Raw genomic sequence first — 113,240 nt, forward strand, 5'->3', positions numbered from 1 at the left:
AGCCTCGCCCGGGCCCGGCCGGCCCGGATCGCCGGGACCCGGGAGCCGGCGTGGAGAGCGAGGCTCGGGGCGACTCGGACCCGGAGACCCAGAGACAAGGGGTGGGGTCGCCCGCCAAGTTCCCGGGCCGTGGCCGGGACGAAGGCCGGAGCCGACGCCTGGCGCCCGGGGTGAGAGCACCCCCGCCGGACCGGGGGTCCCGGCCTCCGTCCCCGGGCACCGAGGCCCCGCCCGCGGCCTCGGGCCGGGGCCGGGCACAGCGCCCTGGGGGCCGGCCGCGGACCCGGGCGGCCGCGTGGCCGTGGGCGGAACTCGCCGACCCCAGGACCCTGGCGGCCGCCTTTGGCGCGCCCAGCCGCAGGGCCTGGTTCTCCAAGGCGCCCTCCGCGCGGGGAAGTCGCCGCCGAGCTTGGGTCGGCCCCGTGCGGCCGAGGCGCCAGGGGTCTCGAGTCCCTAAGAGAGGCCTGCGCGGGGCGGGAGCGCGGGGCCGGGGCGCGGGGCGGGAGCGCGGGGCCGGGGCGCGGGGTGGGAGCGCGGGGCCGGGGCGCGGGGCCGGGGCGCGGGGCCGGGGTGCGGGGCCGGGGTGCGGGGTGGGAGCGCGGGGCCGGGGCTACAGACGTGCGGACCAGGCGTTGGGCCTCGGGGCTCCTCGGGGAGGCGGAGGAGCTGGCGCTGTCCGCGCAGCGGGTGCTGAAGCGCGAGGCCCGGCTCGGGGCGCGGTTTCCCCTGGTGCTGCGGCGCCGGGTGGGAGCTGAGCCCGGGCAGCCGCCGTGTCAGGCCTGGAGCCCGCGGCGAGGGGTTTTGAGCAGAAAGACCCGAAAGACCCCGTTCTTGTGTTGTGAGCCCAGCGGGCACGTGAGCGCCCTCGGGCAGGTGCTGACCGAGCAGCCCCTGAGCGAGCGACCTTCCCACGGGATCGGTGGCCCTGGGAGCCCCCGGCCACTCCTGGGCGCAGCCTTCCCCTTCCCAGGCCGTGTGGGCCGCGCTCCCTGGTGGTTCACCTTTGCTCGTGGAGTCGTCCGGGTGGCCGGCCTGCCCCAGCGCCGACCTGGCCGGCCACTGGCCGGCACCGCTGTCCTTTCCCACGGCCGCAGGGGATGGGGCCGGGGCTGCACTTGAGGAGAGCCCCCCCCCCCCGCCCCACTCCCGCACTCACAGCGCAAGGAGGCCCCACGACCTTTCCGGTGTGGAAAGAGGCACTGCGATCAGAGAACAAGTACAGAAATGGCCACGATGCCTCGCACATTCAAGGTTTAGTGAATAACACACATGGCACGGTGGCCTTTGGTCTTCTAAGATTTAAAACAATTTTTATTAAAACTGTACAACAATTTACAAAGGACTAAAAATTCTCTGGAATATATCATAAGAACCACAGTACAAAAATATGTGTAAAACTTTATAGTGAGGCAACATACAAACCCAGTTCAGGCCTAGGAATACCGTTCGGCATGGAACAGAGCGTCACACAGTCAGGACGTGGCTATTAAGGAATCGCTCGGGAAACAGAAACACTGCCTGGCGCATTGCCACGACACAACCAGTTCTGTTCTTTTTTGCATAAATTTACAATAAAGCTTTTTAAAAAGATACAGTAAACAGATAGATGTTTTGATACATATATTCACAATGTGATTTTCCTGAGCCTAAACTTAACCCCACCACTGTGCAGTTTCAAAGAGCGATGCTAAGGGCTGAGTAACCATCTGCGCCTCCAAGCCCCTCTGGCTGCCCCCTCCTGGCTCCTGGTTGGTGTCACAAGCTACTAAGGCACTCGGGTTTCCTGAAAGCTACAGGCTCGATGAGAGACTGAAGTCAGAGCCGCAGGCCTCCAGCAGCGGGAACGCTGGACCACGGGGATCCACACAGCACTCGGCGGCTGGCACGGGTGTCCAGTGTGGGCAAACGAAGAGCGCCCAGGTCGCCGGCGTGGTGCGCGAGGACCGGCCACGCTGTGCGCGACGCTGGGGCGGCTCCGCTCGCCGCCGGCAGCACTGCAGCTGGGTCCTCCCCCTGCCTCGCCGGCCGGGCCTTCGCACCCAGACTTCCCCAGTGCTGGAAGAAACCCAGTCTAGCACTGCTTGGGATGAGACGCACCGCGGGACCTGGGAAGACAGGCCTTGCCTTTCCGAGGCCGGCCTCTCCGGATGCCCCCACCCGCAAGAACCCGTGGGAGAGGCTCGGGCCGCCTGGTTTGTCTTTTTGGCAAAAATCCCAGTTCTGACTTTCTGAGTGGATGAAAAGGTGTCTGTGACACATGAACGGAACTAAACATGTGCTTTCAAGAGCGAGGCAGGTGTGCAAACTCCGTGGGTTCGTAAGTCGTTGAAACATTCACTAAGCCATTCTCCCTCCTGGGTACACACTTTTTACATATAAACAATAGTGACTTCACAAGCATTGGTACATATTTACACACGCCCCTTTCCTGTACATTTTACATTGTAGCCCCCTCCCCCCTAAAAAAAAAAAACACTCCCCACAGAACTGTGAGTTCACGTCTGGGACGGCGGGGAGGATGGATGAAGAACTTTAGACACACACGCAACATGCAACGTTCTCGCGACCCGGCTGAGCTAGAGGAAGGGGGATCTGGGGGTTCCCCAAGGCGGCCTTTGGGTCCCGATCGACTTCCGTCCTCTGGTCGGGGCACAGGGAGCGGGGCCGGCCAGGCAGGCGGGGAGCTGTGTGGACCGGGGCGTGTTTGGGGATGCGGTGCCGAGTCCGTCTGGTTTGGGCGCAGCGGTTGATCCCTGTGCACTGCGGTGTTCCGGCCGCACAGTGCTGAGTGCGCGGAGCGCGTCAAGAGGACGCGGTCATCGGAACGAGACGAAACTATGCGTGGAGGACTGAGTGAGATTTCAGACGAGACAAAGCCTGCTGTTGGGCTCCATCAGGGAGGCACCGACTGGGCCCAGGACTGAGTGGCAGCAGGAAGGGCAGAGCCTCCCCTCCCCCCCCCCCCCCCCCCGCCACCGGGACGAGGACAGCTACCGGTGCATTTCCCTGCAGAAAGTCTGCTCCCGGTGAGGAAACCGCGTCTATCTAATCCTATAAGCATCCCCTGGAACACGATGCTTGGTCCACGTCCACCACCACCACCACCACCACCACCGCGTGTCATCTGCACTAGGGGAGTATTCGTGCTGACACAAAAGTTAACCCAATACTTCTGGACTTGGTTTTTAAGGACTGCCCCGCTGCGGGTTAACCCGGTCTGTGTGCCTCTCTAACCAGAGCATCAGCCTCCAGACGCCGCGAGGGCTCAAATCCACGTGATGGCCCCGGCTGTGCGAGCACACGCACGGCCACATGTGCACACTCACTCACATGCGTGTCCAGACTCCAGCACTGGGGGGCAACCCCAGCCCCCAGGATGCGGTGATGAGAGGAGAACCGAGGAGCCTGGCTCGGCCGGTGTGGGGGGGCGGCGTGGACTGGCCGCCTCGCAGGACCGGAGGCCGCGCACGGCTTCCGTCGGTGCATTGTTTTCTCTGCGGAAGAGGAGAACGAGAACCTCAGTGCGCCAGGCACACAGGGGCAGGCACACACTAGAGCACTGAGGCACGCACGAGGCACGCACGAGGCACGCGCAGAAATGCACACCCACAGGGACCGGGGCACACGTGGGCAGGCACACACCACAGGAAAATGTTCCAGGGCCCAAGGACGTGCCAGGGCCAGAGCCCTGTGGGGGCCCTGTGGGTGCAGGGGGGCCCTGTGGGTGCTCTGTGGGTGCGTAGGGGCCCTGTGGGCACGGGGGGGGGCCCTGTGGGTGCTCTGTGGGGGCCCTGTGGGTGCTCTGTGGGGTCCCTGTGTGTGCGGGGGGGGCCCTGTGGGGGCCCTGTGGGGTCCCTGTGTGTGCGGGGGGGGGCCCTGTGGGGGCCCTGTGGGCGCTCTGTGGGGTCCCTGTGTGCGCGGGGGGGCCCTGTGGGGGCCCTGCGGGCGCGCGGTGGTGCGCCCGTCACCGCGCCCGTCACCGTGCCGCTGGCTGTGGGGGCTCAGCGCCGCCGCGTCTGGCGTCTCCAGCCCCCCACATGCAGCAGGCCCTCCCAGCACACGACGCGCTCCTGAGGCCTGGCCCCGCGCCGCGTGAAGCCGTGAGCAGCAGCGGCCTCGGCTCCTCCCCACGGCCCAGGGCCGCCGTCCGCACTCCTCACTCCTCACCTAGGAAGGGGCTCTGCCAGCTTCACTTTACCTCTGGCCCCGTTACACCTCGTCACGTTGCTCCACACGCTACGAAGGCCCTTCTGAGCTCCCTTCCAACGGGGAGGGCGGCCTTGGATCAGCCCGACAGGGCGGCTGACCTGAGAGGCGGGACGCCGGCGGAGCGGCCCCAGGGCCGTGGACTACCGCGGAAGCAGGAGGCGAGCCCGCCGCGCCACGCCCGCTCACGCCCGCAGTCGAGCCCGCCACGCCACGCCCGCTCACGCCCGCAGTCGAGCCCGCCGCGCCACGCCCGCTCACGCCCGCAGTCGAGCCCGCCGCGCCACGCCCGCTCACGCCCGCTCACGCCCGCAGCTGAGCCCGCCGTGCCACGCCCGCTCACGCCCGCAGTCGAGCCGCCGCGACACGCCCGCTCACGCCCGCAGTCGAGCCCGCCGCGCCACGCCCGCTCACGCCCGCAGTCGAGCCCGCCACGCCACGCCCACTCACGCCACGCCACGCGCCTGCTCACGCCCGCAGTCGAGCCCGCCGCGCCACGCCCGCTCAGCCCGCAGTCGAGCCCGCCACGCCACGCCCGCTCACGCCCGCAGTCGAGCCCGCCGCGCCACGCCCGCTCACGCCCGCAGTCGAGCCCGCCACGCCACGCCCGCTCACGCCCGCAGTCGAGCCCGCCGCGCCACGCCCGCTCACGCCCGCAGTCGAGCCCGCCGTGCCACGCCCGCTCACGCCCGCAGTCGAGCCCGCCGCGCCACGCCCGCTCACGCCCGCTCACGCCCGCAGCTGAGCCCACGTGCCACGCCCGCTCACGCCCGCAGTCGAGCCCGCCGCGACACGCCCGCTCACGCCCGCAGTCGAGCCCGCCGCGCCACGCCCGCTCACGCCCGCAGTCGAGCCCGCCACGCCACGCCCACTCACGCCACGCCACGCCTGCTCACGCCCGCAGTCGAGCCCGCCGCGCCACGCCCGCTCACGCCCGCAGTCGAGCCCGCCGCGCCACGCCCGCTCACGCCCGCAGTCGAGCCCGCCACGCCACGCCCGCTCACGCACGCCACGCCTGCTCACGCCCGCAGTCGAGCCCGCCACGCCACGCCCGCTCACGCCACGCACGCCCCCGCGACACGCCACGCCACGCCCGCAGTCGAGCCCGCCGCGACACGCCCGCTCACGCCCGCACCGCTACAGCGGGAACTGCGGCTGCATGACAACGGCACCTGGCTCGACGCCTCTGATCGGTCCCCCTCCTAAAAATGTGGGCATCTATTTCTAGAACGTTTAAAAAATGGGGACATGCCAGTCATGACGGTATATGCCTATAATTACAGGATGTGGGAGAATCAGGATAAGCAGTAAGAGGAGAGGGAGGGAGGGAGGGAGGGAGGGAGAGGGAGGGAGGGAGGGAGGGAGGGAGGGAGGGAGGGAGAGGGAGGGAGGGAGGGAGATACACTGAGACAGAGAAGGAAGAGGACGCGGGGGATAAAGGAGGAGGGGGAAGGGGAAGAAAGAGAAGGGAATGGAAAGGAAGAAGGGAAGGTAGAAGGAAAGGGACATCTCAAGCTGGCCAGAGCCCGGGGTCAGGAGCCCCTGACTGAATTACGTGGTCAGCTGTCTGTCCAGGATGTGAGGAACACAGGCAGACATGGAACGGAAAATCGCGCTCAGAATCCGGCCGTGCGGCCCGCTGCGGTGGAGGCGCCCGGTGCGGGGCCGCCTGGGCTGCGGCGAGGCGCCCGGTGCGGGGCCGCCTGGGCTGCGGTGGAGGCGCCCGGTGCGGGGCCGCCTGGGCCGCGGCGGAGGCGCCTGGTGCGGGGCCAGCGAGCTCACCCGTGACCACCGCTTCTAGATCACGTGCCTTTCCGCTCTCATCCGTGACCTCACACCACCCGGGTGTACACGCATGCACACCCACACGCATGCACACGCAGAGACTTGGTTCTGCTTCCAGCCTTGCGGTCCTCCCAAACCTCTTCTGCCTAACCGCTCCCGGGAGTGGGTCCCCGCCCCTCCACGGGGGCCCGGGGGCCGGTCCAGCTTCCTGGCTGTCAGCCCAAGGGCTCATCCAGTTTGAAGTCATGGGGGCCCAGGGTAAGCAGGAATGAGACTGCCCAGGGGTCCCCGGGCTCCCCAGCCCCCCGCAGGCCCCACCCCTCCCAGGGCTCCCCAGCCCCCCGCGCAGGCCCCCCCTCCCGGGGCTCCCCCGCGCCCGCCGCAGGCCCCGCCCCTCCCGGGGCTCCCCCGCGCCCCCCGCAGGCCCCGCCCCTCCCGGGGCGCCCCCCGCAGGCCCCGCCCCTCCCGGGGCTCCCCCGCCCCCCCGCAGGCCCCGCCCCTCCCGGGGCTCCCCCGCAGGCCCCGCCCCTCCCGGCTCCCCCGCGCCCCCCGCAGGCCCCGCCCCTCCCGGGGCTCCCCCGCAGGCCCCGCCCCTCCCGGGGCTCCCCCGCCCCCCCGCAGGCCCCGCCCCTCCCGGGGCTCCCCCGCAGGCCCCGCCCCTCCCGGGGCTCCCCCGCGCCCCCCGCAGGCCCCGCCCGCGCTGGTTCAGCCCCCAGCTCCTCATTCCCGAGCCGCCCGTGTACAGGACGCCCGCAGCTGCTCTCTACGGAAGGGCCTCCCAGCCCGGGGCCGGCATGGCCTCGGGGCACCCCGCTTCCGAACATCGCCCTAACGTAAGGCCGGGCCTGCCGGACATCGTGACCTGTCACTGGCTAGCTCCGTCTCTTGGACACCTGGCACCTCCTCAAGGAGGGGGGTGCTCAGCTGACACCCTGAATTCCCGAGCCACAAGCACCCCGTGCACATGGCCACGTGTCACCGTGAGAACAGGAGAACCTGGACGGCGACCCTCCGCCCCGCGCGCCGCAGTGACGAAGGCCGGCCGCACCGAGACTGCACGCACCTCGCGTGTTCAGTGCCCCCCACACCCCAGCCAGGTGCGTGGTCCTGGGGACCGTGAAACACGGTGCTTCCTCTGTGGCCGGGAAATGTAGGCGCCCTCCACGAGCTTCGTCTGCTGATCTGCGAGGTGTTTATCTGAGCGACGGAGGGGGGCACCCAGGATTCCACAGGGAGGTGCCCTGTGGCACCCCAGTTCTGTGCACGCGCGGCTCTGCACGAGGAGCGGAGATGGCCCGATCTAGAGGAAGAGCGAGCTGCAGGCGGCAGAGCGCTCGTGGGAGCCCACCGTCAGCTCACAGCCCCTCGTCGCACAGGCCAGGGGCCAGGGCTGGGGAGCTGGGCCGCCCTGCGGTGACACGTGACACAGGGCTGCGCCCCCAGCTTCCTGGGGGAGGGAATGCTACTACGGGGCTACAGGGGCCTGCGGAGCATGGAGGCAAGCTGATCACCCAAGCCACGCATCCAGCTGAGTTCATGGTGCCACGCAAGCGATGTGGGCATGGGAGGAGGAGACGGCTGGGGTGTGGATTGTGGGGAGGGCAGAGTGGACGGCTGGGCTGTGGATTGTGGGCAGAGTGGAGGCTGGGGTGTGGGTTGTGGGGAGGGCAGAGTGGACGGCTGGGCTGTGGGTTGTGGGGAGGGCAGAGTGGACGGCTGGGGTGTGGATTGTGGGGAGGGCAGAGTGGACAGCTGGGGTGTGGATTGTGGGGAGGGCAGAGTGGATGGCTGGGCTGTGGATTGTGGGGAGGGCAGAGTGGACGGCTGGGGTGTGGATTGTGTGGATAGGAGTGTGGCAGAGTGGACGGCTGGGGTGTGGATTGTGTGGATAGGAGTGTGGCAGAGTGGACGGCTGGGGTGTGGATTGTGGGGAGGGCAGAGTGGACGGCTGGGCTGTGGATTGTGGGGTGGGCAGAGTGGACGGCTGGGGTGTGGGTTGTGGGGAGGGCAGAGTGGACGGCTGGGCTGTGGGTTGTGGGGAGGGCAGAGTGGACGGCTGGGGTGTGGATTGTGGGGAGGGCAGAGTGGACGGCTGGGGTGTGGATTGTGGGGAGGGCAGAGTGGACGGCTGGGCTGTGGGTGGTGGGGAGGGCAGAGTGGACGGCTGGGGTGTGGGTTGTGGGAGGGCAGAGTGGACGGCTGGGGTGTGGATTGTGAGGAGGGCAGAGTGGACGGCTGGGGTGTGGATTGTGGGGAGGGCAGAGTGGACGGCTGGGCTGTGGGTTGTGGGGAGGGCAGAGTGGACGGCTGGGGTGTGGGTTGTGGGGAGGGCAGAGTGGACGGCTGGGGTGTGGGTTGTGGGGAGGGCAGAGTGGACGGCTGGGCTGTGGGGAGGGCAGAGTGGACGGCTGGGGTGTGGGTTGTGGGGAGGGCAGAGTGGACGGCTGGGGTGTGGGTTGTGGGGAGGGCAGAGTGGACGGCTGGGCTGTGGGTTGTGGGGAGGGCAATGTGGACGGCTGGGGTGTGGATTGTGGGGAGGGCAGAGTGGACGGCTGGGCTGTGGGTTGTGGGGAGGGCAGAGTGGACGGCTGGGCTGTGGGTTGTGGGGAGGGCAGAGTGGACGGCTGGGGTGTGGGTTGTGGGGTGGGCAGAGTGGACGGCTGGGCTGTGGGTTGTGGGGAGGGCAGAGTGGACGGCTGGGGTGTGGATTGTGTGGATAGGAGTGTGGCAGAGTGGACGGCTGGGGTGTGGATTGTGTGGATAGGAGTGTGGCAGAGTGGACGGCTGGGGTGTGGATTGTGGGGAGGGCAGAGTGGACGGCTGGGGTGTGGATTGTGAGGAGGGCAGAGTGGACGGCTGGGGTGTGGACTGTGAGGAGGGCAGAGTGGACGGCTGGGGTGTGGGTTGTGGGGATGGGAGTGTGGCAGAGTGGACGGCTGGGGTGTGCGTTGTGGGGAGGGCAGAGTGGACGGCTGGGGTGTGCGTTGTGGGGATGGGAGTGTGGCAGAGTGGACGGCTGGGCTGTGGGTTGTGGGGATGGGAGTGTGGCAGAGTGGACGGCTGGGCTGTGGTTGTGGGGAGGGCAGAGTGGACGGCTGGGGTGTGCGTTGTGGGGATGGGAGTGTGGCAGAGTGGACGGCTGGGTGTGGGTTGTGAGGATGGGAGTGTGGCAGAGTGGACGGCTGGGGTATGGGTTGTGAGGACAGGAGGAGGGTGGAGTGGACGGCTGGGGTGTGGGTTGTGGGGATGGGAGTGTGGCAGAGTGGACGGCTGGGGTGTGGGTTGTGAGGACAGGAGGAGGACAGAGTGGACGGCTGGGGTATGGGTTGTGAGGACAGGAGGAGGGCGGAGTGGACGGCTGGGGTGTGGATCGTGAGGACAGGAGGAGGGCGGAGTGGACGGCTGGGGTGTGGATCGTGAGGACAGGAGGAGGGCGGAGTGGACGGCTGGGGTGTGGATCGTGAGGACAGGAGGAGGGTGGAGTGGACGGCTGGGGTGTGGGTTGTGAGGATGGGAGTGTGGCAGAGTGGACGGCTGGGGTATGGGTTGTGAGGACAGGAGGAGGGCGGAGTGGACGGCTGGGGTGTGGGTTGTGAGGATGGGAGTGTGGCAGAGTGGACGGCTGGGGTATGGGTTGTGAGGACAGGAGGAGGGCGGAGTGGACGGCTGGGGTGTGGATTGTGGGGATGGGAGTGTGGCAGAGTGGACGGCTGGGCTGTGGGTTGTGGGGATGGGAGTGTGGCAGAGTGGACGGCTGGGCTGTGGGGATGGGAGTGTGGCAGAGTGGACGGCTGGGCTGTGGGTTGTGGGGATGGGAGTGTGGCAGAGTGGACGGCTGGGGTGTGGGTTGTGAGGACAGGAGGAGGACAGAGTGGACGGCTGGGGTGTGGGTTGTGAGGATGGGAGTGTGGCAGAGTGGACGGCTGGGGTATGGGTTGTGAGGACAGGAGGAGGGTGGAGTGGACGGCTGGGGTGTGGGTTGTGGGGAGGGCAGAGTGGACGGCTGGGCTGTGGGTTGTGGGGATGGGAGTGTGGCAGAGTGGACGGCTGGGCCGTGGACCTGCATGCAGGAGACAAGAGCCCCACTGACAGACCTGCAGGCACCAGAGGCCCTGGAGGCTGCAAAAGCAGCGCCCCTCGATAGCACACGAGACAGCCCTGTGCATATGGAGTAGGAAGCAGCGTTACGACTTACGTCAAAACAGAGCGCAAGGCGCCGGCCCTGCTGTCTGTGTTTGTGTTGGGAATTTTCATAGGATCTCAGCTGTTGGAAACTGCAAGCTGCCAGCAGAAGGAACAGGCGCCTTCCTGGGACCCCAAGAATCAACTACAGATGGTGCCACCAGCAAGGCTTGGGACCCACTGCCTCTCCCCGGGGCCAGACGCGTGCAGAGCAGCAGAGCCTGGGCTCCCGTGCAGGTACCGGCGGCTGGCCGGCTGGGAGGGTTGGGCCTGGAGGCTGGGCACGAGGAGGGGCCGTCCCCATGGCCTCTGTCCGGGAACTTCACCCAAACAGGTCCCCACCACACAAAGATGGCCGCAAAGCCTGTTTAGAGTCAAGATGTCCTTTTCACAATCTGGGGGTGGACGGCCATGCGCACGTTCTGTGATAGTGGCTGTGCCTCCCATCTGTTCCAGGTTTGGGGAGGATCCTGACTAAGCCAGAGGCCACTGGCTTGGCCGAGCTAGAACATTCCTGCTTCCCCCTTGGCCAGGCAAGCCTGGAAGCTCCAGGAAGCCTTTTTCTTCTTCTTCCTCTTTTCCACTTCCCTCTCTACCTCCTCCTCCCTCCTTTCAAGGCCTTTTGATCACATTTACAGGCAGATGCCAGCATTGCCACTAACGCCTGCCTTCCAGAGCTGGCTTGTGCATCCTTTCTCCAGAGTTCATGGAAGTGGTCCCCGTGCAGCCAATCTGGAGGCCAACAGCCCCTTCAACGTGGCCGGCACGGAGGCCAGCAGCCCCTCTGTCCATCCAAGGCGGTCCACAGCCCTGCCACGCTCTGTCCTGGGCCTGCCCTGCCCTCAGTCTCCTCCTCCTAGTGTTACCTGTATGGCTGGCTAAGAAGTCATAATAAGGGTGGCACCCATGCTGAAGAATAAGTGACAGCTGAGGACACAGACCCATGGCTCTAAAATGTTGAAATGGTTAATTTGGGATATCAACTTGACCACGGGGTGCTCAGGATTGGGTCTCCAAGGGAATTCTTGGTGAGACCAACACTTGAACCCATTTGAACTGTGGCTGAGTCCAGCTTCCCCCTGCCGCCATGGAAGTCCCCTCTCCAGTTCACCGAGGGCCTGCCGAGAACACAAAGGCCGAGAAAGGGAGGGTTCCTCCCACCTGCTTTGAGCCAAGACATTGTCCCACAATTCAGACGGAGACGGAAACATCCATAATCCTGGTTCCGCCTTCCAGCCATAGCTCCCAGGCCTTCCGAGACTCCATAGTTGCCTGAACTAGTCCTGATTACCATTCTTTCTCTCTCTCCACCTCACCCTACCTTCTCTCATAAAACACACACATTCCACTGGTGCTGCGTCTCTGGAGAGCCCAAGTAGCACGAATACACATCACGAGAGGCAGGTGGGCACGCGTGATACACATCACGAGAGGCGGGTGGGCACGTGTGATACACATCACGAGAGGCGGGTGGGCACACGTGGCTGTGACTGTGGCTGAGAGAAGCGGACGGGTCCCAGACCGGCCGTCCGACCCACGGAACACGCCTCCAGGACCAGCCGTCCCATCGCAGAACACGCCTCCAGCGAGGGAACGGGCTATCAGCTAAGACTTCAAGACCTTGACATGAGAAGGGCAAGGGTCTAGCACCCCTCCCCACATCTAGACCTGAACGAGGGCCCCCGGTAAGGACATAGGGACAGGTGACACGGGGTAGAGGAGGGGGTGGGTAGGAAGATGAAGACAGACATGTCCCTTGGTTGTCTGGATAAGCATGCTGGACCTGGCCTGGGCTCCTGCAGTCAAGGAGAAAGGCAAGAAGAGGGGCAGCCTGTCCTCCTGGGGGCCTGGAGAGGGGGGGCCTGGAGAGGAGGGGAAGCCCATCCCCCTGGGGGGCCTGGAGAGGAGGGGAGGCCTGTCCCCCTGGGGGCCTGGAGAGGAGGGGAGGCCTGACCCCTGGGGGGCCTGGAGAGGAGGGGAGGCCTGTTCCCGTGGGGGGCCTGGAAAGGAGGGGAGGCCTGTCCCCCTGGGGGGCCTGGAGAGGAGGGGAGGCCTGTCCTCCTGGGGGCCTGGAGAGGAGGGGAGGCCTGACCCCTGGGGGGCCTGGAGAGGAGGGGAGGCCTGTTCCCGTGGGGGCCTGGAGAGGAAGGGAGGCCTGACCCCTGGGGGGCCTGGAGAGGAGGGGAGGCCTGACCCCTGGGGGGCCTGGAGAGGAGGGGAGGCCTGTTCCCGTGGGGGGGCCTGGAGAGGAGGGGAGGCCTGTCCTCCTGGGGGCCTGGAGAGGAGGGGAGGCCTGTTCCCGTGGGGGGCCTGGAAAGGAGGGGAGGCCTGTCCTCCTGGGGGGCCTGGAGAGGAGGGGAGGTCTGTCCTCCTGGGGGCCTGGAGAGGAGGGGAGGCCTGTCCCCCTGGGGGGCCTGGAGAGGAGGGGAGGCCTGACCCCTGGGGGGCCTGGAGAGGAGGGGAGGCCTGTCCTCCTGGGGGCCTGGAGAGGAGGGGAGGCCTGACCCCTGGGGGGCCTGGAGAGGAGGGGAGGCCTGACCCCTGGGGGGCCTGGAGAGGAGGGGAGGCCTGTTCCCGTGGGGGGCCTGGAAAGGAGGGGAGGCCTGTCCCCCTGTGGGGCCTGGAGGGGAGGCCTGTCCTCCTGGGGGCCTGGAGAGGAGGCCTGACCCCTGGGGGGCCTGGAGAGGAGGGGAGGCCTGACCCCTGGGGGGCCTGGAAAGGAGGGGAGGCCTGTTCCCGTGGGGTGCCTGGAAAGGAGGGGAGGCCTGTCCTCCTGGGGGGCCTGGAGAGGAGGGGTGGCCTGTTCCCGTGGGGGGCCTGGAAAGGAGGGGAGGCCTGTCCTCCTGGGGGGCCTGGAGAGGAGGGGTGGCCTGTCCTCCTGGGGGCCTGGAGAGGAGGGGAGGCCTGTCCCCCTGGGGGGCCTGGAGAGGAGGGGAGGCCTGTCCTCCTGGGGGGCCTGGAGAGGAGGGGAGGCCTGTCCTCCTGGGGGGCCTGGAGAGGAGGGGCGGCCTGTGTCCCTGCCCCCCCCTCAGTTCCAGCAGCTCTTCTGGCACAAGCCCCACCCAGGCCTTCCCTGCTCCACAGGAGCTTGCTAATGCTCCTGCCTGCGTCCCTGCGGAGCTTGCTGAGAGGCCTAGCCACTGAGAACGAGGTTCAAGGCCTGGCAGGCCTTCCTTTGGCATGGAATCCTGGGGGACGGGGCCTGACTTTGATGCCTGCTGCCACCGCCCCTGGCAGACACCGTGGCCAGGTCCCTTTGCCCTGCCTGCCCTTCCTGCCCTCTCCATTCTCTCATTTTCTACGTCTATCCAGTTCTGAGCTGGCTCGTTCTCTCTGAAAAACTCCTTCCTTTGAACTGCCTGCCACAGGGCCCCACCGGCCCCAGAAGGCGCCTGGGCCGCCGCCAGCCCCTCCCTGGGCCTCCAGCTCTCTGGCAAACTTGTTTCTCTCTGGTGCTCACATGCTGCTGTGTGCAATGCACTTGTGCCAAGGCTCAGGTCTCATGGACAGGGTACACCCGGACCTCTGGACTCCTGTGTATACACACACACACACACACACACACCTGTGCTCACAGAAAAAGGCATGCACGTGGTCTCTGTGACTACTGGGCGGGGTCTGACCTCACTGGAGCAGCTGCTGCCATTGTGGCTTCTTCTTTCTCAGATGGCTCCTGACCCTGCCTCAAAGAAGGCAGCACAAGACGCCCCGGCCTCTGGGCTCAGCCCTGCAGTGCGAGGGACTGACTGTGCCGCATCACGACAGCGAGGATGGCACCGAGCCACTGGAGCCGCGGTCTGGCTCTGGAGGGGGCGGGGAGGTGACAGCCACCGGCACTCAGTCCCCTCTGCCACCCGACGGCTGCTCAGTGGGGCAGGTGGGGCCCGTGCACAGAGGACACCAGACGCCCGTTGCGCAGACACATCTGGGGAGAAGGGGACCGTGTCAGGGGCGGGGGAAGGGCGGAAGCTTCCGGGACATCGTTCCCTTCACAGGGAAGGGCCGGTGGGTGCCACTCACGGCTGTCACCCCACTCCTGCGCAGGATCCGGCCCAGTGCACGGCAGCCCAGAGCTGTGCCCTCCTGATAACGAGTGGAGGGCTTGAAACTTGCGCAGCCCGGCCTGCCGAGAGACGGGGCGGCAGCGTTGTTGGGGAACGGTGGTTCCCACGTGCTGGTGAGGAAGCCTCGCGTGGAAGAGTCCACTCCGCAGTCTCCCAGATCTCTGCCTAGCCACAGGCTACCAACTCCGTGCACAGATGTGCATCAGCACAATGAAATGCACAGCTCTATGTGCAGAGACAACTAGTTAGTGCACAGGTGTGCACACATACATAACACACACTCCCCTGTCAGCACACACGTGCATGTGACCAAACGCACAGGTGCAGGTCACACGTGTGCACACTTCCCGCCTCCCCTCCTGGGGCTCTTGGTTTCGTTGGCTCTCTGGGTTGCAGGCAGCTGCTCCGGGCCGCAGGAGGAGGGACGCCAGCTGTCTTTCTAACAGTGACGCTCCAGCAATGACATGGCTTATTAATGGCTCGGCCCGTTAATGTTGTGTCCCGGATGGTGACATTATAAATGGGCAGACAGCTGTCCTGCAGGCTACGGGCTCCTGCCCAGAAACAATGAATCAGACGATAAAGAATCGAGGGGGCTGCTCTGGGTTTCCAGCCAGTTTCTCAATTGAAATTTTGTGCAATCACCCAGTAACATCCTAGAAACATCTCTGCTGTGAGGCAAACCAGAAGGACTCTAAATGAAGAGCAGACATGAGTCCTGAGGCTGGGCGGGCTGGGGAGGGCCGTGGTATCTGTGCAGCCCTTGCATTTCCACTTTCAGCGTGCCTGAGAGAGAAATGCTTGCCTGCACGTACACATCGGGAGACACAACATCCAGAGAGAGCCCTCACAGAGGCGCACAGAGCCCAGCTGCGCCGGGGCCGGGAGCAAACGCCCTACACCAAGGGACACACCTGGCGGCATCTGCAGATGGACCTCAACACAGTGACACCAAGTGTCAAAACACAGCCCCAAGGGGCCTTCTCCGTGACGGTTTAAGAGCCAGTCAGTACTGTGTCTGCCACAAAGCTCCAATGGGGAGGCCCGGGCCAGGCCGCAGTGGAGGGAGGAGTTGAGCCCACTGGAGTCATAGTCACGAGGGCACACAGCAGCAGTGGGCCACCACACACAGGAAGAAGATCCCCATGGTGAGATGGAGGGGAGGCTGGACCCAGACGGGGCCCCCATGGCTGCCTGTGGGGGCACTGCCCTGTCCTGTCACCCGGCTCGCCCCCCTCTCCCCACGTCTGGGGGAGCCCAGGTTGTCCAGGTGAGCGAATTCAGGTGCTGTGGCAGCACTTGGCAAAGCCATTTCTAAAGAGCTCACCTTGGTTCCCTGAAGAAAACTCGAGTATACACACACTTACCAGGATGCGTTATGGAGAGCACTGTAGGTATTGTTTAAAGGAGGGCTGTGTACTACTTGTACACAGCGCTTGGTAACCGTGATGTATTTTGAGAGAGCGAGCAGCTGGTCTCTAGAGTCCCCAGTCACCCGTCCCTGCCGGCCAGCTGGGCCCCAGCACGGTGACGGCCTATGGCTGAGCTCAGGAGGAGCCATAAATCGGAGTCTGCTGACATTTAATCTAACACTGCCAGCTTCCAGACCCTGAGCTAGAACGGGAACAGTCCCTGGAGGGCCAGCCCCGCCCAGGATCAAATGGGGGCCAGCCTGGCTCCGGGCGGGGCAGAGGGGGCGTGGGGGGCGGGGCTCTCCAGCCAGGACGTGAGTGCAGAGCTGAGGCTCAGCCCAGGTGGACTTGGAGGAATTTCTTTACAATGGGGCAGGAGACGAGGAGTGAACTTCAACCCACCCTGCACTCAGACAAGGCTAGCTCAAAATGAACCATGGCAATTCCAAATCTAAGAGCTCAAGTCATAACATTCTGGAAAGAAACATAGGATAGAAATGTGTGATTTAGGGCTGGGAATATGGCCTAGTGGCAAGAGTGCTTGCCTCCTACACATGAAGCTCTCGGTTCAATTCCCCAGCACCACATATATGGAAAACGGCCAGAAGTGGCGCTGTGGCTCAGGTGGCAGAGTGCTGGCCTTGAGCGGGAAGAAGCCAGAGACAGTGCTCAGGCCCTGAGTCCAAGCCCCAGGACCAGCCAAAAAAAAGAAAAAAAGAAATGTGTGATTTAGGGTAAAGCAGAGTTTTCTATTCCAATACCCCAAAGCACAATTTTATAAAGTTGATAAACGAGCCTGTGCTGTTGGTTCACACCTGCAGTCCTAGCTACTCAGGAGCTGAGATCTGAGGATCACTGTGTGAAGCCAGCCCAAGGAGGAAAGGCTGTGAGACTCTTTTTTTTTTTGGCCAGTCCTAGGCCTTGGACTCAGGGCCTGAGCACTGTCCCTGGCTTCTTTTTGCTCAAGGCTAGCACTCTGCCACTTGAGCCACAGCGCCACTTCTGGCCATTTTCTGTATGTGTGGTGCTGGGGAATCGAACCCAGGGTCTCATGTATACGAGGCAAGCACTCTTGCCACTAGGCCATATTCCCAGCCCTGTGAGACTCTTATCTCCAATTAACCTCCTAAAAACTGGAAGTGGAGCTGTGGCTCAAAGTGGTAGAGCGCTAGCCTTGAGCAAAAATTGTCCACAGGCAGCTCCCAGGATCTGAGGTCAAACCCCATGACCAACAACAGCAACAATAAAAAATGTGATAAATGAGACTTCATCAAAATTAAGAGCTTTATCAGATACTTTTTTTTTTTGCCAGTCCTGGTGCTTGGACTCAGGGCCTGAGCACTGTCCCTGGCTTCTTTTCACTCAAGGCTAGCACTCTACCACTTGAGCCACAGCGCCACTTCCAGCTTTTTCTATTTATGTGAAACTGAGAAATTGAACCCAGGGCTTCATGCATGCTAGGCAAGTACTCTACCACTAAGCCACAATCCCAGCCCTACCAGATACTTTTAAGAGAATAAAAAGACAAAAGAAGGGCTGAAATATAGAGGTGATAAATAAAAGAACAACCTGGATTATAAAAAGAAGACTCAAAACTCTATAACAAGAAAACAAAGAACCCAATCAAAAAAGGGGAAGAGTTGGAAGCCAGGTGTGGTGGCTCAAGCCTGTAATCCTAGCTACCTGGGAGTCATAGATAAGGGGACCGAGACTGAAAGCCAGTCACAACAGAAGGAATTCTACAGAGTCCAGCTCAACCAATGGCTGGGTGTAGGGCCACACACCCACCATCCCCAGAGACCTGGGAAAGCACCGGGGAAAGGGACCCTGTAAGACACAGGACAATCAAGACCATGCCTGAGAGCCAGTGGCTCAGGCCTATAACCCCAGCTGCTCAGGAGGCTGAGATCTGAGGACCTCAGTTCAAAGCCAGCCATGGCAGGAATGTCCATGAGACTCTTATTTCCAATGAACCACCAGAAAACCAGCAGTGGCGCTGTGGCTCAAGTGGTAGAGCACCAGCCTTGAGCTGAAGAGCTCAGGGACAGCGCCCAGGCCCAGAGGTCAAGCCTCACAACTGACTCCCCCCAAAATGAAAATAGTGCTCTAATTAGCCATCTGTATCCTACAGGACACAGCCAGGCAATTTTGAAATGACCCTGTTTCTATCTAGGGCTGAGCAAATAAGCAAATGCAGTGATAGCCCCTGTCCCACCACCACCCAGAGAGATGTGGAGAGTAAGGGCAGGGAGCCGGCACAAGCCACGCATTGCAGGCTAGAACTGGAGGCATCATTAGGAGCTCACGAGAGTGGTGGACTGATCGAGGATGGATAAGATAGATAAGGAGGGACAGATGATAGATGGAAGGTAGATATATAGACAAATGACGGAGAGGTAGGTAAACAGATGTGTGCCTAGGTTAGTGCACATACACGCATTTCTACATCCAAGAGAATAAAATCACCCCCCAAAAAAGTCATACATGGTCTAGAGAACATGGTCGTCTCCCCCCTTAGGAGTACCCAGGTTTAGAGCTAAGGTTAGGGGTTAGGATTAGGCCATGGGGATGTTCTGTAGCCAGCCAGCCCCAAAGCCAAGACATAGCCTCCCACCTGCCCCTGCTGTACCTGTGACCCCCCCAGCTGCCCCCTCCCCTCCCCCCTGACCACTCCAGCATCCTGGGAGAGGGACATGGTTTGGGGTCACCTCTGGGTCCCAGACTTACAAATCAGCTCGGATCAGCGAGTCTGTCCACCATGGTCCAGGCCCTAGAGGTCAACAAACGGGCACCTGTAAAGGGGCCCAGACCCGCCCATCTCCCAGCCTTCCTCACTAGACTCTCCTCCATCTGCAACCTGCTCAGGCTTAAGACACTGAGTGCTCTGCAAGTCCACACACTGAGTTAGACGCCAGCGCTGCAGCCTGGCCCACGGGGAGGGAGGAGTGGTGGTGCAGATGGGCCCCGCCAGCTGTGTCTACACGGGCAAGGAGCCTGCTGCTACGTAGAGCTCACCACCATCACAGCTGGGTGACCTTCAGGCTGAGATCCCGACGGCCCCGGCCCAGAAAGCGGCTGCGCGGTGACCGGCTCAGTGCAGAAGGCGGTCGGGAAGGCAGCTGAGGGACTGGCCGGCCGTTCCGCTCAGTCCTGCAGAGCCTGTGGGGTTGGAGTGCCCCCGTGTGGCTCTCGGTGGTCTCTCTGAGGGACTGGGCCTGCAGCCTTCTAGAACAGGCCTCTGAGCAAGCTCGCTGGCTGTGCCTCTGCCCGCGGAGGAGTACAGGGTCTACATGCTACCTTGTACCTGGGACACCCGCCTCCCTGACAACCACATCATCATGCAAGACATGCCCCTGGGGACAGGGGCCCCTCCCCCCTTAGCGTCCTGCTCTAGTCACAGGCCATTCCAGAAAGCCCGGCACTGCCCACCTAAAGGAGCACCCTGTGGCCTCTCGCTCTCTCTCTTGCACTCGGGGCCTCACACTTTCTAGGCAGGTGCTCTACTTGAACCACACCTCTGGCGGGCCCTTCTTGCTTTAGGTACTTTCCAAGTAGGGTCTTGTGTGTGCCCTGGCTAGGCTGAGCCAGGAGCGAGCTGGTTTCTAGCACGCTGGCACATACCAGCGGCCTGCAGCGTCCGTGTCCACACCCTCCTGGCTCCCGCCACGCTCCCCGGGGCTCTCCTAGCCCTGCTCTGTCCTGAGTGGGGCGGCTGCCACTCGTGGGCTATGGGAAGTTGACGCTGAGCAGGCCACGAGGGCAGAAGCCTATGTCCAGACCCTGCAGCCTGGTCAGAGGACCCGGAGTCTCTGCACCCCTTCCGGGGGGCTGACAGCTGACAGGCAGAGAGACAAGCACCCTCCAGGAAAGCATCTGCCTCGTGCAGGCAGAGCCCAGGAGTGAACGCCCAAGTCCCATTGCCTCGCTGTCGTCTCCCCATGGGGCCAGGAGGAGGCCAGGCATGGCTGAGTTACCCCACTACTCCTCAGGGCCCCAGGAGTGGCTCATCCTGAGAAGCTGTGCTCAGAGTGAGCGTCATCCACCCAGTGGGAGGGAAACGGTTCCGCCCGTGCCTGCGGAGTGGGGACGGGATGGGTGGCACCCCTCACGCCTTGGGCCAGGGCTTCCTGTCTGTGGCAAGGCCTGGGAAGAGGGAGTCAGCATTGTTCCTCGCTGTTCCAGGGTCCCGGGCACAGGGCGTCCCGGGAGGCTTCCCGTAAGGGCTACCCGTTTCAGAGGCTCGTCTGCAGCAAGGGGGCATCGCAGACAGCTGGCAGAAACGGCCAGTCCTGGCCTGAAGAGGGGCCTCGCCTGGCAGCTCGGGCAGGCTCGACAGAGGCCCTCAAAGGTGCCTGGGTACCTAGGTCAGCAGGAGGAGGGAGGGTGGGACTGCCCGTATGCAGGCCGGGTCCAGCGCGGAGCGGACGCAAACCCAGCATCTTCCCATGCAGTGGCCCAGGTGCCCTGGAAGGGGAAGCGCCACACCTCAAGGCTCATTCACCCCGGGTGCGGCCACCACAGCGTGGAAGTGACATGGCTCCCGCGGAGAGGACACGTACCTGCAGGCCACCGGACTCGAGCCCTTGCTTATCCGCAGACTACATGCTCTGCTCTTCTCACCTGGGCCCTGCTCCTTGTGTACAAAGGCCCTAGACAGGGCCACTCTGGCCAGCGTGGCTGTCTGCAGCTCTCAGCCAACCTGCCGCGAAGCCTCCAGTCTGGGAGTGCCGTGGTGTCCGGGTCCTTGCTGCTTCTGCCTTCTCTAGGGTCTAGCTCGTCTCCCGAGGCTCCCATGATCACTTCACATCCCTTACCATGCTCCCGGTCCCCCTTTCGGCCATCCCGCTCCTGGTCCATCTTCTGGCCATCCTGCTGTGCTCTTGGCCAGCAGCTTGCCCGTGGGACTTGGGCCTTCGTGGGCTGGGGTGAGGTAGTGAGGCCAGCGGGGGCCGTGACTCTCGTCTGTCCTCATGGAGACGACACAGCACAGGACGTGCTGGCCGCGGGGTTGTTCAGGGGCCACTGCTCAGGACTGAGTGCGTCTCGGCATCAGGCATGGGCCTGCGTTGCCACGGGGGCCGTCCCTGACGAAGGTCGCAAGGTCACAGCCTTCATCTTGGCACCAGCGTTAAGGGCGTACTGTTTCCAAGACATTCCGCGCGTACTGACGGTTACGGAGGAACAAGAAAGAGTGGTCCCGGGCTCCACACGGGAGCAGCTCTTGCCCCTGCACGGCAGGGAATGGCTCACACGCTCCAGGACTGGGGTGGAGGCCGGCGTCTGTGAGGACAGACTCCACGGTCCAGCCGCCGAGGCCACGCCTCTCCCAGGGAAGCGCTAGGTGGCGGTACCAGCTGCGGTGCTGGCTCGCATCACTTGACGGTGGGCCTCATTTGGAAGCCCACGCCCTCGTCCTCCACAGGGCAGGCGCACGGAGCCGGGGCCCTCCTGGGTCATCAGGATGAGGTGCAACGTCCCATGCTGCCCCTGGCACCCGCCACTCTCTGGTGCCCCTAGAGGACAGAGGTCCAACTCTGTGGGGGCTGGAAGAAAAGGCAGAGAGCCCAGCAATCAGAGGGCTGCCCGGGCGACTGCCGCTCCCTAGGAAACGGGACACACGCCTCTCTGGCATGGCAGGAGGCAGTGACCAAGCCTGGCCTGTGGCCTGTGGGCAGGCCCACCAGAAGGCCTGGATAGGCCAGTACATTCCACGCATGTGGCTAAGCCCCAGTGGGTCTGGAGACCCACGTCCTAGAGAACAAAGGCAAATCACAAAACGATCTTCATAGACAGGCAGTGGTGGCTCACACCTGTAGTCCTAGCTCCTAAGGAGGCTGAAATCTGTGGATTGCAGTTCAAAGCCAGGCTGGGCAGGCAAGTCCATGAGACTTATCTCCAATTAACCAGCAAAAATCCAGAAGAGAACTGTGGCTCTAGTAGTAGAGTGCCAGCTGAGAGCAAGGAAAGCTAAAGGGCAGCTGAAGCCCTGAGGTCAAGCCATAATAAACAAACCAATAAGAATCTATCTGCATGCTCTGCTCCAGGGTCAGGGCTCACTCCTGCACTGGTGCACCTCTATTCTTTTCTGGGTCCACCACTGCAGGAAGAACGTGGGTCGCTGGAGAGCACTGTGATCTTTCTCAAGCTTTCTGGAAGCCTACGGGGCAGCCCCTGCATCTCCAATTATGGGAAATAGGTCTCCCCAGAAGAGGAGGGGGGCCCTCATGGGAAACCCAGGCAGGGATGTACTCACCAGGTCAGAGAGCCAAGACCAGCTATGACCAGAGAATGAACGCTAGGGAGAAAAACAAGAACAAAAATAAAAACTGAAAAGCAAAGGGGAGGATGGAGAGACAGAAAAGAAGAGAAAGAAAAAGAGTTGTAGTGTTTCCAGCAAGAATTGACATACGATTACAGACAGAGTGGCCAGCAGGGCAGAAGCAGGCACAGTCAGGACACATGCCAGGGACGCTGTGACCACGCTGGGCCCGCCGGGGTGAAAGCATCCTGGATGACAGAGCTAGGGACACTCTGAGCTCACTGTCTGGGGTGACAGAGCTAGGGATGCTCTGAGCACGCTGTGTATGGGGTAACAGAGCTAGGGACACTCTGAGCACGCTGTGTCTGGGGTGACAGAGCTAGGGACACTCTGAGCACGCTGTGTCTGGGGTGACAGAGCTAGGGATGCTCTGAGCATGCTGTGTCTGGGGTGACAGAGCTAGGGACGCTCTGAGCATCCTGGGGTGACAGAGCTAGGGACGCTCTGAGCACGCTGTGTCTGGGGTGACAGAGCTAGGGACACTCTGAGCACGCTGTGTCTGGGGTGACAGAGCTAGGGATGCTCTGAGCAGGCTGTGTCTGGGGTAACAGAGCTAGGGACGCTCTGAGCACACTGTGTCTGGGGTGACAGAGCTAGGGACACTCTGAGCATCCTGGGGTGACAGAGCTAGGGACACTCTGAGCACGCTGTGTCTAGGGTGACAGAGCTAGGGACACTCTGAGCACGCTGTGTCAGGGGTGACAGAGCTAGGGACACTCTGAGCATCCTGGGGTGACAGAGCTAGGGACACTCTGAGCACACTGTGTCTGGGGTGACAGAGCTAGGGACACTCTGAGCAGGCTGTGTCTGGGGTGACAGAGCTAGGGATGCTCTGAGCATCCTGGGTGACAGAGCTAGGGACACTCTGAGCATCCTGGGGTGACAGAGCTAGGGACGCTCTGAGCACACTGTCTGGGGTGACAGAGCTAGGGACACTCTGAGCATCCTGGGGTGACAGAGCTAGGGACACTCTGAGCACGTTGTGTCTGGGGTGACAGAGCTAGGGACACTCTGAGCAGGCTGTGTCTGGGGTGACAGAGCTAGGGATGCTCTGAGCATCCTGGGTGACAGAGCTAGGGACACTCTGAGCATCCTGGGGTGACAGAGCTAGGGACACTCTGAGCACACTGCCTGGGGTGACAGAGCTAGGGACACTCTGAGCAGGCTGTGTCTGGGGTGACAGAGCTAGGGACGCTCTGAGCATCCTGGGGTGACAGAGCTAGGGACACTCTGAGCACGCTGTGTCTAGGGTGACAGAGCTAGGGACACTCTGAGCACGCTGTGTCAGGGGTGACAGAGCTAGGGACACTCTGAGCATCCTGGGGTGACAGAGCTAGGGACACTCTGAGCACACTGTGTCTGGGGTGACAGAGCTAGGGACACTCTGAGCACGCTGTCTGGGGTGACAGAGCTAGGGACGCTCTGAGCACGCTGTGTCAGGGGTGACAGAGCTAGGGATGCTCTGAGCAGGCTGTGTCTGGGGTAACAGAGCTAGGGACACTCTGAGCATCCTGGGGTGACAGAGCTAGGGACGCTCTGAGCACACTGTCTGGGGTGACAGAGCTAGGGACACTCTGAGCACGCTGTGTCTGGGGTGACAGAGCTAGGGACACTCTGAGCAGGCTGTGTCTGGGGTGACAGAGCTAGGGACGCTCTGAGCATCCTGGGGTGACAGAGCTAGGGACGCTCTGAGCATGCTGTGTCTGGGGTGACAGAGCTAGGGACACTCTGAGCACGCTGTGTCTGGGGTGACAGAGCTAGGGATGCTCTGAGCAGGCTGTGTCTGGGGTAACAGAGCTAGGGACGCTCTGAGCACGCTGTGTCTGGGGTGACAGAGCTAGAGACACTCTGAGCATCCTGGGGTGACAGAGCTAGGGACACTCTGAGCACGCTGTGTCTAGGGTGACAGAGCTAGGGACACTCTGAGCACGCTGTGTCAGGGGTGACAGAGCTAGGGACACTCTGAGCATCCTGGGGTGACAGAGCTAGGGACACTCTGAGCACACTGTGTCTGGGGTGACAGAGCTAGGGACACTCTGAGCACGCTGTCTGGGGTGACAGAGCTAGGGACGCTCTGAGCACGCTGTGTCAGGGGTGACAGAGCTAGGGACACTCTGAGCATCCTGGGGTGACAGAGCTAGGGACACTCTGAGCACGTTGTGTCTGGGGTGACAGAGCTAGGGACACTCTGAGCAGGCTGTGTCTGGGGTGACAGAGCTAGGGATGCTCTGAGCATCCTGGGTGACAGAGCTAGGGACACTCTGAGCATCCTGGGGTGACAGAGCTAGGGACGCTCTGAGCACACTGTCTGGGGTGACAGAGCTAGGGACACTCTGAGCAGGCTGTGTCTGGGGTGACAGAGCTAGGGACACTCTGAGCAGGCTGTGTCTGGGGTGACAGAGCTAGGGACACTCTGAGCATCCTGGGGTGACAGAGCTAGGGACACTCTGAGCACGCTGTGTCAGGGGTGACAGAGCTAGGGACACTCTGAGCACGCTGTGTCAGGGGTGACAGAGCTAGGGACACTCTGAGCATCCTGGGGTGACAGAGCTAGGGACACTCTGAGCATGCTGTGTCTGGGGTGACAGAGCTAGGGACACTCTGAGCACGCTGTGTCAGGGGTGACAGAGCTAGGGACACTCTGAGCATCCTGGGGTGACAGAGCTAGGGACACTCTGAGCACACTGTGTCTGGGGTGACAGAGCTAGGGACACTCTGAGCACGCTGTCTGGGGTGACAGAGCTAGGGACGCTCTGAGCACGCTGTGTCAGGGGTCACAGAGCTAGGGACACTCTGAGCATCCTGGGGTGACAGAGCTAGGGACACTCTGAGCACGTTGTGTCTGGGGTGACAGAGCTAGGGACACTCTGAGCAGGCTGTGTCTGGGGTGACAGAGCTAGGGATGCTCTGAGCATCCTGGGTGACAGAGCTAGGGACACTCTGAGCATCCTGGGGTGACAGAGCTAGGGACGCTCTGAGCACACTGTCTGGGGTGACAGAGCTAGGGACACTCTGAGCATCCTGGGGTGACAGAGCTAGGGACACTCTGAGCACGTTGTGTCTGGGGTGACAGAGCTAGGGACACTCTGAGCAGGCTGTGTCTGGGGTGACAGAGCTAGGGATGCTCTGAGCATCCTGGGTGACAGAGCTAGGGACACTCTGAGCATCCTGGGGTGACAGAGCTAGGGACGCTCTGAGCACACTGTCTGGGGTGACAGAGCTAGGGACACTCTGAGCAGGCTGTGTCTGGGGTGACAGAGCTAGGGACACTCTGAGCATCCTGGGGTGACAGAGCTAGGGACACTCTGAGCACGCTGTGTCTAGGGTGACAGAGCTAGGGACACTCTGAGCACGCTGTGTCAGGGGTGACAGAGCTAGGGACACTCTGAGCATCCTGGGGTGACAGAGCTAGGGACACTCTGAGCACGTTGTGTCTGGGGTGACAGAGCTAGGGAAACTCTGAGCACGCTGTCTGGGGTGACAGAGCTAGGGACGCTCTGAGCACGCTGTGTCAGGGGTCACAGAGCTAGGGACACTCTGAGCATCCTGGGGTGACAGAGCTAGGGACACTCTGAGCACGTTGTGTCTGGGGTGACAGAGCTAGGGACACTCTGAGCAGGCTGTGTCTGGGGTGACAGAGCTAGGGATGCTCTGAGCATCCTGGGTGACAGAGCTAGGGACACTCTGAGCATCCTGGGGTGACAGAGCTAGGGACGCTCTGAGCACACTGTCTGGGGTGACAGAGCTAGGGACACTCTGAGCAGGCTGTGTCTGGGGTGAAAGAGCTAGGGACACTCTGAGCAGGCTGTGTCTGGGGTGACAGAGCTAGGGACGCTCTGAGCATCCTGGGGTGACAGAGCTAGGGACGCTCTGAGCACGCTGTGTCTGGGGTGACAGAGCTAGGGACACTCTGAGCACGCTGTGTCTGGGGTGACAGAGCTAGGGATGCTCTGAGCAGGCTGTGTCTGGGGTAACAGAGCTAGGGACGCTCTGAGCACGCTGTGTCTGGGGTGACAGAGCTAGAGACACTCTGAGCATCCTGGGGTGACAGAGCTAGGGACACTCTGAGCACGCTGTGTCTAGGGTGACAGAGCTAGGGACACTCTGAGCACGCTGTGTCAGGGGTGACAGAGCTAGGGACACTCTGAGCATCCTGGGGTGACAGAGCTAGGGATACTCTGAGCACACTGTGTCTGGGGTGACAGAGCTAGGGACACTCTGAGCACGCTGTCTAGGGTGACAGAGCTAGGGACGCTCTGAGCACGCTGTGTCAGGGGTGACAGAGCTAGGGACACTCTGAGCATCCTGGGGTGACAGAGCTAGGGACACTCTGAGCACGTTGTGTCTGGGGTGACAGAGCTAGGGACACTCTGAGCAGGCTGTGTCTGGGGTGACAGAGCTAGGGATGCTCTGAGCATCCTGGGTGACAGAGCTAGGGACACTCTGAGCATCCTGGGGTGACAGAGCTAGGGACGCTCTGAGCACACTGTCTGGGGTGACAGAGCTAGGGACACTCTGAGCAGGCTGTGTCTGGGGTGACAGAGCTAGGGACACTCTGAGCAGGCTGTGTCTGGGGTGACAGAGCTAGGGACACTCTGAGCATCCTGGGGTGACAGAGCTAGGGACACTCTGAGCACGCTGTGTCAGGGGTGACAGAGCTAGGGACACTCTGAGCACGCTGTGTCAGGGGTGACAGAGCTAGGGACACTCTGAGCATCCTGGGGTGACAGAGCTAGGGACACTCTGAGCATGCTGTGTCTGGGGTGACAGAGCTAGGACACTCTGAGCACGCTGTGTCAGGGGTGACAGAGCTAGGGACACTCTGAGCACACTGTCTGGGGTGACAGAGCTAGGGACACTCTGAGCATGCTGTGTCTGGGGTGACAGAGCTAGGGACACTCTGAGCAGGCTGTGTCTGGGGTGACAGAGCTAGGGACACTCTGAGCATCCTGGGGTGACAGAGCTAGGGACACTCTGAGCACGCTGTGTCAGGGGTGACAGAGCTAGGGACGCTCTGAGCACGCTGTGTCAGGGGTGACAGAGCTAGGGACGCTCTGAGCATCCTGGGGTGACAGAGCTAGGGACACTCTGAGCATCCTGGGGTGACAGAGCTAGGGACACTCTGAGCACGCTGTGTCTGGGGTGATAGAGCTAGGGACACTCTGAGCACGCTGTGTCAGGGGTGACAGAGCTAGGGACACTCTGAGCACGCTGTGTCTGGGGTGACAGAGCTAGGGACACTCTGAGCAGGCTGTGTCTGGGGTGACAGAGCTAGGGATGCTCTGAGTATCCTGGGTGACAGAGCTAGGGACACTCTGAGCATCCTGGGGTGACAGAGCTAGGGACACTCTGAGCACGCTGTGTCAGGGGTGACAGAGCTAGGGACACTCTGAGCAGGCTCTGTCTGGGGTGACAGAGCTAGGGACACTCTGAGCAGGCTGTGTCTGGGGTAACAGAGCTAGGGACACTCTGAGCACGCTGTGTCTGGGGTGACAGAGCTAGGGACACTCTGAGCAGGCTGTGTCTGGGGTGACAGATCTAGGGACACTCTGAGCAGGCTGTGTCTGGGGTGACAGAGCTAGGGACACTCTGAGCAGGCTGTGTCTGGGGTGACAGAGCTAGGGACGCTCTGAGCACGTTGTGTCTGGGGTGACAGAGCTAGGGACACTCTGAGCACGCTGTGTCTGGGGTGACAGAGCTAGGGACACTCTGAGCAGGCTGTGTCTGGGGTGACAGAGCTAGGGACGCTCTGAGCATCCTGGGGTGACAGAGCTAGGGACGCTCTGAGCACGCTGTGTCTGGGGTGACAGAGCTAGGGACACTCTGAGCACGCTGTGTCTGGGGTGACAGAGCTAGGGATGCTCTGAGCAGGCTGTGTCTGGGGTAACAGAGCTAGGGACGCTCTGAGCACGCTGTGTCTGGGGTGACAGAGCTAGAGACACTCTGAGCATCCTGGGGTGACAGAGCTAGGGACACTCTGAGCACGCTGTGTCTAGGGTGACAGAGCTAGGGACACTCTGAGCACGCTGTGTCAGGGGTGACAGAGCTAGGGACACTCTGAGCATCCTGGGGTGACAGAGCTAGGGATACTCTGAGCACACTGTGTCTGGGGTGACAGAGCTAGGGACACTCTGAGCACGCTGTCTGGGGTGACAGAGCTAGGGACGCTCTGAGCACGCTGTGTCAGGGGTGACAGAGCTAGGGACACTCTGAGCATCCTGGGGTGACAGAGCTAGGGACACTCTGAGCACGTTGTGTCTGGGGTGACAGAGCTAGGGACACTCTGAGCAGGCTGTGTCTGGGGTGACAGAGCTAGGGATGCTCTGAGCATCCTGGGTGACAGAGCTAGGGACACTCTGAGCATCCTGGGGTGACAGAGCTAGGGACGCTCTGAGCACACTGTCTGGGGTGACAGAGCTAGGGACACTCTGAGCAGGCTGTGTCTGGGGTGACAGAGCTAGGGACACTCTGAGCAGGCTGTGTCTGGGGTGACAGAGCTAGGGACACTCTGAGCATCCTGGGGTGACAGAGCTAGGGACACTCTGAGCACGCTGTGTCAGGGGTGACAGAGCTAGGGACACTCTGAGCACGCTGTGTCAGGGGTGACAGAGCTAGGGACACTCTGAGCATCCTGGGGTGACAGAGCTAGGGACACTCTGAGTATGCTGTGTCTGGGGTGACAGAGCTAGGACACTCTGAGCACGCTGTGTCAGGGGTGACAGAGCTAGGGACACTCTGAGCACACTGTCTGGGGTGACAGAGCTAGGGACACTCTGAGCATGCTGTGTCTGGGGTGACAGAGCTAGGGACACTCTGAGCAGGCTGTGTCTGGGGTGACAGAGCTAGGGACACTCTGAGCATCCTGGGGTGACAGAGCTAGGGACACTCTGAGCACGCTGTGTCAGGGGTGACAGAGCTAGGGACGCTCTGAGCACGCTGTGTCAGGGGTGACAGAGCTAGGGACGCTCTGAGCATCCTGGGGTGACAGAGCTAGGGACACTCTGAGCATCCTGGGGTGACAGAGCTAGGGACACTCTGAGCACGCTGTGTCTGGGGTGATAGAGCTAGGGACACTCTGAGCACGCTGTGTCAGGGGTGACAGAGCTAGGGACACTCTGAGCACGCTGTGTCTGGGGTGACAGAGCTAGGGACACTCTGAGCAGGCTGTGTCTGGGGTGACAGAGCTAGGGATGCTCTGAGTATCCTGGGTGACAGAGCTAGGGACACTCTGAGCATCCGGGGGTGACAGAGCTAGGGACACTCTGAGCACGCTGTGTCAGGGGTGACAGAGCTAGGGACACTCTGAGCAGGCTCTGTCTGGGGTGACAGAGCTAGGGACACTCTGAGCAGGCTGTGTCTGGGGTAACAGAGCTAGGGACACTCTGAGCACGCTGTGTCTGGGGTGACAGAGCTAGGGACACTCTGAGCAGGCTGTGTCTGGGGTGACAGATCTAGGGACACTCTGAGCAGGCTGTGTCTGGGGTGACAGAGCTAGGGACACTCTGAGCAGGCTGTGTCTGGGGTGACAGAGCTAGGGACGCTCTGAGCACGTTGTGTCTGGGGTGACAGAGCTAGGGACACTCTGAGCACGCTGTGTCTGGGGTGACAGAGCTAGGGACACTCTGAGCAGGCTGTGTCTGGGGTGACAGAGCTAGGGATGCTCTGAGCATCCTGGGTGACAGAGCTAGGGACACTCTGAGCACGCTGTGTCTGGGGTGACAGAGCTAGGGACACTCTGAGCAGGCTGTGTCTGGGGTGACCGAGCTAGGGATGCTCTGAGCATCCTGGGTGACAGAGCTAGGGACACTCTGAGCACGCTGTGTCAGGGGTGACAGAGCTAGGGATGCTCTGAGCATCCTGGGTGACAGAGCTAGGGACACTCTGAGCATCCTGGTGTGACAGAGCTAGGGACACTCTGAGCACGCTGTGTCAGGGGTGACAGAGCTAGGGACACTCTGAGCACGCTGTGTCGGGGTGACAGAGCTAGGGACACTCTGAGCACGCTGTGTCAGGGGTGACAGAGCTAGGGACACTCTGAGCACGCTGTGTCAGGGGTGACAGAGCTAGGGACACTCTAAGCACGCTGTGTCAGGGGTGACAGAGCTAGGGACACTCTGAGCATGCTGTGTCTGGGGTGACAGAGCGAGGGACACTCTGAGCACATGTCTGGGGTAACAGAGCTAGAGACACTCTGAGCAGGCTGTGTCTGGGGTGACAGAGCTAGGGACGCTCTGAGCAGGCTGTGTCTGGGGTGACAGAGCGAGGGACATTCTGAGCATGCTGTGTCTGGGGTGACAGAGCTAGGGACACTCTAAGCACGCTGTGTCAGGGGTGACAGAGCTAGGGACACTCTGAGCATGCTGTGTCTGGGGTGACAGAGCGAGGGACACTCTGAGCACATGTCTGGGGTAACAGAGCTAGAGACACTCTGAGCAGGCTGTGTCTGGGGTGACAGAGCTAGGGACGCTCTGAGCAGGCTGTGTCTGGGGTGACAGAGCGAGGGACACTCTGAGCATGCTGTGTCTGGGGTAACAGAGCTAGGGACACTCTGAGCACACTGTCTGGGGTGACAGAGCTAGGGACACTCTGAGCAGGCTGTGTCTGGGGTAACAGAGCTAGGGACACTCTGAGCACGTGTCTGGGGTGACAGAGCTAGGGACGCTCTGAGCACACTGTCTGGGGTGACAGAGCTAGGGACACTCTGAGCAGGCTGTGTCTGGGGTGACAGAGCTAGGGACACTCTGAGCACGCTGTGTCTAGGGTGACAGAGCTAGGGATGCTCTGAGCATGCTGTGTCTGGGGTGACAGAGCTAGGGACACTCTGAGCATCCTGGGGTGACAGAGCTAGGGACGCTCTGAGCACGTTGTGTCTGGGGTGACAGAGCTAGGGACACTCTGAGCAGGCTGTGTCTAGGGTGACAGAGCTAGGGATGCTCTGAGCATGCTGTGTCTGGGGTGACAGAGCTAGGGACACTCTGAGCATCCTGGGGTGACAGAGCTAGGGACACTCTGAGCACGCTGTGTCTGGGGTGACAGAGCTAGGGACGCTCTGAGCACATTGTGTCTGGGGTAACAGAGCTAGGGACACTCTGAGCACGCTGTGTCTGGGGTGACAGCAGATGGGCGGTGGGTCAGTGATGACTTGCAGGGCTAGGATGGGCAACAGGAAGGCCCGCCCCAGCTCTAAGGAAGTGGGCATCCAGAAGCTGGCTCTTCCTAGGGCAGGCAGATGGACTGACCAGAGGGTGTCCTACCCCAGTGCTACCTGCTGTGGTCTCTAGAGGACAAGGAGGCAGGAGAGCCCAGCAGCCGCCATACGCAGCTGGTCATGTGGTGAGACTGGTCCTCACAGGAAGGACTGGTCACAAGAGCCGAGAAAACACACGACTCGACATCTCTGAATGAACCCTGGTCTTAGAGGGCAAGAGCTGCCCAGAAAGCCGGCTGGCGTCACGGCAGTCAGGGTTTCCTGGCTACGAGTCCCTCACCTGGGCCTGAGATGTGCTGGTTCTGTCAACACACATGAACAGACCCCAGCCTCACAGAACTGGAGATTCGGAGAAGACCCCTGAGTATGTGACCCAACCCCGGTTCAGGGTAGCACCCGGAGTTCCTGGACCTGGGGCACGGGAAGCCCAGGGAAGCCTTCGCTGCCCTGTGGAGGTTCCAGGGGGCCCACACCCATCTGTCAAGGCTGCTCTTCTGACCACAGTCTGGTAAACTTGGAGGCCTACATGCTTCTGCGCCCAGAGGATCGACATGGAAAGGGGCACCAGTGACCTGGTGTCCACCTACAGATGGGGAACCTGAGGCAACGTGAAGCCACGGGGCTGGGCCACAGCAGGGCTTCTGGTTTGGGCTCAGAGCCCTCAGGTTTAACCCCAACACCTCTTTCTGCTCAGCCCACCCTGCTTCGGGCGGGCAGCCTCATGGAGAGCTATCCCAGGCCACCGTGGCTCCGTGCCCAGTGCCGGTGCGGCGCGGTGCGTGCAGCAGGGGGCTCCACCAGGGGGCTCCACCGGCAAGACGAGCCCGGAAGATGCATCACAGTACCTTTTCCTCCAGCTCCTTTATTTGCCTCTTCTGAGTTTCTATTCGTTCCTCTAACTCTTTAATTCTCTGCAACATTAAAAGGAGGAGAGTCTTCAATAATCAAAATATTCAGGAAGTCAAACAACAACAACAAAATGTCTTTCAAGTGTCCCTTGCTTATTTGGCAGACAAGTAGCAGGAGTGCTGGTCAGGTGGTGGCCAGTTCTCGTGCCGGTGGCTGTCACCTGTTACCACTTCTCTCAAAGACAACAGACCACCTTCCCGGGGCCACACCTCCTGACTCCTCAGGCCGGAAATATAACGCCAGGGGGCAGGCAGCAAAGAATTCGTTCAAGTCCCTCCCAGGGTCATTACCTAAGATTAAAGGGTAGTCAGAGGTCACAACTGCCAACCACAGGACAACAGTCCTGAGGGTGAGGCCTGGGGCCTGGAGGCTCATGTGACCAAGCAAGAGGTCTGCAGCCGAGTGTCCTCACCCCCATCTCCCTGGACACCAAGGGGGCCACGGGAGGAGGGTGCTAACAAGCGGGGGCGGGGGGAGGCAGCAGTGCATGTCCCAGTAGCTAACAGGCCTGCTGTCAGAAGCCAGCCAGCTGTCACAGTAAACTAGTGCACTCGTGTGGGCATTAATCTGAATCCACACTGTTTCTGCTTTTGGGGTGTTCAGAACATGGAACTCATACTTAGAAGCCACTTCCAGACCAATCTGATATACAGAGGAGTGTCAGAAACACCAGGGGACCTAGCCTGCCTCCTATGAGAACCAAGCTGGGCCTGTTAGCCCCTGCCCCCAGACAACACCCTTACCATGAAAAGAACCTGCCAGGGAGGAGACCTGCATAGAGGATCAGGGTCTACACAGGGACACTGCCACCCAGGGTCCTCAGCAATACCACCTGGAAGCTAAGAGGCTAGTCTGGGGGGATAGGCAGTCTACCAGGTGGGCTAGGACTCAGACTGACAATGTGAGGCATGGCCATTGGAGGTGTGGTCATCAAAGGTGTGGCCATCAGGGGTATGGCTATTAAGAGGCCTGGTCACCCGAGGTACAGCCATTGGAAACATGGATAGGGGAGAGGTGTGGTCCTTGGAGGTGCGGCCATTCAAGGTGTGGCTATTGGAAGCTTGGACAGGGGAGGTGTGGCCATTGGAGGTGTGGTCACTGGAAGCATGGATAGGGGAGATAGGCCAATGGAGGCAGGGCCATTAGAAGCATGGGCAGGGGAGGCGTGGCCATTGGAAGCATGGATGGTGACGTGCAGTCATTGGAGGCAGGGATAGGGGAGATTGGCCAATGGAGGCATGGTCATTGAAAGCATGGACAGGGGAGATGTGGCCACTGGAAGCATGGACGGGGAGGCGTGGCCATTGGAGGTGTGGCCATTGGAAGTATGGACAGGGAGGTGTGGCCACTGGAAGCATGGGCAGGGGAGGTGTGGCCATTGGAGGCGTGGCCACTGGAAGCATGGACAGGGAGGCATGGCCATTGGAAGCATGGGCAGGGGAGGTGTGGCCATTGGAGGTGTGGCCACTGGAAGCACGGGCAGGGGAGGCGTGGCCATTGGAAGCATGGGCAAGGGAGGCGTGGCCATTGGAAGCATGGGCAGGGGAGGTGTGGCCACTGGAAGCACGGGCAGGGGAGGCGTGGCCATTGGAAGCATGGGCAGGGGAGGCGTGGCCACTGGAAGCACAGGCAGGGGAGGCGTGGCCATTGGAAGCATGGGCAGGAGAGGCGTGGCCACTGGAAGCATGGGCAGGGGAGGTGTGACCATTGGAGGTGTGACCATTGGAAGCATGGACGGTGAGGCGTGGCCATTGGAAGCATGGACAGGGAGGCATGGCCATTGGAAGCATGGGCAGGGGAGGTGTGGCCATTGGAGGTGTGACCATTGGAAGCATGGACGGTGAGGCGTGGCCATTGGAAGCATGGGCAAGGGAGGCGTGGCCATTGGAAGCATGGGCAGGGGAGGCGTGGCCACTGGAAGCACGGGCAGGGGAGGCGTGGCCACTGGAAGCATGGGCAGGGGAAGTGTGGCCATTGGAAGTGTGGCCATTGGAAGCATGGACAGGGAGGTGTGGCCACTGGAAGCACGGGCAGGGAGGCGTGGCCACTGGAAGCATGGACGGGGAGGCGTGGCCACTGGAGGTGTGGGCATCAGGTTCAAAGGCTGGGCTTTGGGAAGCTGGCCTCACCCTCCTCCCACATGGTGCCCCTTGCTCCACCACAGCGCTCCTTGCCCTTCTTCCACCCGCCCAGCACCTGCTGTGCCAGCTGCAGCAGCTCCATGCGCTCCCGCAGGATCTGTGCGTCGCGCTCCCGCAGCTCACTCATGACCTGGCGCTTCCACTGCTCCACGGCCACCTTGAGCTTCTCCTGCTCCTCCTCGGACAGCAGCTCCACCACTTTGGCCCCAGCCTCCTGCTGCAGGGCGTCATACAGCATGGCTTCCAGCTCCAAGATGCGCTGGGGGGTGGGGGTTGGGAGGGGAGGGTGTGAATCCTCCCCTCCTCCCAGAGTATGCCACCCTGCCCCAGCTGGACTTCAAGAAGGGCAGCCTGGAGGCCAGGTCACCCTCCCCTGAGGGAGGGGGTGCACAGGACTTGGGGACCACACTGCAGACCACCCCTCCCTATCCAGCAAAACATCCTAGAAGGAGAGAGGCCAACCAGGCCCAGGCCCCGCCAGTGCTTGGAAGACCCAGGTCGGGCAGTGCCCTGGTGCAGAAAGTGGGGAGGGAGGCCCCTGAAGGACCAGGCTCTGAGCCACGGGCCCCACTGGAGTCCTGGCAGGTGGGCGGGGCACAGGCAGCACTGCCTACGGGGGTGGGGGGCGGCAGAGCTCACAGCAGACAGGGGAGGCCCCTGAAGGACCAGGCTCTGAGCCACAGGCCCCACTGGAGTCCCGGCAGGTGGGCGGGCGGAGCACAGGCAGCACAGCCCATGGTGGGGGGGGGGGGGCAGAGCTCACAGCAGACAGGGGAGGGCTTCGCCAAAACCAGTTGAGGGCTGCAGCCTCTGCCTGCGGGGAAGGCGGGGCCTGGGCACACTCAGCGAGGGCACAGCCTGGTGTAACTCCTCAGGCGCATCCCGGGTTGCTTGAATAGCAGGGACTATAAACATCACACCTGGCAGAGTCATTTCAAACTTTCTCTTCAGGAAAAATTTTGACATAACATTGTCAAAACCAAATTCTCATCCAAACTTTCATTTCGGGGTCCCTTTCTTCCCATTTAAGTGATAATATATTCAGAAATGGAGGTTCTGCTTTCTTTAGGTAAAATAATTATGAAATGTCCTTTGATTTGGTAAAAATTTTGGAAATGAAACAGGCCATATTTTGACTTTGTGCTGCACTGCAGTTCCAGATTGCCACACGAGGAGCTGTCCCAATGTCACACGCACTCACACTCACGCAGCCACTGCTGCTTCTCAAAGACAAATGGCACAGTGTGCTCCTGACACCAGCATGCTGTTATTTACGTATTTACTTACCAGTACTGGGACTGACCTCAGGGCCCGGGTGCTGTCCCTGAGCTTTTTTTGCTCAAGATTAGAGCCCTCCCACTTGAGTCACACTCTGCTTTCAGATTTTTGTTTGTTTGTTTGTTCTGGCAGTTAATTGGACATAAGTCTCACCGACTATTCTACCCAGGCTGGCTTTGAACCTCAGTCCTCAAAGCTCAGCCTCCTGAGTAGCTAGATTACATGTGTAAGCCGCTGGGTCCCCAATCACAGTGAGTTTTAAAAACTAGGATTGTACCACAGCCATCATCACTATCATTACCATCACTATCATCATTATCACCATCATTATTACAACATCATCACTATCTATCATCACCATCACCATGTTCACAGTCCTTATCATCACCACCTTCATCAACACCATCGTCACCATGTCCACGGTCCTTATCATCACCATCGTTGACCTCACCATCATTGCCAGCATTACATTTCTTTTTTTTATTTTTATTTTTGGCAGCCCTGGGCATTGACCTCAGGGCCTGAGCACTGTCCCTGGCTCCTTTTTGCTCAAGGCTAGCACTCTGCCACCTGAGCCACAGCGCCCCTTCTGGCCGTTTTCTATATATGTGGTGCTGGGGAATCGAACCCAGGGCTTCATGTATAGAGGTAAACACTCTTGCCACTAGGCCACATCCCCAGCCCTAGCATTACAATTTCTACCTCCAGCCTCATTACCGTCCTCATCATCCTGAGGGCTCACAGCTTGAACAGGGCTCCCCAAAGGAGCATTTTCAGGCATCCCCACAGATATGATGGTTGGGACCCTGCCTGATGGGCTGGGTGCTTGGGTGAATGTCTTGGTGACACTTGCTGCTATCAGATCAGGACCTGCACACCCTCTGGCAGCGCCCTCCCTCTTGTGGTAGGGAGCCCGGTGGGGAGACAACTACATGTGCAACCACCAGGTGAAATGAGACCCTTCGTGGGGCTCATCAGGGAGTCGGGAAGTTCCTCACCTGGACCCACACCATCCTAAGCCTTCTTTTCCTGCTAGAAAGGCCCAAAGCCCAGCCCAACCATAGGAGACAGCAAAGCAGGACCACCCTCTGCTGGTGGACAGGCAGCAGCAGGAGACCCCTGCAGAGCGGCTGCCCGCTCCCCCAGCTTCTCGGGAGGGAACAGAAGCAGGCGGCAGCTCACACAGATGCCCAGCAGCACACGGAGTCACGTGCAGTGAGGGAAGGCTGACCCAGCGTGACAGTGCTGCGGTGATAGAAGCTTTCAAGGGTCGACCCAGTGGGAGGCCATGAGGCCACTGGGTGGTGCGTGTGGAAGGGATTAATGACGTGCCCACAGGCTCCCTGTGATCATGTGATCTGTCCCTTGTACCCACTGTGATGCCGAGCTGGGTTGTTCCAGAGCCCAGCAGATGGTGCTGCCCCATCTTGGACACTGAGTCTCCAGCACTGCCTCCAACAGCAGCAGAACACAGAGGCATTTCTGCTTCTCAGTGTGCAGCTGAGAGCAAGAGAAATGGCCTCCCGCAGGGCAGCCAGATGCACTGCGAGGGCCAGACCTGCATCTCTCCAAGTGTTAGAGGACTGAAAGCAGGGCTTCCTGCAGAACTGACAAATATGCTGCTGTGTCCGGCAGTGGACTAGTCTGAAAGTGTGTGCTATTTTTCAGTGAAATTTTTACTAATGTGTCTCATGTTTCCATATGAGTTTCCAAATTTGCTGGCAGGACAATAAAGTGTCTTCAGAGCTGACATTGAGGGATCTCAGAGAGAAAAAGGCAGAGAGCCGCTGAGCCCTGGCTTTCTCCACAGGGCTCCAGGGCCTGGTCCATACCGGCCTCTGGCACACCAAGGAGCAAGGAACCAAATCTCTAGCCTCATTTCTCGTACCTTGTGGGCTTGGTCCAAGGCCTGCTTCCTATAGTCCAGCTCCTCATCCAGATAGCCCTTCTGTTTACTGAACAGCTCCTGAAACACAAGAGGACTGGCCTCAGCCATGGGCATCAGACCTGCCAATGCCAGCCACAGGGCACAGGACATGCCACCCACCTTCTCGCTTTCCAAGTCTACCATCTTCCGCTGGAGTGCTGACTCCGTCTCTTCAATCCGCTGCAGCCACTGGACACAGAAAGCAATCAGGTGACAGTGAGGCCTAGGGCCACCCACACAGGCATGGATGTCGTCCCTTTCTTCATAGAGATGGCCTGGGAGGGAGGCTGGGCTGGCACTGTGGGCCCCATTCACCAGCTGGATGGGGGCCACCCACCCTACCTGGTGTCCAGGATGTCTGCCTACAACACTGTCCCTGGAGAGACAGATGCCGGATTGGGTGCGGGAGCTCTATCAGGAGAGGTGGGTAGCCTGTTTTCCTAAGCCTCCATTTGCTGGGGCAACCTTGCCCTGCTGATGGAGGTCTCAGTGAGGGCAGGTGGGGCTGGGCCAGGACCAGGACCAGGTTGGGTGGCCCCCAGCCAGCGGAATAGGAAATGTCATGGTTTTGTTGATTCCATACGGTTGTAAGTCTCTGGGTGGAGAATGAGCCAGAGTAGGCGCCGGGGTAAAGTCTGGTGAACCCTGACCCCTGCAGAGGCCCAGGGGAGTGCCCATCTACCCCTGGCAGACAGGACTTGGTGGATCCCCCATATGCCATTGCCCCTGCTCCAGGAATGGGTGTCTTTCCTGGTCTGGACTAAGCCCCCACCCCCACCCCCATCACACATACCCACACACCTGCACAGCTCCATTACCTTTTCCGCCAACGTGAGGACTGTCCTGGCTTGAATGACAACTACTTGCTCCTCGTTGGTTAGGTTCTGCACCCAAAAGCAGAACACAGGCACAGTCACAGTCACGGGCAGCACCTTCAGGGTGTGGGGTTGGATGATGGATGGACATGGGAGGGCAGGGCTACTTCTACCAGAATGCCCTACCTGGACTTCTGATGCCCTCCCTCTGGCGTTGACCTTGTCTACTTGGGGCACTGTTTCTCTTTGCCCTGGAACTTCCAAAGTCTAAGTAGGCCAGCTGGGTGGCTGGGCCAGTGCTTCCCTGGACCGCCAGTGCTGTTCTTATCCGGTCCCTGTCTCTGTTTAAACCCAGGATGCTGTACAGGCAGCCTCACACGTTGGTCTGGCTTTGGAGCCAAATGAGCCCTCTAAAGATGTGGACCCCTCGCAGGCTCAGACCCCAAATCCCACTGTGTCAAAATCTGGCTGCTTGGCCTTAGTGTGCAAGGTGGCAGAGGGGCCAGGGCTCACTCCAGCCCCGGGACTTCCCCTTTAGGATCAGGTGGCTTAGGAAACCCTGTCCCCGCCACCCTCTCCCTGGACAGTGAGCTTCCTAAGGGCAGGTGAGGTCTAAAGTCAGGACAGCACTTCCCATAGCAGCAGGCACCGTGGCCTCAGGCAGGCCAGGCCTCAGTGGCTGCTCTCCCAGGTGGGTGTGGCAGGAGCCCCCACTTGCAGGGGTAGGCCCAGTGCTCCTCAGCTCTTGTGCTGCAAACCGAGTTATGGTTCCTCCTAGCTCCCTCCTCCCAGGAAGGTGATGGACAGCCTGGGCTCCACTTATGGGTAGGATGTTAAGTAGGGAAGGGAGGCTGAGCAACTGGCTTTGGGACAACTGAAGGAGTCCACCTGAACACCAAACCAGCTAAAAACTCACACATGGTCAGAGCTGCTGAAGGGCCCTTTCTGTCCTCTTGTGCTCACTGCCTGGTCCCTGGCCCTGACCCACAAGTGGCTGCAACCGATGCTTCAGCCTCAGTAGGGAGTCCTCTGCTCTGTCCCTCTGCCTCTCCTTCCCTAGGTACCCACCACAGCCCTGATGAAGAGAGAATGGGCCTCCATTCTGTGGGTCTCTCCACAATCCCGAGGAAACCGAGGCAGGTGAAGATGCCCTGGAGCTGAGGCACCCAGTGATGGCAGCCATGGCACGGGCACGCCCTGTCTGTGACAGTCATTGCCCTCGCTCGGCTGGGCCCCTGGGCTCTAGGAGGGACCCATGGGCTTAGGCTCCATGTGGTGTCATAGCAACTGCGGTCAAGCCCGAAGGAACTGCCTTCTAAGTGTAGAAGCCAGGTAAGTGCAATTTTCTCTAGTCCTGGGCTCTGTGCTGGTGACCTCAGGGGCCACGTGGTGGCTCCAGGCACTCATACTCAGCAGTGCTCTGGGTGGGCAGCTCTGGATCTAGGAGCCTGAAACAGGCCTGGAGAGGGTGGTCACACTAAGTTCCACTACAGAAGCCCTGGGCAGGTGCCTCTGAGTTTCTTCAGCTCTGAGTCAGAGCGTGCCCAGAGCGAATCCCAGGAGCCTGCAGTACCTAGGGCAGGAGCCCAGAGCACACAGAATCCCCAGGCTTTCCTGCTGTGGGTGGGAGGAAGTTCCCCACAGGGCACAACTCCCCACTCTGCTCCCCATTGTTCCTCAAGCGATGGACAAGGGAGGAGAGAAGGGCCCTTCTTAGAAGGGTAAAGAGCTCAATGAGCATGAGATAAGGCACAGAGTATGGAGGACGAATGGACAATGGATGGATGGATGGATGATGAGTGAAGGGATTAATGATGATGGAAACTGGAGGACTGGTGGATGGATGAGTGAATAATGGAGGATGGATGGATGAATGCATGCATGGAGGACTGGTGGGGAGTTAATGATACAGGACAGAGAATGGAAGATAGATGGATATATAATGGAAGATGAATGGAAGTTGGAGGAGGATGGATTAAGAAACGGATGGAGGTGAAGGGTAGATAGAGGAGTGAATATGGAAGAAGTAGGACAGGATAGATGGGTAGATAATGAAGGAGGGGTGAATGAACAGACAGATGAATAGATGGATAATGGAGGATGAAGGGTAGGTGGAAGGGTGAATGACAGAGGAAGTTGGACAAAGGATAGATGGACAGGTAATAAGGGGTGGCTGGGATTGCAGAGTTGGGATGAAAGGGTGTATTTATTTGCCAACATGGTAATTCGTATTCTTTTGTCATGACATTTGAACCCTGCTCAAATGAGATTTGGTGATTATGGACTCTGCTTCTTCTCTCAAACCCAGGAAATGGAACCACATGGTCTTGGCATATTCTAAGAACAGTATTTCCTGTTTCACTGGGGGACTGGAAGAGGTAAAAGGCTAAGAGTGATTCCAGAAACTGAGACCTCATGACTGAAAGAATATTAGCTGGAGATTGGGGGGGGTTGCCATACGCATCGCAGTCAGTGCGGAGCAAATTTCTCCCAAGGGCAGGGGTCAGGGGGTCATCTCCAGCAGGCTCTGGCCTTGGAGGAGGTCTTTGGACAGGCCGGGCCATGGCATGATTTCAGTGGGGTTCACAGGGTCCTGGGCTGGGGAGGGCTGGGCCAGGGAAGGCTGGCATGGAGAGGCATGCACAAATCAGGAGAGCAACATACACTTACGGCGTTATCCCCCAGGATGTCCAGCTTCTTCATCAGCTCTGTGACCAGGATATCCTAGGAGGCAAGGAGACAGACAAGAAGGTGTGTGAGCAGCCACCGGGCAGCCAGGGTGGGGAGGGGCAGGGGCCGGGGCAGGGGAGGACTTTACCGTCACGCCTTCCGCCTCGCAGTACACCTGGAGAGGGCTCTTTCCATCCACAAAAGGAGTGTGGTGGAAGTTGATGGCGGGCGACTTCCTCTCCCTCTCCTGAGAGAGAACAGAGGGCTGGGTGTGGGTGTGGTGGGCCTCTCTCCCCATCTCCTTCCTCCCCTGGGGGCTGTGGTAGGCTTGGGTTAACCCTGGCCAGGACCATGCGGCAAGGAGTCAGTACAGCATGCCCGAGGCAGCCCCAGTGAGAGACAGCTCGTATGTTAGCGGAGCCCGGGCGGGCAGGCCTCATCGAGCTCTGGCCCAGTGATGCTCATCCCAGACCCTACTTGCACCTATGCCGGTGAGGCCTGGGACTACCAGAAGGCTCAGGGAAGAGACGTAGGTGGGGAGACAGCCACGGGGCTGACAACAGCTGTGGTGCTCATGGCCCGCCCAGGCAGGGCCATGTGCAGGGGCCCCGGATGCAGAGGGGTCATCCCCACGGAGCATGCCAGAGCCCTGCAGCAGGTAAGTGGGAGCACTCTGAGAACTCTGCTGCTGGGCTGAGATGGAAGGCTGCGATCGAGTGCGGGGCTTCTTCCTCGTTCAGCTGGGCCACGCTGCCCAGGCAAGGCAAACACTGTCCCACTTCCAGTCTGACTTCCCCCAAGGAGCCTGGCTCCTCCTCCCCTCCTCTCTAGGTCACAGTAGAGGACATGGGCCAGGGATGCAGGACACGGATGACGAGCTTCTGGTCACTAAGTGGCACCTCTGCCCCAGCCTTGGCATCACTGTGGTCCAGCCCTACCTCCAGCTCTAGGATCCGGAACTCCAGCAGCTCGTTCTGGTCCTTTGCATCCTGGACCTCATGCTTCAGCCGGGCTTCTTCTGTCTCCATCTGTCTTATCTGAAAAGCAGAAGGTGGATAAGGCGAGAAGAGATCCAGCTCTCACTCACTAGAGCCACGTGACAGCCACGCCAGCTGGGGACAGCTGACCTCCCCAGTGCACATGTGGCCCTGAGCACTCAGTGTCCTTGTGAACCTGGCTGCATCTCTACCCCTTGGCTAAGCACAGCAGGGAGAAGCTGGGGCCTCGGTGCTGTGAACAGGGGACTCCCGAGCAGAGATGTGGTGACTGCCAAGGCCAAGCTGTCCCATTGGCTCCTGGAGCTCAGGGTCTGACGATGGCCATGTTGCTGTGTGCACTCCAGACCTGATGGCTGATGGTGGGACTTTCACAGAGGAAGCCACTGGGGGTAATGAGTGAACTTGATGTGGGGCAACCAGTGGCCCCCTGGTGCAGAGACTCAGCAGCCTCATGAGGACAGCTTGACCACTGTGGGCAAGCAGTGCATACACACACACACTCACTCACGTGCATGCATGCTGGTGCACACACACACTCCCAGCTCTGGACCTGGGGGCCCAGGACTCCTGTGAGGGAGCCTGTCCAATCAGCACCGTGCCCTTCCCAGGGCCAGCGCCTGCACTTCCCCGCTGGTTTCGGTGGAGTACGCACAGGGCCAGGACCGGTGTGCACTCTGTACCTAAGTATATGTCGTTGTACGAGTGTACACGAGAAGTTCACATACAAGCATTTGTGTGCATACAGTATGTAAGTGCGTGTCTCTGTGAGTGTACATGGGTATAAGCTCACATATGAGCATTTGTGTGCATACAGTACTTAACTGTGCATTTGTGTAAATGTACATAGGTTTAAGTTCACACATGAGTGCACATACATGCCAGCACTTGAGTGTATATAAGATAAAGTGTGTTTCTATTTAAGTATACATGACTAGGTGTAATAGAGACGAAGGGACCTCCTAAACCAGCTCTAAGGCCCCTACCAACTTTCCTACCTCTGGATTTGTAGTCTCCCACCTCTTGCCTCATTCCATGTCACCTGCCCCAACAGTTCTGGGGTCCCCACACACCCTTGGGATGGTCTCCAACTGCCCAGCTATAATCTAACAAATCACCCATATGCTAAGGCTCCCGGTACTGCCGAGCCCCTCAAACCCAGGCCAGTGGGTGGGCTGAATTAAAGGGAAGGGGTCAGAGAGGAAGCAGACACCCTAGAACACAATGCAACCCTAGACTCTAAGTCTGTGCACTCTTTCTGACTCATTTCAATCAGAAAAGCATTTCCAACCCAAAAGCTCAGAGCTGGAGAGGGGATGACAGCATTCTTGGAGCCTCTCGTCACCCGGGGGCCCAGAGAGCCTGGGTCTCGGGCTGCCGCCCTGGTCATGTCAGGACTACAATGTCTTAGAGAGGAGAAGCAGGTTTATGGTGGACCCCCATGGTGCTTCCCCGGGGATACCCAGCCTCCACGAGGGGCCCTGTGGTGAGGAGTTTTCTGACCCTGAGGGCTCCGTGATGGCTGAAGGGCAGCGCTTTCAAGCTGTCCCCCATGGAGCTGGGCAGCATGGCCCAGCATGCCCAGACGCAGGCCCTGCTGGACGGTGGGGGAGGAGGGGAGCAAGTAGGCCAGGGCTCCCATGGACCTCTCGGGATGAGCCAGGGATAGGCGGGCCCCGTGCCCAGCCCCACCTGTGTCAGCTTCCCCTCCCCTGACCACTGCACACTCATGCCCTGGGCCGACACTCACCTTGTCTACAAGCTCTTGATTTCTTCTATAAAGAGCTTGCTTCTCTTCAATCCACTTCATATCCTTGAAAAGAGAAGTGAAATGAGCACAGAACTCTCCCGCAGGAGGGCCACGGCCCAGCCTCTGGGCAGCACAGAATCACCCACCCTTCCAAAATGGCTACCTAATGGCAGCATGCAGGTAATGGAAACCTGTGCCTTCTCGGAGCAGCCCAACCTCGCCTCAGGGTGGCGTGAGGTACCACACGAGTGGCCCTCAGGCCAGGTGCCCGGAAGTACAAGGTACAGCATGGATGGTCAGCTATGGCTCAGGTTAGGTGGAAGAGCTGGGGTCTCAGAGAAATGGGGGTGGATGGGACACTCAGGGGTTCTGTCTACTTCACACTCAGGACACACGGACAGAGGGCACTTTGTGTTCTGTCATAGGGCACATATGTGTGGTTGTCTTCTGCTCCTGTCTCAAAGTCTGATCCAAAAGAGCGCAGGGTCCTCAGCCCACCCTCCTCTTCCTAGACGTCCTTGAGTTCACCCCTCCAGCAGTGGCATTTTTAAGCTAGGAGCATGTCAAGAGGAGGCTTGGCTGCCCCCGGCGTTGAGCTCCGAGGAAGATGCCTGTGTGGTGTAGTTAGTGTGGGTTTCTCGGATGAAGGACAAGCCTTCTGCACTCCTCCTAGCCCCCAACTCCCCTGCCATGTTTCTTCTTCCAACTGGAGGTGCTGACAGGAGGATGGCAGCCCCCCCCAGTGTCTAGAGATGCTCACCTGGCCCTGCTCCGCCAGCGCCTTCTCCAGGTCCTCCACCCGCGTCTGTGCTCTCTGTACTTCTGCTTGCAGCTGCTCACGGGTCTGTAGGATGGGAGGAAGGATACTTCAAATTTTCTCTAACAGCCAGGGCAGGCAGACATGCCCACGGGGATGAGCTGCGGGGACTCTGCGGTGGAGGGCTCTACCTGAGGTCCAGCTAAGAAGGTGCAAAGCAGCCCATCAGGCACAATGTCTGTGATGAATCCTGAGGGCTTCTAGGTAAAATCCTTGCTTACATGTGTAAGGGCTAGGAGGATGGCTTTGCCCTGCATGTGCTCAACCCTGCTGGTGCCAGCTAGCTGGGCTTGACCCAAAGGGGCTGTCTGAGCAGATCTGTGGATGCCAGCAAGCCTGCTGCCCCTGGCTTAGGACCCTGGGACTGCTGCCTTTCTGCATGGTGGGTTCTATGGATCTAATATTCTGCAAAGCCTGTCTCTTGTTTGGACAATGAGCTCCTTGGATTTACGAGCGAGTCCCACTTGTGAAGTTGTTTCTGGGCTCCCGGTGGGGCTGAAGCTGCTCCCTTGACCTAACATGAGGTCACCAGGGCCACACCAGGCCATGGGCATTTGCCAGGCTGCACCAAGCAGGGGGCACTTGCCAGGCTATACCACACCACGGACGCCTGCCCAGGCCTCACCATGCCATGGGCACTCGCCCCGCATGGCTGCACCTGCTCTGTCCAGTTTCCTGGGTATAGGATGTGCGAGTCACAGAGAGGGCCAGGTACAAGTCCAAGAGCTGTATCTTGAGAGATCAGGGTGGACGCACAGACTGTGATCTAGGCCCTGATCCCAGCCTTGGGACAACTTCTCCTGTGAGAAACTTTCCTTTCTCTGAGGATTATGCAAAACTTAGGTAAAAGAAATTCCAAAGAGGGAGCCCCCTTAAAGTTCTTTTTAATGCAGATACACAGCCTTCCTGTTCTCACCTATGCTTTCGAAGCGGGAAGGGAGCTGCCTCTGTGGACAGCTGAGTCTGGTCCCCCTCCTACCTCCTGCCAGGCCTTTCCTTGGAACTGCTACAATAGAGATCACCACAAGACTCCCAGGAAACAGGAGTGGACCGTCTGGGTCAGCAGGGGTGAGGTGGTTCCTGGAGTACACGGCTGAGGTGCTGAGCTAAGTTCCCTCCTTCTGAGGTCTATCCTCCACATAGCCTACAGCCCACATTGTAGAGACCCCGCAGGTAGGTGGGTAGTGTGGATACAACCTGTACTCAAGGCCCCACAACCCTGAAGAGCCTTTTGCCTCCCCAGAAAGTGGTCTGCTTTTTACATAGGCTCTTGCCACCGCTCTAGCTGCAGCTGCCCCTGGGGAGCACAAGTGCTGACTGGTAGCTAAAGGCCCCTTCCCCGACTCCTCCCCCTGCGGCCATGAGCCAGCGCAGCCTCCAATGGTTAACAGCGGGTTCCCGCCACTCCCACCTGCCAGCCTGGCCCAGATGCCGCCTACTGCCCAGGGTGTTGCTGCCGAGCCAGCCCACAGCGGGTGTGTCCCGGGAAGCTGGCAGGAGGGACAGTGCCACTCTGTAGAGCCTGACAGCAAGGCTCAGGATAAAGGCTCAGACCTCAAAAGAATAATCTTGGCAAATCCAAAGAGAGGAGTTTCAGTGTCATCTCTGTGTCAGTCAGAGTTGCCCATGGAGCAGTAGCAGCTTCATGCTAGGGGCTTCAGCACGGTCAGTGTGACTCCTCACAGACCCTCACTCACAGCAGTATGGCACCCCAGGCCAGCCCTCCCCCAGCCAGACTGCCAAACGAGCTGTTCAGTCTCAGCGAGCACCATCAAGGAGCTCAGCAGCAAGGCTGCAGCTAGCAGTGTCCCTGCACCCCAGGGAGAAGCAGAAGGAACCTAGCAGAGCTGGAACGGCGTGGAGTAGAAGTCATCTAGACCTTAACTTCTCGCTCTGCGTCCAGCGTCCCTCCGACCTGCTCCTGCAGCAAGGCGTAGGCTCTCTGCAGCGCCTGGTACTCCATGGTCAGCTGCCGGAACCTCAGCTCTGTCTCCTCCTTGGCCATGCCCTGGAAGGAGGGGGCAGCATCAGCAGAGACCCACAGCTCAGCAGCACCAAGCACAGCAGAGGCTGTTGCCCTTCTGGGTACGGTCAGTGGAGGGGCTTCCGGGTGGACAAGGGAGGAGTAGCCACGTGGCTGGACTGGTCACAGCAGTCTGTCCCAACAATGCAAACTCTGGCTTCTAGTCCTGCTGTTGGACTTGAGGGTGGCCATCCTCTGCCAGGAGGGGCTGGTAGGGGGTACAGCTGGCATTTTTATTAATAAGAAAGCTCCACCCGGTCAGGTGCCAGTGGCTCATGCCTATAACCCTAGCTACCCAGGAGGCTGAGATCTGAGGATCATGGTTTGAAGACAGCCTGGGCAGAAAAGTCCATGATACTCCAATTAAGTACCAAAAAAGCTAAAAGGAGGGCTGTGACTCAGGTAGTAGAGCACTAGACTTGAGCAAAAAGCTCAGGGACAGTGCCCAGGCCTTCAGTTCAAGCCTCGGAACTGGCACCAAAGAAAGAAAGAAAGATAGAAAGGCGGGGAGATAAAAAGTAAAGAAAGGGAGGAAGGGAGGGAGGGAGAGAGAGGGGAGGAGAGACAGGGAGAGAGAAGGAGGGAGGGAGGGAAGGAGGGAGGGAGGGAAGGAGGGAGGGAGGGAAGGAGGGAGGGAAGGGGAGAGGAAAGAAGGAAGGAAGGAAGGAAGGAAGGAAGGAAGGAAGGAAGGAAGGAAGAAGGAAGGAAGGAAGCTAGCTCGCTCCTCGTGGGTATGGCTCCACCTTCTGTGGGTGATTCAGACCTTTCTGGGCATGCTGTCGAAAGGGTGGGAGCCCTCGGTACCCCCATGCAGGAGGCTCAAGCTCCATGATGGAAGGAAGGAGAGAGCCTCTGCAGGCACACAGCCAAGTCTGGCAGAGGGCTCCTCACTGTGCAGACGTGAGTCCTACCACAGTGTCTGGGGAGGCCCACGAGGGAACAGGGTTCACATGGTGAGCAGCGTTCACAATCCTGCCAGCCTCGTGCCTCACACGGTCCGCCAAGTCCTGGAACTTACCTCCTCTAGGTCATCGTCAGGGGTGCACGGGGTCTGGTCAGTCCTGTCGGTTTGGTAAGAGATGGAAGAGCCATCGGATTCCAGGGAAGCTTCTTCATCATACCCAAAGAAGGTTTCCACGACAACTGGCTTCTGACCAAAACGCCACACATTAGTGCAAACCCAGACCAGGTTTGGCCTGCACCCCTAGGCGTCCTCCTGCCGCCCCGTCCTGCTGCCCAAGTGTGGGGCCAAGGCTAAGACACTGTCCCCATGGAATGGCTCCCCTCACAATGCCATCACTGTCTGGAACAGCCCTGGGGTGCTGCCTGCTGGCCCATATGAACCAGCTGGAATTGGAAACAAGGGAGAAATGGGAAGTGGAGAGAGGTGGAAAGGGAATGAAGGACTGGGAAGTAGAGGCAGAACAGGAGGTATGTAGGAGGAAAGTGGGAGGGTAGTGAGAAAAGGAACCCGAGATGGGGGAGGAATGGCAGGAAAGTGGCCGATAGTCCTATGTATGAAGAGGTCCCAGAACAGAAATGGAGGGACAAAGGGGAACAAATGCAGCAGTGGTTCTTACTGAACACTATGTTGAAAATGAACTATACAACTTGTGGGTGGGTGTGGGAAACAAAGAACAAGGGAAGAATGACATTGTTACCTGACTTATATAACTGTACCATCACCATATACTAACAATAAAAAAAATAAAAAGGGGGCTGGGGATATGGCCTAGTGGCAAGAGTGCTTGCCTCGTATACATGAAGCCCTGAGTTCGATTCCCCAGCACCACATATATAGAAAACGGCCAGAAGTGGCGCTGTGGCTCAAGTGGCAGAGTGCTAGCCTTGAGCAAAAAGAAGCCAGGGACAGTGCTCAGGCCCTGAGTTCAATGCCTAGGACTGGCAAAAACAACAACAACAACAAATAAAAACAAAAATAAAAAGGTCCGAGACTTGACCATCATGCACACTGAGCAAACACAGGGTGGACAGTGAGCCCCACCTTTCTGTGTGCTCACGTTGCAGTCACACATATTTCTGTTGTGTTTTTATAACAAAACAGATTGGATTACACAAAATGGCTCCTCCATCAGCTAGCTTGAAAGGGCTTACTTTCATGGGCCTCCAGACTCCCTACACTGCTTGCCTTCAAAATTGTTAGGTTCCTTCATGTTAAATGGGTGTGATGGCTCTTGTCTGTCATCCTAGGTACTCAGGGTGCTCAGATCAGGAAGCTCAAAGTTTCCAGCCAATCCAGGCAAAACAAGTCGTCAAGACTGCATCTCAACAGAAAACCTGGACATGGTAGCGCACACCTGACATTCTAACTACTCAAGAACTGTAAATAGGAGGATCGTGGTTCAGGCCAACACACGGGCACCCATATCCTCCAGCCCCTTTCTCACAACTCTGCCTAAACCCTAAATTCCTAACAGCAAGGTAACTAACTCTCCCTCCCAGTTACGCTATGAACACAACCACCACCAGGTAAGTTGTAAAACTGAAGAGCCCATTTTAAGGTTGCTTGGATTTGTTCTGTAATTGTAGCTCTAATAATAAACCTCAAATAAACATAACTCTTAGCTCTCTGCTAGGTTGATATGCGCTCAGTTAACAAAACTTGAAATTACAAACAGACCATGTGACTCTGATTTTGGTTATTTTGGAGTAACCATTTTGAAAAGTTCTAAAATTGTTTTCCTTTTCTCTGCAAATATATTCTTCTCTGTTAAACAGCTTTTAGAAACTGGGTTTGCTATTGTTATTGACTATGGGGCTTGAACTAAGGGTCTGGGTGCTGTCCCTGACCTATTTTGCTCAAGGCTAGCACTCTATCACTTGAGCCACAGCTTCTGGTTTTCTGGTGGTTAATTGGAGTTTTAGAGACTTTCCAGCCAGGCTGGCTTTCAACCACAATCTTCAGATCTCAGCCTCACAAGTAATTAGGATTGTAGGTGTGAGCCACCAGTGCCTGACTTACAAATTCATTTTATGGGTATATGAGCCACGGCTTCCTACTTTACCTTGGGGAGTTTCGCCATTTTCTTCCTTTGTTTCCGATATCTTAACAGCTTATCACGCTCCTGCAAATACCAGTTAAAGAAGTTCCGTAAGTAGCTAACCAGCTCATCTGTGAGACACAGGGACAGGGTTTCTGCCTCCTCATCTGGCTGACACAGGTGGCTCAAGTGGGCAGATTATTGCTGTGACCAAAGAAGTATACAAAGAAGGGTGGCTTAGCTCTTCTCCACCACCGGAGGGAGGCAGGTGAGTCATGCTAGGTGGGTTCTGAGCTTGTGTGCAATCATCTACTTTCAGTGTGTATGGAGAGAGGGGTGAGGGAAATGGGACAACTGGGCACTGGAGGAAGTGGCCCAAGCCCCTTCCACTGGGGAAGCAGCATTGCATGGAAACCAAGTTCATGAGTCTGTGGGCAGATTAGTTCACTGCAGGGACATGTACTGCCTCGCCTTTTCCAGTTAGGCAAAGACCACCCATCCCTGATGCCTAGGAGAATCCACAGGGGAATGAGCAGCCAGAGGGGGTGGCCACCTGACTCTAGCCTTCACCAGAGTGCCCATCTCATCTGGGCAGCACTCCTTTCTGGCTGGACCACAGCAAAGCCTTGGTCAAAGAGCACTGTGAACACACATAACACACACACACACACACACACACACACACACACACACACACACGGAAGGGTGCCCAAGGCAGCCCCTGGACTGAGAGGAAGCACCAATCCAGAATGGGGCTACAGACACACACAGGGCAAGGTCAGTGTCCAGAAAGGACAGATGCTGGTCAGTACTTACTAACACACTCTTCACATAGCCAGCAGTCTCCAGGGTCTAGAAAAGAAAACAGCATGTCATGGCCTTTACTAGGCAGACCTGCATCTGAGGGGATGGCAGAGTCCTAGAGTAGCCCCTAACTCTGTTCCCTAGTCACAGAATCAAGTTACTTAGAGTCCTCATGGCCATGCACCCACTGCCCAAGAGGGTGATTCTGCCCTCAACAGCCCTTCCTTCTTTCTTAGGCCCATTTGAAGCGGGCCACTTGTGCACCTTTTGGGCACTAGGAACCTATATAGGAAGGGTGGGCCTTCCTTCACTCAGAGCAGGAGAAAAAGACCTTTAGGAAACTAAAATAATGTGTATGTGTGATCCACTAAGACTACACCCTTTTTCTAGTTCCTTCAAGTACCACTGCTGAGGTTAATGGCGGCTATGTAACCGAGAAAGGAAGGAGCTCAGATCCAGGCAGGGCCAGGCAAGGCTGCCCCAGTGAGACCCACAGCTGTGGGGTCCTGGTTAGTCATTGCCAGGGCTGGGGCGAGGGGGGGCGCTGTCCCCTAAAGGACACAGAATAGCCAAAGACAGCTCGTTATAAGTGACCTCAGCATGGACTCAATCAGAATCCCACAAGGGGAAGAAGGTGACCCCAGTGGGTGACTGGAGAGTTTCATGAAGTGCAAACCTGAGCTGCGGTTCAAGGGCGACAAGGATATGGCATTGGAATGAGCTGCACATGACCTCACCCCAGAAATGTACCGACTGCCTAGAACCTGTGACTGGGACCTGATCTGGAAGAAGGGTCTTTGCAGGTACCACTAAGTAAGGGATGTGGAGATGAGATCATTCTGGATTAGGGTGGGCTCTAAGCCCAAGCCTAATGAGACAGCAGAGGAGGAAGTCACAGAAGACAGAGATAGGGATTGGAGTGCCAGAAGATGCTGCTTCTTTCTGTGGCTGCCCAAGGGAGAGAAGAGACCCTCCTCCAGAGCTTCTGGAGGGCACATGGACCCCACACCTTGGCTTTGCACTTGTAGCTCTAGAACCATGAGAGAAGAGGAGGCATGGTCCTAGGCTGCCTGGGTTATGATGACCTGTTACTGACAGAGGCAGTGCTGCTGGACTGGGAGCTCCTTGGGTGTCAGGAGAGCGTCACAGGGGCAGAGACCTCAGGGGGCTGGGGAAGCCAGCCTGAGATGCCCCCTACCACCTTCCCTTCCCACCCTTGTCTGCCTTGAAGCCCAGGGGAGAGAGGGTGCAAAACCAGCATCACCTTGGAAAGCTCGTCGATGAGGTTCTGCTGCTCCAGGATCTGGAGCTTCAGGAAATCAATCTCTCTCTCATCTTGACTTTGGTCAAGGTCATTTAAGGAGCTGGGCCTTCGGATGATCCCAGCTCTCTGCCTCTGAAACACCAACAGTGATGGGGCTGAAATGGATAGAGTGATGGGAAGGGCCTTGCCCCACCAGCCACACCAGCCTCCAGCCTCAGCAGCCAGCTGGAGAGGCTGGGGAAAACTCAGGCATGGATCCTGGCCAATCCCATGGCGAGGGGCAGGTTATGTAGCCAGGATACCACACATGGATACCGATGGCCTCCCAGAAAGCCTGGCCACGCAGGGGTATGGCTATGCCTGGAACATGAGCCATCTGTGCTCACTTGGTTTCATATCCATGGTTATTCCAGTCTCACTGCTACTTCGGCTCAGATTTGAAGAGGTGAGCTCAGCAGGGTGGAGAGCAGGGGACTGAGGGCACCCAGCACCTGCTGGGCAGCGGGGAGGCTGTGTGACCAGCGTAGGGGCCTCCCAGCCTTCAGGCACCCAGTGAAGACACTAGGCTCTATCTCCTTGTGGTTGTCCTCACCTGAGGCCTCGCTCCTAGAGCTGGCTGGCCTTGCTTCCTTGCTGACAAACACACGAGACCAGACCTTGTGCTTAAGGCCCAGATGCCTGAACCCACATGGCAGCTTGTTAAATCATGCAGTCACCTACAGAAGTGGATGGTGTTGCTGTTCTTAAGTCACAGAGGGACCTAAAGGGCCCTGCTGACCAGGAGGCCCAGGCCGCTGCTCCCACTGACCGCCCTGACACTTACCATTTCTATGTTCTCCTGAGTGACAAACTTCAACTTGCTTTCTATACGTCGCAAAGTGTGAGACAAGTCTTCGTTTTTCCGAGTGAGGCGTTTGTTTTTTTCTAGCAACGGCTTATACTGACTTTCAGCTTCTCTTAAACGTTTCAACTGAAAGAAACGTTAGTTGTATAATGTGAGTTTATTTACATATGGAGAATGGATAGCGCTTCCATACAGAGCCAGCAAACTGAGCAGACCGAAGGCCTGTGCCCACAGGGATGCGGTGCGGGACACACCTGAGCTCTGCACGCCCGCTGCTCAAGTCCCCTCTGTAAAGTGGAGTGGACTTTGTATCGAACCTGCACACTTCCTCCTGAGTGCCTGGGGTCATCTGACTGCACAGTACCTAGTACAAAGTGTCGTGGAAACAGTTAATGTGTGACACTGTTTAGGGAATGATGGAAAAAAATAAAAAAAGAAGCCTGTGGAGCTGGGAATGTGGCTTAGTGGTAGAGCGCTTGCGTAGCACGTGTGAAGCCCTGGGTTCAATTCCTCAGCACCACATACACAGAAAAAGCTGAGAGTGGCGCTGTGGCTCAAGTGGTAGAGTGCTAGCCATGAGCAAAAGAAGCACAGGGACAGTGCCCAGGCTCCAAGTTCAAGCCCCAGGACTGGCAAACAAAAAAACTCTGTGTATGCTCAGTACAGATGTAATATTTAATTTTTTTTCAGCCAAGTGTGGTGGCTCATGCTTGTGGTTGTTCACCCAGTATTCAAGAGATAGAGGCAGGAGGATTTTGAGTTTGAGGGCTGCCAGGGCCACATAGGGAGGTCCAGAAAACTCTGGACTATCATATTCATCTCAGAACATACACACACAACTGGCTGAACCCATGGGCTAACTATCTACAGAGTAAAGCTTGGCAGGGCTGCAGGGAGAGGTCCCCGGCTGCTCCTTCCACCTGCCCAGTGTCCAAGAGAATTAGAAGCATTTGGGAGCCTGAGCCATAGTCTGTCCTTAGTCAGGGATAAAGGCTAGTGTGTTACCATAGAAGCTGTTGTAAAATAAAATGAACCTCTTGGCTTCTCTGAACTGGCCACTCGATCTGGAAGTTCAGGTCACTGGAAAGTCTCAGTGACTCAAAGACTGATGGCAAGGGCTCCAAGGAAACCAGTGTTTTCCTACATCAAGGTCATGTGAAGAATTCAGGCTACTTTTGCCCCAGTGGCACAGTGCAAGGATCAGCATGGGGCGGGACGGGGTGGCAGGGATCTGGCTCCCCACTGCTCCTGATAGGAAGGCTTCATTGGAACATGGCCCATGAGATCCCAGCATCCCCACCCGCCACTCACCAGCTCATTCCTCTCTTCTGACAGCAAGGCATTGCGGTCCTCCAGTTTACGAATGATGGCACTTAGCTCTGCGATTTTAAGTTGGAAGCGCCGGGCATCCTTTTCATCCAACTGCTGTTCCTAAAACAAAAATCAACTGCAAATAACTGTTCTTGGGCACAGGAACAGAAACCTGTGCAAAACCCAACTACAAAAACCAAGACACTTGTACGTGGTGACTCCCAAGTGGCTGCTGGGGCGTGGCCCCTCCTGGCAGAGGCCCCTTGCCTGGAGCCCCACGCACAGTGACTGCATGACGGGGACAGAACCGAAGCAGGAATGTCAAAGGATGCGAAGGTGGATGGCAGGAGTGTGGCTGTGCGAGCACGGGTGAGGACTAGTGGCATGCTTTCCTGGCAGCTGCCCCTGCCGCACGGGCTGAACACAGGAAAAGCTGCTCGTTGCTGACTTTCTCAAGCTGCTTTCCAAGAAGCTGCTCCCTGAAGCTGAGTTTCTCAAAGGTCACTCTGGAACCCTGGGGGCGGCATGTGACGTTGAGGAGAGCTCTCGAACCCCGGTCTGGCCCCTCTCCATTCAGTGCAGCATCTCACGCTGCATCAGATCAGAAGGGCTGGCTCTGACTCAGCTACACTGTTTGCACTCTGATCACAAACGCTGTGGTCTGTTCTGTCCTTGCTCTGTCACTGGCCCGGGGCTGGCTCAGCTCAACAATCTCTCTTTAAATCAAACAAAAGGACATCCAGGAAGAGTTCCTCATTCAATGGGTGCAGGAGAGGCTAGGGACTCAAGGCCCAGAGGGATGGCACTGAGAGTCCCCAGGACACAGTAGACCACCACGGAGGAGTCTGAATGAGGCGCGGCATGAGATGGATGGACTTACAGCCACGAGGTCGCCAGCTGCCGAGCAAACCAGCATCATTGGCAGCCCGGGGAGCAGATGGCATGGAGTGGCATAGTCACATGGAAAGCAAGGAAGGTGACAGAGACAACCACATGAGGGGCCAAGCCAGACACGTGGGCCAGTGGGGAGCCAGCACCCGTGCACATGGGGACAGAAGCAGCACACGCTTGGAGCTCATCCTTCTCCCGCAGCCACAGGCAGGAGCCATGGCCAGCAAGTGCCAAGACCCTCAGCAATCTGGGACCATGGGGAGGGGGGCGGGTGGTGTGACAAGGCAGGGCTTGCGGTGAGAAAGGGGAAACAGCCTGTCAGCCCTCTGGACCTGAGCCAGATCATCCAAGCTATCAGAGGGCATTGGGAGTCGAAGCTCCCAGGAAGCTGCCATGCAGGGCTTGCAGCCACAGGGTGCTAGGTGCCCATGGCTCGGGCTGACCAGTTGAGGCCTGGGGGTGCTTACAGGGCTTCCCGAGTGGTCTGAGGCGTCTCCTGCACCGCTTGCATAAGGAAGTTCTCGTCTGGGGCTGCCCGGGTGCCTCTCAGCCTCTTTGGCCTGGGAAAGCTGCTCATCTAGAGCCTCTTTCTGGAGCTGCAGTCTCTGGGCATGCCCGGCTTGTACCCCTAACTCTCTCTCCAGCACGAAGACTGCTCTGTCTTTAAATTTTATCTCCTCCATCTACAAGGAGAACAGAACACAATCACACGTGCAAGCAGGGTACAGATCTGCGGTTACCATAGAAACAGGCAGAGTGGCAACAGGAGGGGTGTCCCTGGCCGCAGCCCTGCCAGTATCTCAGGCTCTGGGACCAGAAGCAGAAGCAGACATCTCAGACGAGAGCCAGGCACCCACACTACAGGTTGTGCTAAATGCCTAGTCATGAAGCACCCAGCTCAGCCAGCATCCCTGGGCAGGAACCAGCTAGGAACCCCTCCCCCCCCCAGGTCTCGGGCTGTGTGTACCCCTGTATGCCAGCCTGTGTCACCCAACATGGTGTCCCCATCCACACTGCATCGTGTGTTCACGGGGACACGGGCATGAGCTGCTTGCCTCGTACTGTGCACTAAGCAGAGCAGCGGGAGCCCTGTCTTGCCCACACCTGACCGTAGAAGGCCATGATGGGTAAGACTCTTCTCTAGGACAGGAGGAGGTGGCTATGGTGTGGTCACAAAAACGAATGCTGCACAGTGAGTTCAGGCAAAGCTGCCTTTCCTAAGACCCTTGCTGCCAGCCACGGCTGTCGGCGTGGTGTACCTGCACAGTCAGATGCCACCTAGCATGTCTGTCCTGCCACAGCCTGCACAGACTGACTGGGCCGGTGACGGGGAAGTGTTGGGGGGGACTCCTCAGCTTCCCCTCCCTTCCTAAAGGGCAGTGTGCCTTGTGCCCGACCTACCAGTGGCAGAAGGCTCTTCCTGAGCCTCCCCCCTGGGCCTCCCCAGGCTAGTGCTTGCCCCCCAGGTGGGCCCAGGGAAGGCAGAGTGAGGATGCCCTAGGAGCCTTTAAAACAGGGATACCTCTATAAGAAGGCCATGTGTTTGGGGATGAACAGCTCAGCTCCAAACATAGTCCCACATAAATGTAAACATATAAGGGTCACATGCAGATATACACAAAATATTAACTAAAGTAGGGAATATTCAGGAAGGACTCCAATGGTGTAACTCCTTTGAAAAACTAGCTTACAGTTTAATAAAACAAATACCAGGATGCTGGAAGATGTGTTTTCTGGAGGTTGGGCACATGGATGGAGAGAAGGATGAACAAATGTAGTCCTAATTCAATGTACATCTGTGAAAATGGAGCCAGGTAACTTGAAGGGATGGGTGGGTTGGGAGAGATGGAGGATAAAAGGGCTAACAATGACCAAGATGCATTGTACTCACAAACTAACATGCTTCACTCAAACCCCTTTGTACAACTGCTTAAAGACAATCACATACATAAATTAAATTAGTTAAAAATAACACTGAAGCCCCCCTCAAGGAACAGCATCAAAATTCATGGCTTAAGTGTTCCTCCTAATAGCTTATGTCGATATAATAAATGAGCTCTACAATGTTAAGGAAACATGTTCAGGTCACAAGGTAGTGCGGCCCCTTGTTGCTTTGCTTGCTGTGTAAGGTGCGATGAGTGATCGCGCCAGCCTTCTGCTGAAGTTGGCTTAGAATGGAGAGTTGCAATGTCCACTTAGCCCTGATTACAAAATCTGGGCAAGCTGTGAGTGGAATGGGATAAAGAGAACCCTGTAATTGCTGATTTCCATGTACAGAGCAGGGATTGCTGCCCAAGGGCTGCACTGTCAACCAGTGAGACAAAGCAGCAGTGAGAACAAAGCCCTATTGACCATCAGCCCTGCTGCCCAGCCCTCCATGCAGACACTGGGAAACAAGAAGGCCAGAGCGGCACAGGGATGGCAGGAGAGCTGGCCTCAGCAAGGGACAGTGGCCTGCAAGGCCGTCAGGCAGCAAGTAGACGGCCCACCCACAGGAAATGCGGGCGCAGTGCTGGCACACGGGTAAGGGTGCCCCCGACAGGCCTCCCAAGCCCAGGGGAACTCTCTGATCATGACTGCTCAGCTCAGTTGTGCTGCAGGGGTCCAAGGCCTCCTGAGGGAGGAGGGTATCTGTCTTCAGGAGACAGGTCTCTGCCCAGATCTGAGTGCTCTCCCTCACAGAGGGCAGCTTCCAGCTCAGTGTACATATTCAAACACCAGTAATGAACCAGGGAGGGGCATGTTCCCTTGCACCATCACAGGCTAGAGGCCTGGATGTACTGGCCCTGATAGTTCCTGGACAAGTGCCCCTTCTATCCCCAGGGGCTGGGCAGGGCTCCTGTCTCATGCCCCCACACCTAGACTGACAGCCAGTGGTTGCCCTCCCCATGAGCCAGCACTGAGAGGTTTACAGGACGGAACTTCAAAGGCTGGAATGTGAGTCCTGGTAGAACGGGGACAGTGTATCATCCAAACACCACTGTCTCTCCGGTTTGGCTATAGGGGATTCAAACACTGCCCATGTCCCCTTCTCACCATCCCCTCCATCCCCCCACGACCCTGAGTCTGCCATTCCCAAAAGAAATCAGACTTTATCAGTCTGTGGCTGCAATTCTCCAGGAACGAGAGTCAGATCTTACTATAGCACAAACTCCTCAGCCACCACCATCCTGCTGCCCTTCCCCACTCCCAGTTACAGGGAAGGGCTGGAAACCGGAGGAAGTAGCCAGGGCATTGATACATAAGAACAGTGGCTCCCAAGCCAGGCCTTGCACTAGTACCACTGAGGGCCTTTTAGAGTAAATACCAATGCCCAGAAACTTTCTCTTCCACTAGATGAGTGGTGAGTATTAGACTTACCCTTGTTCAATAATAAGCAACTCTGAGATCTCAAATATAACTGGACAGGATAAACCTATATAGGACTCTAGGCATCACACACACACACACACACACACTCAGACTAAAGGAGGATAATCTTAGGGGATGAACCCAAAGGCATAGCTCCTCTGAACATTTACAAGGTTATTTAATGAAACAAATTCCAGGAAATAGAACCATGTTTTATTGGTGGTGGTGGTGGTAGTGGTGGTGTTGCTTTTGGGGTTTTTTTCTTGGGGGGGGGGCAAAGCAAGGGGTGCAGAAAGAAAGAAGGGCAAACAAATGCAATCATGGTACTCAGTAGACATTGTAGAAAATAACTATATAACTGTGAAGAGGGACTGGGGAGAAACTTGGGGAAAGCAAAGCAAAGGGTAACATTGTCCAAAAAAGAAATGCACGCATTACCTGAATGGTGAAAACAGTAACTTCTCCATGCAACACCTTAATAACGATAAGATTTTACTTTAAGAGTAATAAGCAAGCCAGGCACTGGTGGCTCACGACTGCAATCCTAGTTACTCAGGAGGGTAAGATAGGAGGATCACAGTTTGAAAGCCAGCCCAAGCAGGAAAGTCCATGAGACTCTTATCTTCACTTAACTACCAGAAAACCTGAAGTGGTGTTGTAGCTCAAGTGGTAGAGTGCTAGCCTTGAGTAAAAGAGCTCAGAGAGCACCCAGGCGCTGGGTTCATGACTGAAAAAAAAAACGAAAAAATAATAAATAAATAAATAAATAAGGAAGGAGGAGGAGGAGCAGCAGCAGCAGCAGCAACAACAGTAACAACTTTGGAAGCCTAACACACAGCGTAGGTGTGAGGTCCTGGTGACAAGGAAAGTACAGAAGGAATGCATCCCCTTTCTCACCTGGTCCCCCTTTCCCCTAAGAGTTTGCCCTCGTTCTCCTGGGAAACAGCTAAGAAGAAAGCAGAGTCTCTTAGGGAAGAAAACTAAACTCAGAATTGGAGGCTGTCTGCTAAGACAGCTGAGTGGGGAGCAGGTCTGGGGACCAGGGAGGTGGGAAGAAGCACTGGTGTCAGTGTGGGAGCCCCTCGGGGGCGTGGTCAGTTCCTAAGCTGTGACTGCACAGGTGAGGCACCAGGTGTAGGTCCTGAGAGCAGCCCTGTGCATCTGCAGTAGGAGCAGAAAGGCAGTTTCAGGCCTTGGTGTGTGCCCAAGTACTGCGCAGAGCCCAAAAGCACCACTGTGGATGGGACCATGCCCTCTGCCCAGGGGGTTCCCACGAGGACCAGGGGGCATTGGGGACATTTCAAAGGAGACCAGGGAGAATGCAGACCTACCCAGAAGAGCTAAGACAGCACCCAGACCCTGAGTTCAAGCCCCAAGCCTCAGGGGGCTCCAGGTGGGCTGCTGCTCGTCTAACTGCCTGCCAGAGGAAAGCACAGCTTCCTTTGGGCAACAATAGAATGGAGAGCTTCTGTGACACATGGGGCACCATGTCAAGAACATACCAAAAACACAAGACGTAATGAGCATGGAAAAGCAGTCAACACAGAGATAGCATAGTTGCTAGAAAAAGACCCAGAGCTGACTGGAATACTGAACTTAAAAGAGAACTTTAAAAATATTTGAGGGCTGGGGATATGGCCTAGTGGCAAGAGTGCTTGCCTCCTACACATGAAGCGCTGGGTTCGATTCCCCAGCACCACATATATGGAAAACGGCCAGAAGGGGCGCTGTGGCTCAGGTGGCAGAGTGCTAGCCTTGAGCGGGAAGAAGCCAGGGATGGTGCTCAGGCCCTGAGCCCAAGGCCCAGGACTGGCCAAAAAAAAAATATTTGTGACCTTTTTTAGATAGTCAAGTATAGTCTCCAGAGAAATAAGAGACAATGTTTTACCAACGAGTGAGAGAATTTCATTTCTTTTTCTTCCAGAGAACAAACATTTTTGACAGATAGGATGGCTGAAATTTTAAAAAACACACAGAAATATTACAAGAGAAAGTTGAGGGTACTTCCTAGAAAGTATAAGACAAAAATCCAAGGCTGGAGAGAAGGAAAATGAGAATTGACCACAGAAGTCCAACAATGCACAGAGCTCCAGAAGACTGAGGGGAGGAGTGAGCCAGACCCAAAGAAACAAGGACTCTGTGGTCTCCCTCCTAGGGAATAATTAGCACAGGTTTAGGCTGTCACAGCAGAGCATCACAAGGCCCAATAGCTATGCCCCTATGAACGCATAAGATGATGCTAAGTGAAATGAACTCCATGTTATGGAAACGATTGTTATATCACTGCTGTAACTACTTTCAACGTCCCATGTGTATCTGTAGCTTCCACTATTGATGATGTTCTTGTATCACCTTCCTGTGGTTGTATCTACACTATCTCTGTAATCTTATCTGAGTATATTGGAAACCGTGTATACTGGTATTAGAAGTAGGAAATTGAAAGGGAATACCAAAATTGAGAGACACAGGGTAAAAAAAAGACAAACAACTACAAAAGCAATATTTGCAAAACTGTTTAGTGTAAGTGAACTGAACACCTCGGCAGGGGGGAAGGGAAAGGGGGAGGAGGGAGGGAGGTATGAGGGACGAGGTAACAAACAGTACAAGAAATGTATCCAATGCCTAACGTATGAAACTGTAACCTCTCTGTACATCAGTTTGATAATAAAAATTTGAAAAAAAAAAAAAAGACTGAGGGAAGGAAACATTGAGAAAACGAGCTAGGCTTTCGGCAGCTGAAGGAGGAGTGTTCCAGCGGCAGAGGGCCCCACCTGGGGAGGGGCTCACGCCATCCACCTGAACCGCAGCACCGTGGTGTTTATATCAGGTGCTTCTGAGCGCTAGCTCCAGTAACTTATGGGGCTGGGTGGGGACAGCATGGGAAAGGGCTCTCGAAGTTAGAGACAAGTTCCCAGTGGGAAACATTCCCAACCTATACTGCATACCCCATGAAAATATCGCGTATGAGGTTGAGTGAGGGCAGTTCACACGCAGGCTTCATGAACTGACCTCATGTCCACTCTGCTTCCTGGTTAGATGCTACTGAATGTCCCCTAAAAGAACACTACAAGGCAACCACAGCACTGGCATGGGAGGGGTCCTCAATGACAATGGAAGGGGTCAAGCTAGCAGCTGAGGGGCAGCTTGGGTGGGGACAGGAAGAGATGATGCCCCCAAAGGTTAACAGACATTGTTGAGCAGAGGTTTGCTCTTCCATTGGAAATTCTGGGGTGAGTTAGTAACATAGTGAAGTGCCAGACTTTGAAGTCAGACCCCATTTTACCACGTGAACCCATTTTACCACGCAAACCCCATTTAACCACGCGAACCCCACTTTACCATGCGAACCTGAGATAAGCATGCCCTGTGAGCAAACCCAGGACAAGCCCATTAGGACCCAGTCGGTCTAGAACTCTGACCACCCCTAGAATCGAACCCTGAGCCAATCAGATTTGTACCTGTATCCTAATCTTGCTTGCTTGAACACCTGATTGTTGTAACTTTGTTCTTTGCCTTTATAAGCCCTGTGTAATCATAGCTCGGGGCTCCTCCTAACCTCTGCTGTGTCGGTGGGTAGGACGAGGCCGGAGTTGCAGCTCGCTTAAATAAAGCCTTGCCTTGCTTTTGCATTTCGGAATGTCTGAGTCTTGGTGGTCTTCTTGGTGGTGGTTTCGCGACTTGGCACAACAATAGCACTCAGAAAACTAAGGAAATTTAAAAAATAGTAACTCCAGCTAAAACAAGCCAGAAAGCACTGACATAGCAAGAGCGATGTTCATGCCTACTTAGTGCATGATGGAGTGGAGCCTGAGCACTGCCTGAGATGTTCTATTTTTGCCCCTGGATCCTCCCTTTACCTCCCTGCCAGGCTCCGTATGCTGAAAGCTGGCCGGCGCCCACACCACAGCCCCCCTTTCTCCAGTGCTGTCCTCTGGATGGGGTTGGACAACGGGAGCAAACAGTCTGGCCATTCGCTCCCTGCTGCTGTGCTGGCCTGGTCCCAATCCCTGTCCTGAGGTACACGCCTTCCCTCTGGGCCTGAGAGCCCATGGCCACATCCTGGGGTCTCCTGTCAGGTGCCCAGGCCTTCGCTAACTCTCCCAGGAACCTCTTCTGGGTGCACCATCTGTTCTGGTGGAGACCTGGCCAGTTATCATTTAGAGGGAGGTTGGGAAGGCACAGGGCTACAGGAGGAGGGAAGCACTGTGTGCAGGGGAGGGGAGAGGAGCAAAGACGAGAAGTCAAGGAACAGAGTTGAAGCATTCCTGTGTCTATCTGGAAAAAGTGCAGAGAAGCTGCCCTTTTCTGCAGCTGGTGTAGCTGCACTTCACTCCTCAGAAGGTCCTGAGGGAGATGACAGGGAATGGCCGCCTGTGCTAGGAAGTAAGGCCCTGCTCTGTTAAACATTAAATCCAATCAAGATAAACCAAGGGCTCCAGGGACTGGGAAGTCCTGTCCTTCCCAGGAGGACTGGCAGGCTCTACCCATCCCTGCACTGATGAACCAGGAGGGCTGCTGAAGGCGGTGGCATCACATGACCTAGGGCGGGTGGAGGGAGGGGGAGAGTGGGAGCGGGGGCACTCTGGAAAAGGGAGAGAAGTTCTACCAGGTGTGGAATAGAGGGGTACCATGCATTCATCATGGCCAAGTTGTGTTGACCTCATAATACCAGATAATTCTTGTCCCCTCTCCCCCAGAAGACTGTATGGTGGTGCCGCCTTGTGGCCCCTATGGAAACCCCGAAGTCCTGGGAGTGGACGAGAAGGATGGCTGCATCCTAGGTCTCTGGAGTCCTCAGAACCAAGAGGTACAGAGTGGATATGCAGGAAGAAGAGTGGGTGACAGGGTGCAGGGTGGGTTTGGGGGAGAAGATAATGGGGTACAGGGAGAAGAGATGGTGACAGGGTGCAGGATGGGTATGCGGGGAGAAGAGTGGGTAATGGGGGGCAGGGTGGGTGTGCGGGGAGAAGAGTGGGGGACAGAGCCACGTACCAGCCTGCGGATCTCCCGCTCACACTCCTTCTTGATGCGTGTGATCTCCTCCTGGTGCAAGTGGTACACACTCCTGATCTCTGCAGCCTTCATCTTGTCGGCCTGGATCACGATGGTCAGAGCCTCTTCTACCTGCTTCTTGGCTCCCTTGAGCTCTGAGATCTCCTGCTGCATCTTCACCTTCTCCACCTCGAAGCCCTTCTTGGCCTCCTCCTTGGCCTCGCACAGAAGCACCGTCTTGACCTTGTCAGGCGCTCCGTCTCGCAGGGTGTTGAGCAGCGCCTGCAGCCGCTGGTTCTCGTTGTCCTTGATCTTGATGACCCTCAGCAGCTCGGCCTCGTGCTGCCGGAGCAGCGCCTCCCGCACAGCCTGCAGCTCCTTCATCTTCTCCTCGTGCAGCTTGCTCTTGAGCTCAGTGACCAGGACCGCGTGCTTGCGCTGCTCGTGCTCACGAACCTGCCTCAGCTCCTGGCTCTTTTCCCGCTCTACTCGACTGACCTGAAAGACAGGAGAGACCAGGGTGGCCAGAGTCCCCAGAAGCCACACCTGACCTGGGGGTGGTGGCCAGAGTCCTCAGGACCCACACCTGGGGGGGGGTTGGAGTCCCCAGTAGCCGCTCCTGGGGGGGCGGTGGGTCTGCCCAGCAGCCCCACCTGAGGGGGGGGGTCCTACCCAGAGCTGCACCTGCTGGAACCTGGAAACTGCTTTCCATTCTGTGATGTGTAATCTGTCAATTAAAACCCAAATCAAACCAGCTTGATGGGCAGCATGGATGTGCCCCATGGTCTCTACAGCACCCATGGTAGGCTAGGCAAAATCCCAGCCTAAGGAGAATCCCCACAGGGAGCAGAGGTCCTGAGGGTTTGCACCCAGGCTTCATGTATGTGAGGCAAGCACTCTACCACTAGGGCATATTCCCAGCCCCATCGTTTATGCTTTCTATGTAGCTGGGATCACAGGCATGTACCACCATGCCCAGATATTGGTTGAGATGAGGGATCTTGCTAACTTTTTGCATCTCTACCTCTGAAATACCTGGGTTTACAGGTATGAGCCACTATGTCTGGTCTATTGGAACCTTTTCCTCATGTAGAAACAAACATCACAGTCTTCAACAGCACTAAACTGTAACAGCTTCTTGATATTCAAATTATGTATATGCCATTTATCAGATATTCTGTTTCCTGCTGTGGAACATTTAGGTAATTTTTAATAGTATTTTCTATTACTTACAGACGAACAGTGTACCAATATAAACCTGTTGACAACACAATAAATTGACGTAAACCAACTACTGTACTTAAATAGTTTGTCCTGAAGGGGCTTCCATATGTTGTAAATTCAAACTGGCTTCAAGTGAAAGTAGGTTATAACCTAACACATGCGCATCCTCTTGTAGCTAAGCAACAGCCTCAGGCAGGAGCAGCAGCCACTCCTCTGCCAGTCCCAGGCTGGGCTATAAAATGAGGCCCAATGACAAGGCAGCCCAGCCAAGTTTCCCCATATCATTTCCTGGCTCTCTGATTATAAAAGCAGTTTGCCTGAGGAACATTTGGACCCAAATTCATCTGGAGCACTGCCTGCTCCAGAAGCTCTTCTTGCTAAAGTAAAATTTGTTAAATAAAAAACTGCTCTCAATTTTCCTTTTAACAAAGATTTTTTTTAAAGGTAAGCTACTCCATTTTTAGTGGATTTCACATTGGAAGGTGTGATTAGGATAGCTATTATATTTATATGGCACATTATTTTTCCTCATGGAAGTATTGTGATAACCATGCCACAGTGGCACTTCCAAGTGGGCTGGGCTGCCGAAGGGGGCGGGGCATCAGGGCTGTTGGGAGTTGGGGCATGGAAGCCTATATAAGGGCACATGTTGGGAGAGCTATGTGTCCGTTGGGGGGGGTGGCGGTGTGTGTGTGTGTGTAGAGAGGGAGAGAAGCTGTGTATATGGAGAGGGAAAAGGGAGAGAGGATAGAGGAAATGAGGGAGAGGAGCTGAGCTGAGCTGAGTCGTGCCTGAGGTCTGAGGCCTGTGGAGAGGTGAGAGGGAATAGAAATGAGAGGGAATAGAAAGAACTCACTCCCTCGAAGGCTTGGAGGTTTGGAGATTGAGGCTATTGAAGTTTGGGGTTCTGGGTTTGGGGTTCTGGGTAATTAGCCCAGGACAAGGTAGTCACAGACCACTATTTGGAGGTGGAGGCCGTTCTGGGTTTTTTGGATTGTGAATAAAGCTCCTTGTAAATAAAACTCTTTTTCCACCTTTAGCTGTGCCTCTGTGGATTTTGCTCTCTCTCAGGTCATTTCAGTATTCACATATATAGGAACTTAAAATTTCAATTCCCACAGAAATTATATTGATGTAAAAAATATCCCAGAATCTTAGTCGTCTCAATGCTATTTGTAGTACAACCAGCCCTTTCTCTGCTTACTGAAACATCTCTTTTATGCATCGGGTCTGTCAGGTAAAGAGCAACTTTCTTCTTTTTCTTTTTTCTTTTTTGCCAGTCCGGGGGCTTGAACTCAGGGCCTGGGTACTGTCCCTGAGCTTCTTTTGCTCAAGTCTAGCGGCACTCTACATCTTGAGCCACAGCTCCGCTTCTGGCTTTTTCTGTTTATGTGGTCCTGAGGAATCGAACCCAGGGCTTCATGCATGCTAGGCAAGCACTCCACCACTAAGCCACATTCCTAGCCCAAAGAGCGATTTTAAAATGCATTTAACTCAGCTGAAATTCACAATAAGGAAGAGAGGAAGGGCAGAAGGAGCTATATGAGGAGAAGCCAAGTGGGCTGGGTGCCTGCCAGCACTGGGACTACTGAAGGGGTCAGCTCATCAGTGTGGAACTCCACTTGGCCACAGGCAAGGGGCTGGTCAGGCTGTGTCAGAACTGCAGGGGAGGGAGGGGAGGAAAAGGGGGGAGGAGGGGACGGGGAGAAGGGGCTCTGCAGAAGAGAGGAGAGGAGCCACACAGAAGCACTGGATGTTTGCAGGCTTTCTGAGGACCTCTGGCTTTCCCCTTTCAGGGGAAGATCTCCAGCCACAGTGACGTGGCCCTGTCCAGTTGTAGGGATGACTTGGGGAGAAACTGAGCCAGAGGAAGAGGCCTGATGTTCTCCAGGGCGACAGGAGGGAGACCAGACACAGTCAGGCCAGACTCAGGAGAATGGACAGGAACTGGTGGTGGATATGGACACTGGTCAGGCATCAGGGGCTACATGTGGCCAAAGGCTGCCTTTTCCAGAGGACGAGTCACCCCTTCTGCCTAGATTAGCCACCTAGAGGGCTCTTTCCTGCTCCCCAGCCCCTGGAGCCGGGCTTAGTCAGAGCATCTGCCTAGCCTTCCCGAGGCCCAGCACTATGAAACAGCCAAGCAATTAATCTACATCACCCAGGCAAGATCAGGCCGGCAGTCATGGACAGGGCCAGGACTGCTCACTGTTCATGAGAGGTCCAAGGTCCAGCACACTCCTGGGTAGTAACTACAACTGGACATCCCTGCTGAGAAGGGAGGGTTTCAGGAACCACTGCTGGGACTGGAGCAGAAAGGACTAGTTTGCCTAGGAAGAGGAAGGGGGCTCTAGCAACACACTGCCAGACAGGCTGGAGGAGGCAGGGGCTGGGGGGAGGCAGGGCCTGGGGGGGACAGGGGCTGGGGAGGACAGGGGCTGGGGAGGGCAGGGGCTGGGGAGGACAGGGGCTGGGGAGGGCAGGGGCTGGGGAGGGCAGGGGCTGGGGAGGGCAGGGGCTGGGAAGGACAGGGGCTGGGGAGGGCAGGGGCTGGGGAGGGCAGGGGCTGGGGAGGGCAGGGGCTGGGGAGGACAGCAGTTTGGGAGAATGCAGTGGGCTGCCAGGCAGTGCCTGTGCCATGGGGAGCAGGAATTTAGTCAACGTTGTGTCTGGAAGCCGAGCTGGCACTGCTGCTGTTTTAAATTTAGAGTAAAAGGCTTTGCTTGTAAGAAGTAAGAGCACACTGGCTCAGGGAGCACCCTGCCTCGGGGGTCCTGTGCCCCCCCACTGCTGGGACCACCCAGCACAAGCACTTGCTCCTCACCTGGCAGGAGAGGTGAGGCTGTGCTGCTAGGAGACTGCATCTCATCATACAAGGAGCTTCTGGCACTTTCCTTTATGAGTGCAACAGCCATACGCGTTTATAATGTCACAATATGTTTATAGCTCTCAAATAAGAGGTAACAAGACTGCTGCGCCCTGTGGACAGCTCAAAGGTTTATAGAGAATTTTAAATTGAATGAATAAACCACGCCCCTAAGACCCTACTCCTTGGTTGCCGAGAAACACTATTCAAACCACTTTTTTTTTACCAGAAAGGATTTTTTCCTCCAGTGTTGCTATTTCCATGTTAACCCCAGCTTCAAGTGCTCTAGCATTCAGGGACCAATGCTTAAGAACTATTTTCTTTATGTGAACAAACACAGAGCAGAACGCCTACCCCTGAGCTACCTGAGATGCCCCTGCACTGTCTGCCAGCATCTCTGCCAATGGTCTTTCCATTTAAATTTCACCAGAGAGATCAAGAATAAAAAGAAACTACCGCCAGGTGCTAGTGTGTCATACCTGTCATCCTAGCTATTCAGGAGGCTGAGATCTGAGAACTGTGGTTCAAAGCCAGCTTGGGCTTTGAGACACTTATCTCTAACCAATAAAAAGCCACAAGTGGAAGTTAAATGATAGGGGACCAAGCCCACCTTGAGCAATAAAGGGACAGCCTCAGGCCCTGATTTTAAGCCCAGCATGGCAGAGAAGAGAAGGAGGAAAGGGAGGAGGAGAGAGAGGAGGAGGAGGGGAAGGAGGAGGAGGAGGAGGAGGAGGAGAGGGAAGAGGAGAGAGAGGAGGAGGAGGGGAAGGAGGAGAAGGGGGGAGGAGGAGGAGGAGGAGGAGGAGGAGGAGGAGGAGGAGGAGGAGGAGGAGGAGGAGGAGGAGGAAAAAGGAAGAGTAGAAATAGAAATGTGATTCAGACTATTTCTGGGTGTGGAAATGCAAAGAATCAAAACTCAAGACTAATTAAAAAACAAAGTGAGAGAATGCACATTACATGACCGTGGCTTGTCAGGGAAGAATTAGTCCATGCTCTGAACAAAGGGAAACCAAGCAGTGTGAAATGGCCTCCATCCATAGCTACCACTGAGAACTAGCCTTTGCTGCCCTCTGCTGAAGCAGCCATCATGCTATTTCCCACATACCCCAGGGCCGACGAGGGCTGACCCAGGCTCGCTTGGGTGGAGGCCAGTGGCTCTTTCTAGGAAGCACCAGCTAGTCTAGATGTGTCCTGGTGGTGATGATGGAGGGAAGGAGAAGAAACAAAAGGACTAGGCTAGGGTCTGGCCCAGGTCACTTCTGCACTGACCAAAGCAAAGCAGGATTCAGAGTCATTTGACTAAGGACATCGTGCAGAAGGGGTCAAGGATGGAGCCAACCAGGTGCCCACTGTAAACACTCTCATACAGTAGGTGCCTCAGGGAAGTGCACACAGCAGTGTGTGTGTGTAAGGCCAATCCCATACCTGTATAGAGCCTTGACACCTACTCTCATCATGAACAGAAGTCAACCCCAGATGGGTTTTGGATATGTGAAAGGTCAAACAATAGAACTCGTGGAAGGAACGAGGGAAGGGTCTCCTGACCTTGGTCCAGGCAAGGATTTTTTTTTGTCAAGAGGACACAACTTGTAAGGCACACTGCACAGAGATGTCATCTGTCCTTCCCAGGTGCCCTCAGACTTGGGTGACTATCTCCCCAGTACCGACTTGCTGTGACTATCATCTCCCGGCAGTAAAGTCCCTCCCCAGCACTGTCTCCAGTGCAGGCAGAGTGAGCTGCTTGTGGACAGGCCCTGATTCCTTAGCATTTCCTAAGGCAAGACGATCAGGCTGCTGCCAGTTCTCTTCTGTCACCAGCAGAGCTGAAAGTGACGCTGTAAACATTTGTGCCCTTGAGACATCCCATGGCACAGAACCACTATCAAAAGCCAGCTGCATCCTTCAGGCCCTATGCCTGCTGCCATGCCACTTACAGAGCGGGGCCAGCTCCGTCTTCACCAGTGTCGGAGGGTGTCTGCTTTTCCACCTACCCCACCACCTGGGGCCAGAGGCAGTGGCCTCTATCTAACACAGTGGTGCACACACCTCTGCATGCACTCACATTTTTGTAATATTCCAAGTGGTTTGGGCCATTTGTACTGTTTCCTGAGCTACAATAAAGAATCCTGGAAGGTGGAGGTTAGAGTGCCCAAATCAGGTCAGGACCTATATTAGTGAGCCATGCATTCAGGTGACTCGCTTTGAAACAGGCGGATAGAGTGTCCCAGTCACAAGGCAGGTGCTTTCTCACTATGGGTCATGTTACAGAATGTGGGAAGGTCACAGACTTGCAAAACCCACCAGTCTTCTCTGGTCTAGAAATCCAAAGTATTTTGTCTCTTTCCTTATGCATGCAAAATATGGAAATCCAGACAGGGCTGCAGAGAGACAGGACTGCAAAGACATAGTAGGCAGGATAAGACATGGGGGCAGGTAGAGACAGGGGCAGGGGGAGGAAGGGGGGAGGGAGAGTCTGGGGCAGGGAGAGAGGGAACTTGACCCAGAGCTCACAACCCAGTGGACAGCAGGCCCGACATGACACATGTACAGCACAAGGCTGACCTGCACAAGCACATTAAGATAGCCACAATGGAGGCTGGCAAAGAATGTTTGCCTTGCGTGCATGAAACCCTGACTTCAACTCCTGAGTGCCACATACATGGAAAAAGCCAGAAGTGGCACTGTGGCTCAAGTGGTAGAGTGCTAGCCTTGAGAAAAAGAAGTTCAGGGACAACGCCCAGGCTCTGAGTTCAAGCCCCAGGAATGGCCAAAAAAAAAAAAAAAAAAAGATACTCATGATGTTGAGGGACAGAGTCCTCCAGGAAGAAGGTGCATTTTCTTTTTCAAAATTCAAAACTGGGACATAAGTCTCTGTGAAGTCTACAGATAAAACACTGATCAGAGAGCCCAAAGAGACAGGAAAACCAGAGAAGATGGTCAGTCCCTCTGGAAGCACCAGAACCTGGGTATGGAGGCAGGGTGAGGGTTGCAGCCCAGGTGCCCTTCAGAGGAAGGACTGGCAGTCTCCCCAGGCTGCCAGGACCACAACATGAGTGGTGTCCTGCTAGATCCCTCCAAACCTGCCCTCGGGGGCTGCTGGTCCTGCTCCAGCATTACCAGCATTACCTCCGTAGCAACACACCCGCACTCGAGTTTTCCTGTGTTCACATGGGGCCACAGTGGGCTGTTCTAGTTAGTTCCAGCTCCATGAACACTTTGCGGGATCCTCCACTCCAGGCCTGACACACATACCCCTTACAGATGTGCAGCCAACCTGCAGGGGCTCTCTGGTGATCACCCTGAGTTTGGGGTTACCATCATGACCTCTGTCCCTAGGACTTTTAAACACCCTCAACTCCACTGTCTCCCAGAGCCTACATTGCCTTGAGAATCTCTGGAGGCAGAAGGACATGAATATGGATGGCATCTCTGCAGAGACCTGGCTATGTCGCCTCATGCAGAACCAGAGACCAGGCTGTGTCCCCTGGGTCTGGGTCCACTTTGCGGCAGAGTTCTGGGAAAGCGGGGGCGGGGAGGGCAGGGCTTGGGCCCACCTAGTGGCAGGGCACTGGGAAGGCAGGGAGGAATCGGGGTCTGGGCCCACCTTGCTCTTCTCCTGTTGCAGCTCGATCTGGATGTCAGTGAGCTTGGCTCGCAGCTCCTCGTTGGCGGCCTGCAGTGCGGTGAGGGTCTCTGTCTTGTCCACCTTGGCCCGGCTGCCCGAGCCCTTCTTTGACATGATGAGGCTGGATGGCCAGAGGGACAGCAGGGACTGAGTGTCCACACCAGGCTGCTGGGATGCGTCGAGTGGCTGCTGCTCTGCTACATTTTCTTGCTCACCTGGAGGGAAAGCACACCTTAGTGAGCAGGGTGCACGTGGCCAGACACCCTGGTGGCACCTCAGCCACGGAGCCTTGGCCTGAGCTGGGGCGGGGACAGGGGTGCTGCTGACTCCTCCCAGCCCTGTCCTAGTGCCACAGACCCAGCCAGTGCACTGCCCTGGATGTACTAGAAGCAGCCACAGCCCAGAGGGGCCACCCTCCCAACACCCCACGCAGGGTCCCCACACAGAGAGGGACACAGTAATCCCCAGCAGATTCTTTGCTTCTTTAAGACTAGGAGACAAGGCACTGCTCTAAAGCCAGAATGTCTTACACAAGTAGAGAACAGGACACGGAGAGTGGATATAAACCATGGGCTTCTTAGGAAGAGCCAGGACCCCTGGCTCTTCAGAAATGCACCAGCCTTACCCAAGAAATATCCAAAAGAGCTGAAAGCCCAGCCAGGTACCGGTGGCTCACATGGCTCATGCCTGTAACCCTAGTTACTCAGGAGGCTGACATCTGAGGATGGCAGCTCAAAGCCAATCAGGGCAAGAAAGTCCATGAGATTTTTTTTTTTGCCAGTCCTGGGGCTTGAGCTCAGGGCCTGGACCCTATTCCTGGCTTCCTTTTGTTCAAGGCTAGCACTCTGCCACTTGAGCCACAGCACCACTTCTGGCTTTTCCCATGTATGTGGCACTCATGAGTTGAACTCAGGGTTTCACGCATGCAAGGCAAACACTCTACTGCTAAGCCACATTCCCAGCCCTCCATGAGATTCTTATCTTCAATTATCCACCACAGAATTGGGAGTTGAGCTGTGGCTTAAAGTGGTAGAGTGCTAGCCTTGAGCAAAAAAAAAGCTCAGGGACAGCACCCAGGCTCTAAATTCAAACCCATGCCTGACCAAAAAAACAAAAAAGGCAGAAAGTCAGGCCTGCCATGTTTAGAGCCCCAACACTGACAAAACCCAAGCAACAGAAATGAGCTAAGTGTGTGCCGAGGGACAGAAGTCACACTGTCACACGTCACCAGCGACCTCTCCCCACTGCTCCTAAAGAGAAGGGAATGCCACGAACCACACACGCTGTCCTCACAGGACAGCTGCAGCCCTGGAGTGCCAGGAGCCGAGCTCATGGAAACAGAGGACAATAAGGAGTCAGTGGCCCGGAGGAGGCAGAAAGGAGTTTTTGTTTCATGGGTCAGAGATCAGGTTTAGGAGATGAAATGTTGCAGAGACCTGATGCATAGCAGTATGAAGATGGCCAACACTTCTGAACTGCTTGGACAGTCACTCTGATGTGTTTGTCCACAATTTAGGAATCTGAGTGGCTGGGAATATGGCCTAGTAGTAAGAGTGCTCGCCTCGTATACATGAAGCCCTGGGTTCGATTCCTCAGCACCACATATATAGAGAAAAGCCAGAAGTGGCGCTGTGGCTCAAGAGGTAGAGTGCTAGCCTTGAGCAAAAGAAGCCAGGGACAGTACTCAGGCCCTGAGTCCATGCCCCAGGACTGGCAACAAAAACTAAACAAATAAGTAGTTCATAAAAAAAAAAAAGGAATCTGGGTGAGGACCACGCACATACAGGCTATCGCACTGACACACATTTGGTACATTTGTGACAAGGGCAGAGGAAGCCCACACAGGCAGGGCGCCTGGAGAGGGCGCCTGCCTAGCGTTGCAGGGGTCTGCCTCTAGGTGGCGCCCACACGTGGCACAGGGCCTGCAAACCTGGGGACAGGAGGAAACCAGAGTTAACCAACTTTTCCTCCAGCAAGGACCCTCTTAAGTCACAGGTGCAGATGGCACGCAGGGTAGGGCAGACACTGGGGTATTTCCTCATGCATTTCCCCCATGCCCTCGGGCCTCCTTCAGCCCTGTCCTTGCCCAACTCCATGCCCACTGAGCCAACGCCAGCTCAACGCAGGCTGGCACGGTTGCTCAGGTTGCCTGGTAAGCGCAGTTACCATGGTTGGTACTGGGCCTCCAGGAAGTCTCCACAGATCTCGTGATCCCAGCCTGGGAAGGTTGGACAGTGGAGCTAGGAGAGATCAGGTAGAAACAAGCTGAGAGCTTTACTGCTAACAGGAAAAAATACTTTATCTCTAGTCTGAATAACACAGTTTTGTTACAATGGGAAAAAGAAAAGTCTTCAGGAATAACCTGATGATTGTAAGAGATACCAGGCCCTGTAGAAAGCCCTGTCTTATGTATGAGCATGCTATGTTATATTCCACAGGCAAGGAGAGAGTACTGTTTATAGACACTGAGAGAACCTGCTAGTTAATTGTGAAGGAAGAATAAACTGATGGATTCCTGCCTTCCACCATAAAATTCCTGGTGGATTAAAGAGAATGAAGGGAGGGCTGGGGATATGGCCTAGTGGCAAGAGAGCTTGCCTCCCATACATGAAGGCCTGGGTTCGATTCCCCAGCACCACATATACAGAAAATGGCCAGAAGTGGCGCTGTGGCTCAAGTGGCAGAGTGCTAGCCTTGAGCAAAAAGAAGCCAGGGACAGTGCTCAGGCCCTGAGTCCAAGCCCCAGGACTGGCAAAAAAAAAAAAAAAAAAAAAAAGAGAATGAAGGGATGTGGGAAGCATTCAACTACCGAGAACAAGTAAAATGAGCATTTATCAGATCTCTAGAGAAAAGAGCCTGCTAGGCTTGGAGAAGATAAAAGCATTCACAAAAGGATTACAGAAAGAAAACTGCAGCAAATAAACAAAAGTATTTTCACAGCCACTAGAAGGCTGTGAAATCATAAAGCAGTAAGAGCTACCAAGATACATGTAAATATCAAAGATATAATTTATGAAAAGAGAAATAAAAGTGTTTTTGAAAACCACAAGAGCTGGGCGTCATGGTATATACACCTGTAATCCCAACAGTCAGGAGGGTGAAGCAGGAGAATCATGAGTTAGGGGCCAGCCAGCGTTATAGCAAGACCCAATCTCAAAAACACACAAACAGGGCTGGGAGTGTGGCCTAGTGGCACAGTGCTTCCCTAGCATGCATGAAGCCCTGGGTTCGATTCCTCAGCACCACATAAACAGAAAAAGCCAGAAGTGGCGCTGTGGCTCAACCGGTAGAGTACTAGCCTTGAGCAAAAAGAAGCCAGGGACCATACTTAGGCCCTGAGTTTAAGCCCCAGGACTAGCAAAAACAAAACCAAAAACACACAAACAGGGGTGTGGAGAGCTGAGTGGTACAGTCCTTGCCTGGTATGCAGGGGTTTGATCCCCAGCGCTGCACACAGATAGGTGTACATACACATGTGTGCGTGCATGTACGCACACACAGACACTATCATGAAAATAACCTCCTCTGAGTTTATCAAAATGCTGACGGAATTCAGGGGGCTGAACCCAAAAGAATGACAAATAGGCTAAGGAGAGACAAGCCATGTGAACTAAGGAGAAGCAGGCCATGTGGACTTCTCACATCTGCAGAGCACAGGATAGAGAAGAAGGGGAATGCTGAAATGGGGCGGGGGATGTTGAGTGCTTGTGTGCACATGGGCACTTGTGTGCACATATGCATGTTCATATACCAGGTCTTGAACTCCGGGCCTCAAGCACTTACTTGTCTGTCTTGCTCATGGCAGGTGCTTTACCATTTGAGCCACAACTCCACTCTAGTATTTAGCTGGTTAATATGAGATGGAGATTCAGAGACTTCCTGTGTGGACTCCTTCTAGGTCTCACTCAGCCTCCCAGGTATGACATTCTAACATTTCCTGGGACAACTGTGGCCAGTGCCCAGTTTAGACTGGGCAGCCCACACGGAGTCCTCCCGGGTGCTCACAGGGAAGAGTGGAGGTCTGGCCAGCAAACCAGGCTGGAGGAAGTGCCTCGAGAGAGAGGACACTGAGTATACACACAGGAAAGAAGAACACTTAGGAAGGCAAAAATGAGGACAGATGCAAAACGCTTTCTTCTTACTCTTAATTCCTTTCACAGGTTTTTCAAAGAGAAACTGGTAGCCATATAATACACGGTGCACTATAACTCACAGAAAAGTATCTAAAAACAATAGCAAAAAGAGCGAGAAGGAAATTAATTCCGTGTGTACCATAACTTCCAGAACCGTGATAAGCTAACAATGATTCTAGAAACCCAAAAGCAAGCACTGAAAGCTAAAAAAAACTGAGGGCTCTCCCCCGGCTAGGAGGCCCAGCCTGGATGTCCAGGAGGAGATGCCGCTTCCTGAGAGACCACCGAGGAGGCTCACTGGGAGCCCCGCACACTGGACCTTCAGGAGAAGCCTCGCTGGGCTGCCGCTGCCAGCCGGAGCTCTCCGCACTGGGGCCGGGGAGGAGCAGGCCGAGCTCAAGTGTGGGGCCCACCCCGGCTACCCAGAGAGACCCGGCACGGGTGGGGGGCTTTCCCACGACCCCCGGTTCGGGTGGTGACTGACTCTGGGGTTGGAGGTCCTTCCCGGCACGGCAGGTCACCGGCCCGCAGGGGGCCGCCAGGCATCCGGGTCCCATCGGGACCGCGCTCCACGGTCACGGCGCACGCAGGCCTCGGACGCCGGATCCCCGGCCCCGGGGCGCCCACGGCCGGCACCCCACCGCCCGCTCACAGGGAGCGCCCCGCAGGCCGCCCAGCGTCAGACACGGGCGGGACCCGGGCCTCCGAGCCCCGGGACGCCGCGGCCCCCCCGCGGGCAGGGCTCCTCCGCACCGTCACCCGGCGCGGGCGGGACCCGGGCCTCCGAGCACCGGGACGCCGCGGCCTGCCCCCCCCCCCCCCCGCGGGCAGGGCTCCTCCGCACCGTCACCCGGCGCGGCACGCCTCCCGCTCACCACGGACGCGGCTCGGCGGGCAGGGCCTCCCCAAGGCCGCCCGGGGTCTGCCGGACGACGCCCCTGCCAGGCAGACCGGCCGCCCGGCCTCCGGGGGCGGGGTGAAGAGCGTGCTGCCACGTGACGTGACGTGCCCGAGGGCGCACGCGTCCTGTCACGTGTGCGCGGAGAGGAAAAGGCACGACGTCAAGTGACGTGCCCGAGGGCGCGGAGAGGGGGAGAGGGAGAGGTGGCATCATGTGACGTACCTGAGCGTGGTGTGGTGTCACGTGACTTGCCTAAGGAAAGTGGCGTCACGTCACGCGTGGGGCGGGGGTTGGGACCCAGCACAGCGTCACACGACGTGTCTGGACGTGTCCGTCGTGGGAAGCGGCGTCACGTCACACGTTGGCAGAAGTATGGCGTCGCGTGTCGGGGGAAATTGCGGGGGTCACGTGTCCGGGGGAAGCGCAGCGTCACGTGATGGGCCTGAGGCACGCGTGGCCTTGCGCCGTGGGGGGGGGGGTGGGAGCGGGTGTCACGTGGCGTGTCATGTGACATGTCCCAGGGACGGGTCCCGTGGGGGGGGGGAGCGTGGCATCCGCGCGGTGTCTGAGGCCGCGGCACCGTGTGGCCGCGGGGGGCGCCGGCGGCGGGCCGGGGGCGGGGTCCCCGGGTCCTGGGCAGGCCGTGCGTGCGGTGAGGAGCGGGGAGGCCAGAGGGGGTGGGGGGGTGGGGGGGTGTGGGGGCTCGCCCGCCTGGAAACCGGGAGGCAGGGGGGCCCGGGAGAGCCGTTCCCGCCCTGCATGGGAGGCCCGGCCCGGCCTTCGAGAACGTTCCCTGAGGCGAGCACTGCACCGCGAGGCCACGTTCCCAGGACAGCCTCCAACCTCCATCCGGCCTCGTTCTGTGGCTCTTTCCCCCACATTCATTCACAACCAGTAACAAAACAAACGGTGACGCCAGGCCTCTCCAGCCAGGGTCCGCGGTTGCCCGGCCGCCCCTCCACTGCCATCAGAGGAGTAACTGGCTGGGCCTGCCCCGTCTTTCTACCACAGGCCCGCGCAAGGCGGGAAAGAGGCATGTCCTACTAACCACGGCTTCTCCTAAAGTGAGAGGAGACACATCCACGAGCAAGCTGTGGTTTCCACAAACACTAGGGTTCCTTGCATTGAAAAGTAATGTCAAAGCCGGGTGCCCGCGGCCCATGCCTGTCATCCCAGCTACTGAGGAAGCTGAGATCTGAGGAGTGCGGTCACAGCCAGCCCAGGCAGGAAAGTCTGTGAGATGCTTAATTCCAGTTAGAAACACCAGAAAGCTAGAGCTGGAGCTGTGGCTCAAGTTGTAGAGTACAAACCTTGAGCAAAAAAAAAAAAAAATCTCAAGGACAGTGTCCAGATACTGAGTTCAAACTCTGCTATCAGCACCAAAAGAAAGGTATGTCAAAGGCCAGGAACATGGCTCCCCGAGTGAGCAGTAGAGAACCTGCCCATGAGTACCAGGCTCTGAGTTCAAAATCCCAGTGCTCTTCTCCCCTCAAACTGTACAGAAGCGGTGCCAGTGTGAAATGCTGATTTTTGGGGGTTAGGTTTGAAAGAGAAGACATCCCTTAATCTAAAGGCAGAGATTGTAAGCCATCGCAACACCCATTCCGACAGTGGACGGTCAATCTGCTGCCCGCCCAGCCAGCCAGCACAGCAAGCCAGTGAGAGCAAGGCCGTGCCTGGCACAGGAGGCGGCTAAGCTCACAGAATTCCCACCAGGGCCCACTAGCACAGAGCAAAGGCCCCTAGATTCCCACCCCAACAAACTCTGAACAGGCCCCAGGTTGGCTATGCCATACAACAAACAGCCATGTTTGAAGGAGGAGCACATTCTGAGAGTCTGGTCCAGCCCTCTGCAAACGCAAGCATGAGCTCACACGGAAGCAGTCTCGAAGCGTCTTCCTATATTCCCTGCGCATTCCCCAATGCTGACTTTTTGCACCGGTGTGTGCTAAATTCAGAAGGGGATCCGAGGTGAAGAAACCGGAGCAGGAAGACCTCAACCCAGGACGAGGGTCACAAAGCCTGCGCCTCACTCAAACCTCAAGCACTTACATGCCCAGGTCCTCACGTCCCCGCTCAGACTCCCACTCCTCGTCGTGGCTCTGTGGGTCTCTCTCTCAGTGTGTCCACACTCGGCCGGCCTGTGCAAATCAGCTCCCAAGCATCTATGACTCAGCAAAGAGCCGGGCTTTTATTTTTCAGATGGAATTTACCACCCTGTGATTACATCCAGGGGAGGAACCGGCTCCCAGAGCCGTTTCTAAGCAGGGCCCTGCAGGCCAGGATGGCTGGCATCTCCCTGAGCCAGAGGCAGGCTCGGCAGCGCCCAGCCCGTGCCCCTCCTGGACCCGGAGGCCACAGCCGGGGGAGGGACGGGGCACGGCTCTGCTCGAGGATCCTGACGCCGCCCCTAGCCACGCGGACAGGAGGGATCCTGGCCTCCCCTGGCCCGGCCACCTCCACAGGTGAACTGGGAAGCAAGGGGTGGAGGCAACAGCCGCCCAGCTCCTGTCCATGATAACCGCAGCTGCCTGGTGCCTCCGCATGGTGTTCTGTCCACTTCTCCCCCTTGGAGGGAGAGCCCCACTAGGAAATCATGTCACTGGAAAGCCAGCAATCGCGTGGCACTTCCACTGAGGGAGGCAGGTGAAGAGGGAGAGGGTGCTCCTCCTTGTAGTCTAAGAATGGAAATGGAGGGAAGCTCCCGAGCAGGCCTGCATGGGAACTGCAGGTCAGGAGAGCAGAGGACCTTCCCAGCCCCGGCGGTCCAGAGCCCTTGATGGTCCTGGGAGCAGCTGTGGAGAGCACAGGCCCCAGGGCTCCCAAGCAGCAGGAGGCGCCTACACTCCATTTGTGTGGATGGATTGAGGAAGGAGAGATGCTAACTGCTCTGCTCACTTTCTGACCTCCAAACAAGCGCAGATACAGATCTAGAACCTGAGTACAAATGTAGACACCCTGACCCGGGTTCTGGGGAGCTGGCCAGGAAGTCCTCATCCCCCCACTCTGCTTCTGCCAACCCTGTGCCACACCCAGTGACTGGTCCCTGCTCCTCCCCCACCTGCCTTTCCAACCAGAGCCAGATGTCATCTCCCCCAAACTGAACCCAGCAGGCAGCACAGACAGAAGCGGGGCGCGATCACAGAACGTGATACCACAATGGGGGGAGCTTTAACATGTGGCTATATTTGCTGTTTGTCTAGATGTGGCTGGCACTGGTAAGTTAAACAAATGGCCAGGGGCACTGGCGGCTATCATCCTAGCCTCTAATCCTCGCTACTCAGGAGTTGAAGATCTGAGGCTTGTGGTTCAAAGCCAGAATAGACAGGAAAGTCTATGAAAGGAAGAGGAACTGCGTGTAGCTCAAGTGGTAGAGCACTAGCCATCTGAAAAAGCTCAAGGACAGTGCCCAGTCCCTGGGTTCAAGGCCCAGTATCAGCACACAGAGATGCACATGCGCACACACGCACACACGCGCACACACACACACAAAACAACAACAACAAGGGCTGGGGATATAGCCTAGTGGCAAGAGTGCCTGCCTCAGATACACGAGGCCCTAGGTTCGATTCCCCAGCACCACATATACAGAAAACGGCCAGAAGCGGTGCTGTGGCTCAAGTGGCAGAGTGCTAGCCTTGAGTGGGAAGAAGCCAGGGACAGTGCTCAGGCCCTGAGTCCAAGGCCCAGGACTGGCCAAAAAAAAACAACAAAAAAACAACAACAACAAAAGCAAAATGGCCGTGTTATTCTGTTGTAGCAGCTGTGGTGACAGCAGTGACACTCAGAGTAGACACTGCTCTAAGCTCCCTGTGTGTCCTGACAGTCATAATTCCCCAGGCTGATGGTGATGATAGCAATTGCTGTCTGTGTTTCAAGTGATGGATCGAAGGTTTGGTCATCTGTCCCACAATCAGCAGGTGTCAGAGCCAGGATGGGGGTGGCCCTGCAGTTAGGATGCACACCAGACCCCTGCTGAGGCTCAAGATGGGCCCTGAAATGAGAACCCAGGCATGCAAGGGGAGGCTTAGAGGACAGCTCCTCTCGATGCAGGGTGGGCACAGAGGATGGCTCTTCTCCCTGTCCAATGGAGACAGCAGGCGAAAGACTTTGACCACAAGCACTCTTTAACCCAGCTTCATAATGAGACCTGATCCTCAATGGCACAATCATGAGGATAGACACAGATTTTATTCTGCGACCCATACTTTTTATAGCTTTATTCTGTGCCAGCACAGCCAACAGCAGAGCACACACAGACTCCAGTGACACCAACAGCAGAGCACACAACTGGCTCCAGTGACACCAACAGCAGAGCATATAATAGGCTCCAGTGACACCAACAGCAGAGCATATAATAGGCTCCAGTGACACCAACAGCAGAGCACACACAGACTCCAGTGACACCAACAGCAGAGCACACAACTGGCTCCAGTGACACCAACAGCAGAGCATATAATAGGCTCCAGTGACACCAACAGCAGAGCACACACAGGCTCCAGTGACACCAACAGCAGAGCACACAACTGGCTCCAGTGACACCAACAGCAGAGCACACAACTGGCTCCAGTGACACCAACAGCAGAGCACACACAGACTCCAGTGACACCAACAGCAGAGCACACAACTGGCTCCAGTGACACCAACAGCAGAGCACACATAGGCTCCAGTGACACCAACAGCAGAGCACACACAGGCTCCAGTGACACCAACAGCAGAGCACACAACTGGCTCCAGTGACACCAACAGCAGAGCACACAACAGGCTCCAGTGACACCAACAGCAGAGCACACAACTGGCTCCAGTGACACCAACAGCAGAGCACACAACTGGCTCCAGTGACACCAACAGCAGAGCACACACAGGCTCCAGTGACACCAACAGCAGAGCACACACAGGCTCCAGTGACACCAACAGCAGAGCACACAACTGGCTCCAGTGACACCAACAGCAGAGCACACAACTGGCTCCAGTGACACCAACAGCAGAGCATATAATAGGCTCCAGTGACACCAACAGCAGAGCACACAACTGGCTCCAGTGACACCAACAGCAGAGCACACAACTGGCTCCAGTGACACCAACAGCAGAGCACACACAGGCTCCAGTGACACCAACAGCAGAGCACACACAGGCTCCAGTGACATCACTCATTAACCAAGTAGTAAGTCTGAATTGTTGGCTTGTAGAGGTGAGGACAAATTATTGTTGCATATTTTAGAGTTGCCTATAAAATGTACACCAAGTACATGTTAGGTAATTTCCATTCACCATGAACACCAAGTGCACACGTTAGGTGATTTCCACTCGCCATGAATACCAAGTGCACACATTAGGTGATTTCCATTCGCCATGAACACCAAGTGCACACGTTAGGTGGTTTCCATTCGCCATGAACACACATTAGGTGATTTCCGTTCACTCATTTCTACAAACGATGCCACCATGAACCACCCATACGTGCTAGCTGGTTTCCGTTCCACCATAAACACCTTATACATGTATTAGGTGGTTTCTGCTCACCATAAACGCCTTGTATACACCTAGGGGTGTTTTCATTTGCCATGAACACCTTGTATACACATTAGGTGGTTTCCATGCCACTATGAACACCTCGTATACACGTCAGCCCATCTGCTCCTGTGCCTGAGAACAAGTATCCAGACAGGGTGACTGGCTGGTAGGTGCAGGCGTCTTTGATCTTGTTAAATACTGGAACTCTTCTCCAAAGCGGTGAAGATGCGCGTGATGTGCCTGCCCCCCGGGTCCCCAAGCTCCATGCTGGCCAGGCTCAAGGGTGGCCAGGAACTGGGTCACTTGCATGCCCCCACCACTGGTGGGGCCTTTTTCATGTGCCCACTGCCCATCCAGGTCTGTGATCTTGCAGGTCATCACTCTTGGTCTCTGTTGGCCTATTTGTCATTTCTCATTCTAAAGGAGGCTGTTATATTCCAGATATCAAATATTCAATTGGTGACCTTTGGCTAATTTTTTCAGTTGCTGTCTGGCTGCAGGAGCTTTCATTGTTTTATTCATCTGTTCTGCACTCTGCCTTCACTTACTGCTTAAGAAATGCTTTTCTGCTGCAGAAAGATGTCCTCCTTGGGTTCCCTCTAGAAAGCTTCTGGCTGGTTTCCATCTGTGTCCCCTCCCTGTAGAGGCCCCCGGTCCCCTGGTTGCCGGGGAGGCTAGCCTGGCCATCGCCTCTGTTCCCACCTTTGGGGCAGTCACCAGGGTAACACGTGTGAACTTTTTACCCAGACTAGCCTGGAACTATGATCCAACCCAATCTCTGCCTCTCAAGTAACTGAGGTTATAGGCGTGAGCCACCATACCTAGCTTGACAGAATTTTTTAAACATCAAGCAAAGACAGAGAGGGACGTGTGAGCAAGCATTAATTAAAGCCGAGGCTCGTGGCAAGCTGGCTCACAGGCTGGCAGATGCACGCCTGTCCTTTGGCGCCTTCCTCTTTCTTCCTGGTCTGATTGCATTGCAGCCTGCAGGCTTTTTGGCAAGGTCTACTTGGCATTAATTTTCCCCAAAATGTTCACGACGAGAGAGGGCTGCATTTTCATTCACTCATAGCCCCCGAAGTGCCGCGAGGGCCGCGCTCCGTGAGCCCCTGGGGGGGGGGGGCACTGGAGCAGGACACTCGCCCGGCCCCTGGGGTTGCCTGTGAGGCTCCAGAGAGGAGTCCACAGAGTGCCTGGAAAAGCAGAGGCGTCCGCCACCCCCCAGGCAGACAGCCCGGCTCTCCATCGTCATTCTGGTTCCTAGGGAAGTAGAAGGAGCCACACAAGCTCAGCAACCCTAAAGCAGCCCAAATGCCCTCCAGTGAGGGCTGGGCCTCGAGTCTGGAAGGCCAGAACTGCCCAGGAAACATGAACAGACATCCCACTTCCCTGCCTCCTGCTGCAGCCCCCAAACTCCTGGGCTCTGTCCTTGGTGCTGTCTCCTCTCAACTCCAGCCCTCACCATGAAATCCCCCACTCATCTGTGCCACCTGCTCTTCTTGCCTCTGCCTGTTTGCGACCTAGCTTTGGTGTTACTCTAGCTGGTTGCCGGGCGGCCCAGTAGAGACGCTTGTCCAGGCCCATGCGTGCCCTGCCAGCATCTCGCCAGCCCACCTCCAGATGCTCAGCAGCTCATCTCTTCCCACACCTGCCCACGCTCACCCCTTGTCTCTGGAAGGCTGGGCCTGTGTTAGTCTGGACCCTGCAGGTGAGCAGGTCCAGAAACACATTCCTCTGAGAGGAGAAGCTATTCTGTGACTTTCACACATGCCTTTGCCTCTAAGATTCCTGGTAAATAAAAACAACTGGAGAACAAAGGGACAGGCATGCACCCTTCCCCAGCACATGAGAACATTCCTGGCCCAATAGCTTTTCCAAGCCACGCCTACCAGTGGCACTGTGCGTGGCCCTGGGGTGGCCCTGGGTGAGAAGTTGTATCAGGAGGTAGAGACCACGCAACACATCCTCATCCGAATTCACCTGTAGTTTCCTAATGCGCCCTTGTTCTGGAGCACAAACCCAGCCACACGGCCCCCAGGCCCACTCCTAGTGGAGCTCCTTCCTCTGCTGCTCTGCTCTGCTGCTGTTCCCGGGGCCTCTTCAGTGCTTCACAGAGCAACAAAAAGCAAAAGAAGCCTCGCCCAAGTCAGAACTGACTCAGCTCCCACCCAATGCAACAAAGAACACAGAGTTGACAAATGCTAGGGGCAGCCTGGACAGAGATCAGCAGGTAACTGAACAATCAAACCAGCTGTTGCCTAGTTGGATCAACTAGTGTCCCATGCTTGGATTTTTGCCCCCCCCCACCCCAGGCTACGGGGTGAACGTGAGAGACAAAGCCTAGGGACTGTTGCCATAGAGGCTTACAGGGTTTCCTCCAGGAGATCAGACTACACACCCCTGACTGCCCCGAAGGCTTGCATTGGTGGGCACAGCAGAAGCAAGGAGCCCTGAGGTGTGGTGGCAAGGGCTGGCCAGTAGATGACCTGGATAGACCCAGAGACTACAGTTCAACAGCGGGCATGGAGTATTTCCCACACAGTGCCTCAGTGCCCCGCTGAGTGCTCCCACTCCTGTAGGAGCCAGACGGCTCTCCCACAACAGGCACGCTCACCCTAGGTCTCAGGGAAACACATGTTCAAGCATGACGCCTAGCATGCCCCTAGTGACAGCAGGAAACCCAGGAGTCAAATGGGTAAGAATTAGGCTTAAATGTAACTTTTAGCCAGGTGCCATTGGCTCATGATTGTAATTGTAGCTAATCAAGAGGCTGAGATCCGAGGACCATGGTTCAAAATCATTCTGAGGAGGAAAGTCCATGAGACTCTTATCTCATATTAACTGCCCAAAAGCCGAAAGTGGAACTGTGGTTCAAGTGGTAGAGCACTGTCTGAAAAAGATAATGGACAGCACCTAGAACCCAAGGTCAAGCCCCAGTAATGGCACAAATAAAAAGAAAAGAAAAAATATTCAAACGTATGAATGACAAGTGAGTCACTGAAGAAATTGGGGTGGGGGAATCATAAAGTTCCTGAAATCTTATGAAAATGAAAACACAACCTACCTTTGAGTTACAATGAGGTAGTGCTAGGGGGAAAATGTATAACTATGGGTTCTTATATGAAACAGAGAGCTCTGAAATAGCCTAATGATAAACATCAAACTTTCTAGAACAACAGGAACAAGCCAAACCCCCAAATTAGCAGACAGGAAGAAATAATAAATATTAGAGCAGAAATTAATAAAATGGAGACAAACAAACTATACAATGAATCAATGAAACAAAATGTTGGTTCTTAAAAAAAAATTATATTAATAAGTCCCTAGCCAATCAGACCAAAAGGAAAGAAGAGACTCAAATGAATAAATTAGAAATGAAAAGAAAGATCACAACAAACGCATGCCAGTAAAATCCAAAGGATCATGAGGGAGTCCTTGGAAAACCAATTCACAGAAACACTGGAATATAGGAGAAATGGATAAATTTCTAGAGCAAGTTGACCTACCAAAACAGAACCAAGAGGACATAAACCACTTAAACAGATCTATAATAAGCAATGAGACTGAAATGTAAGAAAGATTCTCCCAGGGCTGGGAATATGGCCTAGTGGTAGAGTGTTTGCCTCATATACATGAAGCCCTGGGTTCCATTCCTCAACACCACATATGTAGAAAAGGCCAGAAGTGGCGCTGTGGCTCAAGTGGCAGAGTGCTATCCTTGAGCAAAAAGAAGCCAAGGACAGGGCCAAAAAAAAAGATTCTCCCAACCAAGTAGACTCCAGAACTTGAATTCAATCAGCCTTTCAAAGAAGAATTAATAGCAATATACCTCAGACTCCTCTGTGAAATAGAAAGGACACTACCAGACTCATTCTATGAAATAAAACAGAGACACAACAACAAAAAGAGAATGAATTGTATACCAATCTCTTTGGTGAACATTGGTGTAAACATTCTCAATAAAATTCTTATAAACAGGATTCAAGTTGGTTTCATCCTAGGAATGCAAGGACAGCTTAACACATAAAAATCAGTAAGTGCAGTACATCACACAAACAGGACCAGGCAAGAGCGCTTGCCTCCTACACATGAAGCTCTCGGTTTGATTCCCCAGCACCACATATATGGAAAATGGCCAGAAGTGGCGCTGTGGCTCAGGTGGCAGAGTGCTAGCCTTGAGCGGGAAGAAGCCAGGGATGGTGCTCAGGCCCTGAGTCCAAGGCCCAGGACTGGCCAAAAAAAAAAAAAAAAAAAGAAAGAAAGAAAAAGAAAAGCTCTGAAAAAGTAGAAATATAAGGAACTGCCTGAAGTTAATGAAGACTGTGTAAGATGAATCTACAGCCAACACAATATTCAATGAAGGAACACTGAAAAGTTTTCCCTAAAGTCAGGAAGAAAGCACGGTCTTCACTCCCACTCTTATCCAACATGGTAGTAGAATTCCTAGCCAGGGCCATAAGGCAGGAGAAAGAGGAGGAAGTCAATTAGAGAAGTAGTCAAATTATTCCTACCTGCAGATGGTAAAATTCTACATTTAACAGATCCTAGACCCCACCCAATAAACTTCTAGAAATAGTAGATACCATTGAAAACATAGCAGAACTCATAATCAACACTAAAAGTCAGTAACTTTTCTATATATCAATAACAAACCAAATGAGAAAGAAAGCAGCAAAAACAACCCTGCTCATAGCCTTAAAAGCAATAAGATAAGCCAGGTGCTGGTGGCTCGTGCCTGTAATCCTAGCTACTCTGGAGGCTAAGATCTGAGGATTGACGTTTGAAGCCAGCCTTGGCAGGAAAGTCCATGAGGCTCTGTCTTAATCTACAAAAAAAAAAAAAAAAAGGCGGGGGGGGGGGGGGGCTGGGAATATGGCCTAGTGATAGAGTGCTTGCCTCGCACACGTGGTTTGATTCCTCAGCACTACGTATGCAGAAAAGGCCAAAAGTAGCACTGTGGCTCAAGTGGTAGAGTGCTATCCTTAAGCAAAAAGAAGCCAGGGACAGTGCCCAGGCCTTGCGTTCAAGCCCCAGGACTGGCAAACAACAACCAAAAAAAAAAAAAGCCAGAAAAGGTGCTGTGGCTCCAAGTGGTAGAACTCTAGCCTTGAGCCCAAAAACTCAGGGACAGTGCTCAGGCCTTGAATTCAAGCCCCAGGACCGGCAAAAACAAAACAAAACCAGGCTCTGTTTTTTTAGGGGGAGGTACTAGCAGGAGGAGGGAGGGCTAATGGAGAGAGGGAATTAGAGTGAAGTTGGCTGAAAGGGAGAGAGGTTTAGTGCTGCATTATGGAGATGTCACATCTAGCCCACCCTTTGCAATTAAAAATGAAAAATTGAATGACAGAGTAAAAACTGGCTCTGTTGGGGTATCAGTGGGAGGAGAAACATTAATGAGGGGGTTGAATTAATATGGTTGGAATATGGTTTGTTTGCATGTTTAAGAATAGTCCAATGAAACCTGTTGAGTTGTTTCAAGAAGGGGAAAGAAACGAGGGAGAGAGATGGAGATGAGTCTGACCAGGATATTGTGTGCAGGTACAGAAATGTCAAAACGAAACCCTCCTTGTGCAACTAATGGACTCTAGTAGAAAAATCTTGAAAATAACTAAATAACGGGTATCGCGGGCACAACCGTCACCCCAGCACTGGGAGGCTGAGGCAGAGGATTTGGTTTCCCACCCAATCCTGGGTAATACAGAAAGACCTGTCTCAACAAATCTCAATAAACATACGAATAAATGACACTTACCATAGGACCCAGAAACCCTACTGCATGTAGACTCTCGAAAGTAAATGCCAAGTCTCGACAGGCACGTGCGCAGTGACGGTCACAGTAGCAGTTCTGCAGTAGCTAAAGGGTGTTCCCTGGGACCGCAGGGGAAATGGAGGAGGGACAGATGGCCTGTCTGTACAAGCAAGAGCTGCTCAGCCTTGTGAGGAAAGACGTGTGGACACGAGGAACCACAGCAGCCCTCTGGAGGAGCCGTATGTGGCGAGTCAACGTGTCAGGCCCCAGGAGTGGCCAGACCACAGTGGAGTGGCGGGTGGCAAGGCTGGCAGAAGGATATGGAGTTGGCTGGCCGAGAGGCTGGGAGTTTGCTTTTAATGGAGGCAAAGTTGAAGTTTTGTAAAAAGGAAGGGTCTGGCAGTGTTTCACAAAAGCATGATAGTACTTGCTACCACTGAACCATAGACTCAAAAGATGGCTAAGGCGACACATTTGCTTTCTGGTGGCACTGGAGCTTAAACCCAGACCTTGTGCTTGCTAGACAGACACTCTTCCACTTGACCCACTCCCCTGCCCCCTTGGCTTCAGTTACCTTTTTTCCAATAGGGTCTTAAATCCCTTCCCCTTCCCCTCGCTGCTGGCCTGGACCAAGACCTGCCTATTTATACTTCCTGCATGCTACCACACCTGGCTTCTTGGAGGAGATGGGGTCTTTTTTTTGGCCAGTCCTGGGCTTTGGACTCAGGGCCTGAGCACTGTCCCTGGCTTGTTTTTTTTGCTCAAGGCTAGCACTCTGCCACTTGAGCCACAGCACCACTTCTGGCCATTTTCTATATATGTGGTGCTGGGGAATTGAACCTAGGACCTCCTGTATACGAGACGAGCACTCTTGCCACTAGGCCATATCCCCAGCCTGAGATGGGGGTCTTAACTTTTTTTGTCCAACTGGTCTTGAACTTTGTTCCTCCCAATCTCAGCCTCCTACATAAGTAGCTTAGATTACAAGGATGCACTGCCACAGCTGGCCATGCAAGTTTTATATTATGTGCATTTCACCACAAATTTAACAAAAACAAAACATAGCTTACAAAGCCATCTCTAACCTTTCTGAGCTCATCTTCCTACAGAGTCTAGCTGCTCCTGGGGACAGCAGTGCCTTCTCTGTGCCCCTGGGGAGGGCGTCACTGATCCTGCTAGGTGATTTCTAGGAGGCCCGGGAGGCCCTGTCCCTGCCCCTCTCAGACAGACTGAGGCCCAGGTCAAAATCAAGGGTAGGCAAGAGAGAGAAGAGGGAAATACCTTGAATCTCATGGCTCAAAAAGAAAAATCTTTTCCCTTGGGTTTGCTTTCTGGCTTTTCCCCACTTCCTTATTCTCCCCCAATGATTTTATTTCAAACTTGGGAGCAAAATGACCCAGGAGAAATCCACTCCACGCAGAAGCCCAGGTGGGGCAGAGCAGTCAGGACTCAAGGCCTTGGGGCTCTGCCCCCGAGGCTTCTCCTTCCTGGGCTTTCAGCGGGTCACAAAGAGCCCCTCTCCTTCCCTAAGCTTCCTGGGCAGTCTCTGATCCGTCATCCGACCCCTGGGTGCCAAAGTGACCTTGCACCTGCCACCTTTCCACCAAAGCTATGCATGGGGTGACAGAGTGCACCCTCTCACGGCTCCACCTCAGCATTTTGCCGCAAGAACCCCAACAAAGCACAGCCTGAAGGAAAGAAGACAGAGTCTTGTGTGTGCTACACTAAATACACAATGCAAAGGATTCATGCAACACAAAGGGAAAACACAGGCGAGTGGCACTGTCTCCCGAGGGGAAACTCGGCCACGCTAGGACACAAGCCACCATGGAGAAGACATGCTCAGCGCCGGCCAGGGGCCATGGCACCCAGCAGCTCTTGGCGCAATTCTTCTTCTTAATGCTACTATCAGAATGGCCCCTTGGGAGCTGGGGATGCTGAGGAACCAATCCCGGGGTGCTGGCAGGCTTGGTGCAGGGAAAGCCACACGGTCCCCAGCAGCAGCCCTTCCACAGCCCTGGCTCCTGGGGCCTGCAACTCCAGCCAGAACGGTTAGGGGAGATGGGGGTGGCGGGAGGCCACCCAGGCTCACCGCCGAGGGGCAAAGGAGGAAGGAAGCCCAGCAGGGACTGGGCACCGTAGCACTCGCTTTCCTTGGAGAACCAGGCCCAGCAGCAGCCACACCTGCTCCCCAGGCTCCTCACCCTTCCCGGGGATGCTTCACCCCGAGCCCGGCTGGGCCACTGAGCCTCCATGCAGCTTCCGTCCAGCTCCACCTGCTCCTAGACAACCTGGGGCTATGAAATGTGTCCACGGGATCTGCAGAGATGGGCAGGCACAGGTGCAGCACAATCCGGTCTCCCCAAATCTTAACACCCAGAGGAAGTGCCTGACAAGATGGGCATGTGGCCAGCAGAGAGCTCACACCCAGCCTCGGGTCTAGGCCTGTCCCTGAGGTGAGACGGCCGCTCCCAAACACAGCCCTCCACCCCTGTGGGTGTCCTTCCACCTGTCCCTCCCACTGCCCTGCCAATGGCCCTCCCCACTCCCACTCCTTCCCTCTCCCACCTCCTGACCCCGGAACACACTCCTGCCATGCCAGGTGACCCATCGGAAAGCCCTAACACGAACTAGGCCAAGAGAGCTCGGCAACAATCACTCAAAGAAATGTGGGAATACTACTTGACCTTGGAAAAGAAGGAAATTGTCAATTATAACAACATGATTCCAGTTTGAGGGCACTGTAGACACTGTAGACAAGAAGCACCTAATTCCAGTTACATGAAATATCTGAAATAGTTAAACCATACATTAGTAAGACTGAAATGCTAGGCAGTACACTGGAATAGCCAGCACTAGGAGAGGGGGAGGGATGGAAAGTATCACAAAGTGTCACAATGTTTCCATGGAGAAGAATAAGCCCTGGACCTCGGCTGTACAACATCACAACATCGGGACTACCGTTGTTCATCACCTGTAATTGACACTGGATGTCTTATAAACATAAAATTGAAGAGGATGGGTCTCCTGGCAAGTATTCTTACCTGCCAGAATAAAACACAAGAAAGAAAAAAGCCCATCCTGGGTTGTTCCTGGTGATAAAGGTGATAGAGGCTGAGATGTAAGATGAAGGAGTAAAGCCAGACCTCCGCACCTCAACACAACAGGGCCAGGCACCAACCAACGTTTATCATCAGTATTTCCTCTTTCTCATCTTTATTTTAAAGCAACAACCATTTTTATTGTTATGTCCCTGTTCACAACCTTCTTGCAAATAGCATAAACACAAGCATTTGGTACCCAAATCTCAGTCCCTAGATCTGTGACCAGCTGCGGCCCAGAAAAGGACCACCAGCTTCCCACGGCATGGAAACGGGGCTACAGAGACAGGAGTGTGACAAACCGGGTGGCATGGGGCTGGGAATACGACCTAGTGGTAAAGTGCTCGCCTCCTATATACATGAAGACCTGGGTTCGATTCCTCAGCACCACATATATAGGAAAAAGCCGGAAGTGGCGCTGTGGCTCCAGTGGTAGAGTGCTAGCCTTGAGCAAAAAGAAGCCAGGGACAGTGCTCAGGCCCTGAGTCCACGCCTCAGGACTGGCAACAAAAACAAAACAAACCCGGTGGCACTGGACAGACCCCAAGGCCCTCTTCTCTTCTCCTTTCCAGGCAAGCTTTAAATGGTGGCAACAACACAGACAAATGAATGCGGGGATCTCCGGGTGGATGTTTGCAGTACAAACAACACCTTGCAACCTGCGTTTACACACTTCAATTTGCTTGACAATCCTATCTAAAACTGTATTTTTAGTCAACTCCCCACTGAAACTCACTGGAAAACTCCCTTCTCCCCGGTCAGACTCTTTCTGTCCAAAGTCGGTGAGCCCTGGGAGGCAGTGGGGTCTGGAGCCCTGCACTGGCTTCTAAGGCGGGGATGACTGCGCCCAGCTCCAGCCGAACCTCAGAGCGCGCCCAGGCTCCGGAGCCCCAGGGAAGGGGGAAGAGGAGAAGGAGGGGAGAAGAGGGAGAGGAACGAGGGAAAGGTGGGAGGGACCCAGGCTTGGCCCCTCGGCTTTGGAAAGCTCCTCTCCGGGCCCAGTCCTGCTCCACTGCCCCGCCAAGGCTCCTAGTGGAAGGACCAGGCGGCAACCCCGCTCACCTGCCGTGACCCCGGGGCGTGCACCCTGCCGGCCGCTGTCCAAAGGAGCCCGCATTCCCAGCCTCGGAGCGGGCCTGAGAAGGGGAGAGGCGCTGGGAAGGTCTGCGTCCCTCCCCTCACCCCAGGCCTGGCAGAGGGAGGCACCGCGGAGCGGCTCCAGGGGGGAGGGGGGAGCGGGGAGCCAGGCCTGTGGCCCGCGCCCGTGACCCGCGAACGCGGACACCGAGTGTACGCGGACGGACGCAGCCCACCCGCCGGGAACTCCGGAGCCAGGTGCGCGCCCGCCCGGGCTCCGTTACGCGGCAGCTTTACGGCAGAGGCAGGGCCCACGCGAACGGCAGGTTCCCCGCCACTGTCCAGGCCCGCGCCCGCCTCCCGGTCACCGCCCGGATCCCCGCGTCATCGGCCCCCCGCGGCTACGCGGCCCTCCCTGGAAAGGGAGCTCGCGAATGGCAGCCAGACCCCCACAAACGTGGCCCGCCACCGAGACTCACACGCCCGCGCCGGCCCGGCGGCGCCTCGCGGGAGGCTCCGGACGAGTCGCGGCGGCGGTGCGGCACCTGCGCGGCCCCACCCTGCGCGGCGTCACCGCCACCGCCCGCGCCGAGGCCTGCGCGGGGCCGCGGCTCCGCACAGCCCGGAAACGCCGCCGCCGGGGGCCCGGAGACTCGCCCGGCGGGGCCGGGAGGACCCCACCGGGGCCCCCTCTGGGCCGGTGCGCCCGGCCGCAGGACCCCCGGCCTGCGGGACGCCGCCCCGCCGCGGCCGCCACCCGGCTCGCGGGCCCGGATCGGCGAGCCCCGGGCACCCCATCCCCGCCACCCTCAGGCTCTGCCGAGCCAGACCCCCCCCCCCACCCCATCCTGGCCACCACCGGGCTGCGCCGCCCCGTCTCCGCCATTCTTGGGTCCCGCCAGCCGCTCGCGCAGGGCCCCCGGGAGCCCCGGACGCTCCGCGCCGGGCGCCGGCAGAGCGCCGAGAACCGGGCCCGGCCGGGCCGCGGGGCGCGCGGGGTCCCGGGCTCGGAGGGCAGCTGCTCACCGAGGCTCCCCGCGAGCCGGCTCCGGGCGGCGCGGGCTCCGAGGCGGCGGCGCCCGACGGCCCCGCTCAGCCATTGCGGTGGCGCTGCGGCGGGCGGGGGGCGCGCGTCACCGCGGCGGGCGCCCCGAAACGCGTCCCTCCCGCCCGGCGCGGGCTCCGAGACACCCGCCCCGGCCCCCCGGAGGGCTCGACTCGTTCCTGCGAGGAGCAGCTTCCCAGTCCACCCGAAACCAAGATGCTGGAAATCGCGAGCGCCGCCGGACGCGCGCGGAGCCCGGCGAGGGGGAGAGGCCCGCCCGCCCGCGCGCCCCGGGGCCACGGCCCGCCCGCATTACGCACCGCGTTCCGCGCCGGAGGCGGCAGCCCGGGGCGGCGCCGGGCGGCTGCACGTGCGGGCCCCGACCTTTAATTCCTGGCTTCCCATCTCCGCCCGGCACGCAGCCGTCCCCGCCCCGCCGGGACCGAGCCGCTTTCCGCGCCGTGCGGGGAGCGAGTCAAGTCAGTTCCGGTTCAGATCCACAGTTCCGTCCGTCCCGGGCGCTCGGCGGGCTCCTCGGCCGGGTGGGAAGGAGGCCCGCGGCACCCGCCCCCGCCCCCGCCCCCCCGGACCCCTCCGGCACTGGCCCGGAGCGCGGCTGGGGACTTGGGCGAGGATGCGGGTGGGTCGCGGGCAGGCGCAGCTGTTGGGGAAGCCGCACACCTGGGCCTCCTTAGCCCTAACCCTAAACACCTGTTCCTCCAGGCCCCTGCGGCCAGCGTGGCGCGTGGACCCGGACAGCTCCCCTCCCGAGTGGGGCCGAGGATTTCCGTGACGTCCAGGGGCGATTGTGCTTCCCACTGTCCACAGTGGACCCCTGGCCCCAATTCCAGCCGCGCCCCCAGAGCCGCGCGCACCGGGGTCTCCTCACCAGCTTCTGCTGAAATCCCGCGAAGCCGCTGCCTGGGAGAGGAGACGAGGTGGCGGGGGGCCGGGGGGGGGGGGGGAGACGGCCCCCATCACCGGGGGAACTGGCACATGCAGGGGTCAGATTTGGACCAGTATGCTGGAGGACAATCTTGAGTTGCTTCTTGGCTAATAAGATAAAATAAATATCACACGACAGAGGGACTCAAGCCGCAGGAATTTGTTCTGGAGACTGCAAGACCTCAAGCAAGGGCAAGGTGCTGGTGGGGTCGGGGCTCGGGGCCTCTCCTCGGTGTTCTCCATCCATCTTCCCCAGTGTGTGTGCTGGAGTCTCTTCTCATCAGGACAGCAGTCCGATTGGATCAGGGACCTCCCGTTGTGTCGCATGTACACTTACTTGCCTCCTTAGCGGCCTGCTGCCAAGGTCACACCAAGGACGGGACCTCAATTCCCTCCAGGGGGACTGTCCCACGGCAGCCTCCACCTGCGAGAGGGAGCCCTGCTGGCGGTGCCCTCCGCGGTGGCCCAGCGGACCCGATGCCACCAGGTAAGGACCGGCACTCGGGCCCCGTGGTCTCTGAGTCAGTGATGGGTGGAATACGCATTCACCCAGAACCTCTCAAGAGCCAGAAGCAACTTCTCAGAGGTTATTTGTAGCTGAAGAACCCAACAAATCTTAACTGTGGTTTGCCTATCGAGGTTTGCAATACAACTGTTTTGTTTTGCTTTTAAGATAGGCTCTTGCTCACTCTGTAACCCAGGCCGGCCTGGAACTTATGTAGTCCAGGCTGGCCTTGAATTCAAGAGTCTCCCCAGTGCTGGGATGACAGGTGCATACCTAGATAGATAGCTGACTTTTCTTTTTACTTCAGTGCTGGGGCTTGAACCTGGGAGCTCATGCATCATTCTCAGCTTCTCCAGACTCACGGATCCCCGGGGCAGAGGAAGCAAGTTACTGTGATGCTTCATCTGCCCAGTGCAGCTACGTCTGCCAACAGCACTTCTGCCCTGTGCTTCGCTCAGACTCACCCGGCAAAGGGAGAGGAATGCTCACCTGCCTTCTGTGTATGCTGGGGCGACTCCCGCAGAGGCCCGCAATGGGGTTCCAGTGGTGAAGGGACACGCGACGGTGTGCTGCCTTGCACTCACTTTGGGGGCCTCACGACCTGTCCAGTCCTTGCAGCCGCTCGGACCGTGCCCACGTCTTCCACCAGCCTCTGGCACGCGTAGGTCTTGACCCGGGCATCTGGCTCCCGCTGCTTCCTGCTCTGGCGTCTCGGAGGTGGCACAGTTCCGTCACATCTGGCCAGCAGGACGCAGCATGGTTGGTGCCATTTCTTCTGGACTACATGATGACGCAGAACAGAGTTCAGGGACTGCTGGATCAAGAATACAACGACATCAGTCACCTGCAGGTGACAGCCAACTCATTGTTGTTCTGAGTCAGGTGGTGCAGAAACAAGGTGCGTTTGCTGGGTCTGTGGCCAAAGACAACACTTCCAGCAAGTGGGCCACGTCCATAATACCACTGCAGTGGGGGCCAACATCTGATGACACTCAGGGTCACCCCTGTCCCTCCCCACCTCTGATGACACACTGGGTCACCCCTGTCATCACCCCACCCCACCTCTGATGATGCTCGGGGTCACCCCTGCCCCGGCAACCCACCTCTGATGACACTCGGGGTCACCCCTGTCCCCCCCAGCTCTGATGATGCTCAGGGTCACCCCTGTCCTCACCCCACCTCTGATGACACTTGGGGTCACCCCTGTCCTGCCCCGATGACACTCGGGGTCACCCCTCTCATCACCCCACGTCTGATGATGCTCAGGGTCACCCCTGTATCCCCCCACCTCTGATGACACTCGGGGTCACCCCTGTATCCCCCCACCTCTGATGACACTCGGAGTCACCCCTGTCCTCACCCCCAACTCTGATGCTCAGGTTCACCCCTGTCCTCACCCCACCCCACCTCTGATAACACTTGGGGTCACCCCTGTCCCCCCCCCGATGACACTCGGGGTCACCCCTGTCCTCACCCCCACCTCTGATGATGCTCGGGGTCACCCCTGTCCTCACCCCACCTCTGATGACGCTCGGGGTCACCCCTGTCCTCACCCCCACCTCTCATGACACTTGGGGTCACACCTGTCCTCACCCCACCTCTGATGATACTCAGGGTCACCCCTGTCCTCACCCCACCTCTGATGACACTCGGGGTCACCCCTGTCCCGCCACACCTCTGATGACACTCGGGGTCACCCCTGTCCCGCCACACCTCTGATGACACTCAGGGTCATCCCTGTCCCCCCCAACCCTGATGACACTCGGGGTCACCCCTGTCCTCACCCCACCTCTGATGATGCTCGGAGTCACCCCTGTCCCAGCCACTTTTTTTTTTATTAATTGGACATAAATTTTTTTACAAGGTGTTGTGCAAAGAGGGTGCAGTTACATAGTAGGGCAGTGTGTACATTTCTTGTGATATCTTACAACCTGTTTTTCCATCCCTTGTCTAGGTCAGGTTGACATATATGCAATATACAATATATCAAGAACATATACAGTGTTCACAGACTTGGTCTCTACTGTCTCTCCGTCTCCCTTTGTTAACAGTCATATATCAGGGAGATCATGCCCCTTTGTTTTCTGTGTTCTAGGATTGTCTCACTCAACATTATTTGTTCGAGTTCTGTCCATTTCCCTGCGAATAACAGTATTTCACCATTCCTAATCGCTATGTAGTATTCCATTGTGTATAAGTACCATATTTTTTGGCTCCATTCGTCTGTGGAGGGGCATCTGGGTTGTTTCCATATTTTAGCTATTGTGAATTGTGCCGCGATAAACATGGAAGTACAAATGCCTTTTTGATATCTTGGATTTTGCTGTTTAGGATAGATGCCTAGGAGTGGTATGGCTGGGTCATAGGGTAGGTCTATATTGAGCTTTTTGAGAAACCTCCATACTGTTCTCCAAAGTGGTTGTACTGATTTGCACTCCTACCAACAATGGAGAAGGGTTCCTCTTTCCCCGCACCCCCTCCAGCATTTGTTGTTGCCTGAGTTCAGAGTATAGGCCATTCTAACTGGGGTGAGGTGGTATCTCAGGGTTGTTTTTATTTGCATTTCCTTTACTACCAGGCATGTTGAGCATTTCCTCATGTGTTTCTTTGCCATTTTTATATCTTCTCTTGTGAAGTCTCTCTTTAGCTCTTTTGCCCATTTCCTAATAGGTTTATTGGGCTTGGAGGGGCTTAGTTTTTTGAGTTCTCTGTAGATGACAGATATCAGGCCTTTGTCTGTTGCTGTGCCCAGCCACTTCTGATGACACTCGGGGTCACCCCTGTCCTCACCCCTACCTCTCATGACACTTGGGGTCACACCTGTCCTCACCCCACCTGATGATACTCGGGGTCACCCCTGTCCTCACCCCACCTCTGATGACACTCGGGGTCACCCCTGTCCCAGCCACCTCTGATGACACTCGGGGTCACCCTGTCCTCACCCCACCTCTGATGACACTCGGGGTCACCCCTGTCCTCACCCCAACTCTGATGATGCTCGGGGTCACCCCTGTCCTCAGCCCACCTCTGATGACACTCAGGGTCACCCCTGTCCCCCACGACCTCTGATGATGCTCAGGGTCACACCTGTCCCCCCACACCTCTGATGACACTCAGGGTCACCCCTGTCCCAGCCACCTCTGATGACACTCGGGGTCACCCCTGTCCTCACCCCACCTCTGATGATGTCCGGGGTCACCCCGGTCCCTGCCACCATCAACATCTGTTCCCCTCCCAGGCGGGTGAGGGGTTAACTAAGTCACCTGCCCAAGGTCAAGGTTGGATGCCGCCTCAGCTCTGGGTTCCCTCCCGGGACACAGTAGTGCCTTAGGCTGTGCTTGGGGGCGTGGGCCACAGGACTCCCTCACCCTTCCCCCAGGTGACCCACCCCACCGAGAGGGAGCCAGGCCAGACTTGAGCAAATGCTCAGTGTGTTCCTCCAGTGTCCGCAGGGGAGGGAGCAGCACGGGGTGGATGAGCAGACCCAGGCTCTGCACGCCGGGCAGAGCGCAGCTCCCTTCAACCTGCGGAGCTCACGGTGTCAGCCCGACTCTCACCACCTCCGGTCCAGGCAGCCGCGTGGCCGTCGGAAGGCCCACGTCTCAGTCCGTCGTCCCGGCTGCCCTGCCTTCCCAGGAGCCAGAAAGCGGCAGCCGCGTTGCTTTGGGCAGGGAGTGGACACTGGACCTCTGCCCCCGTGGAACCTCCGGCGGTACGCCCTGTCCTGGAGACTCCCGTGTCCCCGCAGCCCCAGAGCTTTCTAAGGACGGGACCGTCACCCCAGGGCCCCCATGCCCTGGAGGCCTCTGTGCCCTCCGGAGGGGAGATGGGCTCATCCATCCCTCCATTGTCCCGCCTCCCCGCGCCCTTTGTGTGCCCGATTCACAGGGGAATGGCTTGGGTGTCAACCTAAGTGACCTCTGAGTTCAAGTTTCACTTCACCAAACAGCCAGGAAACAAACCTCTTGACGGCTGAGGCTGGCACGGAATCCAATCTCCGCTTACTCCAGGAAACAGACTCAGAGTAAACCCAGTCCACACACACACACCTATGTGTTCAAATATGTTACACTGTTCCCTGCGCTGACTCGTGCAGAAGTAAAAGGGTTGATAAAGCAAATGTGGCGGGAGGTTACTGTGGAGCCTCTCGGTATTGCGCACTCTGGAGTGTGTTCCCTGCTCTTCTTGCCGTTCTCTGCAGTGTTCTGTTTTCTGTGGCTCCCTCACCTCCCAATCCTGCATTCTCCTCAGGGTTCCCAGAGTGATGGAGCCAGCGAGGTTCAGCCCTGTGAGCTATGCCAGCCCTGCATCAGCCCCGTCAGCCCTGTGGCAGCCCCGTGTCAGCCCCATGCGAGAGCTATGCCAGCCCTGCGTCAGCCCCGTGTCAGCCCTGCCCAGCCCGGTGTCAGCCCAGCTGCAGCCCCATGTCAGCCCTGTGTTAACCCTGTGTCAGCCCCGTGTCAGCCCTGTGTCAGCCCTGCGTCAGCCCCGTGCCAGCCCAGTGTCAGCCCTGCTCCAGCCCTGTGTCAGCCCCGTGTCAGCCCCGTGTCAGCCCTATGTCAGCCCCATGTCAGTCCTGCTCCAGCCCTGCTCCAGCCCTGTGTCAGCCCTGTGCCAGCCCTGCTCCAGCCCTGTGTCATCCCTGCTCCAGCCCTGCTCCAGCCCTGTGTCAGCCCTGTGCCAGCCCTGCCCCAGCCCTGTGTCTGCCTCATGTCAGTCCCATGTCAGCCCTGCTCCAGCCCTGTGTCAGCCCTGTGCCAGCCCTGTGTCCACCTCGTGTCAGCCCCATGTCAGCCCTGCTCCAGCCCTGTGTCAGCCCTGCCCAGCCCCGTGTCAGCCTGGCTGCAGCCCTGTGTCAGCCCCGTGTCAGTCCTGCTCCAGCCCTGTGTCAGCCCTGTGTCAGCCCTGCTCCAGCCCTGTGTCAGCCCTGTGTCAGCCTTGCTCCAGCCCTGCTTCAGCCCCATGTCAGCCCTCTCAGCCCCATGTCAGCCCTGTGTCAGACCTGCTCCAGCCCTGTGCCAGCAATGTGTCAGCCCTGTGCCAGCAATGTGTCAGCCCTGCTCCAGCCCTGTGTCAGCCACGTGTCAACCCTGTGCCAGCCCTGTGTCAGCCCTGTGCCAGCCCCGTGCCAGCCCCGTGTCAGCACCGTGTCAGCCCTGTGTCAGCCCTGTGTCAGCCCCGTGCCAGCCCTGTGTCAGCCCTGCTCCAGCCCTGTGTCAACCCTGTATCAGCCCCGTGTCAGCCCCATGTCAGCCCTGCTCCAGCCCTGTGTCACCCCTGTGCCAGCCCCGTGTCAGCTCCATGTCAGCTCTGTTCCAGCCCTATGTCAGCCCTGTGTCAGCCCTGCTCCAGCCCTATGTCAGCCCTGTGTCAGCCCTGTGTGCCCTGTGCCAGCCCTGTGTCAGCCTTGCTCCAGCCCTGCTCCAGCCCCATGTCAGCCCTCTCAGCCCCGTGTCAGCCCTGTGTCAGACCTGCTCCAGCCCTGTGCCAGCCATGTGTCAGCCCTGCTCCAGCCCCGTGTCAGCCCTGCTCCAGCCCTGTGTCAGCCCCGTGTCAACCCTGTGCCAGCCCTGTGTCAGCCCTGTGCCAGCCCTGCTCCAGCCCTGTGTCAGCCCCGTGTCATCCCTGTGCCAGCCCTGTGCCAGCCCCGTGTCAGCCCCGTGTCAGCCCCGTGCCAGCCCCATGTCAGCCCTGCTCCAGCCCTGTGTCAGCCCTGTGTCAGCCCTGCTCCAGCCCTGTGTCATCCCTGCTCCAGCCCTGCTCCAGCCCTGTGTCTGCCCTGTGCCAGCCCTGCTCCAGCCCTGTGTCTGCCTTGTGTCAGCCCCATGTCAGCCCTGCTCCAGCCCTGTGTCAGCCCTGTGTCACAATCCTTGCAATTACAGCACCTCAAGAAATTAGAAAACAAAATCAAAATGTCAGGAGTAAAGCTCAGTGCTGGTGGCTCACACCTGAGATCTGAGGATCACAGTTCAAAGCCAGCCTGGGCAGGAAATTCTGTGCACCTTTTTTTTTTGTGCCAGTCCTGGGGCTTGAACTCAGGGCCTGAGCACTGTCCCTGAGCTCTTTGTTCAAGGCTAGCACTCTACCACTTGAGCTACAGCACCACTTCCAGCCTTTTCTGTTTATGTGGCGCTGAGGAATTGAACCCAGGGCTTCATGCATGCTAGGCAAGCGCTCTACCACTAAGCCACATTCCCAGCCCCTGTGAAACTCTTATCTCCAATAAATTACCAAAAAAGCCAGAAGTCAACCTGTCGCTTCAGTGGAGTGCTAGCCTTGAGTAGCAGATGCTCAGGGATCATGCCCAGGCCCCGAGTTCAAGCCCTAGGACCAGCAAAGAAACAAAACCAAAAACCAAGCAAGGGTATAAATATGAAGATTGTCTAGAGACATGACAAAATTTTGTGACATGAGATAATGTCAGTTCCATGTCTACAGCAACAAATAACCCAAAACAAACACAGTCCCTGGAGCCTAGGACATCAGCTTGTACAAGAGGAATGCCGAGATAAGCCCCCGCCAGGAAGGGCCGGCCAAGGCCCACAGCGCCACACCGGGGCTGAAGCTTTGCCCTCCTCTCTCCTTTGATGAACTGGTTGTGAAGCGGCCCTTCGGGGCCAGCCTGCTGGGAGCGAGGTCATGGCCCTAGTAACGAGGGCCCCTTATCCTGGGCTCTGGCACAATCTCCTTCCCGCCCCCTTTCTCCCCTCCCTCCCGCCTCTCCCCTTCCTGGCTTCCATGAGGTAAGAGCATCCTCCCACCATGCCTTTTCCTGCCTTGCCACAGGGCAAAAAGCAGGGGAGAACTGGCCAAGGACTGAAACCTCTGAGGCCAGCTGCGGGACTCACGACGCTTTTTTTTTCCGGTAAGTTCATTTCCCTCAGGTATTACTTTTGTCACCATGACAGAACACTAAGTGACCCATCTCTGGTCTGCAGGATAACTTCTTCCCGTGGCAGCTTAGCCCTGTGGATCCAAGAAGGACCACGCACTGCACCCAGGAATGACATGGGTAGTCTCCTAGGTTTTCTGTTTTTGCCACCTGTCCCTTGTAAACCTTCTTCCACAAGAGGAGAGAACAACTGTGTTCAGCTTAGCTAAATCATCTGGGTGGAATGGGTGTGGGGAAGTTCTTCTACCCCTATACATACCAAGACCCCTTAGATACTGGGACCCCTATAGATACTGGGATTCCTATAAGTATTGGGACCCTACAGATACTGGGTTTGAAAGCAGAGAACAAGAGAGTGCTTGCTAAATAACTCATGCTGGGCATGGTAGTGCATGTCTATAATCCCAGTTACTGGAGAGGTGGAGGCAGGGAGATAAAGTTCAAGGCCAGCCCAAGGAAAGAGAGTGAGACCTTCTCAAAAACAAAAAGGAAGGGCTGGGGGCGCGGCTCAAGTGGTAGAGTGCTTGACCCCGGGGGAGCCTTGAGGTCAACCCCCAGTGTGGCAAAAAGAAGAAAACGAGAAAGAAAATAAAAACCCTAAGTAACATTCACAAGCAAAGGGAATGGGCATCCATACATGAAAACGATCCCTGGGGCAGAGGACCTGCAGGTGTGGGCTCCTGGGAGGCATCGTCTCCTGGGGACGTGTGATCTCTTGCTTCTGATCACACCACACACATATACACGCACATACATACACACAAGGGCACAAGCACAAGAAAACCAAGTCTTTCCTACTATTGGCATTTTTTTCTATCTTTCCCTCACTGTCTTTGTTAGGGCCACACACACCTATAATCCCAGAACTCTGAGTGTAGACACAAGAGCATTGAGAATCAAGACCAGTCCTATCCAAAAACACAAGATCCTATCGAGAAAGCAAACTAAAATACCGGAGATATGGCTCCAATGTAGCAAGCGCAAGGCCCTGAGTTCCATGCCTGAATTAAAACAAAACAAAACAACAACAACAACAAAGGCAATCTAATAGAATTTCTATAAATAAAAAAATATAATCAAAATTTGAAAACCAGTGTAAGATTTAGTTATAGCAGATTAGCCACAATGAAAGAGAAAAGTAGCAAACCATAAACAAGTAGAAAATTTATGTAGAAAATAACCCACATATATAAGAGGTTAGAATCAGAAATAGAGGCTAAAAAGTATCTGTAACAGAAGAAATGAATGTGCACATGGATTTGATCTGTGTCCAGAGGAGGTAGTAGGCAGGTCAGAGGTGGTTAGAGCTGAGGAAGAGTGAACAGCTCAGACTTCGATCCAAAACTACCCAGCACACCAACGACCCGGAGCATCTCACCTGGAATCCGGCTCCACAGTGTCCACGCTGCCCTGGCCAGGAGACTGAGAGGAGCTGGGATTGTGTGACGAACATCCCGGCAGGCCAGGAAAATGGAAAGCAACCTCCGCAGATGAGTTGAAAATACAAAGCAGAAAGAAATGGAAATTCAGGGTGGAAAAATAGAGTACTGAACGTAAAGTCTCACAAGATGGGCGCACTAGCAGAGCAAGGAGCACAGAGAGAGGCGTGAACTTGAAGATGGGACAGTGGAAGTGGTCTGTTGGTACCTGGACTGGAGAAAGATCAGAGCACGGATGAGCCAGGGGTCCTGTAAGGGGCAGGCTGGCCAGTGCCCAGTGTCGTCAGATGTGACCTCTGTGTGTGTGTGTGCGCGCGTGTGTGCATGCACTCAACAGTCCAGGCCAAGAGGAAAGTGTGGCTAAGAACAAGTACTTGAAGAAAGAAATAATGGCTGTTTCCCACCAAATGTGACCACCAAGTTAAGAGAAAAGATCTTGAAAGTAGCTAGAGAGGAAGATACGCGCACTTAGGAGGTCAACCACATATTACTGTGCAAGACACTGGGGATGGGAGGACGTGGAAGGGCGTTCTTAAGCGTGAATGGAAAACAGACGTCAGGTTTTCACTTTTATTTTCCCATGCTGGGGATGGAAACCAGAGCCTCACAAAGAGTAGGCAAGTGCTCTACCTCTGAGCTACATCTCTGGAATTTTACATCCAGCAAAAATTCTCTTCGAGAACAAAAGTGAACTAACACATTCTCAAAAGAGAAAATGGAAGAGTTTGTGAGAGCTGTTTTTGTTTGCTTGTTTGTTTTGTAGAGGGGACACGCCACAGGAGGCAACTGGCTGACTCCAGCTAGAGCGGGGAGCCCTTCCTGAGCAGCAAGCACACCTTCTAAAGTTGACGGACAGAAATAGCTTGAAACGGAGTGGCCTATCCCCACACCCGGAAGCTGGCGAAGCTCTGTTACTGTGTAACGAAATAGACTTGAGGAAAAAGTGCATTTACAGAAATAAAGATGGCCACTTGTAATCAAGGGTCTAAGTCAGCAGGAAGATGTAGGAATTTTAAATGTAGGTGCACATCATAATGGAACTTGAAAACTAAGGAAGCAAGGCCAGGTGCTGGTGACTTACATCTCCAATCCTAGCTACTCAGGAGGCTGAGGTCTCAAAGATCTGGGTTTGAGGTCCAACCAGGCAAAAAAGCTCATCAGATCCCATCTCCAAAATAACCAGCAAAAAGCAGGGCTGGAGGTATGGTTCACGTGGTGGAGTGCCAGCCTACAAATATAAGGTTCTGAGTTCAAATTCCTCCTGTATGTGTGTGTATCTGAAGCAAAATAATGATTAGAAATTGGGTGTGATTGTGTGTGCCTCTAGTCTCGGGAGTTAGGAAGCTGTGGGAAGGAGGATCGGGAGTGGAGACCGGCCCGGGTAGCACAGGGAGACGTCATCCCAGCAACGTAAGTTACTGTGAGATGAATGGGTACGCAAGGCCCAGCATGGATTAGTTCTGAACAGCCACACCATTAGCAAACTTGATTCAACAGACATATGTAGCAAACACTTTCAATGACACAGTGGTTTCAAGCACCAGCAGGATTTGCAAAGATCAGTCATATTTTACACCAGTCTCAAAATTTCAAAGAACTAAAATCATGAAATCACACAGAGCATATTGTCTGACCATAATGCAATTAAGCAAACATCCAGTAACAAAGATAACTAGAATACAGCCGTACGCTTGCAAGTTAACAAATATGCTTCGACTAACCTATTTTGGTCCAAGAACAAACCATTCTCTATGTTAGAAAGTGTTTTTAAGTAAGCTTTGAGAGGACAGCAACCTTTGCACTGTGGGGATAGCGGGCTCGAGCCTATCGCCCTGAACATGAACAGTGGAACCGCAGAGGTCAGAACCCAGGAAAACAGCAGACCAGCCCGCATGGAGTCAGAGGAGACCAGGAGGTGATGAACTGGGACAGACACACGGAGGGGACAGCGGCCCTGCAACACAAGCCTCCGCATCGGTACAGTGAATCTGAGATGTTTCTTCATAGGAGGTTTTGTGCCAGTAAATTGGAGAATTTAAGTAATTGGACACATTTCTGGAAATAAAAAAACAAAATTAATTTGGTTGACGTGGATTTCTTTTTCTTTTTCTTTTCTTTTTTTCTTTTTTGCCAGCAAGGCTAGTGCTGTACCACTTGGGCCACAGCGCCCCTTCCGGTCTTTTCTGTTTATGTGGCACTGAGGAATCCCGCCCAAGGCTTCATGCATGCCAGGCAAGCACTCTCCCGCTGCCACCTTCCCAGGCGGATTTTTCAGGACAAGGAATTGATAGTGAACATCTTGCCCCAAATGGATCTCTAAGCACAGATGTCTTTGTTGGCAGTGTTACGGATGCGCACAAGCAAAGGATGAACACCGCACACTGACGCCTGAGAGCAGAAGGCAGCTGTCCCCCTCCCTTCCTGAGTGCACAACCTGGGCACTGGGCCCGGGGAGGGAGGGAGGGAGAGAGGGAGGGGGGAGGCTCGCCAGGAGAGACAGGAACCACAGAAGGAAACAGGCAGAATTCCACTTGGACGCTGGCTGGGGTAGCCATCTGTAATCCCAGCCCTTGGCAGGCTGAGGCAGGAGGATCTCGAATTCAAGGTCAGCATCAGGTTGACCATCATAAAAAGTGACGGGAATTGCTGTGGGGTGCAATCCCGGCCTTCCTTCTAGACCAGCACCCCCATGGCGGTGCTCATCCGCTGCCCTGAGAGGTCCTGGGGTCCTGTGATGATGGTGCACCGAGAAGGGGGTGCAGACAACGAGGGAAATTTCAAAGACCTCAAAGGCAAGTTGTCAGAATTAATGAAATAATGTCGTGAGGTACATTATTACAGGGCTTAGGAGATGGCTCAGTGGTGGAGCACTTGCCTAGTACGACGAAGGCCCCGAGTTTGACTCCCAGTACTGGCAAAGTCAGTATAAAGGTTTGGGACCTCCTTAGATAAAATTATAAACATTATTTGAAAGACCTCAAAGGGGCTGGCACAGGAGGCTCGTGCCTGTAAGCCTAGCTATTCAGGTGGCTGGGATCTTAACATCGAGGTTTGAAGCAAGCTTGGGCAGACAAATCCAAGAGACCCTTATCTCCAATTAAGCAGCAGAATGTGGAGGCAAGAGTACAAGTTTCTAAGTTCAAGCCCCAGTACCATGAGAGAGAGGGAGGGGGGAGAAAGAAAGAGAGAGAGAGAGAGAAAGAGAGAGAGAGAGAGAGAGAGAGAGAGAGAGAGAGAGAGAGAGAGAGAGCGCACATGTGAAGGAAAGGGTGACGTCGACCAAAAGGAAATGGTCTCGTTACCTAACGTGGGAAACTGTCACCTTTCTGTACATCACCTGCTGTTGCTGCTGCTGTTTTGGTGTTAGTGGTGGTCAGGGGGCTTGAACGCAGGGCCTGGGTGCTGTCCTTGAGCTCTTTTTGCTGAAGGCTAGCACTCTACCACTTTGAGCCATAGCGCCTCTTCTGGTTTTTGAGTGGTTAATTGGAGATAAGAGTCTCACAGGGAATTTTCTGCATGGTCTGGCTTCCAACCATGATCGTCAAATCTCAGCCTTCTGAGTAGCTAGGATTACAGGTGTAAGCCACTGGTGCCCGGATGTACATCATCTTTATAATAACAATAAAAAATAAAATTAGAGCTATCAAGGGAAAGCTAACTAATGTAATTGTGTATTCTCTGGAAAATTCACCTATGGTTAAAGAAGCCAATGTTCTCAAGTTATCTGTAAGATTAGCACAATCTCAACAAAATTCCCAGCACTGCATGTACTCAGTATTTATTGCTGCATAGCAAGTTGCCCTAGGGCTTAGAGGCAGCAAGCAGCATCATTTACTGTCTCAGGATCTCTGTGGTCAGGACTCTGGGACGCCTGGGCTGGCCCTCTTTCACCTCTGCCGCTAGGCTGTAGCCAGGTCTAGCCACAGGTGTACCTGCTAGGCTGTACACCTCTAGGAACCTCCCTCCCCTGAGAGGGCACTCAAATCTGTGGAGGCACATGGAGAAGTATTTGCATAGAACTCCTGCACATCTTCCTGTATACTTCCTGTATACTCTATGCTTTTTGTTTCTTTTTTATTTATTTTTTGCCAGTCCTGGGGCTTGAACTCAGGGCCCTGAGCTTCTTTTTGCTCAAGGCTAGCACTCTACCACTTTAGCCATAGCACTACTTCTGCCTTTTTCTGTGTATGTGGTACTGAGGCATCGAACCCAGGGCTTCATGCATGGTAAGCAAGCACCTTACCGCTAAACTACATTTCCAGCCTCCTGTGTGCTTTAAGGGCTCTCTGATGAATAAGATTCTAGTGGTGATGGAGGATTATGGAGTGCAGCCTGTCCAGCCCTGACATGGCATGCTGGGGACCCAGGAAAAAGCGGGAATTCAAATGCAGGGAGGTGTTGACCGAAAGAAGAGCCATATCCAAGTGGAGCACAGAAGCAGAGAGAGATCTCTGGCTTCAATTCAGATGTTATTGCATAAGCTCTGAAGTGTTTTAGGAGGGGAGATAATTACTTCCATCTGAATGCTGGACACCATTGTGAATCCTGGGAATCTAGCATAGATGACCTTGGCTCTGGGCTGCGGGAATGGAGGAGGCCCTGGCCGTCAGGCTGGGAAGACATTCCCTGCTCCAGCAGAGCACCACGGCAATCTCTCAGTGTCAGACCATCTGGGGGCTCAAGAAGAACTGCACCCGGACTCCAACTCCTCCCACTCTCCCATCTTTCCTACTTGGGCTGGATAAAAGGGAAAGAGTGGTTCTCTTGCCTGGCACTGGTGGTTGACATCTGTAATCCTAGCTACTCAGGAGGCTCAGATCTGAAGACAGCAGTTCTAAGCCAGCCTGGACAGAAAAATCCATGAGACTGTTATCTCCAATTCCACCAAGGAAAAGAAAAATAGCTGGAAGTGGAGCTGTGGCTCGAGGGGTGGAATGATAGCCTTCAGCCAAAAGCCAGGAACAGCACAGGCTTATTGATTTATTACTCCTACTTGTGCATTTCTGCATCTTGGATAGCCGAGGGCCTCGGGGAGCCTGGGAAGGTCACTGGGGCGTCCTGACCTCCACACCGAGGGCCTCGGGGAGCCTGGGAAGGTCACTGGGGCGTCCTGACCTCCACCGCCCAGGAAGCAGGAAGTCCGAGGGACCGAGGGTTCCCATGCCAAGGAGGACAGAATGTGACCAAGCCAATCTTCCTTCCCAGCCAGCAGTGAGCACAGGCAGTGCCCCCGCCTTGGCAGGGGCAGAGGGGGAGGCGGGAGGGGGCGGGGGGGGGCAGGGAGGGGGAGGCCCTCCCCCCCCGGGGCTCACCCTGCACAGCCTGCATAGCTGTGTTGCATCAGAGTCCCTGGCACGCCTGCACTGTCACCTCGCGTCTCTCCCAGGGAATCTCCTGGCAGAATTCTACCCGGCTGTTGTCCCTGGGGTCCCCTCCCCCGCCAGGCGCTTCTGGTGTGTGCTGCACCTGAACCCCAAGATCTACATTCCCAGCCACAGGTGTCCTTGGTGCTCTTGGAGCCTCTTTCTCCAGGGACACGTGTTTGTGCCACCTGTCACTCCTGGGGTCCCTGGAGACAATGCCACAGAATCGGGCTGGGGAAGGAGGCCTAGAACCCCAGAGGAGCACTGGTTTTCAGGGTGAGCACAGCCCCCCAGGCCCGCAGTGGGCAGGGCTGGGAGGGAGGGAGCAGGGGAACCTGCAGGCCAGCTGGGCACAGGGCCCGTGGCGGCCACGCGAGGGTCCAGCCGCGCCTGCAGGGGCGAGCCAGGGCCTCCGGCCGGCTTCCGGGCAGAGGCCAGGCGGGACCCAGCGGGCGCCAGGGACGCGGCTGCCCCCCGGCCAGCCCCGCGGGGCCCTCGGCACCAGCACGATGATGAGACACAGTGTCATGCGGGGGGGGGGGGGGCGGTGTGGGCTTTCCTTCCGAGCTGTCCCGCCCGGCCCAGTGGGCACCCGGGTGGTACCCCCCACCCCTGCCTGGTGGCCTCCCTCCCCCCCTCCCCTGTGTACGCCCTGGGGGGGGGGCTGACCGCCACTTCCCCTCAGCCCTGGACTGCGCCCTGCACCAACGGGGGATGGTGTGGGGAGGGACAGAGGCGGCGATCTTAGGGTTTTAATTGGCGACGGTAGCATCCTAATATGTCAGCCAGCACATCCACCCTGCTACGCAGCCATGCACACCAGAAGCCATCTGCAGCCTTGGGCAAGTCACCCAGGCCGGTAGAGGGCATTCTTCACTCGAGAAAGCACACGGCCAGGAGAGGCCTTGTTCTCGGGACATGGAGCCTGCTACTTTGCCCAAAAGAGCCCTGAGTGGGCCTGGGCAGGCTGAGGAGGCCTGGGGGCAGAGCAGCGGCTGGATGGGGGTGGGGTGGGAGAGGGGAGTGGATGAGCTCAGAAGCGGGGGGCTGAGTGTGGGTGTGAAGCCAGCGTTCACGCGGGAGCCAGCAACGGTGCTCAGGAGTGACAGGAGCTGGCAACAGGCAATGCGGCCTTCAGCAGGCGAGAGGACAGCCGCAGGGGACACTGGGACAGTGAGGTGGTACTCCCGCGGAAACCAGACGGGCTACAGAGCCACGAAAAGACCCCCGAGGAGCTGCCGTGGGCCCCAGGTAGAGAGCCAGTCCCGCCCAGTGTCGGTGGGAAGCTCCCTGCTGGGACGGAAGCGCCCCCCACTTTCCCAGCCAGGGACCCCTGGCTCTCTACCCATGCTGCCATCTTCTGGGGCCTGTACACTGTGCCACTGTCCTGTACCTTGAGCCAGCCACAATCCTTTCTTTCTAGCTGCTTTTTATCTGTATACATTAATAGTACACGGAGATTTCACGGCGATAATTCCATAGATGAAAACTGTGCTATTTTGAACAATTTACCCCTTCTATTGTATTCCTGTAGTTCCTCCCCATTCTGTGTGTGTGCACACACGCGCGCGTGCACCTGTGCTAAGGCAGTAGAGCTAGGAAGACCGGTGTTCACGTCCCAGCCGAGTGGCTGTGGCTGTCTGAGATCACTGCTCCCTACAGAAGGGCCCTGAGCCCCTCCGGGGTTATGAGGGACAGAGGTGACAGGAAGCACAGGTGGGCAGAAGCCACTCCGCAGGGGGTGCGACTCGTCAAGTACCAGGCATCCCGTTCTGCACTGCCTCCACAGAGTCAGACTCTCACTGGGGCTGGAGGGAGGGCCTTGACCTCACACGGGGGTGGGGGAGGGGGGCAGCTTCCCCACACCTCCCCACCTCTCCACGCCCCCGGACGACAGACTCCTCATTGGGTGTGCCAGTCCCAGGCCACCCGGCCAGCTCTCGCACCCACGGGGTGGACAGCAACATGGCAGCGCCCCGGCGGGCCTGGGGGGCAGTGCCCGTCCTGGGCGCTGCTTCCGTCTCCGGTGCTTTCTGGCAGCAGGGCGCAGGCTCTCATCCAAGCGCGCTTCCCTCCCCAGGCCCCGCGCTGCAGCCAAGCGGGCCGGGGCGCCACCGGCAGCGCCTTGTTTACCACACTGACCGTTTCCTCACACCAACTCCCCAAAATAGCCAGCCTGGCTCAGGCACTGCTGGGGATTCCTGGAAACAAGAATGTTTTCCTGGAGGGTGTGGAGCGGAACGGAGCCGTCCCCACGGGCAGCTGACGTGCGGAGCCGGGGTGGAGGAGGACACCTCAGCCACGGATAGACCCTCCCCCTCGCCACACCTGCCCCAGGGGTGCCCGAGGGCGGCGTGCACCTGGGCAACTGCCCTGCCCGCCTTTACAGCGCTGAGGTTCAGAGAAACAAACTCCCTTTCCCCCCGTGACCCGCCACCGCCCCTGCCCCGGTGCCACGTGTGGACTATACAAGATGTTCTCTTTGGGTCCCTGTGGTAATCACTGTGCCCTGGCCAGCACAATCACTCAGACTCCCAGCTTCATTCTGGGCCAACTCGTCAGCCTCCTCTCCCCCACCCCTTCCCAGCCCGGTGCCTGTGCCTGCCCTGGGCTCGGGAGGTGAAGGATGGAGAAGACAGAACCAGCCGAGGGAGGCCAACAGCCAGTTGTCCACCTGCAGGAATCCCAGCTGAGAGGTGGTTTTCTGGTGGTGTGGTCTGAACTTGGCTTCTAAGGCTGAGCACCCCGAATCCCTGTTCATCAGTCCCTTCCAGCTTCCTCTCCCATGAACACTAGTTTATTGGCCATCCATCCCACAGGGTGGCCTGCACTTTCCTGGGGACGTCTAGATCCACGTACAGCTCTGCACCCTAATTCTTGGCCTTTGTAGTTATCCCGTTCTTAGACACTGAGCAAAGCATGGAGGTGCTAGGGGGGTCACGGAGGCCGGGCGGGAGGGGGGACACCGCGTGGATGGGAGGTCATCGAGGCCGGGCGGGAGGGGGGACACCACGTGGATGGGAGGTCAGCGAGGCCGGGCAGGAGGGGGGACGCTGTCCCCTCTTGTCTATCTTCTCCTTAAGGACTTGCTGTCTGCACAATTATCAGCACCGCCGGGGTTTTTCCTAGTAAACCTCATACCTTTTCTGTGCATGTCCTGAACATTTTATTCTGTGTAGTTGCTCTGGACAGTGTTCACTTTCGAACTCGTCTCTGCGGTGTGTGAGCAAGCCCTCCCAGTCAGTATGCTTACCTCAAAGCAATCTATCGTGTTCTCAGTTGTTCAAATAGGCTTCCAGCCAATCATCTGGAAAGTTCTTGGTAAATAAATGTATTGTCTTTAGCTAATATATTAAAAAGATACTGGTTGAACACTTATCATAGGCCAGGCAGGGTAGTTTCTAAGCATGCCTAAAAAAAAAAAAGCCCCCCGAGTCCTGCACCGGTGGTGGTGGGGCACCTGGTGGGCAGGATCTCACCTTTGGGCCACGTTAGCTTCCTTTCTTCTTCCTTGTTTTTTTTCTTTTGGTTGGTTGTGGGGCTTGAACTCAGGGCCTGGGCACTCTCCCTCAGCTCTTCAGCTCAAGGCCAGCGCTCTACCCCTTGAGTCACAGAGCCGCTTCTGGTTTTCTGGTGGTTAATTGGAGATAAGCATCTCACAGATGCTCCTGCCTGGGCTAGCTTTGAACCCAGATCCTCAGCTCTCTGCCTCCGGAGTAGCTAGGATGACAGGCTTCTCCCAGCATTGCCCAAGGCCTCAGAGCCACGGGGGGGGGGGGCCCCTGGGGGGGCTGGGGGTGGAGGTGGGGGGGCACACACTCCAGGGCTGGGCTGGGCTGGTATTCCACAGCTAAGCCTGAGGCACAGAATGCTTTCACTGCTAGTTCTCTTGGTCAGCATAAAATTCCAACAATCTGGAGAGCTTAATGGCTTTGTTTTCTATTCTAGCACTGAGCATAAGATAGAATCTAAGTGTTGGGTAAGCTAAGCAGAGGAATTGCTAGAGGGAAGTAGAAACAACCAAAGGTAATACAGGGATGGGCAGGGGACCGGGAAAGAGAAAACAATAGGAGTTAATCTGACTAAATTATAAAACATGCATTTATGAATTACCATGGAAAAACCCTTTCATATAGTGAATATAAGTTGAAAAAAGTGAATCACAAGAAAGCAAAATAGGATGTGCTGGGGGCAGACAGCAAGAGGGGCAGAGCCAACGAATACCTCGTATACATGTACGTATGGATGCGCAACACTCCTGCGCAACTAGTATTTACGAGTAAAAAAATCTACACAAAATCAAAACAAACACAAGTGAAAAGACCAGAGGCAGGCCCGGTATGTAGCTAGGACAGCTCTCCGCTGGAAGATGACTTCCAGTAACCTAACAACCTGTATGGCAGACAGCTTGAGGACAGAGAGGCAGTGTGAAGGAATGAACTCAAGTAAATACACTTCAGAAGCTATCATTTAAAGTATGTCCTCTGTGTGGTGAAAGTAGGGATACGGGACGGCAGGAAACAGCTCACTCCTTACCATCAGGCAACTCTTCCACTAAGGATTAAAGAGGGAACGCGTCATGCTAGTGAAACGGGCCCTTTGGGACAGTTCACCGGCACTGCCCTAACTCTGCTCTGCGTGGAGATGGCCATTAGTGAGTGGGAAGATTAGCATGGGTGACTCCATTTTGAGTTGTAGTTTAGTATGCGGAGCCGGATAGGAGTTAATTCAAATGATGACAACCTACTTTCCTTTGTGTGTGTACGCCTGTACAGGGGCTTGACGTCAAGGCCTGGGTGGTGTTGCTGAGCTTTTTGTGCTCAAAGCTGGTGCTCTACTAGAGGCACAGCTCCACTTCCAGCTTTTTGGTGGTTAATTGAAGATAAAGAGTCTCATGGACTTTTCTACCTGTGCTGGTTTTGAATCATGAACAGATCTCAGCCTCCAGAGAAGTTAGGATTACAGGTGTGAACCACTGGTGCTTGTGATAATTACCTTTTATTGATCACCTTTACCATGAAGACTTGAGATTTTTTTGAGACCAGGTCTTGGTTAAGAGTCTAGGCTGGCCTCTAACTCAAGATCCTGCAGCCTCAGCTTCCACAGTGCTGGGATAACAGCTGTATCCACCGTTCTGTTCAGGCCACAGTAGAGACTTGCAAATGAACTGTTGGAATGTATAGCTACGCGTGGCACACCCATCTCCACCCAACCCAAAGTAGTGAAAGCACGAAGTCTAAATCCTCCCAACTCCTCACCCACTGAGGTTGATGTTGTGTTTTGTAATCACATTTATTTAGGACTTTCTTTTCAGTGGCCAGAAAACCACAAGTAGGCCTGAAGGCTGGCTTCGTGCTCGGGCACTTGGAATTTTCTAGGCCCGAGTTCTATCCCTGACAATGCACAAAGAAAAGAAAAGAAAAAAAAGCTCACGATCACTCCTATGTGGCTTAATCACTCCCACGCCGCTCAGAACTCGCTTCTTTCTCGCCTCCTTAGGGCCAGGGCTGGCTCTTCACGTCGGCAGTGTCTTTGTTTCTTTTTCACTTACTTTCTTTCGGCACGGCCTCTTCCTGTGAGCTTCCCCCGCTTATTTATTTACTTATTTGTGACACGCTGGGGCTTGACCTCAGGGGCTCGGACGCTGCCGCGCTTTCTTGCTCAAGGCCGGCGTTCGGCCACCTCGGCCTCCACTCGTGCCATTTGGCGGGTGAACTCGGGATGAGAACCGGCCCCGGGGTGGGGGTGGGGGTGGGGGCGGGGGGAGGGAGGCGGGGGTGGGGGGGAGGGGGGCCGGCCTGGCCGGCGGCGACGCGCACGGACCCAGGCCGGGCGCGCGTGGGGACGCGGCGGACCCGCCCGCCGGGACTGGCCCCGGGGCCCGCGGCCGGCCTCCGCGCG

General features: G+C 56.5%; 2 protein-coding genes across 6 annotated transcripts; one reads left to right on the plus strand and one right to left on the minus strand.

The window, feature by feature from the left end:
* Nucleotides 1–21,112: 21,112 nt before the first annotated feature.
* On the minus strand, nt 21,113–92,570 carry Jakmip3 (Janus kinase and microtubule interacting protein 3). Of its 5 annotated transcripts, XM_048338007.1 has the most exons (23): nt 92,516–92,570; nt 70,655–70,890; nt 62,961–63,458; nt 55,085–55,300; nt 53,727–53,846; nt 52,395–52,541; nt 51,572–51,703; nt 50,320–50,355; nt 49,528–49,587; nt 47,520–47,648; nt 46,358–46,486; nt 44,422–44,505; nt 43,662–43,724; nt 41,855–41,953; nt 41,065–41,163; nt 40,911–40,970; nt 38,250–38,315; nt 37,552–37,620; nt 37,393–37,470; nt 34,282–34,485; nt 32,022–32,087; nt 21,903–21,944; nt 21,113–21,192 (listed from the first exon to the last, which is right to left on the minus strand). In XM_048338007.1, exons 2-23 carry the CDS (start codon nt 70,787–70,789, stop codon nt 21,163–21,165), a joined length of 2,562 nt encoding a protein of 853 aa, XP_048193964.1. In that variant the 5' UTR covers nt 70,790–70,890; nt 92,516–92,570; the 3' UTR covers nt 21,113–21,162. The 5 variants fall into 5 exon arrangements, with proteins under 5 accessions (XP_048193964.1, XP_048193968.1, XP_048193967.1 ...); XM_048338011.1 differs by lacking the exons at nt 21,113–21,192; nt 55,085–55,300 and having other exon boundaries at nt 21,657–21,944; nt 40,917–40,970; nt 53,727–53,840; XM_048338010.1 differs by lacking the exons at nt 21,113–21,192; nt 55,085–55,300 and having other exon boundaries at nt 21,657–21,944; nt 53,727–53,840.
* LOC125342495 (proline-rich protein 36-like) lies at nt 91,585–99,543 on the plus strand. The gene is made up of 7 exons (XM_048334699.1): nt 91,585–92,674; nt 93,539–93,627; nt 94,295–94,495; nt 96,780–96,887; nt 97,098–97,357; nt 97,897–98,869; nt 98,965–99,543. Exons 1-7 carry the CDS (start codon nt 91,585–91,587, stop codon nt 99,541–99,543), a joined length of 3,300 nt encoding a protein of 1,099 aa, XP_048190656.1.
* The last annotated feature ends 13,697 nt before the right edge of the window (nt 99,544–113,240 follow it).

Source organism: Perognathus longimembris, chromosome 2 (assembly GCF_023159225.1).
Source record: "Perognathus longimembris pacificus isolate PPM17 chromosome 2, ASM2315922v1, whole genome shotgun sequence".
Classification (NCBI taxonomy): Eukaryota; Metazoa; Chordata; class Mammalia; order Rodentia; family Heteromyidae; genus Perognathus; species Perognathus longimembris.

Excerpts from the sequence above, each read along its gene's own strand:
- Jakmip3 (XM_048338007.1), bottom strand. The coding sequence starts at position 70,789 with ATGTCAAAGAAGGGCTCGGGCAGCCGGGCCAAGGTGGACAAGACAGAG. Across the intron at positions 51,704-52,394 it reads CTCAGGAGAACATAGAAATG|AGGCAGAGAGCTGGGATCAT; the intron begins GTAAGTGTCAGG and ends TTGGTGTTTCAG. Across the intron at positions 49,588-50,319 it reads GCTATGTGAAGAGTGTGTTA|GAGCGTGATAAGCTGTTAAG; the intron begins GTAAGTACTGAC and ends TGGTATTTGCAG.
- LOC125342495 (XM_048334699.1), top strand. The coding sequence starts at position 91,585 with ATGGCAGCCAGACCCCCACAAACGTGGCCCGCCACCGAGACTCACACG. Across the intron at positions 96,888-97,097 it reads TCTGTTCCCCTCCCAGGCGG|GGGAGGGAGCAGCACGGGGT; the intron begins GTGAGGGGTTAA and ends CAGTGTCCGCAG. Across the intron at positions 98,870-98,964 it reads TCCAGCCCTGTGTCAACCCT|CCCTATGTCAGCCCTGTGTC; the intron begins GTATCAGCCCCG and ends GCTCTGTTCCAG.